This window comes from Crocodylus siamensis, chromosome 3 (genome assembly GCF_052110815.1).
Source record: "Crocodylus siamensis isolate JL-2025a chromosome 3, ASM5211081v1, whole genome shotgun sequence".
Taxonomy (NCBI): Eukaryota; Metazoa; Chordata; order Crocodylia; family Crocodylidae; genus Crocodylus; species Crocodylus siamensis.
This window is the reverse complement of record NC_143397.1, coordinates 219,216,680-219,360,858: the sequence shown is the minus strand read 5'-3', so window position 1 is coordinate 219,360,858 and position 144,179 is coordinate 219,216,680. Positions and strand designations below refer to the sequence as shown.

At 44.9% G+C, this 144,179-nt stretch overlaps 3 protein-coding genes across 4 annotated transcripts; 2 read left to right on the top strand and 1 right to left on the bottom strand.

Annotated features, from left to right (window-relative positions):
- Positions 1 to 23,456: 23,456 nt before the first annotated feature.
- Positions 23,457 to 81,425, bottom strand: PTDSS1 (phosphatidylserine synthase 1). The gene is made up of 13 exons (XM_090040391.1): positions 81,096 to 81,425; positions 71,663 to 71,754; positions 67,938 to 67,982; positions 62,825 to 62,949; positions 52,942 to 53,100; positions 44,804 to 44,955; positions 42,643 to 42,784; positions 41,800 to 41,912; positions 35,964 to 36,029; positions 30,031 to 30,130; positions 28,589 to 28,657; positions 28,007 to 28,076; positions 23,457 to 26,819 (listed from the first exon to the last, which is right to left on the bottom strand). The coding sequence occupies exons 1-13, from the start codon at positions 81,272 to 81,274 to the stop codon at positions 26,710 to 26,712; spliced, it is 1,422 nt and encodes a 473-aa protein (XP_089896517.1). The 5' UTR covers positions 81,275 to 81,425; the 3' UTR covers positions 23,457 to 26,709.
- Positions 81,426 to 81,507: 82 nt separating this feature from the next.
- Positions 81,508 to 115,968, top strand: MTERF3 (mitochondrial transcription termination factor 3). Its single transcript, XM_090040392.1, has 7 exons — positions 81,508 to 81,695; positions 89,779 to 89,931; positions 93,046 to 93,235; positions 104,339 to 104,486; positions 106,078 to 106,149; positions 109,841 to 110,002; positions 114,096 to 115,968. Exons 1-7 carry the CDS (start codon positions 81,539 to 81,541, stop codon positions 114,288 to 114,290), a joined length of 1,077 nt encoding a protein of 358 aa, XP_089896518.1. The 5' UTR covers positions 81,508 to 81,538; the 3' UTR covers positions 114,291 to 115,968.
- A 1,384-nt stretch (positions 115,969 to 117,352) lies between these two features.
- Positions 117,353 to 134,508, top strand: UQCRB (ubiquinol-cytochrome c reductase binding protein). 2 transcript variants are annotated; one of them, XM_090040389.1, is made up of 4 exons: positions 117,353 to 117,486; positions 120,494 to 120,562; positions 122,766 to 122,932; positions 133,879 to 134,508. In XM_090040389.1, exons 1-4 carry the CDS (start codon positions 117,468 to 117,470, stop codon positions 133,954 to 133,956), a joined length of 333 nt encoding a protein of 110 aa, XP_089896515.1. In that variant the 5' UTR covers positions 117,353 to 117,467; the 3' UTR covers positions 133,957 to 134,508. The 2 variants fall into 2 exon arrangements, with proteins under 2 accessions (XP_089896515.1, XP_089896516.1); XM_090040390.1 differs by lacking the exon at positions 117,353 to 117,486 and adding an exon at positions 120,059 to 120,229.
- The last annotated feature ends 9,671 nt before the right edge of the window (positions 134,509 to 144,179 follow it).

The window sequence follows — 144,179 nt, the reverse complement described above, 5'->3', positions numbered from 1 at the left end:
CTATAAACATACCAGGGGGGACCAGAGGGGAATGGGCGAGACCCTGTTCCCCCAAGCGCCTCCTGGAGTAACAGGGAATAACAGCCACAAGTTGACTGAGAGTAGGTTCAGTAGACATCAGGAGGTGCTATTTCACAGTCAGGGCGGCCAGGATCTGGAACCAGCTTCCAAGGGAAGTGGTGCTGGTTCCTACCTTAGGAGTCTTTAAAAGGAGGCTTGGTAATTACCTAGCTGGGATCATATGAGCTTAAACTTACCAGGGGTCATATAAGCCCAGTATTCATTCCTGCCCAGGGCAGGAGGTCAGACTTGATGATCTGCTCAGGTCCCTTCTGACCCTACATCTATGAATCCTGGAGGCATCCTGGGGCTCTAGTGATGGCAATCCAGGTGTGTGGAGCCTGGCCAGCAGCTGGAGTGTGGCTCTGGCTGACCAGGCTCCAGTTTTGGGTGAAGCACCCTGCCACTATTGGGTGTGTGCCATGCTGCTTTTCCTTGCTGTGGGTTCTCCCGATGTCAAAAAAATCTTCCAGGTTGTAAATTGTCAGTGTGGCAAATGCATGTCTGGAGTATGCAATTTGCAATGCCATAGGTGGGCCTGTGGCACTGTACACATGCATGCTTGTCTGGACACACCCCACGTGTCCTGAGTCCCAGCTGTACTGTCCCCTTATTGCCACTAAAAAAAAAACTTTAATTGAATACATGAAGCTAGAAAAGTTACAATTAAGAAAACTGTACCAGCTCTGTAGCAAATGTAAATCAGTGTAGTATTATTGCAGTCCATGGATGCAGAGGTGAGTTCATTGTGTGAAAGTCAGCTCGAGACCTTCTCAGCGTCCCTGGTTCTTCTAGTACAGGGTTTTTTCAGGTTTGTTTCTACCTCTCAGAAGAAAATCATTACAATTAAAATAATACGAAAATAAAAGAAAGGGATTCAGTAAATCAAATTCCTCTACCCTAGGTCTGTTTTCACTGCATGACTGATGAGGCATTCTTATTTATGCATTTGTATTGACAATAGGAATGTTTTCTCTTTCCAGCAGTGTAATCAAGGACCTGTTGCATATGAAGACCAAACTGCTATTTTCCTTTTAAATAATCTAGGTCAGATCAGAAGTGCTATAGTGGACAACGAAGGAAGAAACAAGCTTCCGTTAGGTTTTTTAAAAATCTATATTTTTTTTGTGGATAAGGGACTCCAGGTTGTTTATCAAAACTATTTTTAAACTGTTTTTTTTTCTGATGAATGGGAATTTTGTGAAAAGTTCTTTTTAATGAAAACTTTCAAACAGCGCTGCTTGTTTGTTTGTTTTGTTTTGCTGAACAGTTGAGAAGTTCCAAAGAAACGCTGACATTTTTTTAACAGGATTTTTTTTATAGGGGCAGAAAAGTCCCCGACCTGTCTAGTCCCAGTTCTGTATTGACTTGCTTCTAACACATTCATTTACTCACCATAAAAACAGGACAATAAAATTCTACAGAGAATCAGACTTGAGCTTTCTGTCTGGTCCCTTGTATAAACACTAGGTTTATGTAAGGAATTTTAAATGAAAAATGAATCATCTCCTTGGCTCATAATTTACTCCCCTTAAATTCTATTGTACTTATCTTACATGAGAATAAGGAAGGACTGGGCAGCTCTCCATGTTTTCTATAGGACTATAGACCAGAATCAGTTCTACACTAAATGCATCTCCTTGCTGGAGAACAGCTTCCGTTATTTAAGAAGAGAGGGTGTGGAACAAACCTTTGTTAGTAAACTGTTAGCTTGTACTGGAGAAACAGATGCAGGAAAGAAAAGCTGCAATGGCTTAGATTTTTACCATGGACAATAGAACAGCTAATCACAGAAGCTAAAACCAAATTAAGGGAGATGAAGATCTGTTCTCTGGCAGCAGAGGCGTTTAAAATGTGCTTCCTAAGTGCACCTAGTGGAATTGAAATCCCTTCAGCCAAACACAAAAACAAAGGCCCTAATCAAATGCCAAGAAGATTAAACAGTCACTTCCCACATCCCCTTGCCACACCCACACATTTTTCCCTGCTTGAGCACAGACCCTCTGGCCAGATTCCTAATGTCTGTTTTCCTGCTTTCATGTATTGTGCCCACTATTTAGCCTAAACTCCATTCAGTCTAATGATTTCAATGGGACACAAGTCAATGTAGAATCTACACCACAACATCCATCCCTTGTTCCTTTCTGGAAGATGTACAGTTGTCATTGTAGACTTTTGTTCCATGCCTCCCTGATTTTCAAGCATGGCTCTTGCCTTCCTTTAAATAAACCCAATACCATCTTCATCCCCTGCTGGGCACGTGACCCCAGCCAGAGGTAGTCCAATATAATGTTGGCAAGTAGTTATACCATTTGGCATTTTAACAAGTTTACTAATATTCAGCCAAAGTTTGTAAAAAAGATTTATTGAAAAGGTCAATGAAAGAATCTGTGCATACTGCAAATTCAATAATCAGGATAAATTTAATTTATGCTGTTTAAACTTAGACAAGAACCAAAGTAAACTCTCTAAAGAAATTGCCCATATTTCTGAGACTAGGAGCCTAGTAATGAAAAATAGAAATATGTACATAGAGCCTGTTGGGGTAAGAAAACTTCATCTCAGTATATTGATTTAAAGCAACTCTTCCCTTGAATGAATATAGACCCACAAGTGAATATTTGTTTTAGGACATTTAAACAGAAAGGCTTTAAATAAACATAAAATCTAGGAAGAAATAGCCATCTGGACTGCATTAGTTCAGTATGGGATGAGGGGGGAAACATCTTTTTGAGTCAAGTGTACAGGACTGAAGTAAAAGATAATGAGCATCCTACTACCAGAACAAAAAAAAAGTTTGTAATATATAAGAAAGGATCCCAAATTCTTGAATGGAGAGTAGAGGAGAATAGAGAGTAACCATAATGTTATCTGAACGTAGCTTCAACTTCAGTCGGTCTGCTGGCATTATGGGAGCCCAGAACCTCTCAGGATCATATCCTTTTATCTCATGCTAATAAGCACAAATGTTGTAGTCTCATATGTATATAAGAACATAAGAAATTTCACACAGGGTCAGATCAATAGTCCACCTAGCCCAGTGTCTGTCTCTGACAGTGGCAGGAGTGAATCTTTTGAAGGGAGAGCATTGAACTGGGTATAGCTAGAATGATCTGTCCAATATTTATTACCTGCCTAGTATCTACCATCATTGGTTTAGACATGAAATATGAGCCTTGGTTATGTTCCCAAAAATTCATTGAGGATTCATCAAGGTTAGTAATGAGTACATCTGCACAACAAAATGAAGGTATGGTTGCAAAATGAGTTGCCATGTCCACAGAAGTGTTAATATTGTTAGGGCAGTGAAAAGGATGTAGCACATGTTAACGACCACACTATGTACCTAGAGTCACCAGTAGGTTTGTACTCCATTAACTACCTACTCAATTTTACTACTATTGTTACCTGTGCTAGCTAGACTAATGCTGGTGGTGTATACCGATCAGACCTTCACTTACCTGCTCAGGATGGCCAAGGCACTGTTTATTTTGCACAGTTGTGCAAATGTGAAATTTGTCCCTGTATGCAGAAGTGTACCCACAAATCTGTGCTTTCTTTTTAAACTAGCTACATTTCTATCCCACAAAATAAACTGTAAAATCCCAAGGGCTTGTCTAAATGAGGAAACTGACCAGAATGGCTGTTCAAAAACACTCCATGTGTGGATACTATTCCCAAATAAAAACAGAATTGTTTTGGAATAGTTGTTTTACCTTTGAAGCATGCCAAATGTTCCAGAATGGAGCACCTTTTAATCTGGGGCAGACTAGCCACAGAGAAAAGTTATAAAGACCGTTGGCTTTTGCCATTTATTCAGCTCTTCACTGGGTGCATCTACACATGCAAATAATCTGAAAGCAGTTTACTTTTCAGTAAACTACTCGAGAGTAAACTCTCCTGGGCACATGTCTACATGTGGAGGGACACAAGAGCAGATTTACTGATCCTAGGAACAGACTGCTCCTGCTCCCTATAGCCCTGCAATGGACCCCTGCAGCAGCCAGGGGGAGCTCTGGGAACCCCCTTGGTGTTAGTTATGGGGCCAGGAAGCAGCTGTCTCCTGGCAGGGACTGAGACATTGCTCCCTGCCCCACAAGAACTGCCTGTCGCTGGGGTGGGCTCTGCCATGAGAGCCTAGGTGGGGACAATGTCCCCCTGCCCTGGGAGCAGGGAGTTCCCAGCCCCTACTTCCCAATCATGTGGCCCAGGCTGAGAGACCCTTATCTCTCAGTGCCAGCTCCATGGTCACAGGGCCAGTAGTGGGAGATTCTTCTCACTTAGCCCGAGCCTTACGGCCACAGGACCTGGGCTGGGTGATCCCTCTCTCCCAATGCCAGCCCCGTGACTGCAAAGCTGGTGCTGGGAAAGAAGGATCTCCCAGCACCTGTCCCACAACTGTGAGGCTCAGACTGGGAGATAAGGATCTCCTAGGCCTGGCCACACAATCACGGAGTCGGGGCTGGGAGCTCCCTGTTGCTGCGTCAGGGGGAAATTGTCCCTTGCCCGGTATCCAGTGGCGGAGCCTGCCTTGGCAGCAGGTAGCTCCTGGGGGCAGGGAGCAATCTCTAGCCCCTTGCTGCCCAGCAGCACATTTACTCCTGGTTAGGTGTCTGCACATTTGCTACTATGCACAAAGTAATCTTGAGTAAATTTGTTGCTTGCATTTTAAGGTTACCATATTTCCAGGTCCCAAAATGAGGACACATGTCATGCAGGGCAGGGGGAGAGGGGAAATATGATGGGGAGGGTCAATGAGTGACATGCTGGTGCCCTGCCCCTGCCCATTCTGTTGTCCCTCACTTCCAAGCCACACCTCCTGCAGCCCCGCTGCTGCCCCTCACTCCTGACCCACTGACCCAGCCTTGCCAGTCCCTCACTCCTAAACCGCAGTGCCCTGCCTCCATGGGCCATAATAGTGCCCCTCACTCCCTACCTGCAACCCCCTGCCCCCCCGCCCCGCAGTGGCTGCTGGCCACTCAGCCCTTGAGAGTGAGACACCAGCACCTGTACTTCCAGCCAGCCACAGAGTTCCCCGCTGCCCTGCTTGAGGAGTCTTGAGGAGCAGGCAACCCTCCCCTCCCCCCTGCCCTGTTGCACGTGTAGATGTGGATGCTTACTGCCCAGTACTTAGCTCTACTGCATAGTAAAGTGTCCCATGTAGACATGCCCACTGACACTATAACCAAATGAAAAGAAATGAAGCTCTGTTCCTTGGCTCCGGAGGAGTTTCAAATATTCTGGTTAAAGATATGAAACAGCTTACTTAATAATAGCTCTTTTGCTTGCAGACAGCTCCTTTTCCCTAAATACTAACTCATACAACGATGATAGCCCAGGCCACATACAGTCATTTATTTTGTCCTGGGAGAGACAGTGCTCTCTCAGGAGAAATGACCAGTGTACAAGTGTTCAGGGTCCTTTCTCAGAGAAAAAATAGCTGCTCTGTTAGAAAAATAACCTGGAAACAAGAAGAGCTAAATCACTCTTGGGACAGTTCCTTCTGGGAGGGTGAATGTCTGCACATGTTCTCTTCTGAGGTAAGCCATAGCAAACTCCTCCAACATCCTCAGGTACTTTACTTACTCCTGCTTCGCACAGAAAGACAGTATGGTTTTTGCTGGACTCAGAGTTAATTAAAGTGCCCATGGTGTCTTGTGTATTCAGCATCCCACACTTCAAAATGTTGGTGGGGCCACTTTAACTAAAATTTGCTGAATACACAAGATGCCATGGCTCGATTAATCAAGTCTGCTCCAAGGCACTGTAATTACAGTGCTTCAAAGCAGGCTTCCTGCACATCTGTAGGCACCCTACTGCTTCAGCCAAGCAGAGAAAAGAGCACAGCTTCACATTGTGCTGCAGGGAGGTACCCGCTGAATCAGCCATCTGGATTGCTGGATCAGCCATCTAGATTGCCCTGTGCACTATTGCCAACAGTCTCTGGGCAGACTAAGGGAGCCTGCAGAGCACATTGAGATGTGTATACAGGGGTCCCCTTGCCACATAGCATCAGCACTGCAGGCTCTCTGTTCTTCAAGGGCTCAGCATAGAAATGTCTGTTCAGTCATCTCCACGTAAATTTTTATACTGGGAGAACAAACTGGAGAGAATTCTCACAGATAATTTGAACATGTGTATAAAGCCCGGTCTGCAGTTAGCCTGAGGTAAAAGGCCAGGGGAGCGTGAGCTGCTTCTTTTTACCTTAACAGAGTGTTAGTTCTGAAGTCTAAAGGCTTGTGTAGGTTAGGATTGTGTTTACATATTAAACACAATCTTAAAACTACCTTCCATATTTCTGTGAGCCCAAATTTCCAGCTTCCCCCATCAGCTGTATGATGATGAAGTTATGTTTTGTTCAAGACTGGCACAGGGAGCAAGGAAACATACAAAATTCCACACTGATGTAAGCAGAAGGGCTTCTGTACTGACTAAACAGGTCATCCTCATAGTTCAGAGCTGTTCAACTGGTGGCCTGCAGGCCACATGTGGCCTCCAAGTGGTTAATTGTGGCCCCCAGGCTCCGGTCTGGGTGCTGTTCCTCTTATTCTGGTTGCTTCTATCAGGGTCTCTGGGCTCCTGCTCCCATTTCCTGTCCCAGGCCCTACGAATGGGGTAGCATGACATTAGCTGAAAGGCCAAAGGAACCTGTGGCCATGGGGCTCAGGAGCACCAGCAGACCCCAGCACGAGAGTGCATACAGCTCTAGCTACTCAGAAGTTGGACAACCCTGCCATAGCTCATTCAGAAAAGCCCTCTATTATTTAATTTTAACTATTGTGTATGTGGGTATATGTGTACACACACACACACACACACACACACACATACAGACATACTGTTTGAGGCACATGGAGCTGATAATAAACTTGTTTGGACAGTTAAGTCACCTTTTCCCCTTATTATATAAAGATGTTTTGTTTAAATGGCAAACTGGTGAACAGATTTCCCCCCCTCCCTGACCACTGCTGGGCAGCCAACTACATAAGGAAACTATTTTCCAAGAAGAGTCCATGTTCCAGGATCAGCTGGAAAAAGTGAGGTTCAGGATTTTTGCCCAACTTCATTGTCCAGAACAAAAATCCCAAACCATCTGCATTTGGCAAAGCCCTCTCAGAATCACCTCTATTGTCCTTGCTGAATGGGACCTCATTCAAATCACTGGTTGTAAGCAATATTAGAACATTTTTTGAGAACTGAAGAGTCTGATCAGCAAATACTTCAGAAATACAGGCATACCTTGTTTTATTGCGCTTCGCTTTATTGCGCATCGCAGATATTGTGGTTTTTTACAAATTGAAGGTTTGTGGCAACCCTGCCTCGAGCAAGTCTATTGGCGCCATTTTTCCAACAGCATTTGCTCACTTCGCATTTTTTAATTAAGGTATGTACATTTTTTTTTTTTTTTAGACATAGTGCTATTGCACACTTAATAGACTACAGTATAGTGTAAACATAACTTTTATATGCACTGGGAAACCAAAAAATTCGTGTGACTTGCTTTATTGCAATATTCGCTTTATTGTGGTGGTCTGGAACTGAACCCGCAATATCTCCGAGGTATGCCTGTATATTGAAGACCTGCCATTTAACCAGTAGGTCAAGCTTGTCAAGGTTCTGAATCATTTTCAGACTTTTCCTACCATCAAGGCTCCTAGAAAATGAAGGTTGGAAGGTATCTCAGGAGGTCATCTAGTTCAACCACCTACTCAAAGCAGGACCATCCCTAACTAGATCACTCCAGCCAGGGATTTGTCAAGCCAGGCTTTAAAACCCACCAAGGATGGAGATTTCACCAGCCCCCTAGGTAACTTGTTCCAGTGCTTCACCATCCTCCTAGTGAGACAGTTTTTCTTAATATTCAAATTAAACCTCCCTTGCTGCAACTTGAGACCATTGCTTCTTGTTCTGTCATCTGTCACCCCTGAGAACAGGCTAGTGCAATCCTCTTTGGAACCACCATAGGCAGAGGGAGAAAAAATTATTTGGGGGCGGGTGGCTGAGCAGGGTGGGGGTAGGGGCCGGAGGGGAAAGGGCTTTGGGGAAGGGGGAAGATCAAGGCCCCAGTGGTTGGGGAGGGAGCAGGGCACAAGCAAAAGCAGGGGCTGGGGTGAGTGGGGCCCCAGCTGGGCCAGCTGGTGGGACAAGCAGACACCTGGGAGGCATGTACCCCCCTCCCCCCATCTGTGTGTGGAAGAGGTGGCTGCCACTGCACATTGGACTTTGAGCCCCACTGCCCTGACAGCCATGCAATGCCACGTGCGTCTCACCACTGGGTAGGCAGGGGGTGTAGCACAGCCCAGCGGTGGCAGGCAAAACCGTGCTCTGATTAATGCAACACCATGACCCAGCTGGGTCCCCTTTCACCCCCACCCCACTCCCTCCCACATTGTGGGGGTCTTGATCTCTGCCCCCACCAAGCCCCTTCCCCTTCACAAAGAATATAAACTGAATCTTACATGCTGTGCTGGGCAGCCAAACACCGGGGCTGAGATCCTGGCTGCATATATATCTGAGTGTGTGCTCCCCACTGCCCTTCTGCAGCAGCCTGTGCCCTGCATTTTCAGGGGCTGAGCCTCACTAGCCCTCCCTGTTTCTGCAGCCTATGAGAACCACCCTTCAACTACCAGAAGGGCAGTTCCGAAGAGGATTGAGCTAGACTGTTCTCAGGGATGACAGATGACAGAACAAGGAGCAATGGTCTCAAGTTGCAGCAAGGGAGGGTTAAGTTGGATATTAGGAAAAAAATTCTCACTATGAGGGTGGTGAAGCACTGGAACAGGTTACCTAGAGAAGTGGTGGAATCTTCATCCTTGGGGGGCGGGATTTTAAAGCCTGGCTTGACAAATCCCTGGCTGGGATGATCTAGTTACAGATGGTCCTGCTTTGAGCAGAGGGTTGGACTAGATGACCTCCTGAGGTCCCTCCCAACCTTAATTTTCTATGATTCTATAATTCTATGTCTCTAGAAGCCTTGATGGTAGAGAAAGTGTAAAGATGATTCAGAACCTTGATAAGCTTTTGGTTAAGTGGCAGGTCTTCAATATATTTCTGAAGTATTTGCTGATCAGATGCTTCAGTTCCCAGAAAATGTTTTCATGTTGATTAGAACCTGTGATTTGAATGAGATCCCATTCAGCTGGAAGCATCTGAAAGGTGTTCATTATTATTTGGTTCATTAATTATAAATGGATTTAAAGAAGAACTATTACAAAGGACTTCTAATAACTTCAGCATTGGTATTCAATTTCTAGCCTGTGGCAGGACAGTCCCTAGGGGTGCTGTGACCTCCCCTAGTGTCCTTGCCTACTGTGCCAACCTGGGTCTTGAATGCACTCTCTATCTCGCCCACCATGTCTTTGATCTTATTATTATTAATGGGAGGCTGCCTTCTTGCCCCCTTGGCACAGGGCCGGTCTTGCTATACCACGATTCCAGGGCTACTCCCCGTGCCGGCCCTCGCCGGCCCGTCTCTGTGACTGTTCCAAGTAGCCCGCTTTCTCTTCGGGCCTCCTAGTAGACTTGCCCTTCTCTCTGGGGCCTTCCCCTTCACAGGCAGTGCCCCACTGGGCCTGCCCAATGTCCAATATACACCCCCCCCTCCCAGGGCCCTTGCTCGCACTTCTCACGCTCTCCGCCCCCACCGGGGCCCTTGCTCGCACTTCTCGCGCTCTATGCCCTACTCGGGCTTCCCTGGATTGGGGCTCAGGCAGCCTTAGCCTTACCTGGCCCCCAGATCCCTCTTCGGATCCTGCGCCCGACTCAGGCTTCTCAGAATTGGGGCTCAGGCAGCCTTAGCCTCACCTGGCCCTCAGACCCACCTTCTCGGGCCTATGCCTCACTGGGGCTCTTCCCAATTGGGGTTCCCAATTGGGGCTTCTCTTGATATCACCCCTGCTGGGCTGGGGTCGAGATACCCCACTAGCTCAGACCCACCTTCCTGGGCCTACGCCCCACTGCTTCTGCCTGTACCGAGCTCTTCCTGAAGCTGCCCACACTGGGCTGGGGTCGGGACACCCTCACAACATGGCACCCTCAGTGGTGCCAGGAACACCCCCACTTTACTGGGGAGCTCCTGATGAGGCCTCCTCCACCCCCACAGCCTCACCCGGTCCTCTAGTCTAATAATCACCACAACCCGAAACAGAAACTCAAAGCCCCACGGCTGCAACGTAAATCTTAAGCCAACCTGGCTAACCTTCTCTCATCCTTATCAGGGTCCTCTCCACCCCGTATCCACACACTGCTGCACAACACCACCCTGCTCACTCTAGCAGAGCTCTTACTCCTTAGGCCGCCAGAGGGGAACTGGCTCTGGCCTCAGCCTTCTCTGTTTATAAAGGCCAGGCCCCGCCCCCTGGCAGTCAGCTGACCCAATTAGTTGCCATAGCAACCTGCACCTGCTGCCCTAATGAATGGCAGCTAAACCCATTTACTATTATTCAGTAGCAGGCAACCTAGTGCCCTGCTACACACCATTATCTAGTAGCAGGCACCCTGGTGTCCTGCTACACAACTCAAAGGAAGTTTAGATAACTTCTTTCCAACCCTATTCAGACAAAGACTTTTTTTTTGCTTTGAGCAACCGCCACACAAACCCCCCCCCCCCCCCCCCCCCACAAAAAAACCAACAAACAACTCATTATGGATTCAGATATAACCAGAGATGGTATAAGAATGCATCTGTTCATTTACTCCTGAAAAGGATAGAATGTGAAGGACAATTCCTTTCCTATGCAATAGAATAAATCACAGAGAACATAATCCCCAGGGATGGCTAATGGTAGGACTGGATTTTGAGTGAATCTAAGGCCCAGCCTAAGGGCAACTAAGACATCAGTTCTTCACTAAAATTGAACCAGATTCTTGGAACTAAGTTGGATTTCTTTTTCCATGAGTTGAGGAAGATTTCTGGGAGAGCACTTGTGTTTCTCCTAACCAAAGCATGAAGAAAGCCATTAAACGAAGGTAAGTATCAGTATGTAAAAGAAGAACAACAGCTCCTCTCCTGTGACTTTTTGCATTGTGGTGCATTTGTCAGTCTCCAAGAAAGCCCAGCTCTTCCATGAAAGGAAAAGCAATGAAGAAGTTATGTTGCTGGTGGGCTGGATCCCCTGTGGCTGCCCAAGTCTAAACCTGCAGGGAACACAATCTTCAAGCTTGGTAACCCCTCCCCACAAGGTTTCATCATTGTCTGCCGGAGGATATGCAGAATCCCACCAGACCAGGGGTGCAGCCGAGATCAGCACTTGCACTAGAAAGGCAAGGGAGCCACCCTCAGGGAAACTGAAGGGGAAGAAAAAACAAAACCAACTTTAAAGAAAAGATCCTACTATAATCTTTCATAAGCCATTCTTGTCATTTATAATGCAAAAGCTTTCAAACTTTAAAGTTCCCTTCCTCCACCATGCCCACAAGAAGTTAAGTTATATTTGTAAGCACCCTTCATCCCATTAGTCGTTCTCTCCAAGCTTTCAAATACATCCTACCTGCCTTGTTTGGATCAGAAGCTCTGTCTTTTTGTGGGGGTTTAATATACTGTCAGGCATATTCCCAGCACATAAATAGTAAACAGTGCAAACAACTGCCTAAGATCCCTTTTCCAGATGCTGATAGATTTTAACAACATCTTATAAAAAACGTAAGCAAAGGGACTGGGTTGGACTCACATGCTGCAATTTGTATAATCCCCAGAAAGGTTCACACTGAGGGCTATGTTGATAATAATTATCCCACTGTTCTCTCTCTCATGCTGCTCATCTTATACCTTACTTATAAGCTCTTTAGGACAAGGATGTCTGTTACACGGAGGACCTACAGGCACTACCACAATCAAAGTGACATTTTTACATGGGGGGGTTCTAAACAGCTCACTCGCCCTTTTAAGAAAATTAATATCCTTATAAAAACTAATATAAAACTTGTCAGCATCTGCAGACAGAACATTTTTTGCCTGAAACCCTCTGCATTGTCAGTCAACTCTCAGTATAGTTTTTAATAAAAGGTATCATTTTAATAAAAGGTATCATAAATAGTACATGTTCTTTCTAGCTTCCTTGGCCCTTTCCCATCCTCTCACTATGACATGCAGCAAACTAATGTTTTATAAATAAAAGAAAAATCCAGAGGATCCCAGACCGGATACATTTGTTTTAGTCAAAGTAAATAAGCCAGCAGCAAAATAGAGCTGTTTATACATTTTCCACCAGTCTTGGTTTTAAGGATCTTTAAAGGGAACTTTTTAATTAGCTAATATGGTTAATATGGTTATTGTCATAGAATTAGAGCTGAGAAAAATCACAGTGATCCAATCTTTTATTTTTATTTGTATGCACTTGAGTTGGAAGATGAATGGCTTTTGTAAAGGGATTACGCAAGTGTTAATCCTTCTTAGCTATGATAAAGTTCCTTGCTTTCTAGTGAGATGGCTTAACCCTTTTATAACCCCAGAAGTACACTGTTATAATAGTTGGAGTCAGAGGTGCCAAGTATGTGGGAGCCTGAGGGTTCTGCCCCCGCCCCCCCCCCCCAGTAAAATAGCAGTCACCTAAAATGTGTATAACTTTCCACATGTCCAACATCTGAACAGCCAGAACCCCAGGCAAAAATAAAAGTTGGTGCTTATGGTTGGAGAACCAAGCTAGGTACATGAGCTGCTTCCCTACACACTTAAGGGAGGGAAAAATTATCCTAGATCTTTTCCCCTGCAGAAGATACATTACCACAGGGTAATGGCAAAACCAATCAGTTCAGATGTAACATATGCAGTAAGAAAGTAACGTGATAGTTCATTACAAATGACAGTCCAAACTTATCCTTATGCTTTTCACATACATATACAAAATCAGAGATTCTTGAGGCTTCAAAAAAAGTAAATGAGTACCTAGGGTACCATATTGAAGGACAGCTACTAGAATAGCACTAACATGCCCATGATAACTTACCAACATTTGTCTAGAATTATTCATTACTGGCTTTACTCACCCAGCAGCCACTCCAGAAAGGTAACCCTGTTTGTGCTCTGGTGTGTTGATTTGCTGCCTTTGGGTCTTTTATAGAAGATTTAAGTTACTGCGAATACCCTAGAATTCTCCATATTCATTGCCAGGACTACATCAGTAGAAGTGCTGTAGGAGCTGATGCAATGAACAGAAGTTCTCTGTTGGGTCTGGGGGATGGTGATTCCAGCTGCTTGCTGCAAGCCTGCAGCCTGATCTCCATAGTAATGCCACTCCTCCCTCCCAGACCCAGGGCTGTTTTCAGAATGGGAGAGGGGCAGGGAGCAGAGAGAGCTTGTTTTGGAGGTTCCCCAGCCAGCGCTAGAAGTAGGTGGATTGGAGCCCCCTTGCCTTCAGGGAGGCTCCAGTCCACCCACCAACCCACCCACCCTCTAGCACTGTCTCAAAAAAATCCAGACCAAACTCCTTCCGCTCCCTTTCTCCCCTCTCATTCTGAAAAGCAATAACAGGCTGAGAGCTCCACAGGCACAAGTTACAGATTTTTGCAGGATTGGGCCCTTTTAAAGTCATCTGCAGCCATGCACTTCTGTTTGGTCACAGCTGTAGAATGCTTTCTGTGCCCAGATCAGGCAAAAACTGTCATTTTTGTCTGTGTCCGTAATATCACACTATTACATAGGAAACAGGGCCTAGTAAGGGAAGAATGGAGCCAAGCCAAAAACCTAGTTGAGATACAGAAGTAGTCTTTTTTTAGCTTCCTAATGGATTGGATCTCCTTACCCAATGTAGGTAATAATTAGTCTTTATGCGAAGGCCTTGGTTCTGTTAAGATAGCAGAGTATAGCTGATTAAATCAAACCTTGAGTCACAACAGATTCTTAGATTGTAATCCAAGGTGAAACACGCACAAACTTTTAGATTTAGTAGAAAACCATTTAGTTCTTCTTTGCCTAAATTAACCTCTATGTACATTCAGTAGAAAAAAATAAGGAGGCCAGTGAAAATTTTCTCATGTGAATGAGATCATGATGATATTTTTTTCCCTTTTAAACACACAAAGTCAAGAAACAAGGAATCGAAATGATTTGTATTTATGGTGGGGCTGGATGGAAAACAAGATTATTATAGGTAGATGATACGTGCACCCATGCCTACGAAACAAAAATAATTCTACAAACAATAACGTATTTGTTTGTAACACTAGACTTATTTGTAAAGGTAATAAATAAACACCATTTTTAAAATGCAGAGGCCATGATACAGCATAAGCATATCCTCAATATGAGGATGGTGAAGCCTTAGAATAGGATACCCAGAGAGGTTGTGTAATTTCCATTCTTGATCCAGTTGGTTAAACAGACACTCAACTTTATTGGTTTGTCAGGGCCTATTCCCTGCCTTGAACAAGGTGTTTAACCAGTCAATCTCCTAAAGGTCCTTCAAAAGCTACTATTTTATGATCTCCAGATCATGATGCCTTCTTAGGAGTGGAGTTGGTTCTCAGTTTTCTGCATTTTAAGACTGTATTTACCAAGGACTTGTATATGATATGAAGCAGAAAGGGTTTGTAGAGTCAAATTAGGGATTGAAATCAAAAGGTGAAGCTAGTTAAACTCACTAGTCAGATCCACAGCAAGAGGGAGATTCCCTGTTGCAAGAGAGCTGTGGTCAGCTGAGAAAAAAGGGGAATATTGGGAAGATTCGCTCTGCCAGATTAGTGGCAAATGGACGTTCCAGGGGAAAGCAAATTATTTGAATTCAGATCTCCTCCTCAGGCTAAATTCAGAGCACCTAGGCAAAGGAGATATCAAGATTATGTCTACATTGGTTGTTAGGGCTATCTTTAAATCTTTATCCATGGACCATCTATACTGCGACCCCTGAAGTTTGACCCCCAGTAGCACCCAGGCCCAATCTCAGAAGGTCTGCCAAATTTCTAGGTGTGAGACTGACCCAAACCTTCTACTCACCTCCTAGCCTTCTGCTTCCTGCAGCATATTTAGAATTTATTTGGACACTAGGATGGTGGGTCCATAAAGTCACCTAAGAGCAACCCCACTGGTCTGGATTTCTGACTCCTAGTCCTTCTGCCCCCCACAACCTTGATCACTCTATTTCCCAGAAAGACAAGACTGGAAGAAGAGACAAGTAGTTTACCTCATTCTGAGAAGGGCTCCCCACGGGAACCTAGGATATATTTTAACCCTGTGTTCAAGAAATAATCAATTTAATGTAGGTGGCTTTGGTGCAGGTTATAAGGCATACTGTAGATGGGGAAGGGCAGCTTAGGCTGGTGGAAGGTGATCTTCAAATCAACCTAGCTATTAGTATAGACATATTCAGTGGGCACGTCTACATGAGATGCTTTACTGTGATATTGCCTAATTTACTGTGCAGTAAGTGTGTGTTTCTACATGTGTACTTGCTTATTGAGTAGTAAAAATTCCTAATCATGATCAAATTTGCTACTTGCAATTAGTAGCTGCAGTAACACATTTGTAGACGTGACCTGGCAGCAAATTTGTTGGTGGGTCTGCCCAGACACTAGGGAGACGGCCTGAGGCCTGGCCCAGGGATCCTGGCTGGGAGCCTCTCCTGCTGAGGGCAGTGCAGGCCCTGTGTGAGGCCCCTGACTCTGGAGCCCAGCACTGCTGCTTGGTCCTGCACAACCTTGTGGCTCCCTGGCACTGCTGTCAGGCAGGTGGGCGCACAAGAGTTGCTGCAGGCTCCTGCAGCCCCTGGCCAGTCTGTCAGCAACCCAGGGCTACCTGCAGACTTCTTCTGGCAGCTGGGCCAGCAGCACCTGCCTGCTGCACAGCCCCAGCAGCCTGCCCTGTGCCTGCAGCTGTTGTGGGGAATAGCCTCTGCTGTGTGGCTGCCAGTCTCTTGCCGTGCCCAATGCCAGGGCCCTCTGGATATGCCAGCTGTGCCAGAGGTGCATGCAGGATCAGACCCTCCTTCTTCAGTGGCTCATGGGGGTGGCTGAGAAGCAGGAGGAAATCAACCAGGCCTGGTGGGAAGAGGACTTGGCCTGGGAAGAGAGGTAGTGGAAGGAGGACCTGGCCCACCAAGAGGGGTAGCAGGCAGAGGACATCACCTGGGAGGAGGCACTCCAGGCAGACCTCCTGGTCCTGGAGCAGGAGCAGCTCCAGGTCCTGTGGGGCCCAAATAGGATCCTGGGTTGAGCTGTGGAGACCATGGATGATGACCATCAGACCCTGGACACCATCTGGGCCTGGCAGTCTTGTGCATGCCTGCTGCTGCCTGGCCCTCATCCTTAGCCCTGCTGGCCCCCTGGCAGCACCCTACTGCAGGGCCTCACCTGGGCTTGGGAGGAGGTCCTTTGCACCTCCCACCCACAGGAGCCCCTGGCCCAGCCCCTGCCCCAAGTCTGTGTCACCCGCCTGGGCACAGGCCTCCTGCTCGCCCTGGCTCCACATGGGTGTGGAGCTGCAGCTACCTGGTGCGGCCCCAGGACTAGACATTGGCTCTGCTTGGCCTGGACTCCACCAGCTGGAAGGGGAGTTGCCTGCCCTGGAGGATCACTGGGCACTGTCGCCCCTGGGCGAGCCCTCTGCCCACTGCATGTGCCACAGCATGTGTACCTGTAGGGGAACATCTTGAGGCCAAGGTGCTAGCCACCTGCCCCTGGGCTCTGCCCCCCTAGGTAACCCCACCCAACAGGCCCCCACTCCAGGATACCAAAACACAGACTTTGTAAATAGTTTTCACACTGAGATTTTTTTTTTATTGTTGGTGGGTGGGGAGGGTGGTGGAGGGACTCTGTTTGTTGGGGAAGGATGTAGGAGAGGGCTCTGTTTGTTGAAGGGGGAGGAATGGGGGTGTGCTGTGTGGGGAATAAAGATTTCTTCTTTGGACGTGTGTCTGGCATGAGAGTGGTGCTGGGGTGGGCATAGGGCAGGGAGCCTGTGGGTGGCAGGGCAGGCAGGCTACAGCAGGAAGTGCTTCAGGAGATGGTCTGCTATAACCTTCTGCCGACTATGCAGTGAATCTAGGCTGGAGTAAATGCATGTATAGATGCACCCCGTGTGTAGCTTTATGCAAATGGAAAGGAGCAAGACAGGACGTGACATCTTTTCATTGCTGTAATATAAGCAACAAGCAAATTAGGAGGCCAAAAAATATGTAAAATTATTTATTTAAAAATAATTCCAAACTAATATTTTCATGTGTGTGGGATTCATGGTGGATATTACAGGTCCAGAGAGATTTCCACATGAAGTAGCATTATACTCAATTCAGACCTGAGCTCAATTCAGATTTGAGCATTATAAGAACCCTTCTAACAGACTCCAGGTGACATTAATTCTGTAGCGCTGATTTACAGTTAATATCCTTTAGAACTGTTGAGCTGTGAAAAACTCAAGACTGCCAGCACAATCTTCACTTCCTTGCTGTTTGATTGCTTAGAATCAAGGGAAGTCAAAGTTTCAGAGTTCTGAAAGTTTTAATGAGAAAAACATGGAACTCTTACACGCATTCAGAATCACAACAGTCTGATATGCTTTTACCAAGATGAAAGGTCCACATCACTGAAGAGACAAGAGGACATGATCCACCAAACTCTAGCTAAAGGAAGGGACATTTACAATAAAGTCTGAGAGTCTATTTCCTGCCTAGATACCTTTATAAAAATACTAATGTGTTTTTTTTACAACAGTAGCTAATTAATTGTGCATGAAAGCTAGCTGGAAAAGGTAGATAAATAAGACGAGGCCAAACAAAATATACACGAGTTCAGAATATAATGTAGTGTTTCTTTCTCTTCTTCCTGCCTTTTTATTTAGTACAAGATTTTTTTGTTTAGAAATGAAAAGCAATGGACAATGCTCTTGTATTTACTACAAAAGGTTTCAACAAAAAAGTGCGTCCCAGGATGATTTTGTGGTTAAAACATGGGACACCAGCGCTGGGGGACCTGGTTTCTATTCTTTCCTTGTCTCTGCCTCTAACTTCCTGTGTAACTTTAGGCAAGTCACTCAGCTTCTGTCCTACTTTCCAGTGCTTGAATATGGAATGACTCACCAGCCACCCCTTCAAGTTTGCGACATCCAAATAATTTGTTTTGGCAAAAGGGATACCTCAGATAGGAGTGTCCATTGAAATGTATTTATTCACAGTGATACTGCCTGGCAAAGCAACAGAACCCCAATGCTTTATCTGATCAAGCTTTGGAGTATGAACTACATGCAGTACAGAACAAGAAATGAAATACTTGGCATAGGATGTTTTGCGGCAGTTGAAATCAACTGGAAAACCTACCACTGAGAGAGTGATCATTAAGGTAGGGTAAAACTGAGAGGAAATAAGATACATGACTCCATATACTCCTAACTCTGCAACACATTGCCAGGTGCCATCTGTGCGATCACTGCAAAATTACCTGTATCCTTTTTATTACAACTACAAGGGATCCATTGCTCCCTAGCTTTTTCCCCAGTCTATTTTCTTACTCTTCCAAACATACTCTGGTCAAACAGAATGTGCTGATTTTAGCAAACCTGAGAGTGAAATGTGGCAAAATGAGCTGACACGCAGAAATAAGCTTATGTATAAAAAGTGTAATGCCAACATTTTGCTCTTTGTGACACATACCATTCTTACAGCATATACAGGGGAAAGAAACTACAACATCTTAACTCATTTAATAAAAGGCATATCAGGGTTTTCCAGGGCACTTTTCTGGTTCACAGAAATACCCCTCAGTTAGTAGGTCCTGGACTGTATTCATTTTCTTCTCCCTAGATAGTTCTGCAAGAGTAACTTCTAAAATGAGGTAAAACCAAAAAAGTGATGCTGTAGCAAAAGAGAATAGAATTCAGAGCAGAGGTGTCCTGTGTTGCCTTTCCTCAGAACTGTGAGCTCTTTTTTCTTCTGTCATCTGACCATATGTCAGCACAGCTGGAATGGATTTTCTCAAGTACATCTATACATTGTCATATGAACTTCTCCAAATCAGCCGTCACCAGTACCAACCACCCTGCTGAGGTTTCCATTGTAAATAGTAATTTCAAAATCTTTAACTGACACATTGCTTAGCTTTTACTGGAAAAAGTCTCATTTAGCAGACTGAGACATTTAAATATTTGCAACACACAGACTTTCCATTGCCCCCTTCTTCCCCCCACCCCTCCACCTAAAAATGCACATAAGCAATAGGGAAATAGAATGAAACACTTAATGGTTTCAGCTCCCCAAAAGGACCAGAGAGGAAAGGGGAATTGTGTAAGCAAATTTGCAGCCTCATTGCCACTGCCAGGTGCTTGGGCTCCTGAAAGAACACAAGGAATTGTGGGTTGTGGCATGGCACATCACAAGACAGTAGACCTCTGAGGAGCTTTTCCCCAGTGCTAACCAGTCTATATAAATAGCAATCACTACTCCAGCCTCCTCCTCAGATCCATATCCCAATGAAAAGGGTACTGGTCAAGGGGGAGAAACCAGGAAGGCCCAGTCCAAAACTCACACTGCTGTTGGAAAGCTCTTTGCTTCCCTTACAACTGGACAACAAAAAGTGTGTGTGTGTGTGTGTTGGAAACTCTGAACAGAAGCCTCATTCTGCTCCCAAAGACTACAGTTGTTTTTATTTTAAACTATCAAGGTCAAAACTACAATTTAACGTTTTAATTTAAAAGCTTCCCCCCAAAACTATTCATTTGTGTGCTCTGCTCTGTACTTCTTTTGTGGTAAGTTTAGCATTCTTTGACAGCATTATTACTTTGTAGGCTTGTGTGTAGAGCACGTGTAATTGAAGTCAAGAGGAGCCATGGATTCTTTTTTAAACCAGGCCAAGGTGTCCAAAGTTGGTAACATAAAATGAGAAGCAACTTTTAAAAACCTAAGCTTTATTATTTTGCATTTATGTTACAGCATCACCTAGAGGCCCTGACAGACTGGTGCCTACACTACAGACAGGAGAGAGAGCCATGGCCCCCAAAAGGCCACAGCTCAAATAGACACCCAGTACTTGGATGACAATGTTAACCTGAGATATTTATAGTAAATCATGTGGGCTTTAAAAAAAATCACCAAGGCATTAACTTTATTCTCCATTTAATATTTACAGAATGAGATTTGGATCAAGTCCCAAAAAGAACCATAGCTTTAACCATAAAAATAAGTAATCCCATCATTTCACATGCATTTGCAACTCCAGAAATATGGAAAATACTAAAATTAAATTCATGTGCATGTTTAATACAGTCTGACCATACCTTATTGCTGATTATAGGAATTCAGTGTTTATAATTTACATTCTTTCCCATACTTTCTTTTTCAGATGTGAAGAACTTGGGTTTACGGTTTTACCAGATTTTAAGTCAGATCTGAGACTGCATTGGGAGCTACTTAGACTGCCCCCTGGTGTAAAGCTGATGAGACCAGTCCCACAACACGCAGGAAATACTAAACTAAAACTGATACATCTCAGGATCCTGCCTGGGTCAAAATAATCTCAAATTATTTTCTAAATCCATTGAGATGACTGCAATTTACAAGATCCAGCTCTATGTTAATTAAAAACATTAGGAAATTCAGAATTTATTATATAAATTCTACACAGGATGCATGCAGTGAGCAGGAATAAACCAAAATTTGAAGAATAATTGTGGAGGGGAAAAACGGAATTACTTTTACAGCAGCTGTTGTTCTTTGAGATGTGTTATGCACACCCACAGTCCATCACAAGTGTGTGTGCACAATGTAATTAAGCCAGAGACTTTCGCTATTACCACTGGGGTGAAGCATGCTGGACATGAGTAGATGTGGCTGCCTTCTTGCTTTCAATGATCCATCATTAAAAATGTGGGGGTGGAGAGTGTGAAAAATATAGCTGTGCACAAGATGTCTCACAAGTTACTACAAAAGCAACTATCTCTTCTCCTTCAGGTGACTGTGTGCATAACTTCAGTGTTCAAACTGCCAAGAAGTTATCCGTTAAGGTGGTGGTGCTTAGGACCTTCTAGTATAGAACAGCCTCGCCAGCATCAGCATCAGGTCAAGCTTGGAGTAAGGAAGCATGTCAAGACAATGTAAAAGTGATGATCATGTATCTGTCTTGCAGACGTCTACAATAGTAATACTTTTCAGAAAAGCTGCTGAAGGATCCCTCACTCATATAAAAGGGGAAGGATACCCTTAATAGGTGGAGTTCTGTGAGCTAAAGTGGAAGATCTTATACATTCTAGAATCCAGCTGGAGATTTGTTAACCTAATATTGCATGACCTTTTGATCCCTCTGCTAAAGAATAGCCATGCTATTCCCCTATGCTTCCTCATTTTGCCTATTTGACCCTGAAAAAAAGGATCAGAGAATGAAGCCTCTTCATCTTTTAGAAGTGCAGCTAAGAAAAGCATATAGGCGAGTGAGCTATTTGATTTGGGCAAAAGCCTGATGCAACTTTTGGCCTGAATTTAGGTTGTGGCTTCTAAGAAAACCTTATCCTTTGTGAGTATTGTGTAAGATGGGTCTGATCTCAGGGTTTGTAATAGGCAGTTAGCATATAAGCCTTAAAAGGCTCTCTACAGCTTAGGGGGTGGGTGTGAGAAGAGAAAATTATTTGGTTGTATGGAAGGGTGCATCCCTGAAATGGCTGATAGATTAACTTTAACTGGAGAAAGTGAACCTGGAAAGTTTTTGGTGTAACAGATAATATAATATATGTTGAATGTCAGAGTGGGGTGGACAGAATTGGTTGGAAACAGCCCTGGCTGAGAATCTTTTCCATGTAGTGAGATAAGTAGTTTTTGTAGACTTCTGTTATTAGTGAGTGTAGTCTAAACATCTTCCAAGGATTCAAAGACCTCCTGAACTAATTTAACCACTAATGAGATCTACTAAGAGTGTGGTTTTAGACAAAGTGATTGACCTTGCTTCTGACAGGAGGAACTGTATGAGTGGAAGGAGCCAGGGTGGCTGGATGGACAAGTTTGACAAATTGAGATACTTCAGCTAAGTTCATGTTAATTGAACCACTGTGGCTTAATCCTGTTTTAGTCTTTTAAATAACCTCATCATTAGTGGAAACACAGATAACATATAAGGGAGTTTATACTGAAAAGCAATGCATGTGTCCTGGAACTGGGTCTTGGTCCAAGCTGGAGTAATATTGCCAGAAGTTGTTGCAGAGACCGATGCAAGCAGTTCTGTGTGTAAAGTATGGAAGTGGAGAGGATAATTCAAATCAATGGCATTCATTACTTATTTGCTGGGAACCAAGAGCATTTTGAAGTCTTCCAAAGATGGGACCATGACTCCATCTTCAGGATTAAGGCTGTCAAAGGAGCTTTTTATTTGATAATGCAACCTGAGATTATGACAGTATGGTGCACATGTTAAGCAGGCCAAGGTTTGTTAAACAATGGAGTATCAGGAATGCAAGGCCTTTTAGAAACTTTCTCATAGGGTGAAAACAAACAAAGCAAACAAATGCCCATGATTTGTGGCTGCAATACAGGTGGTATAAATTTGTGCCACTTTATTTTGGGTCCAGGACAACATGGTCAGCCTAGAGCTGATCTTGTGGGACAAGGGGTGACATGTTCCCTGCTTACAACACAGATGCTGGATGGAGATGGCTGGGGAAACCCTCACTTTCCCTGCTTACAGACTTGCCAGGGAGATTGTACTGGAGCAAGTTGGACACTCCAGTGTGGCCCCTGGAACATCTCTAAGCAGGAAACATGTCACCAATTGTCCCTGAAGATTAATGGGTGGGACAAGTGATATATGTTTCATCCAATAAAGTTAATCAGCTGTGCTGGGACACATCCTGGCAGAGCTGATCTGCTTCGTTTGACAATATCTATTTCTAGCCATAGCAAAGCAGGTCTCAGTTTGTATCTGCAGTGTCCAGATACTTTAACAGCCCAGTGATTTTAAGAGTTTGATAGCAATGAAAAAGATGGCATTAGCACTCCGTTTGTATGGCATGTACAAATAATGCTGTTTGGGCAAATGCACCATGCCTATACATTCCTCCTACTTAAATGACGGTATTTCACTTCCCTAGCATACTTTCTGCTAGCAACTTATTGTTCTATGACAAACTCTTCTCTTCACTTTAAAAGCCTGCAATCAAAGCCAACTTGCAACATTTCTATTACTGCAAACTATGTAAACATGAAAGAATGGAGTCACACACACTGGAAATATAAAATCAAAAGCCTTTTCATAAGGAAAGATTCATTTGGCATTCTGGAAATCTGAAGTGCGTCTAAAATAAAAGAAAGTTGTGGTTTTACCATACATATTTTAAAAGCCTGTTCCTCCCAGGTGACCAACTGCAGTGAGACTTCTATGCATGAAATACTCTTGAGAGGATTTGGTGAGCTCTCAAGAAGAGGCAGAATAAAAATTACTCTTCAAAGGTAACATGATCAACCCCAATGTCCCATTGTATACAGATGACAAACACATAGGGGTGATTTTTTTTTTACTGAGTTACTGCAACATACAGTAGTTTGCAATCGATACAGAGCAATTCTATGGGAGATGCTGTTAAATGCAGGGTGACTCCTGTGCCATCTTGTGAGAAATGTAGTAAATATCATGGTTTTAATAGATAGAACACCAAACAGTTCTTGTCACAGATGAATAAGAAAAGTAAACTCCTCCATGGATTTCATTTGACACCATACTTGATTTAAAGCACTTGCCGTTGAACTACAATACTGGCAGCTGCTGGTCCCATTTACTTGTGGTGGTTTCCTGTTTATTGCATGCTTTCTTTCTTGAAAACTGTCTATTGCTATTAAATCTACTCACAGTGTTGTAAACTGTGGACACCGCCCCCTTGTTTCTGCCAAGTTGTTCTGAACTGGCCCTCCTTCAATGACTGCCACGAAGGGCTGTCTCCAGAGGGCAAATTCAGTCCCTTCAATGACAGGGGGCAGATGTTTTAAAACTGGAGGATAAAAAAATAAAAAGGAGAGAAAGGAAGACAGGAAGGTAAGAGTGGACTATATGGAAAGACAGAAAGTGGTTATAAGAAGGACAGTGCACTGGTCAAGCAGCAAAATTCTTGATATAAGGATACTGTTACAACAGCTTAAGTTATTCATCATGACAGGTGTCACACAGGGTCCAGAAATGGCAGCTGTCAGTCAGCAGAGGACCCATGAAAACACTTGTTAATTTCAGCCAAGATTACTGGCAGTGCAGAAAGCGCCATTTTACAAACAGCACCTAATGACTTGATGCTTTCTCCCCTCCTCCCCGATTTTTAAAGGAAATGGAAAAAAAACCCCACACACTCTTATGTGAAACATTTAAAAGATATTGTCAAGACAACATCTCTTTCACAGGTATGAGCTGAAGGCCTTGACTCACTTTCTACTGGCCAGCATCCAGAAATTAGAACTTTCAGCTAGTGACTCTCTTGTGTTTCCCTTTTTACATTTTTAGATACAACTCATGGGGCGAGCATCAGCTCTGCATTTGCAAAATGTCTGCATGCATCACTACATGAACAACTGAACTTGAACAACTGAACTTGAAGCCAGCTTACTCAGGCCAGGGTGAGCTTGATGTGTGCTGTGAGTGTATGCACATTTTGCAAGTACAGAACAGGCTTTTGCCTTTGAAAGCTGTGGTTCTTAAAAACAACCTGATGAAGCCTGACACTTGCTTTGGTACTGATTCAATAGAAAACAACTTCACAATGCCATCTTCAGTCTTTCAGTTGACTGAATTAATAACCAGAAAAAATATGAAACAACATATTTGAATATCCAAATGAAGTTGCAAATACATTCAACAGTATACAGCATGAAGAGAACAAATGGATATCCAAGGTACTCAGCACTGGTAATACAAAAACAGAATATTTATAGGTAAATCTAAATCTTCCTGACCTTTTCATGTAACATTTAACAGATATGTAGCAACAATGACATAGCAGCTTCCACGGTAAACTGGTTCTGAAGTTGCACATTTGTGTTTGATTGAGAAAAGGAAGGGCTTCCAAAGAGTTAGGCAGCAGCATGGTAAGTGCATTCAAAATTTTGATAATCTGTGGCACATGCATAGTCCTTGATTTGATTACAGAGGATGCTTCCCCTATTTACTGTATCATACACTCCTATGAGGTCTTTACCATATTTTATAGTATGCAACCTGTGGCAAACTGCAGTAACATTACTTGGATACATTTAAAATTATAGTTACTATAAGGGCATGTGACTTCTAAACACTATTGATTCTTGCTTAACCTGTCTGGTTTTCTGAGCTCTTTGGGGTTACAGGTCCCCAAAACTAGTTGGCACCTAAAATAATTAAGAGAACTTGATAACTTAATATAAAAACTAGCTGATATTGAACGTCTGATTTAAGATTGATCATTACACTCTGCAGTTCATGCGAATTACCTACTTGAACTGTGGGTAATTATTACAGATGTTGCAAAAAGAGGGTTGTCTGCTATAGGCTATTTGATAGCATCTTAGGAAATAGTAATATGCATTTTGACTATGATTGTAATTATTACGGATGTTTCAAAAAGTGGTTTATTTGCTATATGCTATTTGATAGCATATTAGCAAATAGCAAAATAACACTGTCTAGCACAATAACATTGTGCTAACCCCTTGAGGAACACAGTAAACCTTCACAAGTTACTGAAAGTTTACAGAACAGGCACACTACAGTACTTCATGGAGAAGCTGCTTTATCATCAGGCATGACAGTATACCAAAGCCTTCAAAGCAGCCTTTACCATATATCTTATTTAAAAAAAATACACAGTGAAATCATTTTAGGTACTGTTCAGATGTAGGCAAATAAAGGCATGAGTATATTACAAATAATGAAACAGCTGAAAGAATACCGTCTAAGTGATATCCTACACTTAACACTTGATGCAGTTAATAGCAGAAAATACACAGCCGTAATGGGAAAAATGTAAGTAAAACTAAATAACAGCAGTCCCTGGGGGCAGTAGGCAAAGTCCTCACTACTTTGTAGTGGGTTTTCATGTATGCATATTAATTAGGCCTGAACAAATAAGAGCATGTAACAGAATGAGAAGAAAAGAAAAGCTTATTTAAAGTTCAGTCTTTAACCAAGAAACCTGGACATACTCCTTAGTTGGTAAAAGCCTGCCACCAAGTAGAAAGTCTGTAAATCAAATCACTGACTGGATACAAGTATGGAATTTAAAAAAAATGCTCCAAACCATTAGTATAAAAAAACTTAGTTCTCAGGCTGAGAATGTAGGACAGAGCTGTCAAAAGACTGCATGCACTTCAAAACAAAGTAATCAAAACAAACCAGAAAAACAAAACCAAACCAACTGGGTATCAGTCCATTAATTTTTGGGTTACTGATTTTTAACTAATAAAGACATTAAAAATACAACGGCAATACCCGAACATAAACCATCCTATACCTGTTGTGAGCAAACAATACTTTTCAACATACTACTAGTTTTTGAGTGCCAAGTGCTGAAGAAATCAGATTGAAGCCAGTGAGTGGCAAGTGACAGCAGGCGATGGTTTGCAATACACTGATGGCTCCACTTTTAGAGATACTAGGCCCTTCGATTACTGAAAGCATTTCTCCCCCACATCTTCCTCCTGTATTCTTAGTAACCTCCCACTTGGGAATTCAGAACCAGGTGCAGTTTCCCTTCTCATCTTCAGAGACACTCTGAAACATCTTTAAAGACTGGTCTTATTTCTTGCCAATTCCATTGGTTACTTTTGTTTTGGAATGACGATTCCTCCTTCTCGATGAATGGCTCTCGCTGTTGCCTGAATGTTTTGGTGGACTATCTTCAGTACCTACAGAGAAATAAAAAATACACTTCAAATTTGCAGCTACTCTGTTCCAAAAGTCTCTTTGTTTTTCAGTTTTAAAAGCTTTCTAGACATGTAATGTTTGAATTAATTATTTCAGGATGGTAAAATTTGGTTGATACTAGCACTCCATCTAGTGGCTTAATTACAAAAAAGACTGTTGGTTTTACAATATTTCTTTTTCTGGATCTTTATCACATGCAGTCCCACACTTGGACTTGTGCAGGTGGGGAGGTATATTTATTACCAATACACTCTACTATTAGCCTCATTCACATTTTACTATATAAAAAAATTTGAAAACGATCAGATAATGTACATGAAGTTAGGGATGCTATAAAAGCTGCTAACCAAAAATTAAAGTTTTCCCTCTGATGTGGTGGAAAATCCATCTGAATACAAGTATGTTTTTAAAAGAAACCTGGTGCTTCCCTTTTAAGTAACAAACCTAGAAGAAATTAATACCTAGAAAATCTGTACATGCAACTAAGAGAAACATGCTGCACTATGTCCAGTGTCAGGACTGCAAGAAATGAAATGGAGAGCAATTTCTTTTTAATACTCCAGTAGTATAAGCACTGACAGGCAACTTCTAGGTGCTAAACTTGTTTATAAGAAGGGCCTTTCAAAAGAACAAGTAAAAAATGAGCTGCCCAACTGACCTGCAACATAAGAAAAAGGAAAGAAGACAAGCTAGATGACTTGGTATAGAGAGAGAAAAAGCTGTCTGTGGTCATCAGCCTTGCACTGACTTGGTGAGTGGCAGTAGGAACATAAGCTCCAGGGCACATTCCTGACTGCTCACTAACAAGCAGGAATAAAAGTATATTTCACATTCAGATGTTTACTTGAAACCAAACGTGGATAAGGTCAGTAGACCCCCTGCCTGACCTAGTTATGAAGTGCATTAAATTCTCCAGGTGAAGAATTCAGTATTAGGACAGAATGGAACAACAGCAGGAAGGGTTATTTGTTACATTAAAAGTTAAATTCTAACAAAGCTGAAAGGAATTCAGTGAAAGCAGTGGGCATGGTAGTCTATACCTACACCTGTGGGCATGTGCAAGTGCACCAAATAATCTGTAGTGCAGACTTCTCAAGTGTCATTTGGACAGACTAAGTCTCATTCCTAGTGAACAGCCCTGAGAATGAATCCACAAAGGTAACAATACCTTTTGTGAACTTAGAATGAAGCCAGGAGGCATCTGGGCTGTATGGGCTGTCTTCGCTTTCTGACAGGGTCTGTAAAAAGCAAGAAGAACAAGTCATTGGGATGCTGCTTTTAGTAACCACTCTCTTCTATATTAACATTTCCTGTTAGACAGATTTAAAGCATCAATAGGAATTCTAATAAAACACTGTTAACAACAGTAAAAGCCGTTCCCCGACCTGGGTAGGAAGCACAAAAAACTGATGTAAGAGGAACATATGTCAGCTTCTACGTGTGATCTGTTCTGTTAAAAAGCTTTGTATTGTAATATTCTTCCATCTATATGACAGGGACATTAGTTTTCCAGAGCCCACTGATAAAATCACAGGCCCATTTTGAATAGCTTGGATTGCAGATTATAGTAATGTTGGGCCTGATCTAAAAAAAGAATTCTGTGAAGAATTTCTATGGATTTTAATGAGCTCTGGATCACATCTATTTCCCCTCTTTTTTAACATTTTATTTGTTTTTAAAAGACTTAAATATATGTTGGCTTTTTGTATGGATTTAAAATGAAGAAAGAAAATGGACTCCCCCAAAGTACCTTTTCTCGGTGGCCATAGTATTCTGCATACCAAACCATGCCATATAAACACAGGAAAGTAGTAAAAGCCTGTAAGGAAGAGAAGAGCTATTTAACATGTTTACAAACTCAACCTAAATTCACTGCTGGCTTAACAGCAACAAATGAATGGCCAACAGAATCAGGCCCTTTGTTTCACAAGCCATTGGTAAATCCATATTGTTTACTAAGCAAAGAGCACTTACAAATGCAAATATCCTCATGATATCTCTACAATCCGTTATGGCAGGAGTAGTTCTTCCTCACCAAATTCAGTGGGACTGCTCATATGCACATATTTTATCATGTATATGAGCTTGGTAGGCCCAAGGCCCCCATTTGGTAATTCCTTCCCAACACTATACACCTTATCATGCAAAGTTACAATACTGTAAACACATAAGCAACATATGATTGCACTTAAGAACTCTAAGGGGTGGAAAAGATTTAGGGCTGACATGAAGGGTGTTCCAATTTAGCAAAGTACTTATACAATTTTAAACTGAGTGTAAAAATTACACAGTATAGTACTTTGAGGGAGGGGGCCTTTGTGAATAAAGCCAGACCCCAAGAAAGGAAGAAAAGTTTGACTTCCTATAACCTGTATAAAATACGTTCATAGCAGTCTGGCCCCTGATTAAAAGGACATTTTTCTCACTAGTTATAATACATAGGTTTGGCATCAGACTTAACAACTCCAAGTTAGGTAAGATCAGCAAGATGAGCACGCATTAATGTCAAAGTGGTTATTTTAGATTGTATTTGCACACATCCATGCAGAAATAAGGAAGAAAAGTGCATAAAAATGATCTGGCTGAATATATATATGGCTATTAAATTTATTTGAACCTTTAATGTACAGAAGCACAGGTATTTATTCTGGAGTCTGTTGCAATACAAGACTCAAGAGATACACTTGAAGCAGTTTCAAAAGAGAAAGGGAGATGTGTTGTTCAGGACTGTGCAGCAGCTGTTATACTGTAACTTTCATGCCACAGTGTTGCAAAACTGCTCCTACTTTAACCCTGCTTCATCCAGAGCCAAAGTTGGGGCATGATGATGCATGGGCAGAAGCTCCCCCTCTCCTTCTGAAAGCACTCCAAGGGAGCACTTGTTTCTCTATACCCAGAAGGGTCTATTTGTCTGTCTCTTTCTCTGACATGAATATTTCTAATATTTTTCCTTATAAAATACAAAACAAATAAAACTGGTGTCAACTTCAAAAGTGTAGATGAAAGGATTGTATCCCATTATGACACAAACAGAAAAACACATCTACTTTAAAAAAAAAAAAACTTTAGCGAAACCGTGCTTTGAGAGATACCAGTCAAACCCAACATTTGCCAACGTAGATTTTGGTATCTGATGTTATTAACAGACTCTCAATGCTCTGCCATATTTCATGAGAGAGAAATTTTACTTACCACACAAAGAAACCAAAACACAACATACAATATCTGTGTTTTGGAAAAGAGATCTTGTCCAAACTTTATGCACACAATAGCTTCAAGGAAAGCAATGACCCTGGGAGAAGAGAGAGGTGGGGAAAAAGGTGAGGTAACAAATACAGAAGATTTAATACAGAAAGGTTCGGGTTCTAGATTTGCAGTGGCTCTCTGTAGCAATCTTTATTTGCAGCAGCATAAGCAAAAATTTTGAAGGGGAGGGGATATCTTGTTTCTCCTCAAGTGAAGAACACATGAGGAGTGATGGGGCTGACGGCCTGCAAGCTGGACTTCTTTGTTAATTTACAGAATAGCTGAAGTATGTGCAATGGCAATAAAGGCTTCCCCACACCCCCACTAATACACTTGGAGGGATAAGTCGATGATTGCACCTCCATGTACATTCAGTTGCTCTGTAGACACCTGTTCACTAGACTGATAACAATCAATTTATTTACCCTAGGCCAGTCAAGATAAGAGCTGCCTAGGAAGGATTTTAATTGACAAGGCAGCCCCAACTCCTGAGCAATCAATCCATTTACCCTGTACGTATTTCCATTCCCTCCCTGCAGCAGCCTGAGATTTGTAGGCAAACCCTTACACTAAAATAGCTGTAAAAACTAAATCCTTTTTTGTTATTATAAGAACAACAATCATCTTCGGTGCTGGGTTCACCAGTCAACAATCCACTCATTCTTACATTTTTTCCAGCTCATGGACATAGGGGAATCTTCAGAAACCTTGCCTCCTTATTTTCCCTGAGCTGGCCTCAACTCATGGTGGCAAGAAGGGGTGCCAGGGAGTGGATGGAAGTACAGACAGGGTAAACGGCATGGCAGGAGGTACCATGTTTGAAATGGGTCATAAAATCCTCCAGTCTCATTGTGCCATTGTTTTAACATCTCTTGGGAGCATAAAGAGCTTTTTGAGGTGCCATTTTATATCAAAAATATTCTCCACAAAGGGATCCATTTAAAATAGGTCATAAATTTTCCAGCCTGGCAAGTTTAGTCCCTTAGTAATTAAATTTTAAAATGAGACCACAGGGAGACACCATAGTCCTGTGGACAGAACACAGGATTGAAAGTCAGTAAACCTGGATTATAAACCTGACTGACGCCTTGGGAAACAGCTTAACCTGCAGTCCTCAATTTTCCAATCCATAAAAATGGAGATAATACAGGCTCTTTAGATTTAATTCATTAACCATGAGATCTTCAAACAGAAGGCTACAAAGCTGCAGTATTATTACTGCAATATCGTATTACCAATGCTGTTTGTAGATCTAATACCTGGTGTATGCAACCTGTACTCTCAGGGCCAGATCTTACTCCGTGTGTTGGACACCAAGCATAATGCTACTGCACTCTGTTCAAGCCCCTGAAAAATCGCTGTCATCTTAGCCTTAAGACTAAATCACAAAAAAGCACATGACAATGCCACCTGTTAGATTAATATTTGTAAAGGTTCAAGCATGGTAGAATAGGGTCGTGTTTAGGGGCCTAATAGGTGGAATAAGAGCTATTCAGATGCACAGAACTTTGGATGTGACAATCAGACCTCTTACTGAATCAGAATTGTTTTTGTCTTTGGACAGTAGCTCATTTCCTTGCCAAAACTTGGTATAGTTGGTCATGAAGAAAAGCCTTTATTTTAATAACAATAACCATTCTTATTAAACCAAACAAGGAAAAAAATAATTGGGCTAGGTAAAATAATGAGCACCAACTAAAGACTATGTAGAAGAGAGAAGAACAAAATGTTTCTGAAGACTTCTTTTTAGATCCTTTTCATCCTGAATTTCACTGAATCTTCTTCTTAATTTATTAACTGTATTATCAGCCTTATTTCACTGCAATTTCTACATGCATTCAAATGATAATTTTTTCCCCTATGTTAAGAATGACTTTTTTCCCAACTTGATGAAAGGGGACTGGTAGGTTGTTAGCCACTCCTCTCTATTCTAATGTAAGGGTCAGCAATGTTTTTGGCCAGAGTGCCAAAAACACCCCAACCTCCACCCATGCCTTGACTTGGTGTGCCAGGGGCAGACAATGGGGGAGCTGTGAGGGGCTCAATCCTTGTTGCTGGTGGCAGCTGCATGTGTACCTCTGGGTGGATACCTCCGGGTGGTTGTGCTGCCCCAGCCCCTTCCCTGTCCTGAGCCCTGAGGTATGCATACAGTCGCTGCTGTCACAGAGCCGATGCTAGGGCTCTGAAGCCTGGTGCAGCTGTACCAGGCTTCAAAGCTCCAGTCAGGCTCCATGGTGGCAGCAGGCACATGCACCCCTATGGGAGGACAGCAAGGGAGGGGGCTGGGGCAGTGCAACTCCAGCCCCTCTTCTGCTGTCTGTCTGGACATGTGCATGCAGTCATCGCTACCAGGGAACCTGGCCATGGGCTCCAGAGCTCAGTGCAGCTGTCTGCAGCCTCCTTACTGCCTGCCACAGCCAGCCCAGGCAGTAGCAGGAAGTTGGCTGTCTGCAAACAACTGCAACAGGCTCTGGAGGACCACCACTGGCTCCACAGTGCCAGTGGTAGCTACATACGCACCTCTGAGTGGATGGTGGGGTAGGGGCCAAGGCTACATTGGCCCAGGCCTCTCCCCCACCATTTACCCAGAGGCATGCGTGCAGCCACTGCTGCCATGGAGCCTGGCTAGGGCTCGGGAGCCAGGTACAAGTGGTTTGCAGCCTCCCAGCTGCAGTTGGCCCAGGCTTTGGGTAGCTGCTGCTGGCCATGGAGCCTGGACTGCTTGGAGCCTGGGCTGCTTGCAGCAGGGCTGCAGCCTTCCAGCTGCCTCCTGCAAATAGTCCGGGTTCTGTGGCCGGCCTGGGCCAGCTGTAGTATGCTAAGCAAAATGGCTTCACGTGCCATGCTGTGACATGTACCGGGGGACTGCTGACCCCTGTTCTTATGGGTTGCAAACATTGCCACTTTTCATACATATAGCAGGGCCCTGAAAGCTACTGCTAACTTTTAGTCTTTCCAAGAGCAACATTTCCAATTACTCCATTACAGCAAGGTGAGCCAGGCTCTTGCGATGGTGTTTTTTTCAGTCTGAAACATGCAACACATACATTGGTTAGTGACTGATCCATTAGTATGCACACATTCACTTTATTTCTTGATCCATTCTTGAAAAGAAGTTTAATCCTTACAAAAAATTAGGCAGTTTCTTTGTCTTACCTCTCTGCTCAGGGTTAGACTGATTGCCACATTTGGGGTCAGGAAGGAATTTTACCCCATGGTCAGACTGGTATGGACTGTGAAGATTTTTGCCTTCCTGTAGCGGGGAGCATGGCCTTCTAGCTGGGATTTCTTGTGCATATATTAACATCATTTCATAGAAGCAGAGCATTGGCTGCTGTGGTTCCCCTACTTTATCTGTGGCAGGTTAGGGTGTTAGGTCTCTGTTGTTAGGGTTGATGGTAATCTTATGTATGGTTTAGATTATGCAGTGTACAAGATGGTTTGGATAGGGACGATGCTTGCTCAGACAGGAGGCTGAAATAAATGACCTCTAAAGGTCCCTTCCAGCCCTACTTCTCTGGTTCTATGATTCTCTCTGAGATCCCTTCAGGGGTCTTATCATTCTGAATTCTTTGCAACACAAGAATTGCTTTATTATTAACCTATAGTTAAAAGATGAGTGAAAACTAAGAGCTTGTATTTTCCAAGGGGTACCTTGAGTCGAACAAGAGGTCCCTTAAGTCTAAAAAGGTTGAGAACCACTGGTTTAGAAGCTGAGCTTTTATGTGAATCATAGAACCATGGCAGCAGTGGCTGCATGCATGCCTCTGGGTGAATGGTGGGGGAGAGGCCTGGGCCAGTGTAGCCTTGGCTCCTACCCCGCCATCCACTCAGAGGTGCATATGTAGCTACCACTGGCACTGTGGAGCCAGTGGTGGTCCTCCAGAGCCTGTTGCAGTTGTTTGCAGACAGCCAGCTTCCTGCTACTGCCTGGGCTGGCTGTGGCAGGCAGTAAGGAGGCTGCAGACAGCTGCACTGAGCTCTGGAGCCCATGGCCAGGTTCCTTGGTAGCAATGACTGCATGCACATGTCCAGACAGACAGCAGAAGAGGGGCTGGAGTTGCACTGCCCCAGGCCCCTCCCTTGCTGTCCTCCCATAGGGGTAAACTATACATTTTGCTCCAAGCCTATATACAGAAGAATGCCCCCAGAGGCAAAAGTTAAAAAAAAAAAATCACTGTTAAGTGAGAGAAACTGAAAAAAAATCATAGTAGAGCTAACCATTTTTCATCACGTTTGCCTTGTTTACAAACATCTTTCTCTAGTAATAAAATAGTTATGCCTGATGACTGGTTATTTTGCTCACTTTTAACCCTAAGGCAGCGGTGCTCATCCCTCCAGATTTACAGGCCAGTGGAGTGGTGTGGCATCAGCACACAGGGTGAGTCTGTTGGTGCAACCTGGTGAGCTGTTGCTCTTTAGTACATAGTGCTCCCCATGGAAATTTGGCAGCAAGGGAGCAGCTATGAACATTGCCACTCCACCACCCCCTCTAAATTTTCAGACTTGTGTGGCTGTCATGGCTTCAAAGCCTACAACTCCTGCCCTGGAAATGTAGGCTCAAATGAGGCTCAGTTAGTTTCACAATTTGCTGCGCACTACTTTGTCAGGCACTTATTTCTCCCCATCACTGGTAGTTTACGCAAAGAGCTCTTAAATCCCATTTTTCTTGCTGCTTCCTTTAAGTCTCCAACCATGCTTAGTATCATCCTTTTTGTCTGTTCTACAGCCAATTAGTAACATATCCAAAATGGAAGGGCAGGCTATATAAACTCAGCCCATCCTAATAATTTTGCAGCAACTGTAATGTTTTTTTCTACAACTGCATTAAAGAATGATAGGGACAGTGCATCCTGTGAGGATATCAAATAGAGCAGAAGCTTCACTCCTTATTTGTATATGACTTAGAGCCACAAACATGCAGCTGTACCATCCTAATAATTGTACTGGAAATTCCAAACTCACTGCAGCCCAGCTCAGAGATCTGGATCTGCTTCATACTTTAGGTATACTGCTCTGTAATACAGTATATTTTAATTATTGACATTGTAGGAAGCATACTGTGCCAGAAGACAGGTAACTGAAGACTAATTTTCACGTTTACTTACAAATATAAGATTTGTTAACCAGCAATCTATCTACAGTTGATGGTGGAGAAAAAATATTGGACAAAATAAATACAGGAAAGCTTATTCTCTCTATGCAGAAAAAGATTCATCTTGCAAGATAACATGGTATCTGAGCAGCTACAAAAATAATCCTTATCTTTTAATATTTTGCATTCACAAAACACCTTTTGCCAAAGGACCCTAAAGGGATGTATAAACATTTGCACAGTATATAGCACAATGGGATTTTGGTTTCCAACTCAAGCTCTTAAGCGCTATCAGAATACAAATTATTATCGTTTATTATGGACCAAAAATGTTGTTCTCATGTAGGTAATGGTGACTGAAATAAGGAAATTGTGGCCTCATACAAGACCATAGTCTGCTCTCTAATTTAAGCTTTCCATATTCTTGACAATAAGCAAGCATCACTTTGCAGCCTTAAAATTAATGCCCTTAGAGGTAAGTAATTTGCTGAGGCCAAGTCATCAGTAGTTAAGTAGAAAAAGAATGCAGATGTCCTATCACACCATAGCCCTTACATAGCTTCCTTCCCTTGTCTCCTCATCCCTCAAATCTAATATTCTGTTTTCTTCAGCTCCCAAGGAGCCTTTTTTATGCCCATCTTTTAGCCTGAAAGCAATGTGGAACAAAGACTAGCTTCACATCATAGCTAGGACTGCACTGAGCATATTGCTGACACTTAAAAACAATAAAAATACGGCATGCAGCATTACGTTGGTAAGACTTCTGACAGATGAGAACACTTACCCAAACACCCAGCACTGAGTTCCTACCCTTTTGCACTGTGTGTCTGTGAGGTAGGCATAGTATTGCCTGCAAACAGAAACAAGATAAGAGAATTCTTTAATGAAGCTGAAAACAAGAATGGTTAACATTGCTGTCATATGTACACATTATAAAAGCAGAATACTGATGATTTAACAACTTATGCACCCAGCTAATACATGCTGGCCTACTAAGGTTGCTTCACTTTTCTAGGACAAACTTGGTCTATGGCTTGAATTTCTCACTGGTTAATCCCAGTGAGAAATTCAAGCCATAGACCAATCTTAGACCTAACAAATTTTAAAGAATAAATTTTATTTTAATTCTCAATGCTCTAAGCTTTGGAGCTATTTTCCCCATTTTAAAACACAGCTGTTCCCAAGAGTGTGCACTGGAACCTGGGAGGTTAAAAGTAGTACACTGATAGTGCAACAGTCTTAAAAAAATAGTCCAAAGTGGGTTTTAAAAAAAACAAATGAAAACAAGAAAACAAATGCCAGATTATGGCCAGCTCTCACTCTGAAACTATTCTGAAAAGATTGCGTTCTGATGTTGGGTTCAGCATGGGTAAGTATACTCCTTCATTCATTCATTCTCAGAATATGTACAGCACCAATAGCAGAAAAGTGCAAGCTCTTCCCTAAAATACTCTGACAACCTGTGAGTGGAAGGTACTGTTAGGTAATACAACTAAAGAAAATGCTTTCTGCCAGCATAGACGTAAGAATTCTATTTGTATGGGATAATAGCCCTTTCCTAACTAACCGGGATTCTTTGAGTGCAAACAAATATAAAAGCTTGTGAAATGCTCAAATACAACACTAAGATGAATCATGTAAGTATTTGTCTACACAATAGGGGTACACCGATAGATTTTTGGGGCTGATACTGATTCCTCCACATTTAAGGAGGAATATCAGTCCATACTGATCCAATTTCCGATGCAGCTGCCTCCAGCTGGTAAGTTCAGTGTGGTGGAAAGGGAAGGGGCTTGGGTGGGGGGGTGGGGCAGATCAATGCCCCCTACCATGAGGGAGAGGGCAGGGTGGGGCGGAGCTGTAGCTTGTGGGGGGAGGGGTGGGGAACGCAGCTCCTGCTGCTGCTTGCACCCTGGGAGAGCATGTGCCCCCCGGATCTGTGCGGGGTGGGCTGCGCCTGAGGCTGGGCTTGGAGTGGGTGCTGGTAGCACTGGGAGGATGCTGCATCGACCCCAAATTTTGCTGCCACTCTGCTCCCAGTGCTGCTGCCACCACCAGCTGCCTGGCACAGCCCTGGCTCAAGGCCTCACTTCCTCCCACGTGCCAGGAAGAGCTGGGGTGGCACCACGAAGCTGGCAGCGGCAGTGCTGGGAGCGAAGCGGAGGTGAAATCTGGGATGGATGCAACATCCTTCCAGTGCTGCAGGCGCCCACTCCAAGTCCAGCCTCCACCAAAAAGAGCCCCACACAGCCTTGGCTGCAGCATTCCCCGCACATATCTGAGAGGAACCCCCACCATTCCCTCCCTGGGTGCAAGCAGTAGCGGGAGCCACCTCCCCACCACGAGCCATGGCTCCCTTCTCCCCCCCGGCAGCACTTGCCTCTGCCCCCTCCTTCTCCGCAAGGGGCATTGATCTGCACTCCCAACACCCCTTCCCTCCCCTCTCCCCTTCCACTACACTGGACTTACCAGCTGGAGATAGCTCTCCATGCTGCCAGGTGTGCTCCTTGCTGTCTGAGTGAGGCTGCATGCAGCACAGGCATTTATTGGCCAAATTATTGGCTCTATTGGGCCGATATCCGATACCTGACTGATGTATTGATACACCCCTACTACACAGGAACTCTCAAGAAAAGAGTTATGGGCAGGGTCCAGGGCAGGCGCAGCCCAGCCAGGGCAAGGCAAGGCGAGGCAGGGCGCAGGATGGAGCCACGGCTTGTCCATGGGGCACGGGGGGGGGGGGGCCAGCTCCTGCTGCTGCATGCGACCCAGGAGGGCATGGGGGTACGTGCCCCCAAATCTGCATGGGCCAGGGCAGGCTGCTGCTGTAGGCTGGGGCCAGGGCTGTGCTGGGCTCTTCCCGGTAGGCGGCAGCAGTGCTGGAAGGGAGGGTCAGGGAGGCTGTGGCAAATTCTGCGGTGGCTGCACCCCCCCTGCCATAGTGCCTCCCAGCGCTGCCACCGCCTGCTTCAAGTGCAGCCTGGCCTGCCCCCCTGGGAAGAGCCTGGCGCTGTCCCAGCCCCAGAGGTGGCCTGCCCTGTCCCATGCAGTTCCAAGGGAACACGTCCCCCATGTTTCACGGGGTGTGCATAGCAGCAGAAGCTGTGTTCCGCCGGAGTTCCTTTTGGAAGTACTAAATGATGGCGTAGTAACAACAGTGCTGTAAGTGCACATGTAGGTGTATCCAATAAATTGCAACATATAGTTTTGTAGGGTGACCACAGAGTGATTAGTCCTTTAGTTCTAATCATGGTTCATATATTGTAGCACAAGTTGTGAGGAACTGGAAGATGCTCACTTAGGGTGCCTCCCCAAGCAGGGACACGGACCTCACAGGAACAGAACTTTCATGCTGTGGCGAGAGCTCCCAGTCCGCCCCAGCCCGGCTTTATCACCTCAGCAGGTGAAGTGGATTGGTGTAAATCCACTGCTGGGGCAACATCCGGAGGCTGGGGGCAGAACCAGGGAAGGGAGAAGAGCAAGGATGGTGGAAGAGGGCAAGAATGAAGCCTGGGAGTGAGAGACACTGGGAGAATGCCCCAAGGACAGGGTAAGCGTCCGGTGGGACTTCAAAGAGGCAGTGGAACCCTCGCCTAAGGGGTGAAGAGGAAGGTGAAGAGGAGGAAGAAAAAGCCCCAAAGCGGGAGAGATCTGCAGTGGAGTCAGAGGCGGATACTCCCAAACCATTGGCTCAGTTTGTTTTTTTTCTTTTCTCGGCTCCGTTTATTTTGAAGATATGGCTCAATCGTCACAGGCTGCCCATTGAGCCTGAGATCGCCAGGGCAAGACAAAATACTCAGAAGGAAAGTAGGTGCCTGCCAGACGGAGGGAAGAAGGACCTGCTTCCCTAGTGGCTCCACTGTGAGACCTGAGGGACTTGAAGCCAAGGCAACTGGGGAAAGAGGGATGGGGAAGGCCAACCCTCCCATCTCTCATTGCCTAGTTGTGCTAAGGATTTCCTCTGCTTGTTAAGCAACCACATGCTGTCAACTGGGTTCACCATGATCTGCTGGCTGGAAACTGGCTCTGTGGTTGGACCTGGAGGGTGGCAACTGATGAAGTCAATCATCATGGTGCCCTGTGACCAGTGGGGTCCCCCAAGGCTCTGTCCTTGGACCCATATTGTTCAACATCTTCATTAATGATGTGGACACTGGAGTCAGAAGTGGACTGGCCAAGTTTGCTGATGATACCGAACTTTGGGACAAAGCATCCACACCTGAAGACAGGAGGGCAATCCAGACTGACCTGGACAGTCTCAGCAAATGGGCAGACAAGGACCTGATGGTGTTTAATGTTGAAAAATGCAAGGTTCTCCACCTTGGGAGGAAAAACCTGCAGCATCCTTATACGCTTGGCAGTGCTACGCTGGCTAGCACTACAGGAGAAAGAGACTCGGGGGTCATCACTGTTCACAAGATGAACGTGAGCCTGCAATGTGATGCTGTGGCTAGTCATAAGGGGGTGAAGAAGGTGCTGGGCCAGGGCGGCCCCGGCGGCGGCGGGGTCAGGCCCGACTTCCGGGTCACGGTGGAAGGCAAAGCACCAAGGCTTCCCCTTTCTAGGAACCCAGAAGTACCCGGATTGGGACCTGCCCGGGTGGATAAAAAGAAAGCTCCGGAGTCATCCAAGGGGGCGGTGGATCCGGAGGCGGAGGCGGCGGATCTGGAGGCGGAGGGAGTCTGTGCAGATGGAGGCAGGCTGCGGAGGGTCCAAGTGGCTTGGAGGAGAGTCCGGACCTTCTGGAGCCAGACGAGACCCGGAACAGGTAGCCAGCCGAGGGGCAGCGGTGGGGAGAAGCCCAAACGCCCCGAAGAACCGGGGACCAGGTCAGAAGCGGGAGAGGAATACTCCCTCCCCAACCCGTGGAGAGTTGAGGCCTTGATAGAGGGGTTACCACCCCGGAGGCTCAACAGCCGGAAGGGACATTCATGAGGTAGCGGTACTTGGAGGAGCAGCGCGATCCAGAGCGCTGCAAGACTTGGGGGACCGCTTTAGCACGGCGGCCATCCCGGAGGACTAGGCGAGGGTGTAGGGGTGGAGGAGCCCTCAGGACCCCTGGACCCAGCCGAGACTGAGTGCCGCTTCTGAACTGTACGCGCCACAATATTTTGAACTCCTAATTTTACCATCCAAGTCGTGGCAGGTGAGACTGGCGTGGGTACAGTGAGGACAGCACATCCCACTCTGGCCAGGGGTCCCCTGTGAGGCGGTCAGTTGACGAACGGCCCCCGCACACTAGTAAAGCGAGCAAAACACTGGCTTGCATCCATAGATGCTTCTCAAGCAAATCCCAGGATGTCCTTCTCCCCCTGTACTCGGCCTTGGTGAGAACACAGCTGGAGTACTGCATCCAGTTTTGGGCTCCACAATTCAAAAAGGATGTGGAGAAGCTTGAGACTTGGTCAGGAAAACAGATCTTACGATGACAGGCTGAGAGCCATGGGGCTCTTTAGCCTGGAAAAGCTCAGGCTCAGGGGCAATCTGATGGCCACCTATAAGTTTATCGGGGTGACCACCGGTACCTGGGGGAACGTTTGTTCACCAGAGCGCCCCACGGGATGATGAGGTTGAATGGTTATAAACTACTGCAAGATCATTTCAGGCTGGACATAAGGAAGAATTTCTTTACTGTCCGAGCCCCCAAGGTCTGGAATAGCCTGCCATCGGAGGTGGTCCAAGCGCCTACATTGAACACCTTCAAGAGAAAATTGGATGCTTATCTTGCTGGGATCCTAGGACTCCAGCTGACTTTCTGCCCTTTAGGCGGGGGGCTGGACTCGATGATCTCCCGAAGTCCCTTCCAGCCCTAATGTCTATGAAATCTACTCATAAAAAAAAAAAAAAAAAGAAGAAAAGAGGAAGGAAGGAAGGAATCGCTTCAGGCTGATTATTTTACCATCCTTTTCCCAGGGCTTCGGGAACTGGGGTGAAGACCAGTGGTCAGTTGTGGTGGAGGCAGGTAATCACCACCTCCCTTTCATTAACATCTCAAAAGAAAAAAAAGAGCAAGAAAGAGATCTCTTCAACATCAAAGTTGTGGCAGGCGGGAAGATAGAGAGTGTAGGACCCCACCTACACTGACCAAAAGTTGTAGCCGCCTCGAGAGGGCCAGTGGATGTCAGCAGGACGTAAGGGTATGCACCTGTACCCAGTGGCTACCTGACACAACTAATTAAAATAAGGTACTGTTCTACCTCTCCTAATTGTCTTATTTTCCACACACTATCCTAAGTAGATAGCTGGAGTCCTGTGTGTAGACTAACCCACAGATGTAGATTCCCTAGTCTGTATACTGTCAACTGATATAGCTCACATGAAACCCTACACGACTAATCCACATAGCACTGGTAGTTAGTTACCTTGTAGACAAAACAGAATCATAGATAATTCCCGTATCTTTAATCAAATGTAGATTTCCATATGAACCACTAGGAGCATACATCTAGACAACTGAATTTTGTTCTTAATCTTAACCTAACAGCTAAAAACATAATAATCATCTTGTACTTCGAGGCAAATACATAATTTTTCACATATTATATTTATTTACAAAGCTCTATGTATGTTCCTCAGTCAGACCTACTTCACCATCAAAAAGAGCCACAAACACAAATTACCTTACAGTGGGCGCTGTGATAATTCCAATGAAAAGAATTCTGCCCCAACTCAAAGGGTGGCTTGCTTGGAACACAAAGATATGTTTCAAAAAGAAAGTGTTCAACTCAGTCAGCTGAAAATTAAGAGAGTCAGATAACAAGGTTTTATGTCACAAACAGTTGCACACACTAGAGACTGTTCAGAAAATGTTCAAAAAGCACCTGGAGAGTCCTGTAGGGTATACTTCAGCACAATAACCACCTCTGCTGATTGTAATATTAAAGTGCCTCAAATCCCTGCTTTAGAACATGTATACAGCTTTTGCATACCTGAGGTAATCCAACAATAGTGCCAGTTAACAGGCTCATTGTGAAAATTATGTCCCATTGACTTCACTTGTGTAGTTTTTATTAAATTTACTTGTAAGGTAAGGTATTTCAGCAAGCTCTTAGCTTTGAGGACATAGGCAGCCTTACTAAAACTTCATGCACCTGAAGTCTGGCATGCTGGGGTAAGCTTGCTGAATGAGGGCCAGAATTCTGATCATCATACCGGTACACCTACAGAGGTTGGGAAACGCTTGTCCCTCACCTCTTACAGTTCTCCATTCCAGCAGCTAACCACATGGCCAGCATGTCGATCTGTAACCATTTGTTTCTTTCACAGATACTGTAATTTCACTCCTAAATTAAACTATAGTCTAACTCAGTCATATAGCATCCAGATTAGTTTTTGGTATCAATTCATTTAATTGAATATTTCAATGATGGACTGAGATAAGAATTTAATATCTTCCAACCTAACACAGCCAGTAAGTAAAGTGAGCTGATACAAGCTCTGATTTCACATAAGTTATTTTTTACCTGCCAGATGATCATGAAAAGGTAGATTCCAGCAACTCTTTGAAATGAAGACTTGGGGTCAAACCAGCGGACATAGGTCCAGCTAGCTGGAGTGAACTGTAATACAGCTCTTTTGATTTTTCCTGTGGTGGTGTGAATGTCCCTGAAAGAAGAGAATGGCTACAGTAAAGACAAGGAAGAGGGAAGGAAAAAATGTGATACCTCATTATAGCTGTTCTATAACAAGTCATGATACAGTACTCTTTCCCCATTAGATTATTCAAGGGCAAAGGCTTGCATATGATTTTGCACTATAATGAAGGGTGTTGTTAAGAGACAGAACTCATTCAGTGTTTCAATAGAGGCAATCTACTACAAAAAACAGTGTTCTTTGTAACCAGCTAACTGCAGACTTTAAAAGTCAGCAGCAAAAGCAAAAATTGGGAAGTACTGAAGTCTAATTCCAAGCGCTGTTGAAACTGACCACATTCAGTGACTTTCAAGTATTATCCTTTTTCCCTCGGGGAAAGAAAATAGAGGGACTTTATTAAAATGACAGATGTAGCAAGTTCCCCATTTTCATCCTGCTCTACAATTTCACTGTCCTCATCAAGGAGAAGGAAAGGGCAATTCTTCTACTGACTCCATCCTTTAAGTACTTGCCTTAAAGTTTTATCTGTTTAGAAGCATATAGGACTCCCATTTCACAGGCCCAATTGCATCGCTTAGGCAGCACTCCTGGCATTTGCTGGACTATGATTGGGCTCAGTCTGGGCCCCTTGCATGGCAGTGTGCAAGCTATGGGACTAGCCATCATTTATATAGTTCCCTAAATTTAATATTTCCAAATATGGGAAGAAGGAAAGTCTTGTGTCTGGGTTACAATGGTTTTATTAACATCTATTTAATTCAAGCAAGTGACAAGCAGGGGGAAAGGTGAACTAGGAGAAAACTGCCTAATCTCTCCTCCAGATGATGGCTGTGAGAGCTAGAAGTCAAGATACAGCCTGAGGCAATGTCACTATCCCACTCTAGATCTTTGCACCTCTAGCTGAAGTAGGAAAACCTAGATTTGATAGCTCACATATATGTTGGGGGGTATTTTAATTTGAGACGCTGTCTTTAGCACAAAAGAAGCAGCAAAGAACATTCTTTCCTTTGTGATTCACCTTCACATAAACAACCAAGTCATTTACAATGTTAGAAATGTGAATATGAATCTAAGATAATGGAAAAAGTACTGCAGACAGTTTCCTTAGTGGATAATACTATACATCTGTACTCTATCTACATCTGCAATGCATCTTTTCACAAACTAAAGGAGCATGAACAATACATCTACATCTACAATACTTCCTCTACCTCTGATGGACTGAGATAATCCCAGGCCTCCTCCTGGGAAACTTCTCTAGCTAAAGGAGGTAGATTGATTTAGTATATATGTTCAAACTAAAGGGCAGTAGATTTGCGCTCTATTATTAGCACTGACAAATTCACTGCAAACAACTTTGGGAGAAGCACTTTTAAACTATTTGTGTTCCAAGTTCCCCCCTGTAAGGCATGGACAAAAAGGCTTACCATCTCTGTAAAATTGTGAGAGAAACTAAATGATTAGGATCTATGCATGACTTTCATTACAGAATAGATTCTGTCTTATTCACAATGAATATTAGCCTGTTTTGCAAATGATTCCACAGATACTAACAGAGCCCTTGCTACAGAAGGGAATCAGAATTTGACAGACTATAAAAGCTAGGCATTATTACTGTGTCACTCATTAGAGCAAGAGATGCCAAACCTTTACAATCAGAAGGTTAAACAGGACAGACAATTCAGGTATCTGTGCATCTGGTTCTCCATTTTCTTTAAACAATGTTTTGCTGATACATAAGACTAAAAATTGACAAATCATTTCCATCATTTTGTATTCTTGTCATCAACTCTCACATATTTGATTACAAGCAGAATTTTACACAATTATAATTGAAAGAATATGCATTAAACAATAGATGGTGCCCCAACATTATTAATCATTTTATAACATTGTAAGCATACATTAACTACACCCTACTTCTACAGAAAAAGACTTTTGTAACAAAAATCCATTTCCTGAGGCACTACAAATTCAGAATCATACACTGCAATATCAAACATGCTTACTGGCTTTTATTTTAGAACCTACTTGAAGCTTGCCCAGTGATAGGTCCTCATCTCCAAGAAACGACAAACTACCATGCCCAGCCAGATCCCACCTCCATTACATAGCAGGATGTCCAAAATGACTTGATCCCACCAGCATTCAGCAAAATTAGGCAGAAGATGCATAAAGAAGAGCTACAGAATACAACAAAAAGATTCTGGGTGTGAAACAACATAGAATTCAAACAATTTTATAAGGTTGTTTTTCCTGCTACCAGCGATGAATGAACGAATTAAACATCTTATAGCTTACGCATGGTCCAAAGCCCACTGAAGCCAGTGGAAAAACCCTTATTAAGCTTTAGCTAAAATCCTGATGAAAATACCTAAAGTTTCTTTCCTCTTTACTTTCTGGTGCTGCACAATCTACAGGAATATAGCACAAATTTTGACTTTTGAGGCATAATTCAACATCGTAACACAAAACCATTTCAGAAATGCAGCAATTGTGCAGAATAACTGCATGCCTTTGTGGGAAGGAAAAAGAATATTTTGTTGCTTTTCTAAAACCAAATATTCACATTAACGATCTCTTTTGTTTATGAATGTTCAACTGACTGCTCCCAGAACTTCCAGCAACATATAATAAGTAGAGGTGCATTGATACATCGGTCCAATATCAGGTTGGCACCAGTATAATGAAAATTGACTGTATAGGGAATCAGCTTTTTTTGCCTTATGTGACTGATAATTTGGCCAATAAATGCCCCATGCATGTGCACAGCATGTAGGCACCAAGGAGCACAGCAGCTTGGAGAGCTGCGTCCAGCTAGTAAGTGTGTTGTAGTGGAAGGGAAGCAGGGAGGGAAGAGGCGTGGGGGCTGGGGCAGATAGAGGCCCCTGCAGTGATGGAGGGAGAGGGGCTGGGGCTGGGGCAGGATGCAGCTGCGGCTTGTCTGGGGGAGGGGGAGAGTGTAGGGTGACTCCCACCACTGCACACACCCTAGGAAAGCATGTGGGCCACGTGCCCTTAGGTCTGCACGAAGAGCAGGTGGGCTGCCACTGTCAGCTGGGCCCAAGGCTGAGGCTGCACCAGGCTTTTCCTGGAGGGGCCTGGGCCAGGCTGTGCTCAGGGTGGGGGGCAGTGCTGGGAGGGCTACAGTGAATTTTGGAGTGGCTACAGCCCCCACAACCCCTGCTCCCAGGGCTGCTGCTGCCTGCCCCGAGCGCAGCCTGGTCCAGTCCCTGCTGGGAAGAGCCCAGCGCAGCCCTTGCCCCAGCCCGCAGCAGCACCCCACCCCACCCCGTGCAAATCCTGGGACATACGCCCCCCCTATGCCCTCCCAAGGTGAATGCAGGGCAGAAGCTGCCAACCCCCACCTCACCCCGGACAAGCCGCAGCTCCATCCTGTGCCCCGCCCTGCCCTGGCTGGTAGTGCCTGCCCCAGCCCCAATACCTCCCTCACTGCAGGGGCCTCGATCTGCCTTCTCACGCCCCTTCCCTCCCTCCTTCCCTTCCACTACAACAAACTTATCAGCTGGACACTGCTCTTCAAGCTGTTGGGCTGCGTATCAGAAATTGGATTGGTGTTGACCGATATGCCTCCCTAAAAATCAGCTATCAGTACACCCCTAACTAAAATATAAAAATATTCTAATTATTATCACAATGGTCAATACCGAGATATGTTGGGGAACAAAAATATTTAAGACTTGGTCTAATTTAACTCTTTTGAGAACATTTTGTCTTTTTCTGTTAAAGATAGTTTTAGGGAAATGAATGCTTATAAAAGCTTAAGTGCCATTTTTCTTTTCCTAGGTGAGCCACTTAATGACCATGCAAGCTTTGCCATATTGTCAAGCTGAAGTGTTTCGTTCTTGTTCTGAAAGGACCTCAGAGAAGGTGGATCCTTCACTCTCCATGCTCATGCAAGCACTGCATCTCTGCAAAGTGTGAATCCAATGGTAATGAAGTTTTTTAGAACCTGTGACTTAAGTCAGATCAGACTGTAACAACTCCAAATCATACTCAGGCTATATTCAACTTGGCCTCACAGGGCACATCCAGATGAGTGTGGATATGTGGCATGCAGTGCCAGAGACCTGCCTGAGGTGCAGCATGCCACACATGCAAGTGTTTCCTGAGCTGCTACTTTGCATTGCAGGGGGGTGGTATGACTGCAGGAGATCCTGAGGATGAACCCCCGCCACCCCCAGGCCTAAAAAAAAAGCGGGGTGCCACATGTGGCGGCAGCCTAGCCAGAGCATAGCTAGCCAGAGCCATGCTCTGGCTGCTGGCCAGGCTCCCTGCTTCAGAAGTGCCATGGCTGCAGCTCTCAGAGGCCCCCTGGACCCCAGGTAAGGCCGCTGGGGCCAGCCCAGGTGCCAGCTCAGCCTCCCCTACCACACCCAGAATAATGTGCTGCATGCTAGATCGCACATGGCATAGCTGTTTCCCAGCGCAAGCAGCAGTGGCACAAAATGTGCCAATACTACCTGAGCACAGAGAAAACAGATGTTCCCACTTGTGGGAACATACTAAGGTTGCCAACCTTGCAGGACTGCCCTGGAGTCTCCAGGAATTAGATTAAATCTCCAGGAGACTACTGAGTGTCACCCAGGAGATAAATTATAGGGTATTCATTAAAATCAATATTCAATGTTGAATCTGATGTATACAGTAGTCCTGTGGGTTTTTAAAAATGTAACAGCCATGTGCATTTGCCTTCCTAACAAAGTCTCTGTGCTGTAATTAGCATCAGTATGCCATGTGATGAAACCTCCTGGAACAGATTCAAACAGTTGACAACCCTAGGACATACCCATAGGGGTAGGAATGTAGGAACTTTGCCTAACATTAGTTTTTGAAACTCTTGCTCTCTCTCTATCTGTGCTATGCTACATATTTCAAGCACAGCATACTGGGATCTGGCATATTCCCTGCTTCTCAGGAAACAGCTATGCTCTAATCTTGAGTGAGGAAGATGGAATGCAACATTGAGACAAAGTAAAACAGCATCTCACTAGAAATGGATTGTGGAGTTTCTTTCATTTTGTTTTAAGTGAAAAGAAGTGAGCTGCTTCAACTGTAAAAACAAAAACTGACCCAAGGACCTGAGACTGGATAGCATTCAGCAATTCATCAAAAAAATCAGGAAGTGGCATTTTAGGCAACCCCTTTAGAACATTCAAGGACTTGCTGAGAAAAACATCTGAGGAATATTTTTTCTTTCATAATACATCAAAAATTGCCACTCAGTTCTGCTCCCATATAGCTTTTTTCTTTTTTTTTTTAAACACAGTAAAAGCAATGGACCTGCTTGGTCCCTTGCATACGACTAGAATTTCACACTGAAACATCTTCCTGGTGCCAGAAGCATGCAGAAAGATGTTAATCAGACGTAGGGGAAGGGGCAGAAAGAATGCTTGTAGAAAGAAAGGATGTTGGTTATTTTATAAGAAGTTACAGTGATATTCTCTCCTTTTGGGAATGACTGCAATACAGGAACTGTTTAACAACTTTATCACTTTTAGGAAGAAATTTACATTTCTTCTACGGAATTAAGTTGCATGTGAACGGTTATGCTGTTAATAACAATTTCAAGTTTTTAAAAACCGAATCTGAAATTGTAACTACATCTACTTCTTATACATCTTAACTCAGAATATTTGGTGATCTTCTGTACTACAGTATTTTGGCCAAAAGCATTACACATTACAGCCAACAAGGCAAAATGTGAACAGAACACAGATGTTTGATTTTTAAACTTTGCTGGGGTGGTAGTGTGCAGCAAAAGGAAAGAGACGTATGCTTGAATCCCACCTTTAGTAAGAAACATTGCCACATGTTTAGGCATTCAGTTTCAATATGTAGACTTAGCTAGCTGTTAACAGGAGTTAACAGTGTTAACAGGAGAGGAACAACACAGACCCTCTGCAATACCCATGATAACTTCTGTAGGTTACTTCTGACTCATTTGAGTCAATACATGAAAAATACATTTAGCGGGAGCAAACTCCCTATAGGTTGAACTTGGAAGAGACATAATTTATTCCAGCATCTTGCCCTTCACCAGCAGGAAATACCAGTCATGACATGATGTTAAGTTTCACAGTTTCTACGGTCGGAAGGGACCTGAGCAGATCATCTAGTCCGACCCCCTGCCATGGCAGGAAAGAGTACTGGGGTCAAACGACCCCGGCAAGGTGTTCATCTAATCTCCTCTTAAAACCCCCCAGGGTAGGAGCCTGCATCACTTCTCTTGGAAGTTGGTTCCAGACCCTAGCCGCCCTGACTGTGAAGTAGCACCTCCTGATATCTAACCTAAACCTACCCTCTGCCAGCTTGTGATTGTTATTCCTGGTCACTCCTGGCAGTGCTCAAGGGAACAGGGACTCCCCCAATGCCTGCTGATCCCCCCTGACTAGTTTATAACAGGCCACAAGATCCCCCCTCAGCCTTCTCTTTTGGAGGCTGAACAGGTTCAGGTCCTGTAGCCTCTCCTCATAGGGCCTGCCCTGTTGTCCCCTGATCATGCGAGTGGCCCTCCTCTGGACCCTCTCCATGCTGTCCACATTCCTCCTGAAGTGTGGCGCCCAGAACTGGACGCAGTACTCCAGCTGTGGCCTGACCAGTGCCGCATAGAGGGCAAGGATCACCTCCTTGGACCTGCTCGAGATGCATCTGTGGATGCATGACAAGGTGCGGTTGGCCTTCCTGACTGCCTCCCCACACTGCCGGCCCATGTTCATCTTGGAGTCAATGATGACCCCAAGATCCTTTTCCGTCTCCGTGCTGACATGTATCCTGTCAAGAGGGGAGTTCCCTAACCTGTAGGTATGGTGCCGGTTGTTCCTCCCCAGGTGCATCACTTTGCACTTGTCTGTGTTGAATCTCATCCTATTCACATCCGCCCACCCTTGTAACCTGTCTAGGTCTGATTGTCTAGCCTGTTGCTTCCTTCTAGTGTGCCCACATCCCCCCACATCTTAGTGTCATCAGCAAATTTGAACAGGGTGCTTTTTACCCCCTCGTCCAAATCACTGATGAAGATGTTGAACAGTGCGGGCCCGAGGACCCAGCCCTGCAGAACCCCACTGCCCACGTCCTTCCAGGTTGAGAAGGACCCATCCACTACCACCCTCTGGGTGCGGCCCTCCAGCCAATTGGTGACCCATTTGACTGTGTGGGTGTCTACACCACAGCCCCCCAGTTTCTTAATGACAAGGGGGTGAGAGACAGTGTCGAACACCTTCCAGAAGTCCAGGAAGACTATATCCACTGCTACCCCTGCATCTAATGATCTGGTGATCTGATTGTAAAAAAGGCCACCAGGTTGGTCTGACAGGACCTGTCACTGATGAACCCGTGTTAGTTGCCCCTAAGCATGCTCCCCTGCTGGCCCCTCCTGGATGTGTGCCAGAATAATTTTCTCAAACAGCTGCCTAGGATCAAGGTAAGATTAACCGGCCTATAGTTTCCCGGGTCCTCCTTCCTGCCTTTTTTGAAGATGGGAACCACATTGGCCCTCTTCCAGTCCTCCAGTACCTCACCAGAGCACCACGAGAGCTCGTAAAGCTGTGCCAGGGGACTTGGAATGACCTCGGCCAGTTCCTTTAGAACTCTAGGGTGGAAATCATCCGGGCCGGCTGACTTGAATACATCCAACCCCTCCAGAAGCTCCCTAACTAAATCCTCGCTAACCCGTGGCTCAGGTGTGCCGTCCCCCGGGGCCCGAGGGGGGCCCAGCAGGGAGATGGCTATTCTGGTCCCTACTTAGGAAGATGGAGGCAAAGAAATCGTTAAACATGTTAGCTTTGCTGTCCAGCGTGACAACCAAATTTCCCAACGCGTCCTGCAAGGGCCCCACATTACCCGGGACCTTCTTTTTATCCCCTATGTATTTAAAAAAGAACTTCTTATTGTCCTTAATCTGGGAAGCTAGTCCCAGTTCCATCTCTGCCCTGGCTTTCCTAACTACCCCCCTACATCCCCGAGCGACTGCCGTATAGTCATCCCTGGTGATGTCTCCTTCTTTCCATTGGGTGTACGCCTCCCTTTTAGCAAGGAGACATTCCCGGATGCTTTTGGTGAGCCACGGAGGCTTGTGTGCTCTCCTGCTCCCTTTGATCCTCGTTGGGATTACCTTCCTTTGGGCTTGGAGGATCATCTCCTTAAGGAGCGACCACTCTCCTTGGACACCTGGCTCCCCTCCCCTCTGGGACCTCAGTGCTTCTCCAACTATCCTCCTTAGCTCGTTGAAGTCTGCCCTCCTAAAATCTAGGGCCGCTGCCTTACTGCATGCCTTTGCCACCTTGCGCTGGATGGTGAATTCCAGCAGGCGATGATCACTGTCACCCAGGAGGTCGAGCACCCGCAGCCCCCTCACCAGGTCGTCACCCGTGGCCAGCACTAGGTCCAACAAGGTGTCTCCCCTGGTGGGGCTGTGCACCTCCTGGGTTAGATGGAGGTCCTGCACTCTGGCCAAGAACCTACGTGAGCGTTCAGACCTGGCTGACTGTTCTTCCCAGCAGATGTCTGGGAAGTTCAGGTCCCCCATGACTACCACATCCTTAGCCTTCACTATCTCTGTGAGCTGACCCAAGAATTCCTGGTCAAGCTCTTCTCCCTGGTTGGGAGGTCTGTAGTAGACTCCCACCATTAAGTCCCTTTCACCTCGACTGCCTTGTACTCTAACCCAAAGCACTGCAGAGTGCCCCTCCCCTGGCTCCTTGCTAATTGACGAGGATGTGTATTCCTCCTTAATATAGAGTGCCATGCCCCCACCTCTCTTTCCTATCCTGTCCCTCCTGTACAGCCTATAGCACTTGACATTCACCACCCAATCATGTGTTGCGTCCCACCACATTTCCGTAATCCCCACTATGTCCAGGCTGGTGTCAGCCAGCAGGAGGGGGAGTTCTGCCTGCTTGTTACCCATACTATGAGCGTTTGTGGATGATGAAATGCAGAGAGTTAGTTTTTTGTGAGAGAGAAGTCAGGATTTAAACCTGTGCTACAGGAGGCAAAGACAAATGTTGTCCCCTCATTGTCACCTACTGCCCTCATGAATCAAATTTTATTTTTCACGGTAGTTCCGAGAGTGACCTGGAAAGAGAGGTATCCTCAAACATTAAAAAATAAAAACACACATTTGTAAAAAGGAACTAACAGGGCCAACCCTTTACAAATTGCATTCCTTAACATTCAGCAAATATGTTTTAGAAATATAAATATGCCTAAGTGACTTAATATTCAAAGGAGTCAATCACCCTGAAGACTCACTGAAGTCAGCAAAAGCTGTAGCTTTGAAAATTAGGCTTCTACAAGCACCATAATATAGTTTCAGGAGCCCTAATTTCTACCTTAAAGTTTGCAAATTTTGTCCCAAGAACTTTTGGCTTACACAAATTGGAGATAGTTTGTCTAAATTCCTTAACAACTGACAATTAAGTTCAGAAAATTGTTTTTTTACAAGATGTATCATCAAACTTGCCTATAAATGGTACCTTCCATACCCTGATCATGCAGGTGGGATGAAACAGGATTTTAGGTTCATAGCAATGTGGCTTCATGAGTTTCAGTAAAATAAACATTCTTCTCAGGTGGGTTTTAGATTAGATAAAACCAAGTTATCTAGAATAACAAGTAATCAAGTTCAATACTACAACATATCCAGTAACAAAACACTGTGCAGTCCTTTTAGCCAAGTCAATCTGAATAGCAACGATTATCATGCAAAACAGGACTTGAGAATGGTAAGTCAGTTGTAGAAGTGAGCTGTAGGGTAAGTGTGGCCACATTTCACAGAGAACTCTTGTAACACTAACACAAAAATGAGTCATCGGTCATTAGATTATGACAGTATTTTAAAATCAGAATTCAAAACACTAGCACAGGTTCTGTATCTGGGGCGAGTACAGAGTTGTAGGCGAAGGGGCACATTACTAAAGGGTAGATGCATGTTATGTGGTAAAATACTGCAAGACTAGGGAACAGTTCCCATTCAGAAACTGGTGTGGCTGCACTGGTATTGATCCAAAACTGTAGAGAACTGAATTGCTCAGTGTTTACTTTCAGTTCAAGCAGTAGTAAACCTGCTATAGCAAAACTGCCCATGCTCTTTTCCAAATGTTGTAAGTCAGTATTATCTCCTTGACTATAATTAACATATAACCTACCTCAGTGAGCTCCCAGGTGATGCTAATAGTCCAACATAGGCCATAGCTCCGGATCAACAAGGCCTTCATTGACCAGCCCCAGAAATGCCCGAAGGCAAATATATCAAAATGGCTGAGTATTCTCTCCCAGGTGATAACATGACAGTTCACAGCATATTCCTGTTAACAACACAACAAGAATCCTCAGCTACGCTCTAACATCTGCGGTCAACAGAGAAGTAGGGTATTTTCATTTCAGTGAAAAAAGTACACCAAGCTTAAAAGGTTAAAATTAGAAAGATTTTGAAACACACGTTACTGTTCCCATCTACATTAGGAGTGCCCTTCTCCTTTTTCTAATGCCAGGCATGCAAGTTCAAAAAAAGGCTACTGGGAAAATGAGCAGTAAATACAATACAGAAGAAGGGTTTTGATGCAAGGGTATTACAAGAAAGTGGCAGCAGACATCAGGGAGGAGATGGTGGGGATCAAATGGAAGAGGATGGACTGGCACAGACTGCTCAGGAGTGGGACCCCTGAAGACAGCAAAGATAATGACAATGATGGTAGTGGAGCTGATGAGAGAGATGACAGTGATGACTGAAGAGATTGGGAAAGAGACATAGGAAGGGGAGGGGGAAAGGAGGGTTAGGAGTGAGGTTGTGTCATTGTGATGGGCAAGGGTGATTCATAGATCGTTAGGGACTGGAAGGGACCTTGCAGATCATCGGATCCAGCCCCTTTGCTCTAGGCAGGAAGGAAACTGGGATCCAGTGACCCCAGAGAGGTGACTGTCAGTCTCCTCTTGAAAACCTCCAGGGTAGGTGACTGCACCACCTCCGGAGAGAGTCTATTCCACAGTCTGGTCACCCTCACTGTGAAGGAGTTTTTCCTAGTATTAAGCCTGAAACAGCCTTCCAGTTTATATACCTTGGTCCTGGTCTTCCCTAAGGGTGCCCTAGTGAACAGTTGTTCACCAAGATCCTGATGCACTCCTCCTCTGATAAGCCACTATCAAGTACCCTCTCAACTTTCTCTTCTTTAGGCTAAAGAGGCCCAGGTCCCTCAGCCTTTCCTCATATGGCTTGCCCTGCATATGAGGCTCTTTTCTGGACCCTTTCAAGTTTCTCCATGCCCTTATTGGAAGTCCAGCACCCAGAACTGGATGCAGTACTCCAACTGCGGTCTCACTAGTGCTGAGTACAGTGGGAGTATCACTTCCTTAGTTTTACATGAGATGCATCGGTTGATGTATGCCAGCGTGTTATTTGCCCTGCTAACCACCACATCACACTGATGGCTCATGTTCATGCAGTGGTAAATCATTAGCCCTAGATCGCTTTTAGCTGTGGTGCAGGTCAGGCTGTCGCCTCCAAGCCTATATATATGTTGAGGGTTATTTGCCCCCAGATGGAGCACCTTACATTTGGAAGTGTTAAACTTCATCTGGTTCCAGTCTACCCAATTCTCTAGCCTGTCCAGGTCCACCTGTATCAGTAAGCTATCTTCTGGCATGGCCAAACTGCCCCATAACTTGGTGTCATATGCGAACTTGGCCAGCGAGCTTTTCACTCCCCCATCCAAATCATTGGTAACGAAGGAGCAATACATGGAGCAATACATGTATCCATGTATCCTGGACACAATACATGTATCCTGTCAAGGAGCAATACATATCCTCTGCCAGCAAAATGGGGTCAGAGGAGGGGCAAGCTGAAGTGCTCTGGGTCAAGATACAAGGGGACCGTGGGGAGAGGGATTTAATGGTGGGGATCTACTACAGCCCCCACAACCAAGGGGAGGAGCTGGACCGGGAATTTTCAGGCCAGCTTGCAGAGGCACTTAAGGCAAGGGATGTAATTATCACGGGTGACTTCAATTACCCGGACATCTGCTGGGAGGAACAGTCAGCCAGGTCGGACCGTTCCAGGAGGTTCCTGGCCGAGATACAGGACCTCCACTTAATTCAGGAGGTGCACAGTTCCACCAGAGGAAATGCCCTGTTGGACCTGGTCCTGGCCACAGGTGACGAACTGGTAAGGGGCCTCCAGGTCCTTGACCACCTAGGTGATAGCAATCATCACTTGCTGGAGTTTACCAGCACTAGGGTTCTCAAGGGCAGGGGAACTCAGTGCCCAAGATGAGTGGTCGTTCCTTAAGGAGACAATACTCAGGGCCCAAGGGGTGACCATCCCAACAAGAAGCAAGAGGGGCAAGAGTGCCTGAAAGCCCCCTGGCTCACCAAGGGTGTCCAGGAATGCCTGATTGCCAAAAAGGCGGTGTACACCTGGTGGAAGGGGGGTGCTATCTCCAAAGAGGAGTATACCTCCTCTGCTCGGGCCTGTAGGGGGGCTGTCAGGAAAGCTAAGGCAGACATAGAGCTAGGACTTGTGTCCAAAATAAAGGTAACAAAAAGTCCTTTTTCAAATATATAGGGAGGATGAAGAAAGCACCGGGAAACATTGGGCCCCTGCAAGATCTTTTGGGCAATTTGGTGGTTGTGCCAGAGAAGAAAGCAGACCTCTTTAACCAATTCTTCACCTCTGTTTTCTTGTTCAGGGACCAGGACTTCCCCACTGTGATACAAGACGGACTCCAGGGGAACGCCTCCAGACCTCAGGCTGGGGAGGACCGGGTTAGAGAGCTTCTGGAGGGGCTGCACATGTTCAAATCAGTGGGTCCAGATGCTCTCCACCCCAGGGTGTTGAGGGAGCCAGCAGGGGTTATTGCAGGACCCTTGGCACGGCTTTACAAGCGCTTGTGGTGCTCACGCCAGGTGCCGGATGATTGGAAGGTAGCCAACATGGTCCCCATCTTTAAAAAGGGGAGGAGGGAGGACCCAGGCAACTATAGGCCTGTCAGTCTTACCTCAATCCTAGGGAGACTCTTTGAAAAGATCATCATGGAGCACATCTGTGATGGGCCAGCCTCAGAGATGATGCTCAAGGGCAACTGGCACGGTTTCATTAGGGACAGGTCATGTCAGACCAACCTGACTGCCTTTTATGATCAGGTCACAAAAGCATTGGATGCAGGTGTTGCCATGGATGTAGTCTTTCTGGACTTCAGCAAGGCCTTTGACACCATCTCCCACCCCATCTTCATTAAAAAATTGGGCGACTGTGGCATCGATGCCTATGCAGTCAGATGGATTGCAGATTGGCTGAAGAGTCGCACTCAGAGGGTGGTGGTGGATGGGTCATATTCAACCTGGGGGGAAGTGGGCAGCGGAGTCCCCCAGGGCTCGGTCCTTGGGCCCGTGCTGCTCAATTTCTTCATCAGCGATTTGGACGATGGGGTGAAAAGCACCCTGTTTAAATTCTCTGATGATACCAAAATTTGGGGTGAGGTGAGCACGCTAGTAGGGAGGGAGAGACTGCAGCAAGACCTGGATAGGTTACAGGGGTGGGCTAACAAAAACACGATGCGCTTCAATACACGTACAGGGTGCTGCACTTGGGCAGTAGTAACCAGCAGCACACTTATAAGATGGGAAACACACTTCTTGAAAGCACGGAAGCAGAAAGGGATTTTGGAGTCATTACTGACTCCAAGATGAACATGGGCTGACAATGCAAGGTCATGATTGGCAGGGCTAACCTTGTCATACATCCACAGATGCATCTCAAGCAGGGCCAAGGAGGTGATCCTCCCCCTCTATGCAACACTGGTCAGGCCACAGCTGGAGTACTGTGTCCAGTTCTGTGCGCCCCACTTTGGGAGAGATGTGGACAACATTGAGAGGGTCCAGAGGAGGGCCACCTGCATGATCCGGGTACTACAGGGCAGACCCTACAATGAGAGTCTGCAGGACCTGAACCTGTTCAGCCTTCACAAGAGAAGGCTAAGGGGGGACCTGGTGACTATCTATAAACTCACTAGCAGGGACCAGAAGGGTTTGGGAAGAGACCTTGTTTCCCCTACCACCCTCTGGCATAACAAGGAATAACAGCCATAAGTTGTTGGAGAGTAGGTTTAGATTAGACATCTGTAAGAACTACTTCACTGTCAGGGCGGCTAGGATCTGGAACCAACTTCCAAGGGAAGTGGTGCTGGCTCCTACCCTGGAGGTCTTTAAAAGGAGGCTTGATGCCTACCTAATTGAGATCATTTAAGCCCAGTTTTTTTCTCCTGCCCTGGCAGGGGGTCGGACTTGAAGATCTCTAAGGTCCCTTCCAACCCTACTTCTGTGATGTTGAAAAGCACTGGTCCAAGCACAGACTCCCGAGGGACACCACTGGTCACTTTGTGGCAGGACAATACAGATCTGTTCATGAGAACTCTCTGGGTCCTACCCTGTAGCTAGTTTCCCAGCCACTGAACCGTTGAGCAGCTGAGCCCACAATCTTCCAGTTTTCCCACAGGGATACTTTGTCAAAAGCCTTTTTGATGGTGATGGATATGCGGGTACGCAGACACACGGTGAGGATATTGTGACAGGAATGTGTACAGTGTAATTGCAATGATGTACTTTGGACTGTCAAATGAGCCACAGCAGCCACAGGACAGATTGGCAGAGATACACGCACACAGATCTGTGGGGCATCTTTCTTATCACTCGACCTGTTTATCATGGTTTCTGTAATGTACTTTGGCGAATCCTGTCCATGGTACGTGACCCCACTTACAAACGCTGGATTTGTGCAGTGGTTGGGACTGGAGGCAGAATCTCTCTTCCTGGGCCTCAGAGCCATACGGGATAGCTTGCAACCTGCTCCCTGACTGTACAGAATGGCAGTGTTGCTGCAGGCTGGACTTCTGTTTGTTTTACAAGGAGACAGACTTTATCTCCACATAAAAACAATAATACTTTTCTTATCTCTTCAATTTTGTTATTAACTTTTTAATAATCAACCACTTTGTCCTCATGCACAAATCATCCCCAAATAGGGAAAAGCAAGGACAAATTTGCTCCAAGGAAGAGGTAGGCAGATCTGCATTCTTTACTCTTGAATTAATTTCCCAAAATGTTAGTCAATCAAAGGCTGTGGTAATCAAGAATGGAAAAATACTTAGTGTCACCATGATGCAACCTGAATTTGAAGGGATAAGGTTGTCTCTGGGGCAAATGGTGTACATGACTTAAGAACAGAACATCAGTGTGGAAAAATACAAATAAAACCTCAGCTGACTGAGATTTTCTCATGTTAATGCTGTCCTTGACATTCTGTGCTCAGTGCTAAATCCGCAGTCCGCTGCCAGGGGTAGTTTCACACACAAGCTGCTTATCTGACTCTTCATATGACTGTTCTCTTGTTTTCTTTTTCAAGCTGGTCTCCCAATAAACACATTCACATTCAGGATATTTAGTCTGAGTGCAGAAGCAGAAAGCTGGAGTGAACCTGTAACTGTCATTTGCTAAGGAAAGGGTGAGCTGAAGTTTCCTCAAAAGTAACTACAGGCCATTAATACCCAAGAACATGAAAGAAAGCTGGTTTGTTTATGCTGGTTTGCAGCAAGCAAAGTTAATGCTCAATTAAAGCATCTCTACTGCAAACTAAATGTTAAATAAGACTCTCAATGTATGAGAATATTCCATCCATAAGAAACTAATAAGAAACTCTGCCCTCTCTGCCTTGTGAAAATATTCACTGACCTCTGCAGGTGATGAAACAACATAGCTCAGTGGTACTGGATTTATGATGCTTTCACAATGACACCTGTGCAGGGATAGCCACAGTGGTGGGGGTTGTTGTGGCTGAGGCTTTAGGGACCAAGCTCCTATTCACACAAGCCAGTCAGGCTGATCAGGTACAGATCAAAATGCACGTACGACCCACTGTAAGGAAAGCTGCAGCTGCACTGTGCTGCTCAAGGGCAATAAAAGATGGTCAGTTTTATTTTAGGGCTCTTGCTGCGGTAGCCACCCCTAAATCTTCTCCAGCACAGACTACATGTTAGCAATTACAACCTGTACCTACATTCTTAAAAAACACTTTTACCATAGTCTAAATACATTGTTAATCCCATCAAGCTTCCTAACAGTAAATAACAGCCCTAAGCTACCAGAGAAGGGGGAAATGGGGCGGGGGGGTAAGCAGCAGCTGTGGCTCTGGCCCCAACTCCAGACTGGAGCCAGAGCATGTCCCTGCCATCCCCTTTTATTTAAATACAAGACAAGGGGGTTTTTTTGTGCACAGTTCTGGGCTCCACATTTTAAAAAGGACATGGTGAGGTTAGAGAGGGTTAGGGCAGATTTGATTGAAATCATATTGAATTGATCATCATATTCAATCAGATTGAAACCATGATTTGAATCACAATTTAAAACACTGGTCAGGAAACTTCAATTTAATTACAGTTTTCTACAAAAAGTGAATTCCTGTTGTTGGATATCTTTAATTTGTTTAACTTCTTGAAACTTTGCACTTTTAGAGAAAGGTAAGGGCTCGACTGTCTGTACACAAACTTGTAGAGAGACAATAGGGCTGATGGGTGGGTGATCAGCAGGGATCCAGGTTTTCTGTTTCCCAGAGAAAAATGAAGAAAACCACGGATTTCCCAGCTTTATCAGAGAAAACAAGGATTTTCCTTTCTGGTAGAGAAACCAGCAGATTTCCTGCTTTTGCAAAGAGCTCTGCAGGCTTGCTGAGTTCCAGCCTCCAGGAGCCAATTGCAAAAGCATCAGGAAAGCCCCCGCCCTGCCTAGAGTGGGGGGAGGGCAGGGCCTGAGGCCTTAAATCAGTCCCAAGGCTTACCTCTGGCTTACTTTCCTTCTGGAGGCTGTAGGTTAGGTATGTTGGGCTTACAGGGGGCTGGGGGGGGTAGTGGGGGGGGGGGGGCTGGGGAGCTGAGGGAACAGGGAGGTGTTGGTGAACAACACTGGGTGCCCGGCTGGCTGCTCATGGATTGCCCACAGTGTTAAAATAGGCCCAACCGGGCTCAATGCCTTCATGCACATCTTCCCTTAAGGGCCCATAGCGCTGCTCACGGTCCCTACGCAGCCAGCCAGTCATGCCAGCCAGGAGCGGGGAGGTGTCAGCAAGAGACATTGAGTGCCTGGCTGGCTGCACGTGGACTACAAGCAGCATTACAGGCCCTTAAGGGAAGCCACACATGGAGGCGCCGAGCCTGATCAGGCCAATAGGGCTGCAGGTGGTCCATGTGCAGCCAGCCGAGCACAGTATCTTTTGCTCTCAGGGGGCAGAGGGGACCCACTCGCTCGCCCAGATCTGTGCAGGCTCCTTCGTCTCTTCCATGGGGCCTCTGCAGCCGCGCAGGCATGACCCGGTGTTGCTGGGAACAGCAGGGCCACGCGAGGATCTCCTCCTCGCCCCAGCACTGCCCTGGGGACGCGCCTCCTGCACCTGCTGCTTCCCTCAGTGTAGCCCCGCGTGCAGGAGGCATGTTGCCGGGGTGGCGCAGGGAGAGCAGCTGCTAGGAGATCCCCAAACAGCTCCTCTGTCCCCAGCCACGCTGGGTTGTGGAGGAGGGAAGCAGAGTGATAGGGGACAGCGGCGAGCAGCCGTGTGCCCAATTCCCTGCTGCCCTCTCCCACAATGCGGCACAACTGGGGATCTCCTAGCCACATGGGGATCTCCTAGCAGCTGCTTGCCCTGCGCCACCCCAGTGGTGACTTCCTGCGCACAGGGCTACACTGAGGGAAACTGCAGGTGCAGGAGGCACGTCACCAGGGCAGCTCACAGCCTGCCCCAGCACAGATCTGGGGGGCACGTGTCCCCATTGCCACCCGGGAGTTGGCCCTGCCCCTGCCTGAGCCCTCAGCCTGCAGCACTGGGGGAGCCAGCTCCATGCTCCTGCTGCAGCTGCCTTCTGTTGGGGGCAGGGAGCTGTGGAACCTAGGTCCCTGGCCCCATGGCCCCGGCAGCTGGGAGGAACCTGCAGGGCAGGGAGGGCTGTGGGGGGCCTTTAATTTTAGTAACAGATTTTGGGGTTTTTATCAGAGAATTTGTGATTTATTTTTTTTTATTGGGGAAAACCAGGATCCTTAGTAATCAGGTCTGTTACCTTGCATCTCTGTATACTGCCGTTAACAAGGATGTTATCTCTGGAGACAAACTATCCCTATTCCTGAAGAAGGACATTTGTTCCCAAAAGCTTGCAAAGAACATTTTTTCCAACTATTTAGTTGGACTAATAAAAGATCTCACATCTTCCCAAAGAATCGTGTCTGCCTGTGTTCTCTAGAGACACAAATCCACAGTTTTAGAACTGAAACTAAACATCACAGAGACACTTCATGGGAACTTCTAGACCAAGGACTGAGTCCCATTGGGTAGAGTGGTTTTCTTTAATCTTTACTAATCTAGAGAGGAGCCTCTGGGAACCCCATAAGATTGGGCCCCTAATATAGTTCATGGCCTGTTGTGACCCATTTATAAAACTTTTTAAAAGGTTACATGAATACATTGTCTCAAATAGTATATAATTAGAAGTTATAATCCCTATTCCATGATGAAATCTTTGAGCTTTAACATATCTTAAATTAAAACCATCTTTATATAACGTTTTTTTTTAAAATCATCTTGACCAAAAAAAATTAATAAAAAGTTTAAATAATAAAAATAATCTGATTTAAATAAAAAAACCCTTTAAAAAATGGTTGATATTTATCCACCTTGGAGATGGTCCAAAGGTGTGTGACAAAGATGATAAAGGACTTGGAAAGGAAGTTATATAATAAAAGTCTGGAGGAGCTAGGCATGTTCAGCTTGTGGAAAAGATCCTTAAGAGGGGTTATGAGAGCACTCTTCAAATACACGAAGGACTAATATTAACAAGAGGAAAGGCACTTTTCTCTCTCCTGTAGTGAGCAGGAGACAGACCAATAGCTTGAAGTTGTAGCAAAGCAAGTTAAGTAATTCTTCACTGTTAGACTAGTGAGGCAGTGGAACAGACTGTCTAGGGGAGTTGTGGATTCTCCATCACTGGAGGTGTTCAAGAGGAGGTTGGAGAGCCACTGGTTGGGATGACATAGGCCTAGTTATGCCTGTGTTCTACTCTGGGTATGTCTCATGTCAAGGTGCTTTTAAGCCTCTCTCAGACGCACTGGGTGACAGCTCCAGCCAAGGCTGGGCATTTTGACTGGGGCAGTATCCTGCCAACATTCCAGCTGGCACCAAAGCTGGAGGTTCCTGGCTAGAGGGTTTTGCCCCTCCACTCAGGGTCAGACTGATCACCATATTTGGGGTCAGGAAGGAATTTTACCTCATGGTTGGATTGGTACAGGCTGTGGGGGTTTTTGCCTTTCTCTGTAGTGGGGGACATAGCCCTCTACTTGGTATCTCTTGAGCATATATTAACAACTTTTTATAGAAGCAGGACACTATACACTGGCTATCATGGTTCCCCTGCTTTACATGTGGCATGTTAAGAGTGTTATGGCTTGTGGTCTCTCAGGGTTGTTGGCAGTTTTCTGAAGAGGTTAGATTATGGATTGTATAAAATGGTTTGGATAAGGATGATCCTGTCTCAGGCAGGAGACTGGATTAGATGACCCCTGGAGATCCCTTCCAGCCACGTATCTCTTAAGATTTCTATGATATTCCCCATGTTAAATGGTGAGGGGGGCTCATCCTGGATTTGAAAAAATACGGTAATATGAGTAATCAAGTACAGGGAAAGCAGAAAAATGATAAAGTGTCATTGCTTAGTATTGTCAGAACAGTGAGATTTATGGATTCCATTAAACATAGTTCTGCATAGATAGGAACAGTCTGTCATGTTTTGACTTGATTCTGGGTTGCTGAGACTACAGTCCAGATATTATGTTGACAAGTATGATATCCTGCATCATACCCATTCTTTACACAACAGGCCCAGTAGGGCCAAATTTTATAGATCTGCATCACAGACATGGAAAATTAATTTGCTTCCTGGTTAATCTGAATGTAGAGATTGATAGTTAATATGGAGCAGCTGTAACTGGCAGACAGGTACATACCATGATATCTGCTTCCCTGGTAGCGTATCGGAGATTAGGGTCCAGCCAATACATCACTGATTTCACCTGCTCAAAGTTGAGGAAGAGCACGAACACCAGAAACAGGAAATAGAGAACGCTGAGACCTGTAAGTAGTAGAATCATATTTATACAGACTGTCTACAATGAAATTAGCTAGGCCAGACAGTCAAAAGTTGGTTCCAAAGCAACATTCAAAAGCTGACATGGACAATGGCAAAAAGCACATAAAAATGACAGTTTACACAAGTCTGGATTCTGGGTCCACAATATTTTGCAGCCACAAACGAAATCTTGAAAATGCACCTGTTATATGATTCCCCATTGCATACTATTTAAATACTAACTGAGTCAAAAACGTAGGGGGGAAACCCCCAGAGCACAGAAACACAAGGACTGAAGGAACGAGCTTTCTGCTCCCAACTCCACAGGCTGTGGGTTTCAATAACATAGCCTTTAAACCAAATAATCAATTGCAAAACTAATCACCAGATGGACCAACATACTGCTTGGCTGCTATGAGCTACTCGGGCAATGCAAAGGGGCTGTAAGCTGAGCTTCACTGCCTGGCGTCCACTAGCTGCTTTGGTGAGCAGTTTAACTTGGTGGGCTGATTTTTGCCATTAAGAGTCAAAATAAATAAATAAGGCTGATATGACATATCTTCAAATCAGTAGAAATCACATCTGGTAGCATTCTGTTTGGGTTTCTTATTCAGTGTCTGTGCATGAAACTTTCAATAATTAAAATAAATTCCTAGACAACAAATTTATAGATTGTAGCTGCGTTAGTCTACGGACATAGGCAGACAAGGTTCTTTGGGTAAATCCAATATCTTTTATTAAACCAACCTAAATAGCTGGAAAAAATCTTCTTTGCAAGATTTTGGGTACAAACACCCTTCCTCAGGCTGAGGAAGCTTCCGGATAAAGGGTGTTTGTACCCAAAATCTTGCAAAGAAGATTTTTTCCAACTATTTGAGTTGGGCTAATAAAAGATACAGGTTGCCCTTGCTTTATGCAGGTTCTGTATATGCGCATTTGCTCTTTTGAGATGACCTTTTTTATACCCAAAATTCATTATATGAGAGGTAAGTTCACTCTTATGCGATCAGCAGCAGGTAAGTCCGTGGGGGGAGGCTGTGAGCCGTGGGACAGATTGAGGCCACAGCAGTAAGGAAGGCAGCGGGGTACAAGCAGGAGCAAGGGCTGGGGTGAGTGGGGCGTCTATCTGCCCTCCTGCTGGCGGTAAGGGAGGGAGTGGGGCTGGGGTAGAGGCAGGCATTGCACAGCCAGGGCGGGCGCAAGACAGGGGGTCCAGCTCCTGCTGCTATGGGCTGCCACTGTGGGCTGGGGCTCTTGCCAGTGAGGGCTGGGCTGCATTGCACTCGGCTTGTGTGGCAGCAGCACTGGGAAGGAGGATTGTGGGGACTATGGCGAATTTTGGAGTGGCTGCAGCCCCAACCTTAGCCCACCTCTCAGCGCTGCTGCCCTCTCCCTTGAGTGCAGCCTGGTCCAGCCCCCCCACCAGGAAGAGCCCGGTGCCACCCTGGCCCCAGCAGACCTACCTGCTGCCAATGCTGTCAAGGTCTTGGAACATATCCCTATTTGTTACCTTGTAGAGTGGTTTCCCTTTATGTGAATTCGAGTTATGCGCAGTTTTTCAGGAATGCATCTAAAGTGAGGGAAACCTGTACAGATTTACCTAAAGAACCCTGTCTGCTAGATGCCAAACGACATTAGGACAAAAAGAACATACCAGTAACTTACAAGTTTAAAAAACAATTACAGGGACAGTTAAAAACAAATCCAAAAACATCAAGGCAATAAATGTACTATTCAGACATTCAAAATGCTAACTTAATCACACAGCAATATCAGGAGGGGAAAAAGCAACATGAGGAAAAAAAAGTCCTAATTTGTTTAATATGTAATAATCAGAAGGCAACTGCATGAGGCCTTATACAATAAGGGGCAGATTCTGCCTAGAGTTATGTAGGCAGAACAAATGCACAGCTCTCCAGTTCTACAAATTCATGCAGCAGCACAACATCAAGATGGAACAGAAACTGAACTAAACAAACTATGGACTTGTGGCCTGCTATTTGAGATACTTGCTGCGCTTCTGGGATATACCCGTTACTCCATGGAACTACACATCCTCTTGAACCATGAAGATCTGCCTATTCCGAATAGCTGAGACCTTAACTGTAGCTGACAAAGCCATGCCAGGGGAAAAAAAATAATTAGGGGTGCACCAATAGAGATTTTGGGAGCCAATACCAATAGCCTATATTTAAGGAGGCATATGGCTGACACAGATACAATTTCCAATACAGCTGCTTCCAGCTGGTCAGTCCCGTGGGGTAGAAGGGGTGAGGGATGGGGCAGGCACTGCCCAGGCAGAGTGGGGCAAAGCTGTGGCTCGTGTGGGGGGGAAGGCAGCTTCTACCACTGCCTTGGGAGTGGTGCCACCCTTGGGAGGGCATGGGGGGGGTGTCCCCCCCCCAGGATCTGCATGGGCCAGGGTGGGCTGCAGCCAGGGCTCTTCTTTACAGGGGCTGGGCTTGGAGCAGGGGTTGATGGAACTGGAAGAATGCTTCATTCACCCCAAATTTCACAGCCATCCTGCTCCTGGCACCACTGCCACCAGCTGCCCAGTGCTGCTCTGGCTCAACGCCCCACCTCCACCCACATACTGGGAAAAGCTGCGGCAGCGCTGTGTGGCTGGCGGCAACAGTGCTGGGAGCTGAGCTGCGGCAAAATTTAGGATCAATGCAGCATCCTCCCAGTGCCGCTGGCACCTACTCTGAGACCATCCCCTGCTAAGAAGAGCCCCACGCAACCCCAGCTACAGCCCACCCCACCCCAGCAACCACACCGCCCATACAGATCTGGGGGCACATGCCCCCTGTGCTCTCCTGGGGTGCAGGCCCTGGTGGGAGCCGTCCCCCACTCAGCAACCACACCGCCTGGGCAGCTCCTGCCCCCACCCCCACTCTCTAACTGCAGGGGGTGCTGATCTGCCCCCCATGCCTCTTCCCTCTCCTTCCACAATGGGACTGACCAGCTGGAGGCAGCTCTCCACATTGCTGGCTGTGCTCCTGGCTGCCTGAGTGCTGCATTTCGGCAGCATACAGCATGATCGTTTATCAGCCAAATTATCAGCCCCATAGGGCCGATATCCAATACAGCAAATTTTCTTTATACCAGTACTGAACTGATATTGGATCAACGTGTCAGTGTACCTCTAAGTATAATAAAAGGCAAAATCTTTTTTTAATAGGCATGCATGCTCTCACAAGCACACTTGCAATCTTCCCCCAGTAATACAGTAGGTCAAGTTCTGAACCCATCCACTTCAAGTGTTGATTTAAGTTAGGCCTCTGCCACAGCTTACACTTACGACATGATTAACCAGGTAATCATGTCTTAAGTTATGACTCCACCACAAGTTCAATCAAAACAATCACCTACTCTGGATATCTTCAAAAAACAGCTGGAAGCTCACCTTTGCTGGGTCATCTGACCCCAGCACTCTTTCCTGCTTAAGTGACCTGATGAACTCAAGAGGTCCCTTCCAGCCCCTAACTTTTATGAATCTGTGAATTAATGGCATGATAAAAGAAGGAATAAGCTACAAAAAGTTATTCCACAAAAAACATACAAGAACTTTGTGGCTCGCTCCTATCATGCCATTAATCAAATGTGTGGTCAGGGGGTGCCCTTGTGGCTGGGAGCTCCCAGCTGGGGGGCACATCTGTGCCACGAAGCCTGGAAGCTTGCAGCTGATGTAGGCCTCAGCTGCAGGAGTACATGCCCTTGCAGCTGGGAACCCCATGAGCTTGCTACTTGTTGGTGAAGGGGAATCATGATCCCAGGCAATGTGAGTTTTCTAAATGTTATCTTAAAATGGCACAACTATGGTTTAATGCTCATAAGATTATCCGTGCATAAGAACTCTGGTTTTTAAAAGCTCAAATCACTGAGCTGAAGCATTGAACAGAAGTAGTAGTACTATGTTAAGATAACATTTAAAAAACCCACACTGTAATACAAAAAGAAATAATCCTAAGTATGACAAACTACAATAAGGTCTATACCTACTACAATGTAGTAAAAAGACTTTAAATTAAATATAGTATATGAAACCACTATGTTTTCTGAAGTTCATTAGTAGAATTCACAGGCTAAGCACAAGGTACTAGAGTTTTCTGATAAACTATGAATAAAATCAAAAAATTAAAAAGTGAAGTATAAAGATAACAAGATCTACTAGTTCTAAAATCTGAAAGATGCGGGATCTGAAATAAGCTATTCTAGTCACTTGTTAGAGAAAAATCTCTCCCCTTTGCTTAATACAATTTGTTTAAAATGAAAGGTTGTTTAGTAAACTTTACCTGTTTACATGGATCAGTCAAGTTCAAGGTAGTTTTTAAACTAATAAAATTAAATTCTAACATGCTATTTTGTACATTTTTAACTGAATTTCAACCTCAATTCAATTAGGCACAAAATTAAACACCTGGTAAGAAAATTATGGTTCACTATTTCCTAACATTTAATAAAGAAAAAAGAATTTATATAAACATATGCTAAAATATATAACCGCTTAAGTAAGTATGTATAACAATGGTATATACTCCTGGAAAAAAAAAGGTTTAGCAGAAATGCTGTATTTAGTTATAAAGCAATGTCTTTCAGTAGTTATAAAGCAATGTCTTTTCAATGTCTTTACCAATGATAACTGTATCTTCTTAATTCGGAAAATAACTTAAGTACAAATGCTAAACAAGGTTTTTGTTTTTAAATAAGAAATAAACCTTCAATCATCCAAATGAATGTGCCTTTTTGTGTGGCTTAAAAGTGCTCCAATCATAATCAGACTACCCTGATATAGAATTACACTGCTCACATTTACCGATATAACTAAGTACAGAAGATTACCGAAACTATCAAAAAAAAAAGTCACTGGTTCTCACAAGTTTTGAGCACAGCTGTGCTCCATGGTATTTGTGGAGGTTATTATACAACTGTACAATTTATCCAAGTTAAAACTGGCACTGCATAAGTAAAACTATAAATATGAAACTTACCAAAAACCATTCGCCATATTGCAGGATGTGGGCGAGTAAAGGGCCCTGCAGACAGAAACATTTGTTAGATGAAAGTCAATTGATTAAGAAGAATGGAAAGCCAGAACCACAGTACATTATCAACATTATCATTCTCAATCTCCCTTCCAGCTGTATAAGGGTTTTACTTGGAGACCTGGCTATAATTAAATAAAATATGCTCTTTGGTAATTAATGTTAAATTAATTCCAAAAAGTATATTTTTGGCCAATTACCAGGTTATAGAAGAAACGTGCAATTACCTTTTACTGGAATTTTCTCCCTAGTGGCAAGTAAATATATTTTGGACAGATTATCTGTCACTTGATTATATCTTGACTTGTTTTTCAGATTAATTGGGGCAAGCTATAAAATGCATGTAGAGGTAAAAGTAATCAAAAACAAGGTGTGAACGGGGGTGAGGAAGTAAGGTTTGGTTGGCCATGGGAAAATGCTCTTCTATGGACTGGGGAGTGGGAATGCATGAGGCAGAATAGATTGTTTTGAATTCTGGGAGAAGGTGCTCTACCATCTTACTTAATACTGTTTAAATTATTTTTTCTTTTACTGTATGTTGTATTGACCCTTTTTTGGGGAAGGGGGTAAGAGAGAGAAAAAGAACTAATCTTCCCATTTCTGCAGGTTAGCAAAGAAAGGAAGGGTCCCAGCTCTCTCTAACGCCATATCTTACTAAGTGAGCTTGAATTTCTAACCAGTCAGATATCAGACACCACACAGGATATCTGATATCATGGGAGAAGTGCTGGTTTGTGTGTGGGTGGGGGTGGGGGTGGATAGTCACAGGGATAATTACACTCTCAGCCATTTCCCAACTGATGGGAAAGAAGGGCACTGGGATTCCAAGTGGATGCTTTTCCTAGACCCTGGCTTGGAATAATTGCTTCGCATGTCCTATATAGAACACTCCTTTAAATACATTTTAGAATAAGAACTGCCTTTTTTTGCAACAGTATTACACTGTTGACTATGATTCAATCTTTGATATGCTATAACCCCAAGATGCTTTTCTGATTTTGTGTTTGTCCACCTGATTTCTCCTTTCCAAGTGCTGCATGCTGCACTTTGTCTTTATTGAATTTCACATTACTTATTTCAGATCACCTCTCCAATTAATGAAGATCATTCAGACAGAGGTGCACCAATAACACCGGTCCCATAGCAGATCGGCATTGATATGAGGAAAATTGAGAGTGTTGGCAATCAGCATTTTTGTCTGACATGGCCAATAATGTGGCCAATAAATGTTGCATGCATGCATGCAGCTGCAACACAACACACAGGCAGTCAGCAGTGCAGCTGGGTCTGGCTGGTAAGTCTGTTGTGGGAAGGGATGTGGGGGGGCAGATCGAGGCCCCCGTGGTGAGAGAAAGAGTGGGAGTGGGGCTGGGCCCTGGCTAGTCAGTGCCTGCCCCTGCCCCAGCTCCACACCCTCCCTCACCACAGGGGCCTTGATCTGCCCTCTCCCCCCGCACCTGCCAATGCCCCTTTCTTCCACCCCTCCCTTCAACCACAACAAACTTACCAGCTGGACACTGCTCTCCATACTGCGGGGCTCCATATCAGCAGAGAGATTGGTATTGGCCAATATGGCCGATTTTTAACGAATCATCGGTATTGGCCAAAAAAATCTCTATCCGTGCATCCCTACATTCTGAATGCCTTATGCTGTCCTCCAAAGAGCTTGGTGTCATCCTGTCATCCACAAATTCCTTTAAGTGCACTCTTTATTCTGTTCTCCAGGCTGTTAATGGAAATGTTGACTAGAACTAGATCATGACAGACCCCTGCAGAACCCATTTGAAATGCTCCTCCACAGGGAACAACTGAGAGCCAGTCTTTGACAGTGCTTTTATGGAACTTGTGGTTGCAGCTGATTTAACCTGGGGAAAAGTTAACCTGCAGTTAATGTTTATACAAACACTTCCTGCACTTGTATGGAGTTAAAAATCTGCTCCCGGAGACTTCTGAAAAAAATCTGTTCCAATGCATTATGGGCCTGGAATCTCCATTTTTAGATGGACTTTAGTGTAACAGATACTTAATTCCCACCTTCCTATGAGCCTTCTGTTTCTGTTAACTAAACAAGCTTAAAATATTTTAAAAGGTGTATTAGTGGGAAAATTACAGGTGGAAGGTTTAAAATTATAATTTCTATTAAATTATGGCCTGTAGCTCTTCCGATAGTTTTGTAGCCTACAAGGAGTGAAGACAGAGCTGAACAGATGTTTTAATAAGCTCTCTCTGATACCCTAAATTTTACTTTTTATGCTGTGTGTAGCATGAGCAGAGCTTCCTCCAAACACTTGCTTAATGAAAATACCCTAAATACACTAAGTATGTATCATGCCATTGTACCCTATTTATTCACCTTTCATACACAAATTTTCCCCCCTAAACTTAACAGTTGAAAATTTGGGTCTCTCTCCAAAATGAGGGGACTGATTCTTAACAGTCTGGTTAAAAGGAAAAGTCTTGTCTTCATTTTGCCTTCCCCAGACAAGGTGCATGTCCTAACAGGGAACATGTGGTATGTAAATAAATACAGTAAAACTCTTGTGAAATGTGCAAATTTATATAGGAAAATCAGCACGTAAACACAGAGGTATGCCATGTGCAAAAGAACTTCATGCAATGAATGTAAAAATTAAAATAAAAAATTGGATTTCTCAGCAATTATGGAATACACAAATAAGACCCTACTGTCAGAAAGAGAGGATTAGGAAACTGTTAGAAATATGAAAGTTAGAGGTGCTCTAGCAGAAAGAAAATCTTCAAACTCCCTGTGCTTTCCCTCATCTCTCAAATTCATCATTTCTATCACCAGGCTGTGAAAAAGGTTAGTTACTTAAGTTTAAACAGGAGACAGCCTTTTTAGAGCTAGAATTCAGTCCTGATAAGCAGTTAGTAAATACTAATGCTTAGCACTGGCAACCTAGTAATACCAGAACTTGGAGTGGCAAAATTGACCTATAACATACAAACACATACAACATGACAACAGTAAGCTACCAAAGACTATAATGCATTTAACTCAACAGTGTCCAGGTTCATCAGAGCTTTACCCATTGCAATATACAACCTAAGTAGGGCATAGAAATACTGAACAATTATTTTGATTTACTTTACACCCCAGTAAATTATTAAATATCCCGTTAGAGTTCATTCTCTTATCGCACAGAGATTCAAATAATGCATTTCTAATGTTTTCCATCCACTGGGAGATTTACATTTGGATCCTATTCCCTTAGCCTACAATGAGACCATAGAGTTATTTCACCAGCCCCAGTTTGCTTCAGCTTTTTTATTGGTAAAATGGAATAATGACTGACTTCCTTTGTTAAGCACTTTGACACTTATTGATGTAGATCACTATATGAGAGTCTTCAATCCGACTTCAGTATAATTCAGCAATCTAATCTCCTGCTCTGCAGATGAAAAAAAGGAGGCTATTTCTATTTTAAAGTGACATGGCTCTCTATTTCAGAAACGTGCAAGCTAGAAATACTCTGCATTTTGTTAATATTTCAGTTCAGCTATTAAAAGCTGATTATGCATGCAGTTACTTAACTTGCAGTAATGTAAGACAGTGATGAAAGATTAAGCCACGCTTTCCAACTCAGAAGAAATATGACCATAATAAAAGAAAACATGCAGACAAAAAAAAGGTAGAGAATAAATTAACTTACCATTTGGAAAAGCTAGAACACTGATGATTAGGAAGAAGAAAACCACAGAGAGGATGCCTTTCCAAATATTGTCTTCTGGGCCAGAATCATCCCTGAAGAGAGACAACAACAAGCTGATAAAAGCATCTTTTTTAAAGGCAGCAGCAAGTGGCTCTTTTATGCATCAAACTACATATCTAAATCAAGTACATTGAAAATAAACACTGAAAAAGTCAAAGGGTTAACAACCAACAATAAAAGAGATTAATTCTATAATCAGGCAGTAATGGTATGCATTCAGTGGAAGTGAGGTAAGACACTTTGGGTTTGCTTTTACTTACCAAAGGGTAAGAACGTACCTAGCAGCAGTAACTATTGAACAGCCAACATGTGGTAAATCTGTGCCCCATTTTATCCCATGGTTGACTACCTGTGTCCCCATGTTCAAAGAGACAATTCAGCACTTTTTTTATTAGCACCTTGAGATCTGCTAAAGAAAAGTACCGTGTCAGCAGCTAGATGTTAGTCATAGCGTCGTTCTGTTACAGCCAGAGGACAGACTTTTAATGTTTCAGTAGTCTGAAACAGAAAGACAGAAAATCCTGGCAAGCTTGACTTAGCTCTTCTTTCTTTCAGGTAGCTAGGCAGAGTTCATGAATACTTTACATGGGAGAGTCACATATTTCAGAAGAGAATTGGCTGTAGAAAATAAATCTTCTGTTCTTCAGTCACTTTCTAGGAAATTTAAAATAGTAGCAATAACCACCTACAACTATTTCAAGCATCCATCATATTTTACCATAATATTAAAATTATATTGTTTGTTCCTTGGTGACTTCACTCAATTTATCTATTCCATTATTGTTCCCAGCCTTTTGATATCCAGTTTTCTATCTAGTTTTACTGTGACAAGGCTAGGCAGGATGGAGGGAGCTTCTTATTTCAGGACGATTTAAAAACAAATTTGCAACAGGGTAGTCTGTCCAACAGTATGTACCATAAGATCAGTGAAAATATTGATACAGACTCTCAACATACAGCACTGACATTTAGACTCAGCCAAGCCACAGGTATAGTCAGCTATACCCTGTACAAGAGAGATTGAGTGGACAAAAGGGGTTGGGGTGTAGCTCTCTCTGTCAAGGAAAGCTACGCATCCCTGCAAGCTGACATTGGTGCCCAGGGTAGATGACTGGAGATGCTTTGGGTTAAAACCCATGGGGAACACAGAACCGGGGACACAATAGTGGGAGTCTACTACAGACCTCCAACCCAGGATCATGAGCTGGACCAGAATTTTGCCAGGGAATTGGCTAAGGCCGTATGCTCCTGATCCATGGAAGACTTCAACTATATAGACATCTTGTGGGAAGAGCGCTCAGCCAAATCCGAAGGGATGCAAAACCTTCTTATGTGCGTGGATGAGTGCTATCTGACACAAAAAGTTTACAGGCCCTTGCCGCCATCTTGACTTAAGTGAGACGCGGTGCCTACCTGGTACTGGCAATGGGGGACAACCTTATCAGTGAACTAACGATTGAAGGGAAGCTAGGTGACAGTGACCATGAGCTGATCACCTTCACAATCTGCCGTAAAGTTGGCAAATTAGTCAGGAATACAGAAGTCCTCGACTTCAGGAAAGCTGACTTTGACAAGCTCAGGAAGCTTGTCAGTGAGGCCCTAAGGGACCACAACCCAAAGGGAAGGGGAGTTCAGGAACAGTGGTTGCTCCTCAAGGGAGCGATCCTCAATGCTCAAGCAAAGTCTATCCCATTTCGGAGAAAAGGCAGCAAAAAGGCACCGTGGCTCCCTTGGCTCTGCAGGGAACTAGCAGACCTCCTTCATCTGAAGATAGACCTACAAAGGATGGAGGACTAGGATCCACCTCCAAGGAGGGATATTCTGCACTGGTCTGGACCTGCAGAGAGTGAACCAGGAAAGCCAAGGCTGCGATGGAACTCCAGCTAGCTACAAATATCAAGGACAACAAAAAGTCCTTTTTTAGATAAGTGGGAAGCCGGAGGAAAAGCAAGGGCAACTTTGGACCCCTGTTAAACCAGATGGGACAACTGACAACCAACGCCCAGGAAAAAGCCAACTTGCTAAATGGGTACTTTGCGTCGGTCTTTCACCAATCCCATGGGATGCCCCTGTCCATTACGGGATGGGAAGGCCCGGGTGAGGGAGATTCCTTACCCTCCATCAATGTTGACCTCGTGAAGGATCACCTTGAGAGGCTGGATTCCTTCAAGTCAGTCAGCCCTGACAGTTTATACCCAGGGTACTCCAGGAGTTGGCAAGCATCCTAGCCCAGCCCCTGCCACAGATCTTTGAGAACTCTTGGTGCTCTCATGAAGTGCCCAATGATTGCAAGAAGGCCAATGTGGTGTCTGTCTTCAAGAAAGGCAAGAAAGTGGATCTACAAACTACAGGCCCATCAGCCTGACCTCTATCCCAGGGAAGATCCCAGAAAAGATAATCAAAGAGACCATTCTCGACAGACTGGCCAATGGCAAATTCCTGAGGGATAGCCGGCATGGGTTTGTTGCGGGTAGGTCTTGCTTGATCAATCTTCTTTCCTTTTACGACCAGGTGACCTATCACCTGGACAAGGGGGAAGAGACTGATGTCATATACCCTGACTTTAAAAAAGCCTTCGATCTGGTATCCGATGATCACCTTTTAGCAAAACTGGTCAACTGTGGCCTCGGCTTCACTGTGGTCCACTGGCTGGGCAATTGGCTCCATGGTCGGACCCAGAAGGTGGTGGTTGATGGAAGTCAATCGTCATGGTGCGCTGTGACCAGTGGGGGCCCTCAAGGCTCTGTCCTTGGGCCTATATTATTCAACATCTTCATTAATGATGTGACCATTGGCGTCAAAAATGGACTGGCCAAGTTTGCAGACAACACCAGACTTTGGGGTAAAGCATCCACACCTGAGGACAGGAGGGCAATCCAGGCTGACCTTGACAGGCTCAGGAAGTGGGCGGATGAGAACCTGATGGTGTTTAACACCAAAAAATGCAAGGTTCTCCACCTTGAGAAGAAAAACCTGCAGCATCCTTATAGGTTCAGCAGTGCTACACTGGCTAGCACTATGAATGAAAAGGACTTGGGGGGCGGGGGGGTCATGACTGACCACAAGATGTACTTGAACCCTCAATGTGATGCTGCAGCTAGTAAAGGGAGCAAAACACTGGCTTGCATTCATAGATGCTTTTTGAGCAAATCCCAGGACATTCTCCCGTTGTACTTGGCCTTAGTGAGGCCACAGCTGGAGTACTGCAGCCAGTTTTGGGCTTCACCATTCAAAAAGGATGTGGAGAAGCTTGAAAGTCCAGAGGAGAACCATGCACATGATCAGAGGTCAGGAAAACAGACCTTATGATGAGAGGCTGAGAGCCATGGGACTCTTCAGCCTGGAAAAGCGCAGGCTCAGGGGTGATCTGGTGGCCACCTATAAGTTTATCAGGGGTGCTCACCACGATCTGAGAGAACATCTGCTCACTACAGTGCCCCAAGGGATGACACGGTCCAACGGTCACAAACTCCTCCATGACCATTTCAGACTGGACAAGGAAGAACTTTATAGCCCAAGCCACCAAGTTTTGGAATAGACTGCTGCCGGAAGTGGTTCAAGCACCTACTTTGAATGCCTTCAAGAGATATTTGGATCTTTATGTTGCTGGGATCCTATGACCCCTGCTGACTTCCTGCCCCTGCGGCAGGGGTCTGGATTCGAAGATCTTCCGAGGTCCTTTCCAGCCCTATGTCTATGAAATCTAAGCTATTACCTGGCACACAGATATTATTTCCCATCTCCCAGAACTACAACACAACCCATGGCTGCTTTTCCTAATGGTGAAGCTTCAAGCTTTAAAAAGGAGGCTCTGCTGCCTAGAAGGGGAAACTAAGCTGCACTGAAGTGGAACTCCTCCCCTGTAAAGCCAAAGAACTTTTTATACCACCCAAATACACTAGTGCCCATTCTCCGGTTGTAGGATAACACATCAAGTCATGTTAGCAGCGGTACTGGAGCAAGAATTCCAGGGACTGGCATCAGGCATCCTGGACACCTCTTGAAGGTTCACCTTTACCAGAGAAGGCTCCCTGGCTAAATGTACAGGCTCACATACTGAAGGAAGTATTCGTTTTCCACATCATGAATAATATGTAGTCTTTGCTTTCATTTTGTTGATGCTGTCATGTAGCAGAACTCTTCCAACATGAACACTGGTGAAAAAAAAAATACAGCACAACTGAGTGCATAAGTGGGTTGGGAGAAAATTATCAGGACTGCTAAGAATAAGTCAGGATTAATGCAACTGAAAGTACCTTTGTACAAGTCAAGACTCCTGAATTACCTAAGAAAGCACTATACTTACTTTTCGGTCACTACAGGAACAGAACAGTTTTTTCTGACATTTCTAAAATCACAAGAATGATTCATCTTTAACACCTTGATTTGGCATACTTTCTCTGACTACAGTCTACTAGATATTTAATCAAAAACTTGATTAAAATAAAAGGGAATGCTATAAATTAATCTGGGGATTAATATGATTGTTTTAATGACTATGTTTATCCTATCTTTTGTCTAGAAGCAGGTAAAATGAGATGTGAGAGATGGCCTACTTACTTTTTGCAAGCTAGAAGAAAGTCCAGGGAGTCAAAAATAGGTTTCACTAGGAACCCTAAGGCACCCTAAGGGTAACAAAATGACTATTAGAGACAAGGTAACTTCACAATAAGCTACGATGAGGCAAATGCACCTAAACATTAAGTTAGTTGAAATCCTCAGCTCTAGGGACTTCACTGCTGAGTCTGAAATTTCAGTTTTCACAATGCAAAGTAAAACCTCTAATGCTTGTGTGGGAGAAAAGATACATTTCATTTAAATACATCCCACTGATATTTTCTCAAGTCTGCAACCTAATTGGAGGGAAAGGGGGATTAGCACAAAATGACAGTAGAACAACCTGACGACAAATTCAGATCCCTAATTAAAATTGAAATGAGGAAAAATGAGGTCAGTTTCAACTTTGACCTCAAAAAAGCAGCTGTAATCCTACACGTACCCAAAACTGAACTCAGATGTAGGGTACTCTAGTATGGTTGGTTAACCAGCATTGGAAACAGTTCCATGACCTTGTGTGATTTGTTTCCATTACTAGGGGTGCACTGATAGAGATTTTTTGGGCCAATACCGCTAGCCAATTTTTAAGGAGGCATATCAGCCGATACCAATCTGATTTCCGATATGCATCCCGGCAACTTGAAGAGCAGTGTCTGGCTGGTAACTTTGATGTGGTGGAAGGGGAAGGGAAGTGGGGGGCATATGGAGGCCCCTGTGGGGAGGGAGAAAGGGAGGGAGCAGGGTAGAGGCTGAAGCAAGCACTGCCCAGCCAGGGTGAAGTGAGGAATGGGACGGAGTCATGGCTCGTCCAGAGGGTGTTGGGGGAGGACTGGCTCACACTGCTATGCACACTCTGGGAGGGCATTGGGGGAGCCTGTGCCCCTGGATATGTGCAGGGCAAGAGCAGGGTGGGCTGCTGCTGTGGGCTGGGGCCGGGGCTGCGCCTGGCTTCTTCCCAGTGGGGGCTGGGCCAGGCTACACTCAGGGTGGGCAGCAGTGGTGCTGGGAGAAAGGCTGGGGGGGCATGGCATCCTGAGTGCAGCCTGGCCCAGCCTCTGCCAGGAAAAGCCCAGCACAGCCCCGACACCAGCCCAGTGGCAGCCACCCCACCCCACACAGATCTGGAGGCACATGCTCCTAAGGCCCTCCTGGGATGTGTGCATTGCCAGGAGCCACCCCCCCCTTTGCCCCTTGGATGAGCCGCGGCTCTGTTCCACATCCTGCCCTGGGTGGGCAGCACCTATCCCAGCCCCAGCCCCAGCCCCATTCCCTCCCTCACCACAGGGGCCTTGATCTGCCCCTGCCCCCATGCCCCCTTCCTTACCCCTCCCCTTCCACCACACCAGAACTTATCAACTGGACGCAGCTCTCCAAGTGCTGTGCTCCCAGTGCTGTGCATACTGCACCTGTGCACATGCCCAGGGCATTTATCAGCCACATCAGGCAAAAAAAGCTGATTTCCCATATAGTCAATGTTCTTTATATATCGGTGCCAATCTGATATCAGACTAATGTATGGGTGCACTTCTACCCATTACAACACCATTTTATTGATGTTACTCCAGGAGGTACCAGCTAACAGTAGTGCTGCAGGGTGCGTTTCACAAAACAGTTCCTCCAATAGTCCTCTCTCTCAGTTGCCTCTTGCCGCTGACTCCTCTGTGAAAGCAAAGGGGAACTGAGGGAGGAAACTGAGGGTGGAACAGACATTGCCTGACATCCCAGTTGTGCCACCGTAACAATTTTATGATGGCACAACCAGTGAAGAAATTGACATCCCTACCTTTTGTTAGGCCACAACAGTGGCACAAAAGACACTAATATATTATGCCCATTTATTGTGGCAGACATCTACTTGCTCTGTGGCAGTAGAGTACAGACAGCCCAGAGTTGCCCACACTGTCAACCCAGGCAGGTGCTTCAGAGGCTTGAGGTGCCTAATCCTGCACATCCCAAATAGGATTGGAGCCCTCAAGCCCCTGGGCACTTACCTATCTTTTTCTACTTAGACCTGGGAAAATCCTCAGTGCCCTGTGCCTCCATATCAGGACCCAACAAGACACAAGCCCTCCATGCTGAGCTCCACACTGACCCATGCCACTGCTATTCAGAAGGCAACCCACATGTCTTGGACACTGTTCTGAAAAATGAAGAGACAATGACATGCTGGTATTGCTCTGATGTTTCTGTGGCAGGTGGGGAATGACCAGTGAGGACAACTGTCAGCCCCCATACTTCCAGGAGAGGCAGACAGGTTGAGGTATAGGAAATGAGCAACCAATGAGCAGCTAAGTACAGAAGTGAAAGGGAGCTATGGAAATAACAATGGGAGCTGAGAAGGGGTGGAGAAACAGAGGAAAAGCTGGAAAGCTCCAAAGAAAGCAAAGGCTGAGGAAACTATATCCACCTAGAAGTTACTCAAGTGTTTATTTAACATTCTGTGCCTTGAGAATACAAATGTGTGTGAATTGCTGCTTGACCCATTCTTTATTTGGGAAAAAATAAAAGCTATCTGGCCTTCCCCCCCACATCCCACCCCACCCCTGCTGAGTGAATCATCAGTCTAAGAAGCCCAATCCTCCAAGATCCTGGGTCCTCAATTCTCACCAATGGGAGGTTCTTAGGACTCAGTACTGTCACGCTAACTGGACTGCAGAAAGACAGACAGTTCTGAGGATTGCTACCACCAAGGCTGAGACATTTATTGGACATTATATGGAGACTAGTAACCCTGATTTAAATTGTGGTCTTGGAGATAGGGTAACCAGGATACATGTTACAACAAAGTCTACTGTATCAAGAGCCACATTTATCAAATGTACCTTCTTCAAGGCCAAGCTCAATAACCAGAAGGTGGTGCATGTTTATGTGGGTTCTGTTCTAACTGGACTCAACTTCTCCTTACGTTCGGTCCCACCTCTTTTCAGTTCTACAGGATTAATTTCATTATCTTTGTAATGTAAGCATACTATACATTGGGACCTGAATTAACTTTGAGTTGTACTCCCATAATCAAAAAGTACTTTTTTCATGTTATTTACTCCAGGGGAAAAGACCAGTAGTACTTCTGTCTATACACTATTGCTGTTTGAGTTGAATATAGTTGTAACTATGACTATGCACACATACACATTGTAATATTTGCAGCTTTGCTGCTAGCAAATCCAAATTCTTACGGTGCTTGCTTAGTTGATATCTACCGATATCAATATATTTTGATAAAGGACTACAGGACTGGGTCTACACAAAGGGATTCACAAGCAGCTGTTCAGCAAATGTGAAGTTTGATCCTTAGGCAAACGGTGCATTACAAATATTTAAGTATATACAATAATTCAGAAGTCTGCTGTGGAGCACCCTTCCGCCAACAGTCCTACTTTTGCAAGATCAGCATAGACTGGCCCCCTGTGCCAGTGCTGTGCCCAATGAAACAAATATGGCTGCAGTCCCACAAACACCTGCTCATGTCCTGAGCATTATTACAATGAGCTTCTCCACTGCCTTCACTGGGATTACACACAAAGGTGAATTTAAATGGGGATTTGCAGGATCAAGGCAGAAGCTTGTGCATTACTTTCCCAGTAGTGTCTCTGCAATGTTTATATTATATACCTCAGCACAGACTGATATATATAGCTAAAGCCAGATATATATGGTTTTATATACTGTAGAACAGGGTTGGGCAATTATTTGGTCCCGAAGGCCACATAGGACGTTTTGATGAGTTGTTGTGGACTGGGAGGTGGGGGGCCTGCATGGCAGAGCTTGCCCAGGCCACAGCTGACCCCACGGCACACTGTATGGGGCCAAGCCCCAGGATCTTAGACTCCTATTACCAGTGTGGCTGCAGCCAGCTGGTGCTGTTCTGCTCCCTTTGCCTCCAGTGTGAGCCTCATGGCTGGACCTTCCCTCCTGCCTACCCGCTCAAGGCATCGCTGCAGGGGCAGGAGTGGGAAGAGGAGCCCCTGGAGGCAAGGGGAGGAGAGCAGCACCCCTGTGGAAGCTAAACACAGGAGTCATGCTCTTGGACAGGTTATTTATCACGGGGGGTGCAGGGAACTAGCAAACTACAGGCCCATCAGCCCGACCTCTATCCCAGGGGAAAGGGAAGGCCCAGCATGACAAATGAGAATGTGATAGTGAAAGGCTGGACTACCCCCATCAGCACTGGAGATGCTGGGCTACCACGAGGAACATATAGATCAGTGTCGCTCAACCTTTTTGGCTGCTGGGCCAGACGAGTAGTGCCCAGTCCATCCACGGGCCGAATCCAACCACTGGTCCCAAACCAGCACCCAGGGCAGTCGCAGCAGGACCCCAACCCACCCCCATGGGGGGGAAGCAGGTGTGGCACGGCCCCAACCCAGCTCCATGGGAGCAGGGGGCGTGGTCTGCTCTGCAACAGGCACATGGGAGGAACGTGGCCAGGCCCAGATCCACCAAGGTAAGGGAGGAAGAAGCCCTGCCCCACCAGGCAACAGCACATGGGAACAGGGCAGCGGGGGAGGGCGGCCGTATTAATGGCCACTGCTCCCCCGCTACCAAAGCCTGGAGCTGCAGGAAGCCCGCGGGCCGGAGGTTGAGCACCTTCTACACGCGGTTTTGCGCGGCCATCCTGACCGCCTCGACGGGCCGCCCCGCGGCTGGTGCCTTGGAGATGAAGGCAGGCAGAGGCGGGTGCGGGTTAGTGCGGATGCCCGACCCCAGGACCACCCCGGGCAGGGAAGGCAGGGGCGGGCGCGCCCCAGGGCGGCGCTTCCCAGCCCTGCCCGGCGGGGGGGCCCTGGGCGCTGCCGGCGCCGGGGCGGGGCGGTACCTGGTGAAGGCGAAGGCCATAAGGCTAAGGATGGTGAAGCTAAGCAGCGTGATGGTGTGCGGGCGGTAGAAGAACTCCAGCGTGATGTCCTCCACCTGCTGCTCGTTGATCATGCGGAAGTGCAGCCGGTAGTTCACGTCGTCCTTGCTCAGGGTCCGGCTCCCCACACACGACGCCATGACCCCGCGGGCCTGACCCGGCCCGCCCGGCCGCTCGTTGCGGAGCTCGGAGGCGGCTGCGCGCGGAGCGGAGGCTGCTCCAGAGCGGCGCGCTGGGAGGCCGGGCCGAGGGGGCGGGCCCGGGCCATACCACGCGCTCCGTGCTGGGGGGGAGGTACGAGAAGTGTCCACCTCCCCCGCGGGGATGGTTTCGGCCGGGCGGGAGGGGACGGCCCACGTGGTGCCGGTGGGGGCAGCGCCTGCGCAGTCAGCCTGTGCGCAGCTATGGCTGCGCGCGCTAGGTGGCTGCTCCGCAGCTGCGCTTGGCTGAGGGTTGTGGGGCCCACGCTCGCCCGCTGGCGCTGCGGCCCCGGCCCCGGCCCCACCCCCGCGCTGCCCGCTCCTGCGCTGCCCTCTCCTGACTTGGCCGCGCCGCCCGAAGGTGAGGCCGCCCCGGGCCCCCTCCGACCCCACGCGTCAGGGCTGGCGCCTGCCATGGCCAGGCCGGGGACCATGGGCCGGCTGGAACGGGCGCTGCGCAGCGCCGGGTGCCGCGTGCACGGCATGTCCTAGCCCGGCTGGGCCGTGCTGACGTTGTGTGGCTGACGTCCTGGGCCCTGCGTGTGGGACTTCTCTGACATGCTCTGTGAGAGTTAGCTGAGACCCAGGCGCAGCTCTGAGGATGCCCCACAGGCTGGGTGCAGCCGCAGGACATGTCTCCGACACGTCTGCTGTCATATTTGACAGGGATCTAGTGACTGGCGTCTCTGTGGATGGCTTGTGAAATGCAGGTAGCGGTGTCGTGCACGGGGGCAGAGGGCTGCACTTGAGATGAGGAGAGCCGGATTCCCTTTGTATTTTGCTGCACACAGTGCATCTGTGCTGCAGTCCTAGAGTGTGAGCCCTGCTTGGGCAGATCCACCTGAACTAGGTGTAAAGTAGCTGACCGGTCCCCATTGCAGTATAGCTGGCAGCCTCTATCTAGCCCAGTGCTTCCCAAACTTTTCCTCAGCGTGATCCCATTTGTGGCCCCATTTTCTCAGCATGGCTGCTCACTCCCAACCCACAGCCTGTGACCCCATCCACTGATGTTGCAACCCCATTTGGGTAGTCCACAGTTTGGGAACTGCTGTCTAGCCTCTTTTACCAGGTAAGTTTTGCAGTCTGCTCTGAACGAAAGGCCGGGAGTGGTTCTAGCCGGCCATTTATGTAGCTGAGCTGCTTAGTTGTAAGCTGGGCTGCAGTAACGCATCTGTATTACACTGTACACGTAAAACCAGTAGTATCACACACGGCTTGTAGAGCCACTGGACCTGGCCTGCCAGACTGGGTGTGACCTGCTGCAGAATTTAGGGCCCTTGGGCTCTTGTGGACATGACCACAGGGCACGCATGGGCTGACAGCCCTAATGGCCCTCCAGCTGTTTTACTTATCACCACTGCCACGGCCCTACATCCCTGGCCCCTGCCACATGCCCAGTGTTGGAGCTGCCCCCATGGTACAAGGCACACAGAAGCCTAATTCCAGCTCCAGCAGAGGGCATGTGGTGGGAGCTAGAGCCAGAGCTGCCAACACCATCACTTCCTTGTGCCCAGAGGAGCCCAGTGGTCCAGATCCAGCCTGAGACACAAGGTGAGTTTAACACGCCTGATGAACCCAAAGTCACTACGTGGTTTTGAGCAAGTTCACTAACCTTTTTTGTGATTTGGCAGCTAAATGATAAAATTATCAGACCCTGAAAAATAATTTTGATAGGTATGGAAGAAAATTCTATAAGAACGTGCCATGTGTTAGAATTATATTTTATAATAGTTTATTTATATCTCAGAATAAAGTATTAGAGATTAAGTGCTATCTTTGTTTAAGCATAGTAACACACTAATTAAAGTTACTTTAGCTGATGCTAACCAGGCTGTCCTCTCTTCCACTCAGCAGAGGGGAAGATTGTCTGAGTATAGTGTCAGGAGCCAGGAACTTCTTGTGTAGTTACTTTGATTCTGGCAAAAATTCTTCCTGTATCCTTTGGCAAATTTAGCCACGCAATGTGCTTTCACCTTTTTGTATGTAGAACATGCTATAAAATAATTTAAACAATGATTTTCCTAAACATTGTTCATAACTTGCCTGGTGTTCATTTGCAGCTAACCCACAAACAGCTGTTGATGTATGCATGTCTGATGCATACCAGCAACACGTACATTTTCTAGCATGGACCAGAACAAGGGCAAATCCAGGATTTCCAAAAGGGGGGTGTGGGAGCACTACCCCCCTGCTTTCAGCCTTCTGCCTCTGCCAGCAGATGTCTGTGGGGGGTCTCCTGAGATGTTAAGTCCCTAAAGGAAGTGAGGGCCTGGTAAATCCCTAAAGCAGGTCCCCCTCCCTTCCCCTTCAGCAGTCCCCTTCCCTACCCCTCCCTTCCTGCCCTTTCCCCACCTGCTGCTGCTGCTACTTTCCATGCTGTCAGAGGGAAACTCCAGAGCAGCTTCTGCCTCCTCCAGCTGGATTGTGCTGAGGAAGGGAGGGAGGGACAAGGGCAGTGTGGATGGGCAGAGGTTCCCTTTCTCCAGCCTGCTCCTGGGGGACAAGGCTGAGAGGGGGAAATTACTCCTACCTTGTTGTTGAACCCATCCCAATTCCTGGCTGAATCTAGAGCTCCCTCCCCACCACATCGTGGCAGCCCAGCAAGGGCACACAGAACTGGGTCTGAGGAAAGCAACAGTGGCAGCCAGGGTGAGAGAAGGATTGCACCAAGTGAAAGAGAGTGGGTTCTCATCTGCTTTAGGGGTTTAAAAAAGTCCCCAGAGGCTCCCAGGGTATGCTTCAATCCAAAAGGAGGGTGTAGTGGTACCACAGCACTCCTCCTGGATCTGCTACTGGACCAGAATTTTAATGGAAACATTAATTACATTCTAAAACCACTGCAGAGATACCTTGACTTCCCTGGAATTTTGTCTGCTTATCCCAAGGCTGAATTTGATCCTTCAGGGGCAGAAAAACAAACTATGGTTGGAAAATTAAGAACAAATTTATAATGGCTCACTTTAGACAGTTACAGAAGTGCTGGAGTTGATGTTACAGTTAGGGGCATCTAAAACTAGACTCCCCAAAGCATGTGATGACGAAGAAATAATTCTGCAATTGCAGTGGGAAATGGATAATTTAGCTAAATAGTCCTCACTTATGTTCTGTCCAGCCATACTGGATGTGAATCTCTGCTGCCTGTTTCTGCTGAACTTGCCAGCAGTGAAGCATTCATTGTTATTTAAAGTTTGGCCATTAGAAACCACTAGCTTTACATCTAGTCTATTTGGAAAATAAAAGTTACAAATAGTTTTAGGTAGTCTAGCTCTACTACCCTGTCAGTTTTTATAGGGGTTTGTTTTGTTCCGGTTTGTTTACATTTAAAGAAGAAAAATAAAATGAGAAGTTTCGTGTTTTGCTCTGTGAGGCTCACACAGCTGACTCAGTAATGGAATCTTTGAAAATTAATATGTAGAAAATGCTGCTAAATGCACAAATTAAGAACACAGAAAAATTTCCTAATTTGAGATCTTGCAACAAAAGTATGTCTAAATCAAACGGAAATGAGCAGCAGGATAGTACTGTGAGTACTGCAGTTAAGGCACTAGACTAAGAATCAGGGGGTGGGGAGTTCAGTTCCCAGCTGTGCTTCAAACTTCTAATGTCATCTTGGGCAAGTCATTAAATTTCTGCATCTAAATTCCCAGTGTGATAAACACATGTAACTATACTTCTTTACCTTACTGGAGTGTTGCAAAGAGAAATGCTAATACCCTCCAGGATTTTCCCCAGTTCAGATGTAAATATCTCAGATTATATGGTTTTGACAACTCCTTCCCTTTTGTAACTATTCCATAACCTGGCAGATCTTTCTCTTTGGAAGTTTTTGGTAATATTTCTATTGTTATATTTTTATTTTGTTAATTAATAATAAGTAGGTGTTGAAGGCTTGCTTCACTGGCTAACAAGTCAGGGAGGAGAGTGGATCTGGCTAACTACAGGCCCATTAGCCTGACTTCTATCCTGGGGAAGATCTTAGAAAAGTTTATTAAGGAGGCCATCCTTGATGGACTGGCCCAGGCTAACATCCTAAGGGGTAGCCAGCACGGGTTTGTTGCGGGTAGGTCTTGTTTGACCAATCTCATTTCCTTCTACGACCAGGTGACCTATTACCTGGACAAGGGAGAAGAGATTGATGTCATATATCTTGACTTCAAAAAAGCTTTTGATCTGGTATCCCATGATCACCTCTTGGCCAAACTGGCCTGTTGTGGCCTTGGCTCCACCACGATCCGCTGGCTGGGAAATTGGCTACGTGGTCGGACCCAGAGGGTTGTAATTGATGGCAGTCACTCATCGTGGTGCCCTGTGACCAGTGGGGTCCCCCCAAGGCTCTGTCCTTGGACCCATCCTGTTCAACATCTTCATTAATGATGTGGACATTGGAGTCAGGAGTGGACTGGCCAAGTTTGCCGATGACACCAAACTTTGGGGCAAAGCATCCACGCCAGAAGATAGGCGGGTGATCCAGGCTGACCTGGACAGGCTCAGCAAATGGGCAGACGAGAACCTCATGGTGTTTAACACCGAAAAATGCAAGGTTCTCCACCTTGGGAGGAAAAACCTGCAGCATCCTTATAGGCTCGGCAGTGCTACGTTGGATAGCACTACAGAAGAAAGGGACCTGGGGGTCATCATTGACCAGAAGATGAACATGAGCCTCCAATGCGATGCTGCGGCTAATAAAGCAACCAAAACGCTGGCTTGCATCCATAGATGCTTCTCGAGCAAATCCCAGGATGTCATTCTCCCCTTGTACTCGGCCTTGGTGGGGCCGCAGCTGGAGTACTGCGTCCAGTTTTGGGCTCCACAATTCAAAAAGGAGGTGGAGAAGCTTGAGAGAGTGCAGAGGAGAGCCACGCGCATGATCAGAAGTCAGGAAAACAGATCTTACGATGATAGGCTGAGAGACATGGGACTCTTTAGCTTGCAAAAGCGTAGGCTCAGGGGTGATCTGATGGCCACCTATAAGTTTATCGGGGTGACCACCAGGATCTGGGGGAACGTCTGTTCACCAGAGCGCCCCAAGGGATGACTAGGTCGAACGGTCACAAACTACGTTTCAGGCTGGACATAAGGAAGAATTTCTTTACTGTCCGAGCCCCCAAGGTCTGGAACAGTCCGCCAGCGGAGGTGGTTCAAGCACCTACATTGAACACCTTCAAGAGTAAATTGGATGCTTATCTTGCTGGGATCCTATGACCCCAGCTGACTTCCAGCCCTTTGGGCAGGGGGCTGGACTCAATGATCTCCCGAGGTCCCTTCCAGCCCTGATGTCTATGAAATTTATGAAATCATGATAGAGAATGAGAGAGAGTGCATCTAAAGTACATTGAAAGTAAAGGCAGCTAAGAAATAGAAGTGGAGGGTCTGGAGGTCTGTGGAATGGGGTGACATGGCCAAAGTGACATATTAAGAACATATTCAGTCTTTTGCAGCACCATTCTGAACGGATGCAAGTAGGGCAAGATCAGTTATGCTGGGGCTGCAGAGAAGGTGGCTTCTGTAAACAGAATAAAAGACTGTAAGAGTTTTAGCTCTCTGGATGGATGGGAAAGGCTGTTTGTATCTTGGAGAAAGAATTGGAAGGCTTTAAAAATGTTCTGAAGGTAATGACTGAGAAGAATCGGAGTCAAAGATGGTGCCTGTATTAAGGGCCTGAATGATCGGCAGGATAGTAGTGTTCACTGTGATTATCAGGGATCCGGGTTTTCCATTTCCCACAGAAAAACAGAAAACCACAGATTCCCTGTTTTTATTGGAGAAAATGTGGATTTCCCTTTTTAGCAGAGAAATCTGCAGATTCTCTGCTTTTGCAAAGAGCTCTTGCAGGCTGGAACAAGCCTGCAAGAGCTGATTGCAGAAACAGTGGGAAATCCCCAGTCCCACCCAGAGGGAGAGGGGGAGGGGTGCGGCCTGAGCCTGAGTCAGCCAAGGCTGGGCTCGGGCTCAGGCTCAGGCTCGCCCTTTGCCTCTGGAGCCTATAGGGAAGTGGGGCCTGGGGGCTGTGGGGCAGGGCTGGGGAAGGTGGCTGAGGGAGCGGGGGGTGCTGCCTGCCCCAGATGGCACACCGCAACCAGGAGCAGGGTCAGGGGGTGAGGGCAGGGGTGTCCCTCTGCAGGGGGCTTTGTGGGTAAGTGATGAGGAGTGCACGTGCCACCTGGCCGGCTGCTGGGGGGAGGAGGAGGCTGGCATGTGGCTGGCTGCACAGCTCTGTGGCCAGCTCTGCAGCGGCAGTGAGGGATGGTGGCGGGGGGGAGGGGCTTTGCACGTGGCAGCTGCTGTAGGGCTGCCTGTGCCAGTGGTGATGGCTGCTGCATGCAAAACCTCCCCGCGCCACCACAGAACTATGCCTAAAGCTGTGCGGCCAGCTGCAGGGTGGCAGCGGCAGTGTGGTGGCGGTTGGGTGGCACACAGCCATCCCTGCTACCATCCCACACCATGCGGTGGCCATGGCTGCCACCACATTGCCACCATGTGGCTAGCTGCACAGCTCTGGGCACGGCTCCACAGCGGCAGCGCAGGGAGGTTTTGTACGCAGCAGACATCGCAGGTAAGCGGCAGCGGCTGCTGTATACGAGCCCTCCCTGCCCCCAGCCACCATCCCTTGCCACTGCTGCAGAGCCGGCCACGGAGCTGTGCAGCAGCCACATGCCAGCCTCCTTCTCCACTGGGCAGCCAGCCAGGTGGCATGTGCATCCCACATTGCTTACCCACAAAGCCCCTTGCAGAGGGCCACCCCTGCCCTCACCCCCCGGCCCTGCACCTGGCTGCAGTGTGCCACCTGGGGCCAGCAGCACCTCCCACTCCCTCAGCCCCCGGCCACCTTCCCCAGCCGTGCCCCACAGCCCCCACGCCCCACCTACCTCTAGGATACAGAGGCGAAGGGCATGGCTCTTCAGTGGCAGTGCTTGTCTGCAAAGCTCCCTCCCCCCAGCCAGCATGCAGCCACCACCACCCCACACCACCGTGTACCTATGCAGCTGGTTGCGGGGCATAAGTAGCAGTGCACTGGTGGCTGCTGCATGCAAGCTCCCCTTTCCACCCCCTGGCCGGGCTGCATGTATGTGGCCCACACACGATTGTTGCCACTGCGCTGCTGCTGCTGCACCCTGCACCACTTGCCCACGAAGCCATGCAGGTGGCCATGGGATGGTAGCACAGGGTACAGTGGCAGAGTTGTGGTGGCAGCCTCCATGTGCGAACCCTCTGTCAGGCTGGCTGATGTGTGTGTGGCCCACAGAGTGGCAACCCTGTACTCACCCCCTGGCCCTGCTCCTGGTAGTGGGCACAGGGACATGCTCCCCTCCTTGATCTACCTCCTAGCACCTTCCCTTCCCCCCACACACACTTAACCTGCTGGGGTGGGTGTCAGTGTCTGTGTGTGTCTGTGCCTGCATGTGTGGATCCGGGGGGGGTGTTGTGAGGGGCATCAGGAGGCGCTGTTGAGGCTGTGTGGGAGAGTGTAGGGCACCAGCAGGGCTGGTGGGGGGCCTTTAATTTTTATAACGGATTTGGGGTTTTTAATTGGAGAATTTGCAGTTTTTTAATCAGAGAAAATCAGGATCCCTGGTGATTATGAAACAAGCTTGTGGGAAGGGCTTGTGCCTGAAGGTTAAGACTGTTTTGGTTATACTGAACATGAGTTTACTGCTAGAGATTAGTGAGAAGATGTTAGAGAGGCTGAACTTTGGGTTTTACTTTGGACTATTAAAACCAAAGAAAGAAAGGGGTCTCAAATGGAGAAGTGGCAGCTGAAGATGTGTTTGCAGGTGAAAAGTGGTGTAGGGGAAGAAAAGGTCTAGGGATTGAGTACAGTCAAGGAGATAAAGAAGATCTACACTAAGATTATGTTTGAGAGATGAGACATAGAAGAAAACTCAGGAGAGGATAGAGGGATATGGATTTTCTCAGCTTCGATAACAAGAAAAGTATAGTCAGAAGTATTAAAGGCAGCTATTAGGTTACTCCAGTTGTATCAGTTGAGGAGCTTCAAGAATTTTCCAAGCATTAATTTCCTGTTGCCCAGCGCTATGATATAGGAAAGAGAAATTACCTCCATTTGAGAGATTTGAGTGACCTATACTTGTATGTTACAGCTATGGTTCTACAAATGTGTGTGAACTATTTTAATTTGCAGTCATTAAACTAATTTGCTTAGTCCTTAAAGTTACACACTTGTATAAACACTTGCATAATTTATGAAAAGGCAGTCCTTCCTTAAACATTTTTGCTGTTCATTTCATTACATTATACCTAGTTACCTATGCTGCTGTTAGTCTTCATAGTTCCTTCACAGAAGAATTGCACATAGTAAGCAAAAGCTCCATTAAGATTAAAACCCTGTGGTTTTAATTATTCTGGTACTTGAGACAGGCCTGGAGGGATATTTTATTTATTTCTTTACTGTAAGCATCCAATGATTTGGTCATGGTGTCTTCCAGATTGGGACAGTGTATTGCCTTTATCTGCTTTGGAGGAGATTTCCGAGGAAGAAGCTGTACAGATCGTGGCCGAGCCACTTCTTCCCTTTGAGTCCTTCACGCTTCGAGATTATGTTGATCGTTCAGAAACTCTGACCAAATTAGTGCATCTGGGTAAGCATAATGATATTTGAGCAGGTTACTTGTACTTGGTGTGCTGGGAATTCTAAAGATCTGAGTATCTCAGTCTTACTGATTCAGCAGGAAGCTTTCAAATTGTAATTTTACTGGAGCAGCAATACAGTCCATAATATATGGGAAAGATGCAGGACAAACGCATCTAAGGAGAAGAGTGGAAGCTGCATCTGTGGTTTACTGGAATACCATAGTAGTATAGGATAAAGTTGCGTCTCTTGGAGCTTACCATTGTAAAAGCTAGGAGTACTAAAAAGGCATAACCTACAGCTTCTAGAGGAGTAATTCTCAGCAGGAGTGCCATGGCAGCTGGGGTGCTGCTAGATCTTTTGACGGTGCCTTGAGGTATGAGGAGGTAATCAGACAAGCATAGGCTGAGGCTTGCCTGGCTAGTATCCCATCCCACTGCTCAGCCCTTCTGCAAGAGAGTGAGAACTGTAATATATATATCAGCTCTTAAAATTGAGTGTCACTCAATTCACAAAAGTTATGAAGGGATGCCTCAAGTCCAAAAAGGTTGGGGAGACCACTGTTCTACAGGAACAGGAAATATTTCCTCCCCCTAGCACAGGGGTGAGCAAAATATGGCCCATGGGCCAGATCCAGCCTGCCAGGCCATTCTATCTGGCTCATGAGGCCCCTAAAAAAGATTAGAAAATTTATATTTATCTGCTTCTGGCTACCTGCCAAAGATGACAGGAGACAGGGGCAGTAGGACCCAGGGGAAGCTGGCAGGGCTCAGTAACAAGGCCAGCCTGCCCCCAACCCGCCTCCTATCCCTTCCTCCCCAGCTGGAAGGCTCTGCCTGCTGCTGCTTTCACTGCTTCCCTGCATGGCCACTCCAGCACCACGTAGCCCGTAACTATGCATGCACATCCCTGCAATGAGGGAGGGAGAGACTGTGTGTGCGTGTTCATAGGGCAAGTCCCACACACACCCCCCACCATGCACATGCCCCCAGACCCACACCCCCCCCAGCTACTCTCCCCCACACGCTTTCCCCCACAAACCCCATATCTACCCACACCCCACATATCCACACACCCACACACTCCCACACCCTTCTCCATACCCCACAGACACGCACACCAACAGCCCTCCACAAACCTATACCCACCTCTCCATGCCCCCCATCCCCCAATAATATACAAGAGTAAGACTTCATTTTAAGCTATTGTGCGATTGCCTCTGTGTACACTACACAAATGTATGTAAATCAGGACAAAAATATTTTTTGAAATCAAATTAATGAATGTAGAGGTCCAATTTTTTTTAGAATATAATTTGGTATTTTTCTGGTCCTGAGATGGCAAAAGCCCTTGCTGAAAAGAGTATTCTTGGGGGCAAGGGGAGGGACTTCTGGTGGCAAAATTCAGGGGTTAGGGAGCAACCAGGGGGTGGGGCATCTAAGGAGCAGGGCTCATATAAATGCATTTATTCATGTTTTGTTATGTATGTGTGCTATGGATTAGCTGCCTGTGGCCCTAAAGTTCAGAAGTACCTCTGGTGGAAATGATAATTGACCATACGACAACTGGTTCAGTTCCACATGACTCTTGGCCATACATCCTGGTCTATTTATATTGACTGTCCCTTTCCCAAATGGATGTACTGGGGTGTAATTTTCTATGCTGTTACCTTTATCCTCTTGTTTGGCACCTTCTACTATTGGATATATAAACTACCTAAAGAACATGTAAAGAATGGCAAAATAGCAGGGCAGGGCTACTGATGCAGTTTGCCTCAACTCGGTAAGCGGCCCTCTGCCTAAAATAATTGCCCACTCCTGCTCTAGCAGCCTTTTTGTCTCTGGCTGAGAGGAATTTTTCACTGGGTATGAGCAAACCTGTGCATGTCTCTTCTCGGTGGCCTTAGAAGAGAGGATAAATGAAAGCATGGGGATGAAGAAGTGGGAAAGATTCTGCCTCTGTCAAAAAAGAGCATAGACTGAAAAGGAAGGGTATCTGCAAACAAGGGTAGAGAAAGGGAATAAAATACTGCATAATTGGGGAGGAAAGGGGTTGTTAGCTAAAAAAAAAACAAAAAACCCTCTCATAAAATAAAATCCATTATAGTCCAGTAATGATAGCTATTTGGATTGGGAACCAAAGGTCCTTTACAGTGAAGCTGTCACCTTTTTATGCATTGTCCATATGTAATAAATGTGGGAGGCTCCTTTACATGCACAGGCCTGAGCAAACAAAATGAACGTTTGGTTTTGAACTCTGAATAAGGTATGTCTTACTGTGTTTATCTTTCTGCATTGCAATATAGAAACCAGAAAGATTTTTGTTCAAAAATGAATGATCAGTTGAATTTTGCAGCCAGAATTTGTATTAAAAATACCATAATTTGGGGCTTGTTTTAGCAATGATTCTCAGCTGGGGTGGTCCAAGATCCTTCCAAGGGTGACATGATGCCTTGTTCTTGTGCCAGGAGGTAAGCAATTGCTGCTCCTCCTTCTCAGGGCTGGGCATCCAGCATCCCATAGAGAAGTGAGGCCTGCAGTTGTTCTCTGCTCCAGCAGCTCCCATGCCAGTCCCCATGCTCCCAGCAACGTGCTGTGCTGTGCATATAAGCAGCCATGGGGCTGTGAAGCTGCACTTTTCAGCCTGGCTCAACCTCTGTCCCTCCCCACCCCGCTCCCTCCTGGAAGGGCAGGAGGAACCGCAGGTAGATCTAGCTCCGGTTGCAGGTGTTTAAGTCCCTGGAAGAGCAGTGCTTTTCTCCTTAGGTACTGGGACTGGGAGGGGGCACATGGTGAGAGAAGTAGGGCACAGTGGGGCAAGTGCCTGCCCTCCAACCCTCACCTAGCATTAGCTAGATTCTAGCTCATTAGTTCTCAGTCAAGCTGCCCCCTAAATTTAAAATCAATTATGAAGGAAGACCTTGAGGCTAAAAAGGTTGAGACCTACTGTATTAGCAGATTTTCTTGTAAATATAAAAGGTATTTTGACTGCATCTTAAACAGGAATCTGGGTCTTTGCACAAAAGTAATATCCAAGACACACAACCTCTAGCATGTACTTGCAAAGCAGATGTTTGTATTTGCTCAGTGTTCTACTAATGGGCTATCCAACTTATTTTCTATAGGAGTTGATTTGTCCAAAGTGGAAAAGCTTCGGAATGCAGGCCAGCTCCTACTGAGGCTGGATTTTGAAAATGACATTAAAAAGATCCTATTATTTCTTAAGGATGTGGGTGTGGAAGACAATCAGCTGGGGCCCTTCCTGACAAAAAACCCTTACATTTTCACTGAAGACTTGGAAGCTCTAGAGACAAGGTATTTGTTTTATGAATCAACAAGCTCCAGACTCCTTTATGCAGTGCCAACTAACTATAATTGCAAATCTAAATTTACCCATCTAGAAACAGGTATAACATTACTAGTATTTTGTTAAGTCTAATATTTAATACTTTTACAGTTTCACTGTGGAGCTGATGCTGTGTTGGCAGGGTCCTAAGGAAGCATGCTTAATGTGGCCTCCCATTTCCAAGTACTTATACCATAAACCAGTGGTCAGCAGTGTTTTTTCCAGTGGTGGGCTAGAATGACCCAGCTCTGGTCTCAGGTATGCTGGCACTAGCATGCAGCCAATGTTGCAACTGTTGCTTTTCCTCTCACTCCAGCTGTGGCACAGCACGGTCAAAACTCACTAGCTGTGGCATGGTACAGGCAAAGCCACCCACCACCAAAGCCCTTGCTCCTGCTTTTGCCAAATGCTAGAGTGCCCTCTACTCCAGGTTGGATCCATTTGCCCTGTGGCCTCGATCCTGCTCATTGGCCATAAGTCAGGGGCGGGCAAAATACAGCCCATGAGCCGGATCTGGCCCACTAGGCACTTTCATCTGGCCCACAGCACCCACCAATGAATTGTACGGCACCCAGCTCTTCTGCTTATGAGGGTGGGAGTATGTATATACCCTCTCCCCCCAACATACCCTTACTGTACCTTGCTCCCTTCCCCTCGTGGGTGGAAGGAATCAGCCTGGGTAGCCAACAGGCAGCTTCCAGATGGGACTGCTGCAGCTGTTTGAGACCTTCTTAGCTTCTCTGGCATCCTGCTACCCCCAGGAAGCAGGTAGGGAACCAGCAGGGGTAGAGCTGCAGATAAGCAGGAGTGTGAGGCTGTGGCTGGCGGCAGCACAGAGCCTGCACTTGGGGGTGCCAGCAGGGTGGACCTTAGGTGGGTGGTGTGTGCATGTGGCGGAAGATGGGGGAGTATGGGGACCCCTCCGCCACATTCTCCTTATGGCGTGCAACCCTAGCAGGCAGGGGAGGGACTTCCAGGGGTCAACAGTTAGGGGTGGGACTTCCAGTTCCAAGATGGTGACCAGGGGGTGAGGCAACTGTCAAGGGGTGGGGCTACCCATGCAGCCCTCAAACTCACCAAACCTCGTTAAGCAGCTCTCCACCCAAAATAATTGCACACCCCTGCCATAAATTATTGGTTGCCTTTTGCCTTTCTCTGAGCCCCTGTCATCTTGTTCCACTTCTTTTCATGCCCTCCTGTTTCTGGTGGTCTGCACTTTTGGGTACCTTAACACCTTTACTGGAATTACCTAGCACAAATAAAGACTAACCATGTTGGACTGAAGTCAAACAGAAGGCCCTGCCCCTCCTTGCCTCCTACCTAACAAGAATGCAGAGAAGTGCTACTTTCTAAACAGGGAGCAGCAATGCACTTATACTTTAACTTGTTGTTGCTAGAGTTAGATCTATTAATACAAGGTGATTTGTTGTGTGCACTGATAAAGATTTTCTTGGCCGATACCAACAGCCAATGATTAATCAACCGTATCAGCCAACGCTGATCCGATAACCGATACTACAAGGCATTTTAAACAACTTACATACATCTGTTTGTTTGTTTGTTTTGCATTTGTAAACACACCTGTGCACACCTGCTCCAGCCCTCAATGAAGAAGGTGGTGACCACCTTTTTCTCATTCACATCATCCCCTCACTTATGGCTCCTACCTGCATCCCTGCTCCCTGTGCATCCCATGCTGTTGTCTTGGGTGGCAGGGCAGACGCTTGTGCAGACAGCAGTGCCAGGTGTGTTTGGAGCCCCAGACTATACTGCTGCTTCAGCACTGGTGGGCTCCATGCAGCCAAGCTCCAGCAGCGGCTGGGATGAAGCCGATTTTGCAAAGGTGCCCAGTTCCTTCAGTCCTAGGGAAGCTCTTTGAGAAAATTATCCAGGAGCACATCTGCGAGGGACCAGCAGGTGGGTGCCCCTAAGCATGATCCATGGGCTCATTTGAGGCAGGTCCTGTCAGACCAATTTGATGGCCTTCTACGACCAGGTCACAAAATCCTTGGATGGAGGTGTTGCGGTGGACATAGTCTTTCTGGACTTTAGGAAGGCCTTTGACACTGTCTCTCACCCTATCCTCATTAAGAAATTAGGTGACTGTGGCATCGCTGCCTACATAGTCAGATGGGTTGCAAATTGGCTGGAGGGCTGCACCCAGACAGTGGTGGAGGATGGGTCTTTTTTGACCTGGAGGGATGTGGGCAGTGGGGCCCCCCAGGGCTCAGTCCTTGGGCCCGCACTGTTCAACATCTTTATCAGCGACTTGGATGAGGGAGTAAAAAGCACCTTGTTCAAATTTGCAGATGACACTAAGATGTGGGGAGAAGTGGGCACACTGGAGGAGAGGGACAGGCTGCAACTTGATCTGGACAGGTTACAGGGGTGGGTGGATGAGAACAGGATAGATTTCAGTACGGACAAGTGTGAGGTATTGCACCTGGGGAGGAAGAACCAGCAGCATACCTACAGGCTGAGGAACTCCTTTCTTGTCAACATAGAGGCAGAAAAGGATCTTGGAGTCATTATTGATGCCAAAATGAACATGGACTGCCAATGTGGGGACGCGGTCAGGAAGGCTAACCGCACCTTGTCATGCATCCACAGATGCATCACGAGCAGGTCCAAAGAGGTGATCCTCCCCTCCTATGTGACACTGGTTAGGCCACAGTTGGAGTACTGCATCCAGTTCTGGGCGCCGCACTTCAGGAGGGATGTGGCTACCATCGAGAGGGTCCAGAGGAGGGCCACTCGCATGATCACGGGGCAGAAGGGCAGGCCCTATGAAGAGAGGCTACGAGACCTGAACCTATTCAGCTTCCACAAGAGAAGGCGGAGAGGGGATCTGGTGGCCATCTATAAACTGCCCAAGGGGGACCAGCAGGCAATGGGGGAGTCCCTGTTCCCCCAAGCACTACCGGGAGTAACTAGGAATAACAGCCACAAGTTGACTGAGAGTAGGTTCAGCCTAGACATCAGGAGGCGCTACTTCACAGTCAGGGCGGCTGGGATCTGGAACCAACTTCCAAGGGAAGTGGTGCTCGCTTCTACCCTGGGTGTCTTCAAAAAGGAGGCTGGATAATCACCTAGCCGGGGTTGCTTGACCCCAGCATTCTTTCCTGCCCATGGCAGGGGATCGGACTTGGTGATCTACTTAGGTCCCTTCCAACCTTACATCTATGAAACTATGCCCAGCAGAGTGGAATGTCCCTTGTGTGGCAGCACCTTACCCTGCCCACGCGCAGACCAGCATCTCTGTAGCAGCCCTGGCACTCAGGCCCCTAATGCATGCACAGCATTGTCATGGCAGCAGCAGCAGGAATCAGTAATTTGCTGGAACTCTTCGTTGCTGTGACCACTCCCTGGCATCCCCTTCCTCTTCCACTGCTCACTGGGACCTGTAGTTCGCTGTAGGCTCAGGCCAGCAGTGGCACGTTGAGACCGGACTACACTCACCAGGGTGCTCCGGGTACATGGCCATAATTATCAGCTACAATAACTAAAAAAAGCTGATGGCCGATAACATCAGTTTCTCCTTTTTGTTGGTGCTGATCCAATAGCCATCCGATAAATCGGTGCACCCCTAGTTAGGGTTGAATAGCTTAGGAATCTCACTTCACATGCATCTAAGGCTGCCACTGCTCAAGAAGACCATAAAAATTCAAGCAAATTTATAAGACAGAAAGCTCTAAAATGGTGCTTGTAGGTATAATTTTGTTACATTGTTACTCTCAAAATGAGAAGCTCCAATTAAATTGCAACCAAATTCTGATGGGTTCACTGTAGAAGTGAACCTGACTATCTAAGAGCAGAGAAAACAGTTGGAAATAGTGAACTCCTTGCATCCTTTTCCAGGAACCTGATTGTGTCCTGCCCCAAGGGAAGAGGTCTTGGCTGATTCTCTGGACTGATATAGCTAGAGCTTGCAAAAGCTTAATTTGCTGGTAAAGGGAAGTTTTGACATAATATCCTGGTGCTGTCTGTTACCATGATAAAAGTTTAAACCAAATTGAATAAATAATGGTATAGCTACATTGCCTTTTTGCCTGAAGTTTAAGGAATGATACAGTAATTATCAAACTGGGAATTATAATGGATTGAAATAGAACAGAACTAGATAATCCAGGAGCAGGCAAAATATGGCCCACAAGCTGGATCCAGCCCACCAAGGCATTCTATCCAGCCAGTGGCGCCCCCCCCGCCAAAAATTAGAAAATTAATGGTTATCTTCCCGTGGCTGCCTGTCAAAGATGACAAGGTACCAATGGCAGCGGCAGCAAGGCCCACCCGGCCCCATTCCACCCCAAGCCAGAAAGTTCTGTCTAGCAGAGGCTTCAGACTGGTGACCCCGGGGGCTGTTTCTTTGCTCTCCCTCATCTGATTCTCCACTCTTAGACAAAGAACAGGTGGAGGTAGGGGGAGGATCACTGGCGCATCAGGAGCCAGCCTGGCCCACCTGGCACTATGCAGTTCCCAGCTGGCTCCTGCTGTGCCATGCTGTGCAGTCCCGGCATTGCAGCTGGGGACCACATGCTGCCGGAGCATAGAAGGAAGGGAAGCAGCAGGGGAAAGGCAGCAACAGGAGTGCAGTGCCCTGGGGGGGTCGGGGCTGGCAGTAGCAGGATCTGGCTGGTAACCACAGGGGTCAGGCTGGCTCCTGCTGCGTTCTGTGGTCCTGGCATTTCAGCTGAGACCCATGTGCTGCCAGGAGGTGCACAGCCAGCTGTTCTGCGCGGTTCCCAGCTGCAATGCCGGAACCGCAGAACACATCAGGAGTCCCCAGCTGGCTCCTGCTGTTGCCCCCATCACGAGGGCCATGTGCCTGCAGCTCCTGCACTCACTGGGGAAAGCCCCTCACTAGACCCTGGTTGCCTTCCCTGCCCCGTGCTGCGCAGACCCGTGGACTCAGAGCCCCACCCCCTGCTTCCCCATGGAGTCCAGCACGGTGCTTCTCCTGGTGCAAGTGTGGGAACTGCTTGAAGTCTCTGAAATGGAGGTGGCCAGCCAGGCTGTGCACACCCTGCTCCCCGCAACCCCCCCCACACAGCCACACCACCTCACAAGCCCCCCCACACCTCTCCACACCTCACCATATACTCCCCACACCCCCATATACAATATAAAAGTGAGACTTTATTTTTGAGTTATGCAGTCCCCTCTATGTACAGTACAGAAACATAAATTGTGACAATTTTTTGTAATAAAATCAAAATATGTTGTAGTAGGTGTTTGATTTCTAGTGTATAATTTGGGGGGGGCGTTATTCTAAGATGACAACCCCCCCCTCCCAAAACAGTATTTCTGGTGGCAGGGGTTAGGGGATGGGGCAACTATCAAGGGGTGGGACTACCCATACGGCTCTCAACAGCTCACCAAAACTTATTAATCAGCCCTCCATCCAAAATAATTGCTTGCCCCTGAGATAATCCTTGTGCCAAACATAAAAATAGCATATTGCCTTGTATTTCCATTTGCTCAGGCAAACTAAAATCTCTTGTAGCTTAAATACTTGGCTACATAATAGAGAAGCAAAATAGAAGTGGAACAGATCTGCCTTTATCTGGAGGAGGGAATACTAGAAATGACAGAACAGCTCTTCAATGGGGACAGTAACCTTGCTTCTGAATATCTGGCTCAAGTAAGCTGAGCATGTGCATGCTTTTAATTCACGGAGTTCTTGGGGTGTCCCCAGTAACTCCAGGAGTTGAAATTTCAAGTGGTGAATTCATTGTTTAATAGCAGCTAAGGATTTAATTTCAAAAGACCTTTAGCTCTTGAGCCATACAGAGCTGCTTAATTTGAAAAGGCCACGTTTTAGACTTATTCTGTTCAGTAGTACAAATCCCATAACTACAAAGTAAGCTGGATAACATACATAGACATCCATTAAAATTGAACCTGATTGTTCTGACAGTTGCATCTTAGAGCTGCATCCCATGTTGCCACATCTCTTCATCGGTGGGACGTTATGTTGGTGTGTGATAGCACTTCAATTTCCCTGGGTTTTTTTCAGTTTATTGGGAGCTGATACATTACATGCCGTGATCTGATAGGCATGTATATTTAGGCCTACACTGCTAATTATGATTATCTTTAAAGTCATTCTTGTGACCAAATGTATGGTTAACCATTAAGTCTGCCTCAGAAAGTGTTCCACCCTGAGCCTGAAAGCTCTGCTAAATTTCTGAGTATGAGATTGACCGCATTACCACTTGCTTCCTAGCCCTTCAGTTTCTGTAGTGTGTCCAAAACTTACCACTGTGCTGCAGGCCTCTGGTGCAAAGGATCCACCATGATCAGTCCTGCAGCACCCTGTTCCTGCCTGCTATTCTATCTGCAGAGACAAGCCCAAGGAGAAACAAGTAGCTTGCAGGGTGAAGATAGATTTAAAAAAAGGATTGGCTGTGAAACTGAGGGATTTTATACCCACACTCAAAAAGTACAATGTGCTGAATGGCTTGTATTGTATGATACAGCATATGATATTGTCAGGAAAAGACCCCTTGCATGGGTCAGGCTAGTTGAGGTTGACCTATTATTGTGCTTGAAAGCAGATGCTGGGACACCAGGGCTTCCAGTTTACACTGCTTGTTTTTGGAACCTTGCAGTTTGTGACAGTCAGTATAAATTACAGTGGGAGACAGGTACACTGCCAACCCTGGACTGAGGAAGCACAAAGGCTATTTTTGCATTTCCATTACTAATCTGTGTGGCTCCTGAGCAGTGTTGAAAATATGCACCTTAATGTTGTTTCCTGTTTATGAAGTTTGTTTGCTCTTGTAACCCAGGTCCACTTGAGGACTGAAATAGACTTGTCAGTTTAACTTTCTGTCTCAGACTAGCAGAGTGTTTGGGATGCACATAGAATCAGGGGAAAGGGCTTTTTTTTTACTTGGAAAAAAGTACCTGAGACAAATATATTTTGGTAAAGTAATCAGTTTTTATAAACCTGAATTTATTTTACAACCCCCTGTCCCTGCCCCCCTTTTCCCAGCTTTTCTTTTTATGAATAATGTTTTAAAATACAGTTTGCTAGAGGATTGGCTCTATTTCTTGGATTCTGCACACAGCAAAGCTGTCCATCTAAGAGAGAAATTCTTGGAAATGGAATTTTAGAGTAGAAATGTTAGCAGACCTGAAACAACAGCATTCTTGTTAGCAGTTTTAAGATCAATACTTCTTTCTTTCCATCCCTAGAGCAGCAAAATGGCCCCTTAGAAAATATATGGCCACTGACAGGAATTCATTTAAAGGTGTGATGGGATCTGACTAATGATTCAACAGTCACACCTCCTGCCATGCCATATGTGCATGGCAGGAGGTGTGACTCTGAGATGGAGGATCAGATCCCACTCATGCTCTATTTCCAGTGTAGGGGGGAGGCTGGGATTACAATTATGATTCTACGTGCATCCCAAGCATCCCCTACTGATTCTATATGCATCTCAAGTACTGTGATAGTCTGAGGATTATCATCCCAGGCTCCTCTTGCATCAGCAAGTAGCAGGCTAGGTGCCTGCGGCTCATAGTGCCAGTCAGCTGATAGGCACTCCCAGCCTCAGGAGCATGCCAGAGGCTCTTCAAGGCTCTGGTACACTCCTGTGTTGAGAGTTTCAGTTGGCTGATAGGCACTGGCCACATGTTCAATTTAAGGCATGATGGGAACCAGCCACAACTTTATTACACATCATTTTTTGTCTAATAACTTTGTGGATTTTTCCCTGCTTTATCATGCCATTAATTCCATGAACGTGTGGCTGAGTTGCTACTTAAGACATGATTAACTGGTTAATCACATCTTAAGTGTAACATCTTTCAGGGATCTATGTCTTATTAAAAACGTTTTTCAGTTGAATCTTTAAAATGGGCTTGTTGGGTCAGTGTTAGGTGCACAGCTGTTTAGAGCATTCTTGAGAGACACTGTTTAGGGTAAATGTTACTCTGCTTGTGCTATAAAGTCAGGCATTTATTTTGGTGAATGTTCTGAAATACCATCTGGCGGCAAGGTTAACATTCCAATTCTTTGTGAATATGCTAGTTTGATTTTAGTGAGTTGACACTTGATTTGGCATTCATGAATGTTTATGTGCAGCTTTTAAGTTAAATTAATATTGAAGATCCATGTGTTGCAAAGCTGTATATGCAAAGTATGTATGTTGCAAAGTTGTATATTTGAATGAATATCTTTTAGATGAAAGGAGGTGTATCACCTGTGCCTAAACACTTCCATACAGATGGACCCAATATTGGTTACATCACTCTTTGGAATGTTATATTGCTATGGATTCCATGTTTCCAAGGAACAAAACACAAGTTTCAATACATTTGGCATTTATGACTTGAGATAAACACTGTAAAAGTCAAAACATTCCATAATTCATAACAATTGTGACTATTGCAAATCAGTATTTGTAACGCAGCTGCACCAGATAGATTCAAATCACCATTAACAAAATTTCAAAATAAACTATTAACTTACTTTATAAAATTGCTGGTCCCTTTGTTAAGTTGAAAATTCACGGGGTTGCCAGGTCTTACAAGATTATCGTAAACCTTGTCATACTTGGTATTTGTTTTTAAAGTGCAAGTTCTTTGAGTTACATGAACACAAAAGAATCAGTCTTTTACTTTTTAAATTTATTTTTGTAAAGTTTGTAGCCCTTGCGGTTGTAGAGGAAAGCTTGAAAATATGAAGACTGATGACTTGCCAAACCAAAAGGAAAGAAAAAGACCCCCAGAGTTGCATGTTTTTTTTATTTCATTATGAGGCCCATTTCATGTTAGGAATACTTTGCAGGTTGTGTTTAATGACATGTGGGAAATAGAGGCTGGCTGTGAGGTGGAATAACAAAAGCCCAAGTCTTATAGCCAGGGGGTTGCACAAGGGAAACTCCTGGTTCTCTCTCTACTCTCAACTCCATGATGCACATCTTGCTGCATTTTCATTTTGGATCCTTACTGTCTAGAAACTGATATGGAAGATGAACCACACACGCTTGGTCCCAGGTCAGGACCCAAGAGAAATCCCAGTCTTGTTTCTGCATCCAGCAAATACAGCATAGGACTATTTTTCTCACTGGGGTTGCCCAAGGGACCTTATTTTTCAGTTGGGTGGGAGGTGTTCTTTTTGTGAAGTGACAAAGCAGGCTTAGTTTTCAGGATCTTTGCTTCCTGAAGCATTCTTCAATCTACTCCATATAAGTATTTTCAGATAAGATCTATTCTTATAGGTAATAAATTGAGATGACAATCAGTAGGGCTGTGCGAAGCTTCGGGTGCTGATTCAATTCGGAGATTCGGCCTGATTCAATGGCTGAATCTCCAAATCCAAATTGAATCAGGACCAGTTAAAAGGTCCAAATTGATCTGAAGCTCTCCAAATTGATTTGGAAAAGATTCAGAGAGTTTTGGTGATTTGGGCAGTCACCGCTTGCTCTGGCAGGGGGGCTGGACCCAGACTCTGAGCTGGTAAGTAGGAGGTGGAAGTAGGGACTTCAGGAGGACCTCTGCCAGGCCCCATCCCTTGCCTGCTGCCCCCCCCCCCGCCGAGTGCCCTCTGATCCCTGTCTGCTCCCCCAACCCCCACCATGGCTGCCCCAGCCCTTTAAACAAAAAGCCCCCACTCACTGGGTGCTGCCAGGCAGGGAGCGATTCCTGCTGCCCCCCACTACTCCATGCTGCATGGGGGGCTCTTCCACAAGCTTCTTGACCCCTGCCCACTCTCCCAGCCCCCCCATGGCTACCCTGCCTACCCCAGCTCCAGCCCTTTAAGGAAAAAAAATACCAAAACAAAAAACCCCACACTTACCAGCTGCAGCAGTGGTCAGGGGGCTCATGTAGAGCCCCCCATGCAGCATGGGGCAGTGGGGATTCCTCCTCCCCCCTTCCTTGCTAGGCAGCAGCTAGTGAGTCTGGGCTTTTTTTTAAGGGCTTGAGTAGGGGCAGGTAGGGCAGCCATCGCGGAGGCTGGGGGAGTGAGCAGGGGTTGGGGGGCTTGTGGCAGAGCCCGCATGCAGCGTGGAGCAGTAAGGGGCAGCGGGGATCGTGCCCCCCCTCCTGGCAGCAGCCAGTTAATGGGGGTTTTATTTTTTTAAAGAGCCGGGATCTGGGGCTGTCAGGGCTGGGAGAGCGAGCAGGGGCCTGTGTGATTCAGCTGAATCAATTTGGGACAGTGATTTGAATCACTGAATGGAATCACTGTCCCCTGAATTGGCCGAGTCCAAATCTGAAATGAATACTAGCTGCTTCGCACAGGCCTAACAACCAGGTACTTCTGTAGTTCTGTTTAACTATGAACAAAGAAAATCTTTTCAAATTAAAGTAATTTCTCTCTGGGAGCCATGATGATAATCTACTGCAGATAGTATTTTAAGTAGGACTACTTTTGCTGAAGCAAGCAGATTCAGGAGAGGTGAGGGGAGAAGAAGCTGGAAAGGAAAAAACCTCTGTTAAACAGAAATGTTGACCTTCTCCTTCAGTATTCTGACAACCAGATGTTTTATAACCAAGTCTTGGTTTTGAAAACGAAAAGTATGGATCTTTTGTTACAGAAGTAATTTCAGCTGACTTCTGACGAACATGCTTGGAAGGCTTCTCCATAGGTTACATTGTTGTATGCTTCTATTCTTCGATATTGGCAGAAGAGGAATGTGAAAGGGAGGATGGCACTGAGCTCTTTGAGTTTGACCAAAGCAAAAGAAGCAGGTTTCATTAAAACAACAGAAGGCGTAGCCTCACTGATTGGTTTATACTTAATCCATAAAACAGGCTGGTACTTCAACTCAGGTTAAAATAGCTATCTGCTTAAATACAGCTGGAAAGAATTAAAAGTCTGTCTTCAGTATTAATGTTTTGTTCTGATGTTTATTTTGTTTTTAATTAATTGGATGGGATGAGATGGTATTTAGCTTTTATGATAACTGTAGATTTTTTTCCTCTAATTCTTTTCGGCTGGGTTCATGTTAAATATTAAAACATCTGTCTATTTGCAAGATATCACTGAGGAATTTGAGCATCTAGATGGAAGCAATAAAATTTTCATCGCTGCAATTATTTTTTCTCTTTCTTAGAGTGGCTTACTTAAAATCAAAAAAATTTGGTAAGGAAGCAATTGCACGAATGGTCTCAAGAGCTCCATTTTTGCTGATGTTTTCTGTGGAAAGATTAGATAACAGATTGGGTTTCTTCCAAAAAGAACTTGGATTAAGTGTGCAGAAGGTAAGTAAGATATGTCAACATGTTGAAGTATTTTGTTAGTGAAAGTAGGATGATCCTGAAACACATTTGACTAACCTAATATATCTTATTTTGTTAGTCTATAAAGGTGCATATTTATGCTGCCTTCTGACTGACATCAGACTAACGCAGCTGACTACCTCTCTCTAACCTAAAAATGCTCATGCGGTATTACAAAGGTTACAGATTGGCATCCAGTAACCTACTACAGAAGGCTAGCAAGGACCTCTGATGTTGTAGGTTTCCCATCTTTTCAAAATGTTGCAATGTAATTACATCGTCGGTTGGCAAGTCTGCAAATGAGCTTTTATGCGCAGTAGCCTATTGTACTGCACATCAAAGTGTCATGTCCAAAACAGTGCTAATATGCTAATGGACAGTAGAATTAGTCTATTGTGCATTAACTGTCACTAAAAAGGCATTCACTTTTCCTCCTTGTGCATTAGGGCAGCCTAATGCGCTTTTATGTAGTACCTCATATTAGAGGTACTTGACTTAATGCGCAGTAGCAAAAGTGCATTAATGAATGTGTAGATGTGCCCAATGATAGGTATATCATGGTGTTAAGTGTCATAACAGCATATGCTCCTGGCTGTCTGCTGAGTCCAGTAATCTATTGGCAGTACAGTATATGATCACATAGGAGATCAGGTGTCTGGTTTTGTGGTCTTCAAGGCATTAGCAATTGATTCAGTCTCCTGAAAGATGGGTTAGTTGTTTCATTCAAACATCATTCCTTAATTATCATGTTCCAGAAAGTCCTGTGTTCTTTAGCCAAAAAGATAACATTTGGCAATTGGGCTTTGACATTGGAGAGAAGAAAGGAGAAATATTCAAACAGTACAAAACCACACGTTTTTCAGACTGATGGTAAATCCTTATGTCAGCCTAATAACAGAATGGAATGAGGATGTACTGCCAATGCTCTTTTTCTCAAGGTATGGGCAAAGAATCAAATTGTGATGAGTAAATGTGGGGTGGGGACTTTCTCCAAAGCAGCTGAGGTATAGTAACTGTCCATCAGCCCTTTCTTGCCCCCCACAGTGAGCAAAAGCTAAACCAAAACACTTTAGCCATATTTATTCAAGGCAAAGTTGCCCTTACATTGGGCTAGGAGCCAGGTAGATTCCCAGTTACAATCTAGCAAGTGTTCTGTAGAAATTCCCTGTCCACTGCTAACTCTCTGAAGTTGGATCACTGTTCCATGCCTTTAGGCTGATGTGGAGGGGTAAAGTGTCTTAGTTGATAAGTTCAGTACCTGAAGATTTCAAAACTGATTGGCTACAAAAGAACAAATACTAAGAACTGAGAGAGGGTTGGTGGTTCAACCTGCTATTAGTCTTTAGGTGCCCCTGCAGTTTCTTCATGTGTCTAGAACCTAGCCTGTTTCACATGGGGAATGGTGAAATTTGACTCCAGCTGTTGTACTTCTGTCTATCCTATGTTCTTCTGTTTGAAATGTGAGAGAGTACAGAAGTAAAAATGTGAACAAAAGGCATGTAATTGAGTTCCATGAGTGGATTTCTAAGCTGTTTTTTTATGAACAATAATTATTTCCATTTTTAAATTGTAGACTAGGGATCTAGTAAGTCGTCTTCCAAGGCTACTAACTGGAAGTTTGGAGCCGGTAAAAGAGAACCTAGCGGTAAGTTGATCGTTATATACCAGGGATGCTCACCTCTGGTCTGCAGGTCAGATCTGACCCCAAGCACCATGTAATCCAACCCATGGGTCTGTGGGGAGCCTTTTGGGCCGTGGCCCTGCATGCTAAATGAGGTAGGCAGAATACGTGAGGGCCTGATTCCAGGGCATGGGGGTGTGCAGAGTGGAGCAAAGCCAGACCCTGGAGTATGAGGGCAACACAGGACCCTGAACATAATGGTACAGGGCCAATCTCATCTGACCCACACGACCAAAAGGTTGAGTGCCACTATTGTATACCCATCCCGTTTAAAAACAGACTAAATTTTAAATCCCTTAGAAAGGGGTAGAAGGAAATGCATTAAATAGCTTCATACATTAAAAAAACCATTATGTTGCTGGTTAGCATTCAAGTTTCACAGCAAACATGTAATTGCACCTTGTTTTGTCTTTTAAAATTTTAGCCCCAAAGGGGATTCTCTGGGCTTCTTCCTGTTCTCACTACCCAGGTCAAATTCTGCTGGGGTTTGCTGTCATATTTTTGCCAGCTTGGGTTGTCTCTGATGATTTAGGAGCAAGAAATGTGCAGCTGATTATCTTCTCATGGCAGGTTGTTGGTCTGCCAAATGTAGTTTTGACACTTATTGTCTGATAGCAGATGTTTGTTGTTAACACCTATTGGATAAATAATGTTCAGTCCTGTAGTAGTACTTCTTATTCCTTTGAAAATATTACCATGTATTGCTTTAATCCTTGTGTTGTCAAACCAGGTAGACCAACATTCTGTTGCAGGGCAACTCAGTTTGAAAAATCCTATTGCCATATAATTCATAATGTGAATAAAAGTATACCTTTCAGACAGAATGTCTGTTCTTAAACCATTAACCACTGGGAATGTTACAATCTAAAAGGGATGTGGTTAGGGAGAAGGTTTGCAAAGGAGCATATTGTTTAAATTAATAGTGTTTTTTCCCTCTTATAAACATTGGGTCCCTGGCTTGTGGAAGTAATGTGTCACAAGGAATGTTTGAAAACCCTGAATGACTTTATACGCATCTCTGTCAGAATACTAAACTTTAGTGTGCCGCCCTTGCTTCTTAGGAGTGCTATAGGGAAAAAAGCAGTTCATATTAGATCCCCACTAAAGAAATCTAGTGATACTTTGTAGACAACAGTACTGTCCAGATTGGGTGGTACAGGGATTGCTAAAAGGATTACATTTTTCCTTTCTAGATCAGAACTTCAAATCCAGTATGGGACAAAAAACTGCTTACCTATTAGACAGCTATTAGTAGATAGCTATGGAAGAGAAATAGTGGTCTTTCCAATTACTGCAAGTCCATTGTCATTGTTCTAAAACAGCTGTCATTTGGCAGTTTTCTGTAGTGTTGCAAAACATACAAAACATGGATTAAATGGGCTTTGAGGCATAACTATCCTTCCCTAGAAATAAACTTACTGAGCTATGATAGCACGTAGATAGCGTGTGCTAGATAGTGTTTGAAAGCTTTCACTGCCTCTGCTGTGCTTGTATCAGTTTGGATAAATAAAGGCCTGAAATCTTCAGGTCTGTAACCTTATAAAAACTTTAATTTTAGAATGTCTTATCTGAAATTAGGTAGGCAGGACTGCTCTGTACATTAGCTGTTTTCTAGTATTAATACAATTTAGTGGGGCCTGAAAAAAATGACTAATATGGTATGGTACCACTTGCCCCCAAATAAGTGACTTGTCTTGTTTTGGAAATAAAAAGACATTTTTCCAGGGTCTTCCTAGCCACAGCAAATGCTTACGCTGGCTGTGTTGTTCCCAACCCCATGCACATGCGATACCTTTTCCCAAAATCAAGCTTCAACACAGTAACAGCTGCTGCTCAGCTAAAAGCTGCTGCCAGTTCAGTGGTGGTTTTGATGGGGTTAAAGCTTGAGCTTTGGAGCTGGAAGTAGAGGGTGAGTGACCTGGACTACACTCTGCCTCTCCTGCATGGGACTTGGAAAGGCAGCACAATCTCTATCTTTCACTACAGCATCCCTATTCCTTCATTCTGGCACAGAAGTCAGCTTCCATTAGATTAGATAGCTAATTTGGGCAGGAATTCTGCATGTGGTGGGAGAATAAATATGGTAATTGCTAATCTAAAGGATAATTAACTAGTTATTACAGAATTGGGTGTTTCTGTTTAAATACTATTAATATGTTAGTACCAACATTTTTTTGTGATTATGAAGCTTTTGTTTTTAACAATGCTGTTGTCAGTGTTTACCTGATTACAGTAACAGGCAGCCAGTGACTGGATATTTCTGTATCGACATCTCACATGGCCATGATATTTTTATTTACTATAAGAGTCATAATTCTTATCCTGTTAGGAAGTGTCATTTTATGTCTGCCTGCTATAAGGTTGAGGTATAGCTACATTTAAATGGATAAGACATGTAAAATACTTGCTGTAACCCTAGTACATTTATTAGTAGGTTAAAGTCAGAATTAAGGTAACTGGTCCACAAGTTGACCTTAAAATTGTTTTCCTACCAGGAAAATGAGAGTCATGGTACTTAGGTTTGTGTTTGTGTGTGTGTGTGGGGGGGGGGGGGGAGCTGGGTTTTTGGGGTTTTTTTTACATGTATATAAGCATTTTTTCCAGAGCCATGTGTAATATGCAGCCAGAGGAAGAATTCAGCATATTACAATGCCTGCCTGGCAAGTCATCCATTTCTTATAGATTTCAGTAGCATTTACAAGGAAGTAATTGTTTTTAGCTGCAAAACGGATATGCTCGTCCTTCAGTGTACCCAGAGGTTAAATTCAGGTCAGATGCTTGTTCATTTGGCAGCAGGATATTATGTTTTGTTTATCTGGTTTAGGAATTTATCAGTTCTGACCTGCAATGGACTCAAAGGAATCTGTTCTGGAAGTGTGTGCAGATCAAAGAGTGTTGCAGTCACCTTGGGAGTCATGAGTGTGTATCACAGTAGAAGTGGTTATATTGTGCAAAAGGTTGCATTCCTGTGAGCAAATCTGACAACTTCTCTCAATATCTGATTAACCTCTTATCACCTGACACACAAACTTTGGACTACTGGAAGAAATGCCATGTCTCTGTGTTTCTTATTTCCACCTTTTATGTGGAAAAAAACTAATGTGGATGGAGTTAAAGGCATAGAAAGGAGACAGAGTCTGAGATGGTGGACATAATAAGGACAATTAAAGTTGAGAACAGGCTGGAGATACTCAAATCAGTTGGGATGTATACCTGGCTCTTCTGCAGACTTCTTCTCATCAAGTTTCTTCTTCATGTGTGAAATTGGAATAATAATTCTCCTACATAACACGAGTAGCAAGATCAAACATTAATTTGACCATGAGAATCTCTGTTTGATTACACTGGGGCATTCAAGTGCAGAACTTTGTTGATACTAGACAACAAATGTTTATCCTTATTTGGTGAGCGTTGTTGGGGTTCATCCATGTTCTCTAATATGAAGAAACTTAGTCTCTGCCCTCCGGGAGCTGATAGATTAAAATGGGCAAGCACCCTAGTTTAGATGTAGATAATTGGATGCCCAGGGATTGGAAAGTATAAGTTACTTGTGCTACTTATTGTTAAAGGATCTAAATCATACACTTTGATAAGAATAACAAACAGATGTTTCTACCTCCATTGTGAAGATAAAACTATTTTTTTTCCTCCCCAGGTGTGTCGGATTGAATTAGGTTTTCGACCTAATGAAATTCAACATATTGCCCTTAAAATACCCAAGATCTTAACTGCAAACAAAAAGAAATTAACAGAAACATTTGACTATGTCCATAATGTGATGGGCATTCCCCATCACATCCTTACCAACTTCCCTCAGGTGAGATACTTTTTAAATATTAGTTCAAATGAAAATGCTGTTGGCACAGGCAAGGTAATAGTCTTCACTGGGCCAACAGTAAGATCAGAATTATACAGTTATGTATACGCTTTTTCAAGTGTTGTGTGGCAGCTTTGTGTTTTTGCTTAAGCTAGAACAATTTTTATTAGCAATCATGCATCCATGTCCAGTTCGGTGCAGCAACAGGACTAAAAATTCCAGTTTGGGGGTTAATTCAGGGGCAACATGTAGGGGGGTGCACACAGGTGCACATGCACCCCCTGAGTGTGGTGGTGTACCTCCTACAAAAAGGCGCCGCTGCTTACTAGCCTGCTGCCGGTCTCCAGGCAGTCTGCAATCCCTGCTGGCTGCCGCCCTTGGTCCGTGCTCACTCCCTCCCATCCCCCTGCCAACAGCACTGGCTGCGACTGCAGGAGCTCCCCTGCTTACAGCTACTGGGCTCTTGCTGCCGCCACCACACTCCTGCCCCCACCGTGCCCCCCCCAGCTGCTGGGGGCACAAGTCATTCATGGGTTCATTTAATGCTTTTTTTTTTCTCCTCACTCAATCCAGTGAATAAGTTCTTTTGCTGTAGAAAACAAGTCTTCACATTGATCTCTACTGGCTTGATCCACAACATAAATCAATATCTGTTATGGACCCCTTGTTGTTTTCCCTCTACACTGACTTAAAACCTGATGCGTAAATATGAGGAACAGTAGAGTGTTCTTTCTAAATAATTGAAAAAACAGAAAAGTATCCCCTTTTATTTAGCGTTTAGCTCCTTCTCAAAGTGAAGTACTCACAATGTGCTATCAGCTGATTGTTGGAGCAGAAATCTACAAAAAAAATTTCACTGAAGCATTGCATGAATAGTTAAGACCCTCAATGTAATATTTTTTCCTATGCTGTCTAGTTTAAATATGTTCATAAAACTTACATGTATTGCCCTTTAATAAAAGTAAACAATATGTTTGAATAATCTCATGCACTGCTGAAATGCTGAAATGTGATCACTGTTGACTGGAAAAGAGAAACTTTTTAAAAGAAAAGTAATGTGCAGTTTATTAACTACAAGGGAAGTAGTGCAGGAAGGAAGGGACTGTAGTCATGCCACTTAATTTAATATCTCTATTCTTGAGTAAACAGTTGTGGGATAATATGGGATAATTACCAAGAAATCAGGACTAAGCACGGGGAATGTTAAGTAAAAACTGGGGAGGTGGCCCTCCTTTAGCTCTGCTTGTGATTTCCCCCTTTCCCCTCCAGTGCCAAAATCTGGTGTGATCTTTCTCCAAAGCTCACCTCTTCATCCTTCTCTGTTCACATTCTGTAACACTAAGGCCTATGGCCTCACTGCCTATCTTCCTTGAACTGTGCTGCCTTAGGTACTGTTCACTTCCTTTTTCTTGACCTCATGCATTCTTCATGATGGCATCGTCTCTTGTTTTTCTTCAAAGTGCATTTTTAGCATTTTATTACATCTCTCTCCATGGTTCCTTGTCCTTAAGAAGCTCCCAGAACTTTCTGCTCTTGGCTCCATCATCTCCTACTGCCTCAAGACTGAGCAGTGGGAGAGGCAGGCAGAATCTCATCCTTTTAAACCTCAGTTCTGGCTTATGGGAAGTCAAGGGGAGAAAAGATAACTTTTAAGAGAACCATCAAATTGTGTGTGTTCCTTATATAACCACATGATCTTAGTACGCTTATCCTTATTTTAGTCTCTTACTGTCTTTGTGCTTACTTAGTATCATGTGATATTTAGACCACATTTTTCAATCAGGGAAGACAAGTATTGGTATACTGGAGTGGGCCAGTGGTTAATTTAGTATGGTATTCTGCTCCTGACAAATGTTCCCCCTTTGTAATTCTTACTATAAGATCTGCAATAGGATCTGTATTTAGGACCCCAGTAGTGGCCTAGGCGCACCTCTGAAATCACTTTCAAGGTGCGTTCATACTTTCAGGGGCACCTGTCAGCTCCAACTTCCTCCCTGCCTTCTGCTTCTTACCACTGTAAACCGGCTAAGATGTGTCAGGGGCCAGCTCTTTGGTTTATGGTGACTCAGTCTCACTGGTGTCTGCCAGTTCTTAGCAGAAGTAATTTTGCCAGCAAGAAGAATCACACCTTTGTCTGGTTATGCACTCAGAAAAGATGGATTTCCTTTTCCATGGAGTAGGCAAGCCCATGTGGTCAAATGCTCTGGAATTGCAGTTAACACTGACAATAAGCAGTAAAAAGACAGCAAAAAGGATCTATTATAAAAAAAACAAACAACAATCCTAAGAAATAAGTAACTATATGTTGAGATACAGACTGAAATATAAGAATAAGCAAATGAAAATATCAGAATAACTTATTCTTACCCTGCACCTTAAATTGAAGGATGTAATTTCTAGCCAGATTCAACAGGTTAAAAAGCAGTTTCTGCCTGTGATTCCCATCAGACCCTCCTGCAAAGTTTCCCTTCTGTCCCAGGGAAACTGAAGATAAGTTCATGCTCTCGAGGCAAGTTAGCTACGGTTACTTGTCTGGCTACTCACAAGTGTCAGCTCTTGGATTCTTGTGGGGCCAGCATTATCTATATACCTTCATGTCCCATTTCCTGCCCTCTCCCCACCCTGCAAGTTCATGTTTGCCAAAACAGTAATTTTTCCTCAACTAATTAAGACTAGGAGAGGAGAGTATGTGCATCCTTTCAGACCTGGAGACTGTCAATCTTAATGATGTTGTGTTTTACTTAATTTGCTCCAACAGTTTGACTAGCCAAGTGTTGTTATTTTTACAGCTTGTGTTGTATGATGCAAATTCACCATTCTACCAGGGAGACAAAGCTTCATCCATCATGGACGAGCCCCCCCCCGATAGCGAGCACTCCGACTGGTAGTGGGGTACGGAGAGCTCTACTGTGCTGCATGCGGAAGTGCCGGCACTTCTGCCGTCGCCATGCTGCCGGCATGCTCAGCAAGCCCTCCCCCCCACTGATGCCCCCTAGACTCAGGAGGCACCAGTTGCCCATGGAGGGGAGCAAGGAATAGGAAGGCGGGGGACAGGCTGCCTCCATGCCCTGTGGTTTTGTAGTTTCATAGTTGGTAGGGTTGGAAGGGACCTGAGCAGATCATCAAGTCCAACTCCCTGCCATGGCAGGAAAGAGTACTGGGGTCAAATGACCCCGACAAGGTGTTCATCCAGCCTCTTTAAAGACCTCCAGGGTAGGAGCCAGCACTTCTCTTGGAAGTTGGTTCCAGATCCTAGCCGCCCTGACTGTGAAGTAGTGCCTCATGATAGTAAAATAGCGTCTCCTGCCTGTGTTACCCCCCCCGCCAAATGAGCCATTCTGGCCTGGGGAAGGCACCAGCTCTGGCTTCAGCACAGAGCTGGAGCCAAAGCCGGAACTGGGCTGGTACTCAAATCTAAGATAAGGGGGTTTTTCCCCTTGTTGATTGGGGAATACACCTCTTTGGATTTGAGTAAACACTGTAATTTGTCTTAGAAGCCACATTGCGCAGTGAAGCAGAGAAGTTTTAATCCTGTCAGAATTCTGTGGTTTTAACCCTGGCTGTTTTAACTGTGGATCTTGTTTTTTGTATAAAGTCCCACCCTGTTTTTGAATCCTACAGAGCTCTTTCCCTTGATGGTATTTTGTATGAGTTCCACAAACATATGTATTATATAAAGAATGTTTTCTTTTATTAGTTACATTATCTTTACTTGTCAGGTTCATTGCATGTCATATTGATTTATATATTATGAAAGTGTGCCTGTCCTTCCAGCATTCATTATTTTGTACTGTCATGTCCTCACCCTATTTGTCTCCTTTCCACAGTTTTGCCTTGCTACTAATCATTCTTGCCACTAGCTCTGAACTCCCTTTTATTTTTGCTGTATCCCATTTTATTTTCTAGACTATTTCAGCTTAAATGTTATAGTATTAATTTGTAAAGAGTGCTAGTATATGTGGGGGAGGTAAACGATACAAAACTCACCATTCCTAACTTTGTCTTGTCTATGTACAAAAAACTCTTCAGTGTTACATGTATTTTCTAGTTTTGTGCCTATAAAATTCAGCATCTCTCTTTTTTCTTTTCATAGGTTTTCAATTCAAGTCTCTTAAAAATCAAAGAGAGACACATGTTTCTTACATTCTTGGGAAGAGCCCAGTATGACCCAAGACAGCCCAGCTACATCTCTGTAGATAAACTAGTATCTGTGCCCAGTGAGGTGTTTTGTACAGAGATTGCCAGAGCCTCAGTACAGGATTTCATGAAATTCTTAAAAACACTTTAATTAGTAACACATGTAAAAATGAATAGAATCATGTTGTGAAATAAATTTGTTTTGGAAAAAAAAATTGCTTCCTTTTTCAGTCTCTTGGCTGTTCACTTCCTGTTTTAAAAGTTACTGCTTATCAAATAACTACAGTGCATAAGAAAAAAGACTTAACTTCAGACTAAAGTGGAAAAGGGCGTAAGCACATTCAGCAAGTTATTAATGTAAATCTTGTAATGAAATCATAACATATCTATGATGGATGAAGCAGTCAACTGGGAACATAGAAACTTACAAAGCAGCAGTTACCATGATGTTATTTATGGACTGCACCATACTGTTGTTCATGGGCTGCCCCGGGCACCTCCAACCTTGTCAATTTGAAGTTTGATGAGAAAGCATAGTCACATACAAGAAATGTTGAGGACTGATAGGCCAGAAAGGTGGGAATTGTTTTGTAAAGCATGATAAAATGGAGTCTCTTCTACTTTTTCCTCACAACAACATATTTCAATAGACTGTGAGATTAAAAACTTGATTTGTCTGGAAAAACACAGCTGTACCTTTTGGAACAAGACTGAAAACTCGGACTGCAAGATCTGGAGAACCAATCATTGAACAGACATGACCCTCCCACTAAAGGGTTTTTCAACATCTTATAAAATCAGCCGACCAGATACCAAATGCTGTTAAGTGCACAAAGTTAATTGAAAAGAAGAGTAGCATGTTTTTCTAATCTTCAATTATAGTGATGTTGGATATGATAATACCAATAGGCAAAATTCAGATAGTTAAATTGGCGGCACTCAGTTAATTCAGAATTATGAACACTCATTATCTGCTACAAAGACAAGTTGAATGAAATTTGTCAAATGAATGTAAATTGTAGTGGTCTATCTGTAGACTATGATCATGATATTTGTGAAATTCATCTTGAATAAAAATTATTTTTAAATGAGACAGAAGGTAGGGCAGAATGCCATTTTACTAAGACAGTGTTAATGAAATGGGAGGTCATCATAAACGTAAGTATTTCCATGCTGTTTTGACTGTTGGTGTGCTCTTACATGGCTACCAGTTAACAAATATTTCTACCTGATAATGGTGAAAAGGCAGTGGCTAGGAGGGATCCCCTACCTCCCACTAGAAACACCCATCTTCCTTCCATCCCCTTTGGCCACTTGGCAGAAGGAATATGAAATATTTTTTTAAATTGGACTGCCTGACAGAAGGACCTAAAATAGCATAGTCAACAAGCTTTCTGGGCTACTGACACTTTTAAATGGCTTTGATTGGGTGTGGTGTTGCCCCTCTTGTTAACTGTTATATACAAAGCATCAGTCTTGACCAGTGTTAATTCAGTACAACTCAGGTTAAGGGGCTTATCCTGGGCTTTAACCCTATAAAGCAAAGAAATTTGAAATTAGGATTTAAAAGCTTGGGATGGCCACCAAAATCTAAAATGTTTTATCTGATTAATACTGATGCTTTTCTGGGGTTGTACGCTTAAGCAAAGAGTGAATTTTCTTGGTTTTCTGGATTTAAAGCCCTGTCCTTTGATAATTGTAACTACTGTCATTGTGAGACAGTTGTTTATGTTTGTTTACATTGTGTATATATGCTAATCCAGTCATTTTAAGTTTAAAGTTTGTCTTGTTACATTGATTAAAAACATTTTATTTTCTTCCACTTCATTTTCACTTCATGTGTTTAACCAGTACTTTTTCCTGCCAAGGCAAGGGGTCGGACTTGATGATCTGCTCAGGTCCCTTCTGACCCTACAAACTATGAAACCCCAATGACAGTCCGTGTCCAAATTAAACCAATTTACCTAAAATTTGGAATATGTAATCTTATGCCAAGGCATCCCAGAAATATCCCAGAAATATTCTGAAGCAAGCTATACAAAGGATTGGTGAGTGGTACTCAGCAAATGAATTTTGCTTCTGTGAAATCTTCAGGTAGTCTCTTCTTGACTTCAAATCTGAAATCTTAGAAATGGTTTGGCTGAGGTTAGACAAGCCTCCTTTTATCTGTCGGTCTTGGTGAGGGTTATTTCGGAAATACTGGAGAACTGGGGCAGGGAGGGAAAAGAGATGTTATAAATAGGCACTTTAGAACTAGGGACTATAACAATAGGGACTTTAGCAATGTACATGCTTAGTGTCATGGACACATGCTTTAGAAATCCTGCACCTGGCTGGTGTGGAGTTTCAAGGGTGCATTCAAGCCACTGTACGGACTTGAAAAGGCTGTGCGTTTCAAGAACACCTTTTCTCTACCTGCAAAGAGAAAAAAATGTGGTGATTCCTGCAGTAAGGTAATCTAAGTAAAGGATAGTGGAGGGGTACCACCAGTATCTTGGAAGCTGGCTTATACCATTGCCCCCCTGCTGCCATATTTCTATGGGAAGCCCCATGGGCTGGACCTAGCTAATAGGCTAGAGGTTAAGCACCCCATTGCAGAATGTCACTGAAAATCTCCATGCTTGCTCCATGCTTGTGTGGCAGGGCAGGAGCCCCAGGGCATGCGGAGCAGACCCCAGCAGCATTGCCTGGTCTTAAATATGAAATCATATTGGAAGCTCAAAATTATCGTATCTACTGAAAAGCTATCATACACTGAAAAATTATGCAAATAAGTCTTAGGGATGTATTTAGTAGCTGCGTTGGTCTGAGACAAGAAATGCAAAAATCTAAAACTCTTGGTTCAGAGATGATACCTTTTGGTATCGTGCTGGAGCATTTCTTTATTTGGGAGGCAAGCAAGCAGTCATCTGAAAGCGCTGACAGCAAACCCGTAAGTCAGTTAAGACTGAGAATGACTTGGGCTTTGCATACGAGCTGCTTCAAAAAATATCGCACTTTTGAACACTATTATTGATGGTACATGCTACAAGTGTTGAAATTATGGGACAAATACAAGAGTTATCGCACACCTGGCAAAATGGGGCCAAACGTCCGGCCACGGCCTGCACGCAGACAGTACCTGTGGCCCCCCGGCCCCTGCACTGCGCATGTCACGCCCCCCTTCCCGTCCCAACCCCTGTGGGCTGGACGTCTCACTCCGCCCCCTGAGGTGGCAAACCCTGCCCATGGCGCATGCGCAAACGCCAGCCACCTGATCGCGCCGTCCACATATCAGTGCGGACGTTTTCAGGGTACCCAGTAGGCACCGCGTCTCACTTAAGTCAAGATGGCGGCAAGGGCACCGGGTGAGGCGGAGCGGGGGATGTGGCGCCGTACGCTTCCCCGCTGTTGGAGTGGCGCGCGGGGCGCCGGCCCGGGGCCGGGTGGGAGGGGCTCTGGGAGCCGGGGTAGTGTGGGACCTCTCAGCTGGGTCTGGGGAAGAACGCCTGGCCTCGTTTTCACGCCGGGTCCTTATTGGCTGCTGGTCTCGGGAGCTACGGGCCGGGAGCGGGGACCTGGTGCTGCGCTGGAGGGCGGGAGGAGCGGCTCCCAGGGCAGAGGTGGAGCTGCACGTGACTGTGCGTCTTTCACTCCTTTAACTCCTGTCATGTGGCTGCCTGGCTTAGCCCTGAGTTATATTTGTTTAAGCGCCAGGCCTGTTTGCCATCCTTCACGTGCATCCACGTAACCTTTTAGGCTGCCTCACGTGGGGAGCCTACAGAAAAGGATGCCAATTGATTCCTTGAGATGGAGGGGTGGGGGGGGGATGGGAGTGATGGTCAACAGTTCAAAATAAGAGTGCCAAGGGAGGGCATGAAGGGCCAGTGGCCACTGTCCACTCTGCTCCAAGTGCTAGGTGGCTTAGGGATTGTGCTAGTGAGGTGAAGGTGACACAGAGTTGTAAAAGATGCAGGTTGGAAGGGACCTCAGGAGGTCATCTGGTCCAGCCCCTTGTAGTTGGGGCTGGGCCTGCTTTGGGCATCATCCCAGCCAGGGCTTTGTCTACCTAAGGTTTAAAAACTTCTAATGGTGGTTACCACCTCTGGATAATGTGTTCCAGTGTTTTACTACTCTCCTAGTGAGAGTTTTTTCCTAATATCTAACCTAAACTTCTCTTGCTGCAACTTGAGACAGTTGCTCTATCAAGTGCCACTGCTTTCTGTAATGTCAACACCTTGGGAGGTTCCAGTCCAGTGCAGCAGGGTAGGCACAACAGTCTCCATCCAGCCGCTTGGAAGGGGGTAGCTGGAGAGCCTGGCCCTGCAGGAGGAAGAGTGGGGTTTGGCTGAGTCAGCAGGGGAAGGGGTTCCAGCCTGTCCTGCCTAACTGTACAGGGCATAAGGTTTGGGAATTTGGCAGGAGGAGGGTTGCTGTAGTAATGGCCACTGCTACCTAGCTGCCAAACTTCCTGTCCCATGGAGAGCCCTGTGGCCATCTGGGATGGCTTCATGGGTTGCATTTGGCCCATAGGATGGAGGTTGAGTATTCCTGTTCTAGAAAACCATGCTGTTAGGAGAATACTTCATAGTTTCTAGGGTCGGAAGGGACCTGAGCAGATTGTGTAGTCCGATCCCCTGCCACAGCAGGAAAGAGTATTGGGGTCAAACGACCCCAGCAAGGTGTACATCTAACCTCCTCTTAAAGACCCCCAGGGTAGGAGCCTGCACCACTCCTCTTGGAAGCTGGTTCCAGATCCTAGCCGCCCTGACGGTGAAGTAGCACCTCCTGATATCTAGCCTAAATCTACCCTCTGCCAGCTTGTGACCATTATTACTAGTCACTCCTGGCAGTGCTCAGGGGAACAGCGACTTCCCCAGTGCCTGCTGGTCCCCTCTGACTAGTTTGTAACAGGCCACTAGGACCCCCCTCAGCCTTCTCTTGTGGAGGCTGAACAGGTTCAGGTCCTGTAGCCTCTCCTCATAAGGCCTGCCCTGCTGCCCCCGATCATGTGAGTGGCCCTCCTCTAGACCTTCTCCATGCTGTCCACATCCCTCTTGAAGTGTGGCGTCCAGAACTGGACACAGTACTCCAGCTGTGGCCTGACCAGTGCCACATAGAGGGGTCGCCTCTTTGTACCTGCTCGAGATGCATCTGTGGATGCATGACAAGGTGTGGTTGGCCTTCCCAACTGCCTCCCCACACTGCCAGCCCATGTTCATCTTGGCATCAGTGATGACTCCAAGATCCTTTTCTGCCTCTGCCCTGATGAGAAGGGAGTTCCCCAGCCTGTAGGTATGGTGCCGGTTGTTCCTCCCCAGGCACATCACTTTGTACTTGTTGGTGTTGAATCCCATCCTATTCTTTTCCGCTCACCCCTATAACCTGTCTAGGTCTGATTTGTAGCCTATTCCTCCCTTCTAGTGTGCCCACATCCCCCCACATCTTAGTGTCATCAGCAAATTTGAACAGGGAGCTTTTTACCCCCTCGTCCAAGTCACTGATGAAGATGTAGAACAGTGTGGGCCTGAAGACTGAGCCCTGCGGGACCCTACTGCCCACATCCCTCCAGGCTGAAAATGACCTGTCCACCACCACTCTCTGGGTGTGGCCCTCGAGCCAGTTGGTGACCCAATTGACTGTGTGGGTGTCAACACCACAGTCCCCGAGTTTCTTAATGAGAACAGGGTGAGAGACAGTGTCAAAGGCCTTCCAAAAGTTCAGGAAGACTATGTCCACTGCTACCCCTGCATCTAATGATTTAGTGATCTGATCATAGAAGGCCAGGTTGGTCTGACAGGACCTGCCGCTAATGAACCCATGTTGGTTGCCTGTGAGCATGATCTCCCCTGCTGGCCCCTCGTGGATATGCGCCAGAATAATTTTCTCAAAAAGCTTGCCCAGGATCGAGGTAAGACTAACTGGCCTATAGTTTCCCAGGTCTTCCTCCTTCCCCTTTTTGAAGATGGGAACCACGTTGGCCCTCTTCCAGTCCACTGCCACTACTGCTTCTCCTGGTGGTGGCTTGGGGAGACCAACAGCTGCCAAAATCCTACGTATATCCATGGACCAAATCAGATGGCACCGTGAGCCAGACTTGCCTCACAGGCTGTAAGTTGTCCCACTACCCTACGTCTAGTACTTGAAGATCCTGTTTGGTAATGCATATGTCAAAATGATGAAATGCTATAATATTGTGCTTAGCATAATGTTAAAAAAACATCAAGAACAGGGAGAAGCCAAGTTGGATATGATGCAATTCAAATTTATAGTATAATACATAGCAAATATAATATTATCTAATACTAATTTTGTGTCAATATGTACCAGTGTTATGCTTTAGTTTATCTTTAGACTAACAGTGATCTTTTTCAGCTTCAGTTGGTCGGCTGATGGAATCCTTTCACAAGTGGTATTACAATTTATGTGGATTCAATAAAATGGGTAGGTATATTATGGGTTATGCATTGCCAGTTAAACAGCCTAGCAGATGCAACTAAACAGCTAAAAGATTTTTTGCATGTCCAGGTGTATTGAAATCAAGGTAGAGCTTTCTTATAAAAGTTAGCCATGCCTCTCTTGTTGTAAAAATAATATTCACAATGGGTAGAGTGCTGATAATTGTTAATCTAGTGATTAATCGGGTGCATTTTCTATAAGCTGTTATGATAGCTAGTAAAAGTTCTTTTTGTAGAACCAGAGAGCCCAAGTATAAACTGATGGGAACTGGAGCTTCACAAAACGAGTTCTGAGCATGGAACAAGCATTTAATCTTCACACTTTCAGATGTCACTGTAAAAATCTACTTTTCAGTTTGATCTGACTGTGATTTCAAGTTAGAGAGGGTGTTACAGGTCCCAGTGGTTTGGATCCTGGTGGTTTGGATCAGGTTACAATATGACTTCCTAGAAGACCAATCAGCAGAATCTGGAAACATTCTTGGAAATAAAATCTGAAGCCAGCGATTAAAACAAAGTCAATATGCTCCTCACCAGGTCCATTCTTTTCACTTTTTTGCTCAGTGCCTAGTTATAGTAATAAAACTTAAAAAACAAATTTCTAGATCTGTCTACAAGAGTAGTAATAGGAGCATTTTCCTACATTGGTTCCATGTTGTGTCAAATGATCCTTGCTCCATTTGATCAGATTGTATTATTTGATTTGTATACTTTCTTTTGGCAGAGGCACCTGGGAAATAGGATAGTTGTTTTTCTGTACCTACAGTAAACTCAGGTTAACTTTGCACTGCAAAGGGAATGCAAATAATGTGAGCTCGTCTACTAGGGACCAGTTATCAGGAGCACAAGTGCTGATCCTGGGAGCAGGAATGCTGATAGGAAAATAGAAAAAATGGAAAATAAAGCAATAATGGTAGATTAACCAGACCTTACTTGTAAATTGAGATGAATAAAATTAGATTTTTTTTCAGACTTTCCTTGTTGAAGCAGATGAATTTCCCTTTGTTCTGGCTTAAGCATTCTTTATTTTGATTTTCTATAATACAGCATACCATAGATACTGGGTAACGGTTCCAACTGATGAAAAATGAATGAATGCAGTTTTCAATAGAACTAAAATAATTACATAGCAAGAGAAAAATGTCTTTCTTTTTTTTTTAATATTTTGATCTCTGAAGTCCCCTTGTAAATCCATCCACACCTTGAATACCATGCCCCGTTCTGGTCTCCTGCCCCCCCCCGCCCCGCCCCCCCAATTGAAAAAGGATATTGAAGAACCAGAAAAAGTACAGGGAAGGGCACCAAGGATGGTCAGTGATATGGAGGGGCTTCCATATGAGGGGGTGCTAAAGAAGCTAGATCTATTCTATTTAGAAAAGAAATATGTGAGCTGGGACATAAGGATTTGGAAAATGGCAAAGGCAAAGTAAATAAGAATTTTCTTACCATCTCTCATAAGAACTAGGGGGTCACAAAATGAAACTAGTTGGTTGTAAGTTTTAAACTAACATAAGGAAGTTCTTTTTCATACAGTATGTATTTCAAGTGTGGAACTCATTGCCACCAGATATGGAAGCTGACAGTTTAACTACATTCAAAGAGGAATTGGACACATTCTTGGAGGAAAAAGGCATCGGTAGCTATTGAGTATGGGAATTAGAACTCTGAATCAGAACTTCCTAGACCTTAAATGCTGGAGGTTGCAAGTGAGAGAGAAACTCTGTAAAGAACCCTAGTCATACCCAGCTCATTTTCCCTTTTGGCATCCACTCTCATGGGATGCTGAGCAAGATGGACCTATGGTCTGACCCATTAATTGGCAACTCTTATGTTCTTAAGTAGTGTAATGTTACATGAGGAAGGATTTTGGGATTTTATTTCCTAATGGATTTTAAAGTCTTTCCTTATTGGGACACTTCCTTGTTCCCCTTCACCTTCACCCTCACTCCCCAATCCCTGGTTGTGTTTATTTTTCTGGAAACTGAACTGTGCAGTTCATACGTAGATTTGAGATCAGTGTTTATAAGCTGTTCTGTAAACAAATAATCGGCCTTTGTCCTGGAATAGTTACAGAGAAACCGAATTATATTGAATAAGTATTGGTGTTTGAACAGTGTCATGAAAATACAAAGTATCATACAAAGTTTACTCCAATACAGTGATGTTGTTGTAAAATTTTACTGTTACAGGATTAATGCGGGATGACACATTATATGAAGATGAAGATGTGAAATTAGCCGTCCAGAGGCTTCCACCAGAGCTATACCATGAACGAATGTTTCGCATCAAGAGAGCCATTGACTTGAGTGTGAAACATCGAATCCTTCCTCGAGAACAGTGGACGAAATATGAAGAGGTATGTGATATTAGAGACAAGTTACTGCCAATATCTTAAGTATGTTTTATATTGGCCACTCATTTGTTGTCATCATGAAAGTGTTTGTCATTTAACTTGCTTACTGCTACGTACTTACACTGTCACTCTCATTTACTAGTATCAGCAAATGGGACATGGACAATTAAATCTGCAGTTCTTGGGGGAGAGGGGACATTCTCTACATATGTGCTTACCTTAAACTATATTGTTCGTAATATAAGTTGATCCTGCATACAAGTCACTCCGACATTTTCAGTTTCACAATTAGGAAAACCATCTATTTCCCCCAAGTACAAGTGGGTAGTCACAGAGACTTTTTTTTCAACTACCATTGCCCTTGCAACATCCTGCAATCCTGCAGATTGCCAGATGGCCTGAAACCACATCTTAATTACCCTGATTAAGCCGGTGGAAGTCATTAATCCAGGTATTAAGTATGGATTAATGACTTCCCTGGGCTAAATTGGGGTCACTAAGCCACTATTTCAGGCTGTTCCTAAGCAGTAAGCTCCATGCTTTTTATGGGTTTGTTGCAAATAAACAAACACACTTACAGGCAAGGAGAAAAGCACATGGGAAGCCCTTGCGCATTGTTTGGTTTGTTTTGCAGTGAGCCCGCAGTAAGTGCAGAGTCCAGCAGAAATCAGTTTCTGCAAAAATTGCGCAGTTGTAACTTTGTCTGTTTCAGCATAGTGATGGTAGAGCAGGTGATGTATGCAATACTCTCATTTGCGTCACCCTTAAGACCAACTAATGTAGCTTTTAGTGCAGCACAGTTGTATGTGTTTTGTACAGCAGTGCCATGTTTCTTTAAGTTAAAGATTGACCCTGTGTAAATCAAGTGTGACAGCTGTGACTTGATTTGATCTTTTTCCCTTTTTTATGGGTTGAGTTTTTGTTGGGGGGAGAAAAGAGAACAGATTGAGTTAATGTACCAATATGCACTCTTCCATTGAAATCTGTGGATCACTTGAAGTAAAATTGAACATGTACGAACTGTTAGAGTGGAACATAGCAGGAACTTGGAATGTCTTTCAGATTTACGGTGTATTTAATAAAGAATGCATGTCTTTAGAACACTGAGCAAAACTAATCCTGTATCTCATTAATAGAAAGGGTGTGTGTGAACCAGCTGCAGAAAAGTAAGGTAGGGTTTGACCTTAGTATGTCCCTACTCTTCAGTAACTGACTATAGGTAGGATGGAGTTTACCTCTCTTACATTGAGAGAAGCCACCTTGCACTTGTTGAGGGGTAGCAACATGCATAGGGACAGTTATTGTTGAATAGCTGATATGCTAGAAGTTCATACCTTGGTTTACCTTGTAGTAACTTTTTTTGTGTACCCCAGTTGGGGATCACTTCCTAATAACAACTTGAAGCTTTTTAAACGCTCAAATAAGGCAGTTACTCATGTAGCTTCATTGAACTTTCAGTCTTGTAGTAAACTTCCTTATTATGATTTATGGCATTTACAAGTATCAAAAATTTTACTTATGGGTAACTACATTGAAATTATTATCCATCTAAATATAATTGCTGACTATTAATATGACACATCCAACTACTTTAAAGTAAATGCTTTATTGCAAATTCTATGCATTTTAAAGTTTGGAAGTGCATCCAGAGTTGCTGTTTGACTTTCAGTTATTCTTCCTTGTGAATTTATGCGTTACTCTCTTTGCAGGTACATATCGTATTCACTGAATGGTATTAATGAGGGCTGTGCAAAACATCAGCATTCCACTTCAACTTCTGTTTTGACAGAACAGTATTTTGTTATAAAAGTACTGTTATGTTCCATTACATCAAAATGGTTTTGCTGTTTCAACATTTTGCCTATAGGCTGTAATGGAGAAGCACAAAACAGCCTATAACTTTGTCATTTCATGCCTGATTCCGATGACACTTGCCAGGATGGTAACCCCTTCTGAGGGCGTGAAGCTTGCCAGGTTTCAAGGACATAGGTGCAGGGTTTTTTGGGAAGCTGTACCTCAAAATGCTGACAAACGGGAGCCGGGGAGCAGGAGCAGTGTCCTGTGATCCGGTAAGCAGATTGGGGTCCCGCATCCCTGGGAGGAATCTAGCAGAGCCCCTGCAGCCCTCCCAGAGGTGCAGGAAGGCCCTGAACTGCCTGTCAGATCACAGGAGGCTGCTTCTGCCTCCAGGCTCAGTTCCCAGTGCTGGGAAACTCAACCCAGCTGGGGAAGACTCCTTGCCCAGCTGGACTGAGTTTGCCAGCACTGGGGATGGAGCCTGGCTGGGGGAGGTGCCTCCCCCTGCCAGGCTCAGCTCCCAGCAGCTTGCAGCCCAGTGGAACTCAGCTCAGTGGCGGGAGCCAGAGTGCAGTGCTGGCTCTGCCCGCCTTCTGCCACCGGGCTGAGCTCCATGGTCGTGGCGAAGCTGATTGAAGTGCAGCCTGGCATTGGGAGGTAGGCAGAGCCAGCTGCACTCCAAAACACTCTGCCAGCCCCGTGGAGCATAGCCGAGTGGTGGGGGGCAGAGAGAGCCAGGGCTGTGTTCCACTTGGGCTGAGCCACTTGGGCTGCAGAGCCGTTCAGACCACAGCCCTGGCTCTCCCCTGCCTCCCACCACCTGACTGCTGCTTCAAAACTGGAAAAATTTTGAAACTTTTGAAATATTTCAGCTGGCCTTGTTTTGTTTCAAGGCTGTTTTGAACCCTTCATTTTGTTTCAATTTAGCCGTTTTGAGCTCGAAATGAGCTGAAACAGCTTTGAAACGAAACAGCCGGCAAAGCTTTGCACGGCCCTAGTATTAATTACTAGGGCTGTGCAAAATGTTGGCTGTTTCATTTTGATGCTGTTTCGACTCGATTCGAACTTGAAACGGCAAAATCAAAATGAAGGGCTTTGAAACGGCCTCAAAATGAAACGAGAGCAGTCAGAATGTTTTGAAAGTCTTGAAACGTTTTGAGTTTTGAAGCTGAAGCTGGGCTTACGTGCAGGGAAACTAAATAAGCAGAGAGTGGGGAAGGACTGCTCTGACGGTAACCGTGCAGCTGGCCAGTGACTGTTGTGTAGAAGCCCAAGCGCCAGTGAGGGTGCGCCTTAACACAAAGTCACATGTCCACAAGTTTTGCTTTTCAGCAGCCTGAGGTGCAGTTTCCCAGAAATGCCTGCACCTATCTCCTTGAAATTTGGCAGGCTTCCTGGCCTCAGAAGGAGCTACCATCCTAGTAAGTTTCATCTGAGTCAGGCAAGAAATGACAAAGTTATAGGCAGTTTTGTGCTTCCCCATTATAACCTATGGGGAAACGTCGAAACAATTTCGAGAAAACAAACCAGAATAGTGCTTTCAAAACGGAACGAAACTTGAAACAAAATACTGTCCTGGCGAAATGGACATCAAAATGAAAGGGTGCTGTTTTGCTCAGTCCTATTAATTACTCTATGTAACTTTGTTTCCACCTTTCCTTAAATCTAGGTTTTATGTAACTACAACCATAATATAGGAGATTGTCAATTCAGTACCCACTTAGCACTGCAAACTAGGGATGTGCAAAAATTAGATGGGTGTTTTGTTTCAAAGCTGTTTCGACTTGTTTCAAGCTCAAAACAGTGAAATCAAAACGAGGGCACTTGAAACGTTTCAAAATATTTTGAGTTTCAAAGCCCAGCTTGCTTGCAGCTAAACAGAAACTAAAGAGCGGGAGGAGAAGAGTGGGGAAGGACTACTCTCATATTGACTGTGTAGCTGGCCAGTGACTGTGATCCTTCCCTGGGGTCCCTTCCAATCCCAGTGCTCTGGGGGAGGGATGGGAGAACGGCATAAAAAGCATTGTTTGAACTGAGCTTTCTCTGTACCTTCACACTTACAAGTGACACAAGTTTTGCTTCCAAGACTTCGAGGTGCATTTTCCCAGAAATCCCTGCACCTGTCTCCTTGAAACTTGACAAGCTTTGTGGCCCCAACAGGGTATACTGTCCCTGCTGTTTTCATTTGAATCTGGAAAGAATTGACAAAGTTATAGGCATTTTCGTGATTCCCCGTTATAAGCCGTGGGTGAAATGTCAAAATATGTCAAAACAGAGAAACAGTTTAGACAAAATGAAATGGAACAGTGCTTTGAAACAAAGAAACGAAACGCTGTCCTTTCAAAACAGCGAAATGGAAGTTGAAATGAAACAACGCTGTCTCTCACAGGCGTACTGCAAACCACTTAGCCAGGGGGCTAAGTCCGTCGCAACCATCTATTACTAGACTTCGAAGACTTAATGTCACAGGGAAAGGTGAAACAGACTTTTCTTAAACCCAGCCTAGTCTCTTCCTATTGGAGTGCTTCACAGAGGTCAAATTGTGAGAAGTGGGTTTTTGGGAACATTTGCTGGGTACTGTTTGTGGTAGCCAGTGGGTAGAAATGAGTTTAGCTTGCTATTTTTCATCTATAGCTGCTGTAGCTACCTCTGCATTCCAGTGCAGTTTTGTGTTTGATGTTTTGGTGCTATCAGTCTATTCCTTATCTTTACAACATTTAATGCCTGGTAATTTCTGCTTTATGAACTTTTCCTGAGGAGCTCAAGAAGAAAAAAAGCATAACTCTCCTGAATTTGAATATAATGCTGTATATTTGTCATCTGAGAATTTTCTATTTGCTTTCAAATACTCAAAATATTCCTTTTACTTTAAGAAGCTCCTGTTTTATAAGTGTTTCTATCACCTTCTACTGTTATACTTTGTTAAGGAATTAGCAGAAGGCTTCTTTTCTTTTTTTGGATAGTGAGTAGGAATGGATTTCTCTATTTGAAGCAAAAATGATGAATTAATTTCAAGGCTTTGGGGGGGGGAAAATTCAAGAAAATGATTTGAAATAAAAAATAGAATATGTAGTGTAAGTTGAAAAAAAACCCCTGAAAGAGTAACTTGTAGAGGAAGCTGCCAGGATAGGATTTAATTTTCACACTGCTATGCACACTGTATTTTAACTATTCTGCTATACCAGTTCGCATCAGAAATGGTATGTCAGAAAAAGTTTGTAAACTAGCAGAATATCCCCTCCACCTCTTTCCTTATGTTCTGTTGTTTTTAAATGACTAGCCAACAGGTAAAGTGGCAGAGAGACTGCATCCCCCCTCTTGACACAGTTTAGTTTAATCAGTCCTTATAGCTGCTTTCAGACCACTAAAAGTACTGTCCACTGATGGGTATTTTTAATTGCTCTGAGTATAGTATTTCATATTTGGCACAATAAAAACACAATTTGGAATTTTCCAAAGATCTTTCCTTTCAGTTTAAAAAAAAAAAAAAAATATCAACACAAAATTGCAGTTCAGTGTATCTTAACTTCCAAGGAGTGTAAATTACTTTAGACATCTGTTATGAAATCTTATCCAAAGTTGTTTGTAATCTAAGTGAAACCAGTTACAAAGTCCAAAAATTGTATACATGTTATATGATTCGAGGTTAGAGCAGTGATATGGTATCTGACTAGCTTGGGGTAGGCAATTATTTGGGCCTGGGGGGCTACTTGGTGAGGACCCCACATCCCAGACAGCTCACCAAAACTCCGTAAGTGGATGTCCTATGCTCGATCAGGCAGCTGGGTTGGGGCTGTGGGCAGGTGGGAAGAGGCATCTGGTAGTGCCAGAGTTGAGTGGGGTAGAGCAGGCATTGCAGGGCCTGGGGCTGAGTCACAATCTGCTCCCTACATATCCCTGTGATGGGCACCAATTCTGCAGGCAGGGGCATGTGGGGAATGGATTGTAGCTTTCCCCTGGGCCCTGGCCCTGTCACTGCCCTGGCCATGATCCCAGGGTCTCCATGGAGCCCAGGCAAGGTGCATGACTGGGTAGATGGGATGGGGCCACAGGGAAGCAGGGAACCTAGAGCAGGACAGATGGGCAGGGCTGGGTCCAGGATTTTGGGGCAATGCTGTGGCCCGGGGCAGAGACGTGACCTGCTCCCCATACTCCCCTGGCTTGTAACTGGTGCCAGTCATAGGGACACACGGGCAGCAGATTGCGGCTCTGCCCCAGGCCTAGGCCCCATGCTGTCACCATTTCACCCTGTGATCTCGGCTACCCCTGCCCATAATACTCTTAGATGCTGTTCCTAGCTCGCATGGGTCCCAACCCTGGCAGTGGGTGCAAAGCAGATGGACTGGGGTGCCTGGGGAGCGGGACTGGGCCTGGCATCAGCTGGAAGAGATACCAAGGCTATTGGAAAGTAGAGTCTGGCCACTGTACCATGCCAACCTTGCTGCATACCAAAGGGCAGCTTTATCTGGTGTGCGCACCATGGTCTAGAATGCCCCTCTGCTCTAGCCTATGCTGGGTACATGTAACTATTTGAAGGTCATTTTAAATAATGCACAGTTGCCAATAAGGACACACCACCCACCCACCCACACTATTGACAGCTATTCTACTGTGCTATCTGTATTAATCCCACCTATGCTATGATCCTGCAAGCTAATGCAAGTATGACAGGATCGGTCCCCAGGGGCAGTAGTGATGCCCATGGTGGTCACGTGGCTCCTGCTCCACTCCAGTTCCTCAGGTACATTCCTTTTCTGCTCACCTGCCATGCCTTGATGAAATTATTTGATTGTAAAAAGGGAGGCTGTTCCAGGGTCCTGGAGTGATCCCTTGTCTATTCTTCAGGCTCCCAGATGTAGCTGATTCCAGTCCTATCCCTCCTGGCTCTGTTCCTGCCCCCCAGCACCAGTTGCCTTAAAGGCTGTTCATGGCCTCCTTCCACTCCTACAGCCACACCTATGCTTCACAGACCTCAACTGTACTGACCCCCAGACCTGTTTCTACCACTTTTATAAGACAACTTTGGTACTCCCCAGCAGCAGACAGTACACACAAGCACAAGATACTATCACAATGGGGATGGCAAGTACAGAAACATGGGTCGCAGACAATGAGCAAAGAGCACAGATCCATAAAGGAGACTCTATTTTATTGCATGTCACTTCCACAATGCACCACACAAAGTAGCTGTGGTGCCCTCCTGTTATCCTGGTGGGGAATGCACAGTTTGGGAAGGAAGACTAGAATTGCTTATGAATTAGGTGCTTGATTCAGTTAAGGACTTGCACTCTGAGGTCAGGGGTAGTGCATAACCCAGACTCCTTCTAAAGTAACAGGGTCCCAGTAAAGTGCATGGGGAGAGTTAGTCAACATACTAAGCCAGGGGGCTGTCTGTAGCTGGCCAGTGGGAATCCTTGTAGCCTTTCTGGGGTAGAAGCATTTTTCACTCCTTATATTGGAGATGTCCCAGTGCAGAAAGAGTAGCTCTCTAGACCGAAGCAGGAGCACGACTCTAGCCTGACGGCTAGGGCATGCAAGGGATTTGAATGTTTTCAGGCTGAAGAGAGAATTTCATAGATTTCTAGGGTCAGAAGGCAGTTCATCAGGCCTGACCCCCTGCTCCAGGGAGGAAAGAGCGCTGGGGTTAAGTAACCCCAGCCAGATGCTTATCCAGTCTCTTCTTGAACACCTCCAAGGTAGGGGAAAACACCACCTCCCTTTAGAAGTCCATTCCATATTTTGGCAACCCTCACCATAAAGAATTTCTTTCTTATGTCCAATCTAAATCTATTCTCCTTCAGTTTGTGGCCATTATTTGTGGTAACCCCAAGGGGCACCCGGGTAAACAGATTGCCCCCTATTCCCTGCTGCTCCTCCTCCCCCCAATGTGTTTATAGACAGCCACAATATCACCTCTCAGCCATCTCTTGCAGGGGCTGAAGAGATTCAAGTCCCTCAGTCTGTTTTCGTAGGGTCTTGCCTGCAGGCCCTCAACCGTAGGAGTAGCCCTCCTCTCAAGGTTATCCACATCCCTTTTGAAGTGCGGTGCCCACAAAACTGGATGCAGTACTCCATCTGCAGCCTCACCAATGCCGCATAGAGGGGAATTAGCACTTCCCTAGACCTGCTTATGATGCACTTGCTCATGCAAGAAAAAGTGTGGTTAGCCTTGCTTATTGCCTTGTCACAGTGGCAGCTCATGTTCATTTTTGCATCAACCAGGACTCCAAGATTTGTTTCTACTGTTGCGGTACTCCGAACGGTACCTCCCAGTCTATAGGTGTGTTGGAAATTCTTTCTCCCCAGTTGCAGTACATTGCATTTATCCTTGTTAAATTGCATCCTATTCTGATCAGCCCAGTTCCCCAGTCTGTCCACATCTGCCTGAATTCACTCCCTGCCCTCCAGCGTGTTAACTGTACCCTATAGTTTAGTGCCGTCTGCCAGTTTGGACAAGGTGCTTTCAACACCTTCATCCAAATCACTGATGAAGATATTAAACAGCACTGGTCCAAAGACAGAGCCTTGGGGGACACCACTGCTCACATCCCTCCAGGGGGAAACCAACCCATCTACTGCCACTGTCTGGGTGCATCCCGTGAGCCAGCCTTTCACCCACCTTACTGTGGAAAAAATCCACATCACAACTACTCAGTTGGCTCATAAGAATTGGGTGCGACACTGTCAAAAGCCTTTTTAAAATCCAGGTAAATAATATATACTTCCACTCTTGCATCTAAGCACTTTGACCTGGTCATAAAAAGAGACCAGGTTAGTTGGGCAGGATCTGCCTGCTATAAACCCATGCTGGTTGCCCCTTACCCTAGTGTGACTCAGTGGCTCCCTGCAAATGTGATCCTTTATGATTTCTTCTAAGGTCTTGCTGAGAGTAGAGGTGAGGCTAACTGGCCTATAATTACCCAGGTCCTCCTTCCTCCCCTTCTTGAAAATAGGGACCACGTTGGCCCTTTTCCAGAATTGAAGTTGTTCTGTTATTTTTGCTTAACAGACATACAACCATAATATAAATTTATGTTTTCAGGAGCATGGCTTTCAGCCAGAATCCTCCATAAATTGAATCAAATTGAATTGAAGCTGGATTTCTACTTTCTGAATATAAATAGACATTGATTATCTGTGCTGGGATGTGTCCTGGCACAGCTGATACATTTCATTGGGTGAAATGCATGTCACCCATTCATGCTGCAGGACAACAAGCAGTGTATTCTTTGCTTTCAGAGATGTGCCCAAGGGAATCTCTGATGCACATTTCTAAGTGGGGAAAGCTAGCTCTGGTGCGGTCCTGGGGCTGGAACTGCCAATTAGCTGATTGGTAGTCTCTGCCCTGGGTCCACACCAGAGTATCAGTGGGCACCTGGAGAATGCCAGGTGGGAACAAAAGTAGGCACCCGCAGGGTCTCGGGGGCCCATTCCAGCATGCCCCAGGAAGGGGGATTCCTGAGATATGGAGGATTGGGCCTCTGAAGCCCCAGGAGTTCCTGTCCAGGGTGGCTTGAGAATATGGGCAACTCCAGGCTGCCTGTGCTTTCCTGCCTTAAAGCAAATAGATGTCAGACAGAAAATAGTGGCAAAATCATACTACCAGTATTGCAGCCACAAACTTCGGTCATATGTGATGGAACAAGGGGCATGAACTGTATCAGCTTGCTTGGTGTTTGTGCCTCCACAATTTTTTTTTTTTTTTTTTTTTTTATAGTGGCATAAAGATGATTTATACCCACTCAACCACTGGGCATCAATAAAGGAGGTGGTGTTACCACATCCCCCCCTTCTCTTTCCCTCTATCTTAAGCACAGCTACCAGTGTGTCTTAGGGAGAACCTGAGCCTTTCATTGTGTTTGGCCTGCTTTGAGAGCGTGAGCATATGAACACGTAACTGATATTAAGGAGGTTGGGACTGCATATTAAATCAGCTGATCCAATAGTAACTGCTTCTTGCCTCCCAGTAGATGAAATCTGGACACTGGTAGCTGGCTGTCTTTCACTGAGTGGTACTCTGCTATAGATCAAATTTCCATTTTCCACAGGGTAAGAACATGAATGTGGCTAGTTGCTAAGGATCACATGGCATGTTTTAATGCCTACTAGATTGGATCCTGCAGGGAACTTAGGCACTTCTCCATTTAGTTTATGAATCCTGATCAGGATCAGGTGGGAGGTAGGTCCTGAGTTGCATGCTCAAGAACATAATTCTAGATTCCTAGGGGGGAAAAAAAAAAGAAGTTAAAGAGGGAGCCACTTAATGAGCTTGGGTGCCCCTAGGAGTGGGTGGCAGCTTAGGTGGAGCTTTTGAAATCATACAGATGGAATTGAGGCGCCCATGTCCAAGAAAGTTCTTTATTGAATCTAGCCCAAGGTACAGAGCTCAACATCCATTGGATCCAATAGATTGCTAAAGTAATTGAACACTTGTTTGACAGATTCACAACTGTTGAGCATATTTGGATTTATGCTGGATGCTGCTGCTGTATTATGTATTATTGGAATGTATTGTTGGGCGAGGGTAAAACTCAGAGACATCTAATACTTTAGCACACAAAATGCATTTCAGCAATATAAAAACATGTTTCAGTGCAGGCATTTTAATGGGCCTTTAATTTGTAGATTTTGAACCTGCCAATGAAATAACTGAACCTATCTGAACAAGGAAGAAGTTTCCCAAATGTAGTATTGGTATTCTGAGCCTGGTTGTCACTTGGGCATATTTTGAATTGAGCAACCAAGTAATATGGCATCTTCAGTTATCAGAAATCCTGTAAGGGGGCAGAGCCCATGTTTGTTGGGTTGCAGAGACGTAGCTGAAAGCATTTGCTCTGGTAATAATGGAGGAACAGAAAGAAGTTAAGGATGCAGCTTAACCATTGGATATAAAGCTGTAGATGTAGCTAGAAAATTCTCTTCTTTACTTTTTAAAAAAATGAACAGGGTTTGATAGGTACCTGGTATTATTTTTTATTTAATAATAAATATAAAATAATACCAGGTACCTATCAAACCCTGTTCATTTATATAATATAAAAAAAAAGCACCCTTAGGACTCTGGAAGTATGACCAAAAAGGAGATGTGTATGCATATATGCGTGTAGTGAAATTTCTTATAATTTATTCTTTTTTTTTTTTTTTTTTTTCAGGATCAGCCTTATCTTCAGCCCTACCTGGAAGAGGTCATCCATGAACGGCTTGAAAGAAAAGCGTGGAAGAAGAACTAACTGCTCTTGAAATCCTTCATGCAAACTGCTGGTTTTCTTTCTAATAAATCTTTTAAAAGATATGGTTATTGAAGAAATCTATTGGGAAGAAAATGTGAGGCTAGAGAAGCAATTGATTCAGCTTGTTCACTGAATTTGTTCATCCAACCAAAATAAACAGTTCAGAGTACAAAATCTACTTGCAAGATTTCTTTGAACATTGGTTTATTAAAATTTACAGACCTTTCCTATGATTGGATGTATTACACATTAGTGTGGTGATATGTAATCTTCATTCCAGCCTCTTGATTCATACCCTTGTCATAGTACAGCTGTTTCCTGCAGCTGGAAGGGTAGGTAAATGAATCTTGGGTGTTTATCCCTACTTTTTTGGTTAACTTCTGAAGAAGAATCCTATAATCTTATTTGCCTCTCTCCCTTGGAGATAGAAGTATTATGACACATGCTCGATTGCTTATTCAACAGTATCACAAAATTTGTGTAGATGGAGTTCTCTAATAATGGAATTTCAGTACTTTGTTAATTACAAAATAAAGAACTGCCTCAATTTAATCTTTTGTAGTGATTAGAAAGGGTACGTCTAACCTAGTAACATGGACTAGAACGTCTTGAGAATTTAAAGTTGTATACTCTGATACCCTTTCTGAAACTAACTAATGATACAGATCTTCCTCTCCCTTTCTTTGTTCAAAATTAGGCCTTTAGAAATTGGTTGATCACAAAGATTGTTTACACTAACAGCTTAAGTATCAAAGATCTTGAGATAAATGAAGTTAAAGTATTTCCAAAAAAAGCAGAGCTTACAAATGCAATCTCAAAGCTGACAATGGATCAAAAACCTTCTGTCAGTTTTGTGCCAAAACTTGCCTTGCTTCGTAAAGCCAGCTACCTGAAATGCACAAGGAATGTACAATAATCAGAAGCTTACTTCCTGCCTTGTAACAAGATGCAGGGCAAGGATATTATTATTATTAATTTTAAAAAAATACAGGAGATTTGGGATGAGCAAAGTCTGATGTTAATATTTAGTGTGACCTGATAAACTGCATGTTGGACTGGTCTTATGAGAAGTGGCCCTGCCCTGTTGGGTGACTGGGCAGAGAGAGACTTCAGTTACCCGCTTTATATAATGACCCTTGGATTAAGAGATGAGTAATTCAGAACTTCACATTTTATGGTAAAACATTTTAATAAATAAATATAAGTTGCCAAGATCCATCTGCAAACTTGTGTATAAGCCTCAGACTAAAAGCTTGGGGGGGAAAAAAATTATTATACTGTTCTGAAACTCCTTACCATTGCATTCGTACAATTTCAGTTGTTTCTTTAGTGAAAGTATTCAGTGATTTGTTGTTGTTATTGTTGGTTATCTTCCACAAGGAAATCACTCTTGATCATTAAAGTAGTCTTTACATGGCAAGTAAGTTCATTATTTATTATTCTCTGATATAATCAAACTCCTAAAACAGAAGTATGAGACTGTCTTGTCTATATTTGTCTGTTTTAGGAATTTTAGAAGTAGAATTTAAATTCCTTCAGCACACTGGAGACAAGGTGCCCAATTAAAAATTTAAAGTGTAGGATGATTAATTTAAATAGATGTTCAGATATTTAGGTTTTAAGCTAAAATCTCTTGGCTTCTCTTTGGTATTGCAGTGTATTAGTCTGACTGATGTTAATTACTGAAATTCTTTATAAAACAAAAACGAGACACCTTTAAAGTGTCCTGACCTTCTGGAAAGTGCTGGGGAGTCGCCTTTTGAAAGGTGACTCCTACAAACTGACACAGTAACTGCTAGTTAGTAGTTGTGCTTGAAAACCTGGTGTGCAGTAGATAAGGACACTATTTAAATGTCAAAAGACAAATTTACCAGCCTTTTGAACTGCGTTAACTCTTACAATAAAATATTGTGTTCCTTTAAATTTAGAATTTAAATTATCTGCAGGGGAAGATCTGTCTCTAAAAGCAGCCTTGTCTATAGGATTTTCTGACATTGTCCATGAAGTCGTATCTTCAGTTGCCTATAACTTGGTCTGAACATGTCTGCCTCAGACTGATGTGTTTTGGAAAGTTTCAGCTGTGCCTTAGAACAAGGATTGAGAGAAAATATTGCTATGTTAAAAATAATTTTTGCGTCCATTTAGTTGAGAACCCTTGGTAACGTCTGTGTCTTGGAGCTGTTTGGCATGTGCTTTTTGTTGACCCACAGAATTTTATAAATTGGACTGTTATGAGCTTCTGAAATTTGGGATGAAGGGAGGAGCTAGGATATGGAACAGGGGGCCAGGAGAGCATGATAACTCGTGTAGAGGCTTGTTCCTTAAAGTATTGGAAACCTGTCCAAAATTAGCCTCTGCATTCTTCTGCTGTCAGCAAATAGCTGACAAAACTCGCTGCCAAGGTGTCCATCTTATCCCCTCTGCTTAGCCTGTGCACACAACCTGTTGGTGCTAGAAGTTACTCTTTCTCAAGTGTAGACGGTTCTGCTAGACCTGTGATGTCACTTGCCTTTTGCTGAATTCAGATGGGGTTCTTCAGGGGGCCAGGTATGTAGAGCTTGAAATTGAAGGTCAAAATGGTTCCTCATGACAGATTTTTTCTAAAACTTTTCCCTGGTCATTCTTTAAAAAAAAAAAAGGTGGGGGGAGGTGAGTGGGAGAGATGTTTCAAGAATGTGAGGGAGTAAGACTGCAGTCAAACATTCACAAGTTATAAAATGCTAGATACAAGGTTACCAATGTAGCCTTGACTCCCTTTGTGCATGCACTTCTTTTCTGGTGGGTCCATTCTTTCTTCCATGCACAAGATGGGTAGATCTTTGGGAATGATTCAGTCTTGTTTGTAGACTCTTTACCTTAATTGTAGCAGAAATTGCAAATTATGTAGTGGAAGAGTGGAAAAGATGGTCTTGTAGTGAAATTGGATGCCACCAAGGAGAAAAGCATTTTTATCTCTTTCTCTATACAGAGTTTCTGTGTGAAACTGAACCATAATGTTCCCAAAATTTTATAAATTAGGTTAAGTTATGACTGTCTGAAATCTGGTATGTTCCCAGCTGGTCACTAAAGGTACATCTATACTGTTCTTCAGCATCAACCCCATAAATGCCAGCCATTAACACTGAAAAACCTTGGTACTGAGGCCTACCCCAGCAGCAATGCTAAACTTCAGGCTGTGTCATTAAGCCTCTTAATCCACCTGTCCTTGCATTGCATATGGAGCTTGTTTGGATGCTGTAGTCTGGAAGCAGGAATCCAAGGGTGATGTGTAAGGGGTGCACATGGGTGTATATGCACCCCCTGACCGTGGTGGTACATCTACAAAAAGTTGCCACTGACACCATCATTCACCACCCCTCCACTGACACTGCCAGCGGCATCTGCGGGTGGTCACTAACCCCTGGTCAGCCCTCGCCCCCCTCCCCCCCCCGACAGCACCAGCCATAGGAGCTCCTGCTTATGACCACTGTGCTCCCACCGCTGCTGCCATGCCCCTTCTGCTGCCATGCTCCCCCAGCCGCTGGGAGCATGTGTTGTTCATGCAGGAATCCCATGACTTCCTGTTCCTGATTTCCAGCCCTTTTTGTAACCCATTCTTGTCTCATCATCCCTCAAATTGCAGGCAGCAAAGTAGTTGGTAAACCTGATTCTTTGAAGGGTGCCACTCAAGAAATGGGTACCACCTGGACTCAACTGCAAGACAAGCTGTATAGAGAAAAGGTGACCCTAAATGTCAGTACATACACACCACACTTGTTCGTTTCCTGGATGCTCAATGCAATATATCCTGCAGAATAATAGCAGCTTCAATAGAAGTAAACGGAGCTGTTCCTTGAACATACAAAGTCCTATATAAAAGCTAAACAGCTTGAAAAGTCAAGCTCTGGGTGTCCTAAATTGTACATCCCAAACTAGAGAACAGGCTAGGTGTAATCCATCTGTGTTTACCTGTGTACAGAGCTAAGTAAAATGGTGTCATGGAATCTCAAAGAGATTTTGTGAAGATGAAATCAATAATAAACCTGAAGCACTCAGCTGCTGCAGTGAGAGCAAAGAGAAAGAAATGCATAATGTATCTTGTGCTAAGTTTGAATGCTGCATGGTAAATACTTGGTTGGAGACCAAGCGCTGAATGACAAGATCATTGATTTCAACATTCATTCATTGAAAGAGGGGAGGAGTTCTATGAAAAAAATAGTATAGGAGCATGTAACTAAAGACCATCAAAGGGCTGAACTATGTGCCCATGAAACAATAAATCTGGTGTTTCCTAACAACAACTACAGCTTTAATCTTTTATTTAGATAAATAGATAGTAATCTACACAATTTGTACAGAAACTACTGGGATGCTTCTGTAGCTAGAAAATGTAGTACTTTTCTGATGCAGTTAAATTGTTTGTATGTGTCAGTTTAAGACGAGAGCCAGAGCTAAGCTTTCTCCAGTTCAATGGTTGTTATAACTTGAACTCAGCTTGCACTCGCCCTCTACTTGAACCCCTTGGGCATGTAATTTGTGCTGCTGCTATTTTGGGCACATGGTTGCTACAGCAAAAATAGCAGCAGCACAAATTTGTGCCACTGCTTTTTGCTGCTGAGTGCATCCCTGCATGTGGGGTTGGTGAGAAGCAAATTGTCTCCAGTGAGCTAGGAGAGGCTGTTCTTGCCCTAGCAGCCATACTGGGGTCTTGGGGACCTCCTGGGTCAGCAGTGGCCCTGATCCTACTACTGCCCAGAGCCTGGCTAGCAGCCACAGCATGGCTCTGGGCCTTTTTTCTGGTAGCACACACTGTTGCCACATGCACCATACTGCTTTTCTTCGTGTTTTATTTATTTATTTATTTATTGGCAGTGGGATCTCCCATTGTCACCCACCACCCCTTCCCCCCCAACCCTCCCCCCAAAAAACCCTGCTATGGTGCAAATTACCAGTGCAGTGAATGGGTGCACATGCACCACGTTCAGTTTGCAGCACCTCAGACAGCTTTGCAGTGCTTGTCAGGACGTGTTTCTTGTGTTTTAAACGCATGTTGAAATGCAATGCTTAAATTGTTTTAGATTGCTTGCTATAGCAGCCTGATTTCTTAAACTAAATTTTGAACCAGCAAAATCAGAAACAATGGATTTTTTGCTGCTTGGTAACAAGAAACATATGTTTGTTTTACATCCAACTTCCACCCTAATGAAAACTGAAGCAGAGATAAACCCCTGAAGAGTTTTAATAAAATATTTGTGGTGGTTATTACGATGGAGCTGCTAAATATTAATATGATAAACACATTCCTAGTTCAAGCAATCTATCTGTATATGTACACTGATTTTTGCTCTCTGGAGGTTTCACCACTCAGGTATTAGGCACTCTTAACAGCAGTTGAAATGGACTGAGTCATTGGCCCCCAGAATGGCTGCCTAGCAGCACAAAACAGCCCAAAAGAAAGAGTTAAAGATTCCCCTGACACCACAGGAGCCTCAAGTAACATAAATCCCACATAGGTCCACCTTGAAACCATTATCATTGGAATTTTACATAGAAACCTTCATCTTCTTTCTCTCCATCCCAAATAGCATACAGCTGTCCTAACTGCTTTCTTTGAGGGGCTTCTTGACTGTTCTCCCAGTTAGTGTAGGCCCAGCACTGTAATGCACAAGAAGACCGGAGCTCCTAAGTACTATATAGTTGCAATTGCAGCTGACCACAGCAGAGATTTAGATCCTTAAATTCCTGGTTCGCTCCTTAAGCACTTACGTTTCTTCCCATAGAATTGCTTAACCACCTATTTCTGGGCATGCCCAGAACTGCTTAGTCATGAAGTGACTAGGTCAGTGATTTCTTATCTTTTTCTATGATAGCTCTACTTCTGGTCTGAGTTCACTTCTATAAATACATTTATATGGGGCTCATGGCTCCACTTGTTAAGTGTCCCAGGCCCTAATTTGGCAGCTGCTAGTATAGGTACTGACGTTGCTTTTTGCCGGTGGGTGCTTTTTTACATGTGTTCCCACACTGAGCCCTGGGAATGCTCAGAAGAGGCAGCGCATAATTTCATCCCAGCTTGCCCAAAATGGCTTGTGGGTGCTAAGCACCTGCTAATCTTTTTGGGTAGGTGGTTGGGCCCTGGAGCACCCATGGAGTCAGCATGTATGGCTACTAGGCCTAGGCACTTAGCTCATGTATAAAAAAGCTTGTTTGGGTCCACAAAGAAGACCTTCCATCTATCTTTCTCAATGTGGTGGGTATGCTTGGGGGGGTGCCTGTCAGATTAAGTCTTGCACTAAGAACATATGGAAAAGGAGCAGCCCTTACCTCTTCTAGGAAAAAGCTCAGCAGAGTACTTGCTTGGGGATTTGAAGCCATGCCATCCCCCTCCTAGGCTTAAGTTCTAAGCTAGAAAATATTCTCCCAGACGGGTGCCTTAACATAGGGTTGTGTGCACCCATTTTCTCTTGCCTAATTGATATTTTTTCTATGCAACCAGGACACCTTAGTAGGATGTCTTATAGAGCAGGGGCTGGAACATTCACCTAGGAGGTAGCGATAGGTGTTCAAGTCCCTTCAGTGCAAGAACTGAAACTGTCTCTGTAACTACTGCTGTATTTTACGAGGAAGTGCTCTACCTTATGCCCCTACCTTTGACTGATGGTTCAGAGTTGCAAGTCCTGATCACAGGTAGTATCTGGAACTGTAAGAGGAGTGAGGCTGAAGCCATGCCCCTCTCCTTAGTGCTTCTTGCTAGCTGGGTTAGGCAACTTCCCATTCCATGAATCCCATTTTTAGGCACCTAACTCCACCTGTGTATTGTAAAGGTGTGTACATCAGGGCTACAGATTTCACTTGCTGGTGAGATGTGAATGAAAGTCAGCTGCTAAAATGTTCAGCAGTGCTGTACCCCTGCATCCTTTTGTGACTAACCCTTGGTGTTTTACAGGTTGGAGGTGTAACAAGGCAGCTCTATACCCACAACAGCAGCGCTGCATGCGGCAGTGCCAGCTGCTGTGTTGCTGGCAATGGCAGCTAATTTTGCACGCCCTCTTTCCAAAGGTCCACTCAGTTTCTGCTCCATCACCCCTCTCAGGTACACAGCTGTAGCAGACAAACCAATCACAGCTCACACACAAGGGGAAAACTCAAGTGTTCAGGATCCCAAACTCAGCTCTCTTCAGGACATTGTGAGGCTTTCTGTTTACAAATTCTCCCTCCTATTCTGAAGGCAGCTTTAAAAGCATCCCTAACTTGATACCAAAGACTGGCATGAGGCAGCTAAAGTGGCTATAGAGAACCAATTCATTTTCTTTGGTGAAAGGAAGACCTCCACATCCTACATGTTTTTTGACCTGCTATTCCATTTTCAGCAAGCACCACTGTTGGAGGCCAGTGAAGGGAGCAACTTGCTTTTAATTTCATTGATACAGGACTGAACCCAAGTTTTCAGGTATTACTGTGCCAGTGCCAGATTCAGTACTAAGCCTACAAGCCTAGCTGCAGTACTAAATGCCATTAGCAGTGTGACCTCTCTGGGAACACACATTAGGTCAAGCCCCTCAGGGGACTTCAGTAAGGAGGCTCCTAGTTCTGGATCCTAAACAGGCTTAGGCATAACATAGACATTCAAGCTGGTTAAGACTGGGGCAGCCCTGGGCATGGACAGGCATGCAACTACAGGTGTCTAGGTAACTTTAAAGGCAAAAAGTAAGGTGCTTAACAAAATCGGGGAGAGAGGGAGGGGTTGGTTTTCAATTTAGATGCCCAAGTTTTATTTAAACCCTGCTCAGGATACCTACCAAGGTTTTGCTGATAGAGCTCAGGGAGGTAGGGGTGTGAAAAGATCACACACTAAACTGGGTGGTGTAGCTCTGCCTACAAAAGCCTCAGTGCAGTTGATGCAGCTCAGCAGGAAAGCTGCCTCAACACCCATTGTGGGGTGCTGGACTTTCCCTCTGCTTTGTACAGGGTACCCAAGAGCCTCAAGGAAGTCTAGCTTCTACCCCAGGCACGTAAGTCTTTTCTTGGATCTAGCCTGAAGTGAGTTGCTTAACTCTAAATAGCAAGTTGATGGCAGTGGTAATATTAAATCTTAGAAGGACCAGGTGGCACACACCCTGTTCTCATCATGCACCCTGAGGTCTTTTTAAACTTCAGAAATATAGGAGTTAAAAGTTCAGGGTGTGCCGTAGGTGCTTTCATTCACAGGGATCACAGAGGAGAAGTGAATTATACATAAATTAACCAGTTAATAATTGACAGCTCTGGATAGCTAATGGGTCAGCCTAGCAACAGCACTGTGAATTTCTAAAATAATTTAATCTTCATGTTAAATGTGATTATGAAGAAAAAATGTAAATATGCTGTTTAACTTAACATTGCAGTGTCCTGTTGCATGCCAAATCTTCACCCTGACGCTAGGTGGGGCTATACCATAGGTTTCTAAGGCACAGCTAGAAATATCTTGGCTTTATCTTTTCTTCTTTTTTTTCCCAGAATGACACCACCTTAGATGTTTATGACCATCAGGAGAATTTACTACTAAGTCATATACTGATGTAATGAAATCTAATATATGCTGTGTAATGAATTATGAGATGTTATTTAGTTTCAGGGTTTTATTACTTCAATCAGTTATGACCATATTTCCTTTTATATGATTGCTCACTCTTTAAACATACCAGATGACTGTATGAAGAACACCTAATAAAGTCTGGAGATGTTAAAATATAAATGTTATAATTTTTTTGCCATAAATTTGTTTTAATTCTAGCAATACTAGCTTTCACATAGAAAACAGAACATATCTTGTTGCTATTACCACTAATTTCTGATAGGGAATAAATGGATGACACTATCTAGTTATGGCTATCGAGAAACATTATTAGTTGGGCATGGTAGCAACTAGGGGGACAGTAGTTGGGAATGAAAAGTGTGTGCATTTACATACATGTGTACATTTGTGGAGGGAGTTTAATACAACACTAGAGACACTGTAAACTTGCCATTCATGATGGAGGCTCTTTTAATTCCTTCAGTGAACTTCCTGCATATTTATAGCACTGTCACAGAGATGAATTACTCTACATTTATAGGCTACGGTAAAATCAAATATATGAAAATTGTTATCCTGGTCTCTCTGAATTTACTTCTAATTTGTGCCGCAAACCATTTCTTGTTTTACATTTAAAAGCTTCTCATCATTTGACATCTAGAGCTTTATGTAAATGTAATCTGAGGTAACTCCACTGAAGCAGAGTTACATAGCTATAAAACAGGCATGAGTTCAGAATCAGTGCCTTAGTAAATCAGTGTATATCTGTCCTTAGGTCGCACAAATTACTGTGTAATAACAATGGATTGAAGTTTCCTTATTAACATGGTTATGACAAGTGTTGAATTTTCAATGAAGATATTCTGAAATTGATTTTGTAAGCATTAATGTCCTCTATGCAGTAAAATAGCAAATAACTTTGAGCATTTTAATAGAACTGGTCCCCTGTTATATAAGTCAGCACTCAAGAAGAATTCCAGGAATTGGCTGAAGTAATTGCAAAACTATTGGCCATGATCCTGGACAATTTGTGGAGGTTAGAAGAGGTCCTAAATGACTGGAAAAGGCAAATCTCACACGCATCTTTGAAGAAGTAAAATGGAGGACCCAGGGAATTACAGACTGGTCACTGAAAGATACTGGAGCAGATCATGAAGACCCTGCTGAGAAACAGTCCAGTATGGATATGTTAAAAGCAAGCCATGGTTAACCAATCTGATTTCCTTCTATGACACAATGTGGACTTTGTGGATGGGAGAGAGAGTAGATGTGATAAACCTTAACTTTAAAAAAGTTCTTGATATTGTCTCCTTCAGTATTATGTAAGCTAAGAAAATATGCTCTAGATCACTGTCAAGTATATGGTCCATGGGCTGGATACAGCCTGTAGTGCCATTCAGTCCAACCCACCAGGTTACCAGTAGGCTACTAGAAGTTGGGGGCAGGGGTTGGCAGTGTGGCTTGCTACAGAATTCAGAGTTCCTGAGCAACCATGGACGTGTCCATCAGTGGCAGGGGAGTGAGCAAGGGCTGTGCAGATAAAAACCCTCTCTCACCATGCAGCAGCCAGACCCCTCCCCCACTACCCCAAATCCCCCAGACCCACCATGTCCAGTTCAGGGCACTGCATTTCAAGAAAGAAGGGGGCAAGTTGGAAAGAGCCCAGCAGAGAGCAGCAAAAATTATTAGA

Coding starts and splice junctions, on each gene's coding strand:
- PTDSS1 (XM_090040391.1), bottom strand. CDS start 81,274: ATGGCGTCGTGTGTGGGGAGCCGGACCCTGAGCAAGGACGACGTGAAC. Junction 62,950..67,937: donor AATATGGCGAATGGTTTTTG/GTAAGTTTCATA, acceptor TACTACTTACAG/GTCTCAGCGTTCTCTATTTC. Junction 28,658..30,030: donor TGTTTTGGTTTCTTTGTGTG/GTAAGTAAAATT, acceptor TCTTCCTTACAG/GCTTTTACTACTTTCCTGTG.
- MTERF3 (XM_090040392.1), top strand. CDS start 81,539: ATGGCTGCGCGCGCTAGGTGGCTGCTCCGCAGCTGCGCTTGGCTGAGG. Junction 104,487..106,077: donor TTGGATTAAGTGTGCAGAAG/GTAAGTAAGATA, acceptor TTTAAATTGTAG/ACTAGGGATCTAGTAAGTCG. Junction 110,003..114,095: donor TCCTTACCAACTTCCCTCAG/GTGAGATACTTT, acceptor TTCTTTTCATAG/GTTTTCAATTCAAGTCTCTT.
- UQCRB (XM_090040389.1), top strand. Junction 120,563..122,765: donor ATGTGGATTCAATAAAATGG/GTAGGTATATTA, acceptor TTACTGTTACAG/GATTAATGCGGGATGACACA. Junction 122,933..133,878: donor AGTGGACGAAATATGAAGAG/GTATGTGATATT, acceptor TTTTTTTTTCAG/GATCAGCCTTATCTTCAGCC.